Source organism: Falco punctatus (assembly GCF_963210335.1).
Source record: "Falco punctatus genome assembly, chromosome: 5".
Lineage (NCBI taxonomy): Eukaryota > Metazoa > Chordata > Aves > Falconiformes > Falconidae > Falco > Falco punctatus.
The window spans coordinates 8,470,789-8,590,506 of NC_137584.1; the positions used below are offsets into that span (position 1 = coordinate 8,470,789).

The window sequence follows — 119,718 nt, forward strand, 5'->3', positions numbered from 1 at the left end:
GTGAGTTAGTGGAGTTAGCAAATGTTTATGTAGGCATGGAGGGAAGGTCCAGTTTTGCTTCAGGTTGGTGTGGGACAGCAGTTCAAGGTGAATGCAGAAGGCAAACAGAGTCTGTAAGGTTTTGTGGTGTGTGCTTTTTCCAGGCTATGAGGAAATATAACTTGTTATTGCGGTTGAACAATTTGAGGAGGGCAGTGAAAGGTAAGAAATAAATACATGAACAAAATAATTTTGTAAGCAATCAAAATTCTTCTAGTGAAATTCAGCTGAAGTGACCATTTTAAGGAGAAAAAGCAATGAAAAATCTTTTCCAAATGTATTGAACAGATCAGCGATTGGAAAACTACCAATATGGTGAAAAAAAACACCTCTGATGGTCAAGAAGCTAAGGAATGAGAAAAAAATCTGTCTTATTTTCCAGTCAGTGTTCTTAAATTTCTCTAATGAGTGGTATATATTTGCTGATCCAGATTGTCTATGAAGTAATATGGATGGCTTTTGGTTGCTAGAATAAATGCCTGATGAAACTTTGGCAGCAGGATCTGGGGCTGAATGACTATCCCTGCTCAGTGATGTGAGGAAGGTTTATGTAGTTCAGCTATCAAAATGAACTATCTGCTTAGTAAAAGATCTGCAAGATCACAGCCGAAGTTTCAAGTTCTAATGTGCTAAGTGGAGCTACTTCTTGGTTCCTTTGGGATTTGTTTCTTGCCTTGCAGAGATTAATTACCACTTTGCAGAATCAGGCACTAGGTGGTCCTTTGATAGGCAAAACTATAACTGAAAATGCTGTTCCTGTTTGATGAAAAATAAATGCCATCCAGCTGAAAGCAGCTACAGCCTTGGAGACAATAGCAGTTGGAAGGATGAACTTACCTTGGTGCATCAAGCATCCTAGGAAGTCCTGGTGATTAATTTAGAACAGAAGCTGCTCTAAGAGGTACTGGTGTTTTCTCTGTCTCAGCCCTACCCGTTACACCAAAACTCAACCAGTGCCATTAATTTTACATCTGGAAAGTATTACTCTGGCTGTTCATTCAATCTGCAATGAAGTTTTGTGCCTAAGTAGATGAAGGAACTGGGCTGAAGTATTCAGAAGAAAAAATGGATTGTATTAAGTAAACTGTGCCCAAAATTTTTGTGTCCTATCCATTAATTGTTAAGTAATAATAACATCTGTGGTAAGGATGTATTATTTTTCCCAGTTTCCAGTGGTAGAGCTCAAATTTTTTCCTAATTCTCAGTGCTAACTTCTGCAATTCAGATTCTTAGATACCGCACTGAAAAATGAGTTCTCAAGTCTTATGGATCTAACGTAGCATGACAATTGCAGTTAAGAGTGGCTTTTTTGTATGTGCCAACAGAAATATGAAAGATGTCTAAATGAAAGATTATTGTCGCAATCTATTGGGGTGAATGCTCAGCTGAGTCCAGTTAGTCTCCAGTGTATTAAATCAGTGGCTTTGGGTTGTTGCTTTATTTGCTGCCCCTGCTTCATGCTGTGCCCCCCCTCCCCCCGTCTTTAACGTTATCCTTCTTCTGTTGAACCAGACTGCTGCCTTGGGACACAGGGTTTCCATCTCTTGTATGGTAGGCAGTGCTGCTGCAAACGGTTTTGATAATTAAGGGGTGCTGGGGAGATAAAAATCAGCAAGTTTGTAAACTTTCTGTATAGTTTCCTAAAAGAGAGTTTAGTGACAGTATTAGATGAATTCTAATTCTGTAGTTAGTATAGATATAGGTAATAGAGTGCAAGTTGCAGAGCAACAATGCACGGTCCGGAGATGCTTTACTTAACCAGGGAATATTAGGCTTTTGGAAGATTTGTGCCAGTGAAGAATTCAGGATATGCAGTTCAGCTCCTGGGTGAGCTGGAATGATGGGCTTCTCTTATCCAGGAGATCAGAACAGATAATCAGAATTGTCGCTCTTGGTTGAGGGATATGTCAGGATGCAGCTAAGTGGGATGGCTGACGAGCTGAAAGGAAATGAGCCTGCTGGGACGTCTGAGTCTAAAATAATGATCAGCTATTAAATTGCTGCTTCATGCATATTTTGAGGCAGGAATAAGTTTAAGATATGTGGAAGCTGTGCAGTGATCCAACTGGCTGTCAATTCCAGTCTTTCATGGAGCTGGGATTATTCTAGGTAAAGTGAGATTATAAATACTCAGTAGTGAACACTGTTCCATAATATTTTCGTCTTTGACACCTCTTCTCCCTTATGTATGTTTTCAATCTGTAATTTTCAGTCATGTGGGTGTCTTCCAGCTGACTGTGTTTCTCTCAATCATGTTACTGCTTGCACTAAAGTCAAAGATCTTCACTATTCTGCACTCTGTCTATGATCTTATGCTGTTTAGCTGTTGAAATTTTGTGCTGTAGTTTAGAGTTATCAAGCGGCATACTTTCTCTGGCTTCTTTCAGTCTTTCAAAAATAATGTTATTTATTTATATTTGCCAGGCAAGTGAGGTGTGGTGAGGACTGAGTGAGACAGGGAAGGCTGAGTCAGTCTTACCCACTTAAAAGTAAAATTAAAACTTTTTTTGTGAAGTGTGTTCTTTCAAATTAGACCTCTGTGTCTCTGCTCAGAGGCAGTAGGTGTTAAAAGAAATTTTTACTTCCACTTTGCATCAAAATAATCTCACTGAAGCAACTATAGAGTACTACTCATCCTTTCATTCCTTTTCTATTCCATGTTGAATCTATAATAGTTCTGTGCACGGAGTACATTCCCGTCTCTCACCAGATTGGTATGTGTGAACTGGTGAGAAGAGTGGGAAATTCTCACTTGCTTTGTGCACGGACATGCAGTTTTACATATAATATTTTTCCTCCTCTGGGTACTTAGACCTCTGGGAAAACCCTTCTTCATATTTCTGTGCATTTTAATTCCTTGATATTTCTTAAGCTGATGCTGCTGGAAATCAAAGGTGGGGAAAAAAGAACAAACATTTGGAGATGAGAGTAAGGTTTTAACTAAATGCGATTGATTTCCTTTTCCTGGGCTTCCTTATTGAATCTAATGGAATCTATTACTAGGAAGATAAGGGAGGCAAGATCTACATTAAAAAAAAAATAAAAATTATTAGATGTAGAAGTTGGACCCACATAATACAATTCTGAGATCCTCTGGGGCTCCTGCCCTTGATTTATATAATGTTTAAGTAAAAAATTTGACAGTATTTGAAAATGAGTGATTGCTAACACGGCACCAGCTAAGAGGCAGCAGGCCAAGTACAAGACAGAGGCTATACTACTTCTCACATATGCCAGTGAACTGTGTTCCTGAGTTGCCATGTCTATTATTCCAGACCTGAGACACTCCTTACAGCAAAAGTTGTGATTCTATAAGTGGTAATATTTAAATCAAGATAATTTTTGTTTTTCTATATTTGATCCAAGATCTGAGAAGATAGGGTGGGGGGGAAAGCTTTTAGAAACTCAGATGCCAAGAGCTGGTGATTATTCTATTTCTCCTTGAAAAGGATTCCAAAGTCTTCCATCACACAACCTTCCCGTACTGCTTTTTCTACAGCAATGCTTGCAGCCTGTATACGTTATGGCAGGGGTCCAAGTGACTTCAGTAAGAGCAGGCCCAAGAGGGAGAGGGTGGAGTGAAAGGTTACAAGTTCAACAAGAAGCAATTCAAATCAAATTGAATCATAGCATCTTAAAATAGTTATTTAACATAAATGTGTTGTCTTAAATGAATCACCCTAAGTAATATTCCATTGATTCCCAGGCTGCCTTTTTATTCCCTACCTTGACGAGAACTTTGATGTCTTAAAATCTGTTATATAAATCACACGAGAAGTTTCAGCTGAAGAGTGTCACTGAGCGAGTTTAGTGAAAAATGCGGGGAAACACTGTGTTCAAGCCATAGAAAGAGGACCCTGTAGTAGATGCTGGAATAGAGAAAATATATTGTTTATCTCCCTTGAGTATGACCTGCACCATCCCCTTGTCTAACATCTAGTCATCACAGAGGCCAGTTCATTGTCTATCCGTGTCTTTCATGAAAAGCAAGGTTCACATAGGGCTTCTTCATTTGCCACATGCTTCCTCTGCAAAAATAACCTAAACTGTCTGTTAAACATTAGAGACATTAAAAGCTGTACCATAGAAGATAGATAGGAAAATTTGGACTCATAAAAATTTGGTTTCATACAGGTGTAGAATAGCATTAAGCATTTCTGCAAATATATGTCAGCCTTTTTTTTTTTTTTTTTCTTTTTAAATAGTAAGTGTTATGACTTTCCTATTTCATACCTTGTGAAAAAGATAAGCAACTCTGTTCTGGAAGAAAGCGTTTTCAATAAGCGGGCTGGCCCTGCCAAGCTCTTGCTGTTCATGGTGTTCATTGTGGGTCAATGGGTTGTAGTTGTAGCAGCATCTCTTGCTGTGGGCTACGTCTGCTGCTCACTGGAGTGGAGTGCTTTCCCTCAGGGGCAAATTACTTCACATGTCTTTTGTTCATTTGAGTTGCAACTTTTTTTTTTTTTCCAGGAGAGCTGCAGGAACAATTTGAAAGAAAATCTCAGTGTGATTTGTAATGCTTTCTTGTTTTGATGACTGGGACCATATTCAGATGACATAATAGGAACATAAATTAGACCTTCTGACACTTAAGTGAGACCCCAACATCTTTACGACTGTCAAGAAAGCCAAGTATTGGCATGTGTTCAACAGGAGATCTGAGGTGCTCATTGCTGTCTTGAACTTTTTATGCTATGGTAGGCAAACTGAATGTGCCTTACGAGCCCACAGTTGCATTCCTGCAGGGACTGCTGGTTGTCATGCTTGGCTCTCATGCACTGACCACCTAAAGGAAAACAATTATTTTTTTTCTGACACCTTCTGGGTTTTGGCCAACTAAAATTGTAAAGTTAATTTCATGCTTATTCCTGGCAGCGATATAGCAAGTGAAAGGTGGACAGCCTTTGAGGTCAGACTGATTTGGGAGTGGGATAAGGTTCTACATCTGTATGGCTCCTAGTGCTGTAACACTGTGACCTGTTCAAGTATTATCAGTGTGACTGCAGTGCAGTCAGTATGCAGTGACAGGGAAGACGGTGGTGGTTGTGGCCCTATCTCACTGACGTGATCTACGGCAGGTTTCGGTAAAGGGTAGACAGCTCCCAACAATCTTTCAGGGTCAGTTACAGGATTGATTGCAGCTGGGGTGGTGGGAGGAGGAGAGAGAAGAATAAGAGGGTTGATGAGCCTCATGTGTGTTTCTTTCAGGTCAGCAGATGTAAAACATGCTATTAAGCTGTGAAAGGTCTGGTGCTAATGCTGCATCAGAGACAGGCAGAGAAGGGGAATGAAAAAATAATTACAATTTGGAGCACAACTGGTACTCTGCCCGATTTCACTTGCTATAGGCTGAGACCAGGAGTTCTCCTCGAGCCAAACTTCCGTACCAGTGGCATGAAATCCACCTCTAGTAGTGTCAGGTGTGAGTACAGATGTTAGTAGTGTCTGCTGCCTGTGTGATCTGAGGCTGGAGCTCCTCATGGAAATGTTCACTTTGAAGCTTATCATGGTAAAAAGGCAATGTTTGTTCAATTTAGACCATACTGGGACTGCTGCTAAGAAGGAATTAAACTTAGAAATCCATGCAAATACTCTATAGTCATCTTTTTTATATACATATATATATATTCCTGCCTACAGTTTATTGTAGTCTCTATACATGTTTGCACACATTAATTTAAATAACATTTAAAGAGTGTTTTCTTATCAGATGTTTAGGCTAGTATCTTGAAATGCACTCTTAATCTGAGTTCTGCTTGCTGGCCTTGCTATAAAGTTTGTGAGTTGGGGCAGTTGGGTAATACATGACATTTCTTATGCTCTTGCAACCACCCTTTCATCAAAATGTTAATTGAAAGCCTACTAATAGAAAGTCAGTAAAAGTGTTTTTGCTTTGACATAAAATGGGACAATCAACTTTTCCAAGTTTTCCTCCAAACTATCAAAACCTTAAGTGGAATTTGCTTAAGTTAGTTTGAAGTCCTATAGGGTCTGATAGACTGGCATCTCTTTCGGTTTACTTATTAATAATAAGGTATATTTTTTATTTAAACATTATATACAAAGGAGGTGGTAATAATCAACAGAAATTTGTACAAAGACAACAGATTTTAGTTTAGTTACTCTTCCAATAGAGATAGCTGAAAGCATGCCTTAATTATAAATTAGAGACAAAACATTAGAGCTAATTTTTCTGAATTCTTAAAAAAAAGAATACTTCAGATCATAATCCAAGGGGTCAGTACTGGGTCCGGTCCTGTTCAGCTCAACAGGATGGATGGACAGAGCGCACCCTCAGCAGGTTTGCTGATGGTACAAAGCTGGGAGGAGCGGCTGACACACCAGGAGGCTGCGCTGCCATTCAGTGACACCTGGGCAGGCTGGAGAGCTGGGAGGAGAGGAACCTGATGAAGCTCAACAAAGGCAAGTGTAAGGTCCTGCACCTGGGGAGGGACAACCCCATGCACCAGCACAGGCCAGGGGTGACCTGCTGGAAGGCAGCTCTGCGGAGAAGGGCCTGGGGGTTCTGGGGGACAGCAAGCTGCCCAGGAGCCAGCTGTGTGTCCCGGTGGCCAAGAAGGACCCTGGGATCATCCTGGGGTGCAGGTCAAGGGAGGTTTTGAGGGAGGTTATTGTCCCCCTCTGCTCTGCCCTGGTGAGGCCGCACCTGGAGCCCATGTCCAGTTCTGGGCTCCCCAGTTCACGGGAGACAGGGAACTGCTGGAGAGGGCCCAGCGGGGGGCTATGAAGATGGTGAGGGGACTGGAGCATCCCCCTTGTGAGGAAAGGCTGAGAGAGCCGGGGCTGTGTAGCCTGGAGAGGAGAAGACTGGGAGGGGATCTGGTCAATGTCTACAGATACCTTAAGGACGAGTGTCCAGAGGACAGGGCCAGGCTCCTTGCAGTGGTGCCCAGGACAGGACAAGGGGCAATGGGCACAAACGACAACACAAGAGGTTCCACCTGAATATGAGGAAGAACTTATTTTACCTTGATGGTGACAGAGCACTGGGACAGGCTGCCCAGAGAGGCTGTGGGGTCTCCTTCTCTGGAGACATTCAAAACCCACCTGGATGCATTTCTGTGCAGCTGTAGGCGAAGCTGCTTTAGCAGGGGGCCGGACTAGATGATCCCCAGAGGTCCATTCCCATCCTGACCACACTGTGATAATGAACATGTGCCAAAAATGGATTCTGATACTGCATCTGAAGACTAATTTTTTTAATGTCTTGGACTCATCTATTATTTCATTTTTATTACTAATCCTAATTTTTTCTTCGAATCTGGGCATGCAGTTACTTATTATTTCCTTGACTACCCCATCATTCTACATAGTAATTTTCTCTGAGATGACTTACATTAAGCAATTAAAATATCAATTTGATTAATATGCTAGAATTGTCATTGGTAATGCTAACCCCCAAAAGATCTTTTTTACTTCTTTTCCATCAGTTTGTGTTTTTTTTTTAAGATTTTCAAGTGTTATTTTTTCTGTTGTTTTGGCTTTTGTGAGGAAACAAATGAATGTCTCTTTCTCAGGTAGACCTTTAGGGAATCCTGTAGCCTATTTGGCAAGGCTTTAGGGGGTTTGTTTTTACCCACAGAATTCTTGATTTCTTCCTTGTCAACTTACCAAATTTTGAAGTCTTATATCATTGGAAAGGAATTTTGCCAGAAAATGTCAATATTAATAAAGAGTGAAACGGCACTGGAGAAAATTTATGAGTTCTGCCAGTACCAGCAGCTATTATCGTTGCCAGGAGTGAGGAAATTAAGAAATTAAGAAGGTATCAGTCCTAGAGAATTACTCTTGAAATGATAAAAAAAAAAATATACTTGCTCTCTGCCAGATTCCACTAAATATCTGATCAGGTGAAACCAGTATCTTCAGATCTTGATACCTAGTATTGGGCTTGATTTTTTCAGAGGTTAAATGTCCTGTGGCTTCTAGTGGCTTTACACTAGATGTATTTGTATGTCTCCATAGGGTTATATATTACCCCATTACGGATGGGATGTAATGGTAAATGCTGCCATTTGATGATATTCTCCTGAGCTGTCATTCATGCTGGCTGCACATCTATAAACTCATTTTAGTGGATGCTAACAGGGGCTGGAATTCAGTGCATTTTCACTAGGCAAGGCTTGCATCTAGGGTGACATCTGTTCTTTTTCAAACTGCAAAACTTTCCTTTTCATATCTAGTTTGATTTAGCAATGGAGAAAAGACATTTCTCTTCAGTGGCTGCAACATCTGCAACCTTTACAGTAGGGTCTAGACAAAAAAAAAACAAAAACCCAACCTCTAAGTAAAACCTACAGTGGCTGAGCTCAGTAGAGTTCTTTAGGGAAGGTTCAAGCCACCTAGTTGAGGTGCCAGAGGCAGAAGGATGGGGAATGTAGCACTTGGGTCTCGAGGAGCACTCAGGGCTGCTGCAATGCTGCGTGATCCTCATTAGCTCTGGTGGCTGTAGTTCATAGCCCTGCATTCACAGAGGTATCTCCTGCATTTTGCTTCTCTAGAAGTACCTAGAAATCTCTTAGGCAGCTCAGCCAGAAGAAACAGTGTTTGAAAGGTTCAGTTTCCAGGGTTATGCATGCATTTTCTATAAGGTGAGTTTCTAGGTTAAAAAACCAAGAAGGCAAAAATGAAAATATTTTCAATATTTAAGGAAGCAGAATTCAAGTTTGTCCTTTTCCAGTGGGCATCATAGCCTTTGTGCAGCAGAGGGTATGGTATGTATTGCATTTTAGCCTTCTGGTGAGTGAACCTCAGCTTCATGTCTCAGCTCTGGCCGATCGTTTAGAAAAAGGAACAGAACATGCATCAACCAAGAATAGCATAGTCACTAGGAAGGTCTGTTGGGAGATAGGTGATACAGGTTTGAATGTCCTCAGGCTAGCAGGATTTTAAGCCAGTGTTTCCATTTCACGCCTGTGTGAATGCTCTAACCACCATGATATAAAAAAGGCAGCAGCTGACATCTCTACTTTTCCTGGTCATGGTTCTGTATCAGTTGTGATGAATGGGATGACCCAAGCCCCAAGCAGATGAAAATTCATATGGAACTGCTCTGGGCTCCAAGGACTTCAGATGTTGTCAGAATATCTGCCATTTTTCTCATGGATGTCCCTAGGTAGCGCTTTCCATGTCAAGGCATTTGGGAATGTCCTTCGGATAGCACAGGGATCCTGTATGCTTTTGTACAGCCTGGCCCATGCATTAAGTACTGCAATAAGCACTTGTTTTAGTAGGTCTGATTCTTGTCCCTTGGGATACATTTAACTTTCACAAGTGACCAGAGAAGACCCCTTCTGTGTAAGATGACAACTTTGATATGATCCCTCTGGTAGTCATTTCTTCCAGTAAAATGCAGGTGCTGTCTAGGGCACATCTAAATCTGTCTGTATATGTTAGTGTTGAAAGTTTGTCTTGCTAAGGTTTGACTATATATACACATATAAAAATAATTTCTTTTTTAAATACACCAGGAGCTTTGGTGCTTGGTGGAGGGGGTTGTGTTGGTGTTTTTTTTTTTTTTCAGGAAAAGGGTTTTTTCCACTGAAAAGTGAGGTAAGCTTCCATGTTCTCAGAAGAAAATGTTTTTTTTTCAAGGAATTTACAGGCTCTTCTGAGCTGGAAGGTGCTGGTAGTGAAACTGCTGTTTATTCCTTAGGAAGTCTGCAGTTTTCCGTTTGTTTTCATTTGCTGAGACAATGAAAAGTCCGTGTAAAAGCCCTAGGCCAGCAAATATATGAGACAAAATCCATGAGCCAGGATATACAAGCTGACTTGCATATTCCCTACTATCCGCACCAGTTTGTCAGCAATGTGCATGGGTCACTTGGTTTCTTACTAAGCTGTAGCAGCATTTAGATATGGAGTATAAAAGCAGAAGCTCAGGGATTAAAGCTTAGATTCAAGCAGTGAATCTATGGGTAAAAAAAATTAAATTAATTGCTGAGTGTACTGCCTGCGTGTTTGCAGCCCAGCATACAACGTGCTTTTATGATATTTGTACTACCTACATAAACACTAGCACATTCAGGAAAAAACATACAGATAGGTTAAAAATAACATCTAGGAATTTACATTAAAATCTTTTTTTTGTTATTTAATAGGGTCTTATTGTTGTGGATAGAAAAATACATATTCTTAAAACCTCTTTACGTTACTTCAGTTGCTCTGACTTGCTGCTTTCTCCTTTCAACGTTTCCAGGAGCTTCAGCCAATGTATATTTCACTTCTAAAAATGAAATGCAACATTCTCATGTCTATGCACATTTTACTGAGGAAAAGGAATAGATTTTTAGAAGCAGTAATTGGAATTGAAAAGTGTAACTGAGTAATACTCCTTCGCTATAAATAAACCACTTGACAAACAGAAATAACTGATATCGTGGCAGGAACATAGCTCTGTAACCTTTTGGAAATACAGTGAAGCTGTGATGTTTTCGTGAACTTCCTTGAGAAAATCTTTCAAGCACAGGTTAATTCTATGCCCCTTCCAATTCATGCCTGAATTACTTCATGCAATGGAATTGTTTTGCATGCAGCTTGACAAATACGACTAGGTTTTAGCCCTTTCTATGAGAGCCTAACAATATGACCTGACATCTGTCAAAGTCAGAATGATAGGCTGGTTCACGAAACTTAAAAATTGCTTACAAGTCATATGTGCGCTAGTGGAGGATTAGCTTGCACAGAGAAGCAGAGTGACCGAGCATAGAACTCTTTATGGCCCAGTTCTGTTGTGTTTTTTGTTTTTTTTTTTTTTTTTGTTGTTGTTGTTTGGGTTTTGTTTTTTCCAAATATATATTTGAATCCCAGCTCTCCTATCTGATATTATTTTCCTCCCTCCTTTTTCTGTCTCTTGCTTCATAGCATGAAATTGGAGCATGGGAACAGTGGGTTCATCTACCAAGATAATGGGATAATGGGGCATCTTCCTTTCAAAAAAAGAATTCTCATGCATACAGACAAACTAGCCTGTCTGCCTCTGCATTGAGGAGAAGTTTTCCTGGGAGCCTGTGCCCTAGAAGTATTAGTTCACACTTAGACTCTGCTGGGGTGTGAACAGAGTGGTTTCACTGATGGGAAGATGCCTTCAGTCAGTGGACAGACTGTAATAAAGCCAGAGCCTCCATATAACATTACTAGCCCTAAGACAGCACAGTCATATGCAGAGGGTATTCCTCTGCCTTAACTGGGTCTAGGAGTCAAGTGGCAGAAGACGGCTCTGTCATTCACCATTAGTTTGACTGTCCCTTTGCATCTCTTTTTATTTATTTTTTTCGTGTTGGATGATACAGATGTTTTTGCATTCTGCAAATGGTGTTACAGGCTTTAGGAGTACATGTAGTTCCATGCAGTGATTTATGAGGGTAATGATGACAGTAACGATTGTGAGGCAGCAACGATTGTGAGACATACCTTCCCCCCCCCCGATAGAGTTCAGCACAGGTAATGTGGAGCTCAAAGCAGCAGGGGGGAAACTCAGAAGGGAGAACTGTGAGCTATGGACCACTGAACTGGGCTTTAAGGACCTATGTAGCTGAACTCATGCTGTCAGTAGGGATACCTTCCGCAGACTTCGGGTGGTGTTGTAGCTTACTGATCTGATTTCTTTGGGCATTTGAAAATTGGGCATCCACTTTCCTTAGAAACAGAGTTTATGCAGCTGGGTGAGCCTAGGTTGTTCTGTGGTCCCATATGTTTCTGAGGTCATGCTATAAAGCAGATGTGGGAAAAAAATTCAGTTCAGGTAGTGCAGATATGAAAAACAGCAGGCTGTTTTCCAGCAGCTCTTGAATGCTTAAGAATGAGCAAGAGAAAGCGGAGGTGGAGAACTTCTCTGCAGCCTTTCCACGGACATCAGGAAAGGTTTGCCCTTGAGGCATTACCCTGTTGTGGAACAAATGTCACTACTTCAGGATCATGCTGGCGCCAACTCTGTTCAGCTTAGCTGAACAGGATTTAAAAAAAAAAAAAAATCTTTTTTCTTTTTTTTTTTTTTTCTTTTTAAATGGATGTGTAGGGTATTTATCATAAAACATTTGTAGTTTCCTTCCTTGAAGCTTATTTTAGCCTATGACTCAGGCACTATAAACACTGGTACTTATTGTAGAGCTCCTGCACAGTCTGTCTGCTGCACCAACCTGTATTTAAATTGTCTTAATGAATAGTTTGCTGCTGTCGTGGGAAGCTGATTGCCCCATCCAGTTCACAGTGCAGAAAGTAGGGAAAACAAGCAACAAGGACGCAAACTTTTGCTGTGCTCCTCTGGCAGTATGCTATGATTTGGGAATGATTGTGCAGCTCTTTTCCTTGAAAGAACAGTGCTTGGCTGGCCTGAGAGATGTTGTGTTCCACCCCTATGTTAGGAAACAAGTCTCCTGAGGGGATTCTTGATCATCAGAGGTTAAGGAAATGTGTGCAAATACCAAGATCTAGGAGGCTTTGTAGTATGTGTTTCTTTCCATTTCTACCTCCTCCGCAGAGCTATAGAACAAAAAACTCTGAGCCACAGGAAGAGTGTTGTCTCACAAGTGTTGTAGTGACAATATAGTTTTCTCACAGACTAATGAAGAACTGAGCCTTTATAGTGCACTGCTGCTCTCTCTCCTCTGGTGCTTTCTGAGGCAGTGACCTGAAAGATAAGCTTCAGCTGGCTGATGGGAGAAAAGGGGCAGTGCTTAGCTAGCTCAGCATGGTCGTGAAGGAAAAACCATCAGAGGTCATCCACCACTTGGAGCTTTGAGCACGATACTATCATACAAGACACTAATGCATTTTCTCAGGCAACATTAGGGTGTGAAGCAAGGAATCGTGTTACTTTTGAAGAGTTACTGGAGCTGAACCTTATGTGCCAGGCTTTCTTTTCTTGGGACATGACAAGTGGCACCTCTTATTGTGGTTTGCCTTGCAGAGATGATCAAGGAACTGAAAGCTGACGGCAGCAGCAGGAGGAAGTGGGGACTGTGGTTGTGTGACCTCAGAGTAAACTAGGTATAGTAGCCACTGGGCTGGTGTCCCGAACACAGTAGTCATACTGTTTAGTAGAGTTTAGAGGTGTACTGGAGATGTCATTTTGTCCCTGAACATCTGACATAGTGACTACATTAGTGTGACTTTTTGCTGCCTGTTGATGCACTGCTGCTATGATACTACCTAAGTATTTTACCTCACAGGACTGTTGCTTGCTGCAGGTGACTATTCTCTTTAATGTCTGGGCTTTTGAATTATTGCCGTGTTTTAAAGCTGGATGACAGCATGCACAAGATTCTTTCTGTACATGTTATTTCTTTGCCTTTTAGTTTGGTAGTCGTCTTGTTGCCAAGGGGATGCCTTAACATTATGCTGCTTTGCTAGTGCATGATTTTCTGATAGAGCTTGCAGTTTCCTGATAAATCAACTTGCCATATCATTTGCACACCTAACAATCAGTCTAAAAATAAACTGATTTCCTGATAGATTGAGGTCACCCTTTAAAGTGGTTGCCTCTTTCCACCTGGATCAAAAGTGCTTGAGGAGATGTTCCAAGTAAAAGTTAACAGTTATTGAGCAACAGAGTTTCCATTTCAGCAGAGCAGATAGCCACTAGAACAGGCATATGGAGCTCGTTAGCAACATGAAAGGCCTTGACATACTCTGTCATGAGACGGTGGAGTCGCCCTGCAGTGAGCTGTGCCAATGTGGGCTCGGTTGCGGGGGAGCGCTGCCAGTGCATCTGAAGGAGTTTGCTTCTTGCCAGGTGTGCTTGAGGAAGGATTCTTGCTGGCGGATGCTCTTGCAGAGGTGTGCTGAGCTTGTGCACCCTGCAGTCCCTAGCTTTTTTACCTCTCAGGCTGTTTAACCCCTTGTGTTCTCTGGCTGTGCTGTCAGCAGGGCAAGCTATTGTCCATCTGCAACTGCTTTGTAGCAGAGGTCCTGAGGGTAGATCATATTGGCAAAATCTGGTGTAACAAGGAATGAGTTTAGTCCAGTTAATTAATTTAAATACATAAAACGTTTTCTTTTCCTTTGTTTTTTTTGCTGCTTAGTCCCCTGTTAACAGTTTAGTTAACAAACACAGGCTTAGGGGACATAGAAAGTCATCTAACTTTTGGCTGCCACTAACAGATCACGTAATCTGAAACAAGCTTATCTGAACCATCAAGAGAAAGTATTTGTCTCTGACACCGTATATTTTCCACTCACACAGTAATAGCAACAGGCTTTTTTGCTGTGCTCCCACTGTTTATTTTCCTTTGCTTGATAACAGCAATACTGTCTCACGCTATAAGCTCCCGAGGAAAAGCTGAGGGGGAAATTGTACCTTCTCTCTGAATAGTGCCTTCTGTTTTACATCTAACAACTAGAAGCTACAGAAATCAGGGTTGTTAAATAGTTTGACAGGCAGCACAAAGGAATGAAGTAGAGAGGAGACTGAATGGAAATGAAGGCAAGGCAGGCAGCAATGCAACAGCAGCAACAGGAAGGAACCTTGTAATCTGCATTGCTTGATGCCAGATAGACTTCTGTGCAAACATCCATGATGCCTGTGGCTTGTCAGAGTTTGCCACCCATAGTCACATCTTCCCATGAATGAGATTTCCTATTTTGTTTTATTTAATCTTTTAGCACCGAATAAAACTTGATTTCCTGCCTTTAAATAGCTTTTGCTGCTGAGACATTCCTTTGCTCTGTCAGAAAGCTGAACTGGCTGAATGGGTTTTGGTCATGATTTCAAATACTCAAGCTGTGTTTTTATTGATAGTGAAAATCTTACTATGTATGTAGGGCTATTTTATGTGTTTGTGTATATATATATATAAAAAATTTATGGTTTGGGAACATAAAACTCCAGGAACTCAATGAACCATCGCAATAGAAATGTTTCCTATCATATTTAGAAGATGAACTGTATTTTGCTTTTATGAAATTCTAATAAGGAAGTGCTTTGTCTGAGGTGTGTAGGGCATCAATTACACATAAAAAAAACCCAACCCAAAACCCAAAAGACCCCCTCCCCAACCCCCTAAACTAGGACATCATAGATTATGAAAATAATCATGCAGTAATTGCTAGCACACTGGGGTTAACTTTAATGTCCTGGCAGCTTCAATTGAAAACTGAATATTGCTACCCATTGTGGGAACTTTAAAATGTGCACAAGATATATAACCTATAAGCAATTTCTAGAAAGGTATAAATTACCATTTCCAGGAATGATTGTAGGATTTGTCTTTTGTGCATTATAGAAGTACCACACCGAGCAGAAACTCCTCATTTGACCTCAGCTTCTACTGCACTGCATCTGGGTACCAGATAAAGTGAGCATGTATTCAAGGCCTGTTGTTAAAGCAGTTTGCTGCTGTATGTGTCACCTCCTGCTTGCAGGTTACAGCCCTAAGTTTGCTAAGTTTGGCCTACTGTTTCAGGACCTTTTTTGATAGGGCCCTAGAATAATTATGTAAAACAAGCTCTGCTTTTACTTATCTGAAATTATATGCTGCACAGTCACTGTTGCCAGTCAAAACTTTTAGTGTCAGTTTTAATTAACTGGGCTCTTTGTGTAGACAGAGAAATGTTATGGCCTTTTGATTGGACTGGCAAGATTTTTACTGGCTAATTCTTTGCTGGGAAGCAGAGAAACAGCAGTATGTGATAGATATGCCAGTTTGACTACCTTATTCCCCTCCTTTAACTACAGGGTGATATGGAGTGTAGGGGTACTACTGAACGTGGTTGCATTAGTATGATACCTGTTTTCAATTCGTTGCTGATGTTGTAGCAGCCAAACAAGTGTTCATGCAACAGACGTTAAATCTTTTCTAATGTCATTTTATAAAGGCCATGTACTTCTTGATCTAGTTGTCTGCTGTGCCAAAATTTCAATTTTTGCCTTTATTTGACAGAACTATAAGTTCATCCAGCAGCTTGGTATATGCTGTGCAAAGAGAAGTGACTGAATTAATATGAGATTTTTAAAATACATAGAGAACATTGCACAGCAGCACAATAGATGACCTTGTCACTTGTGTACTTTTTCAGCTAGACAGCTAATTCCTTGCCCTGAGCTTGAATAATTTCAGAGTTCATGTAAAAGCTAACAGCCTAAAGGTTTATGACATAGATATGGTAACTGTTCAGAAACCCAGATAGTATCTACGTGAAGCTTTTTGCATCTCAGCATGTGGTACCTGTGATGGTATTCTTGGTTGAGTAATACTGATATGAGTCAACATAACAACTTTGCACTGCCTTTCCTTGGAGATCTTTCTTCTCCCAGTTTCTCTTTCCCTACTTAGCTTGAGATTTCCACTGGATGTTAACTTGCAAGGCATGGTAATGAAATGCTATATTCTAATGGACATGAAAACAATATCTAGAGTATTATACCCTGCTGTTCTACCAGATGTCTTCTGATTTTGCTCTCAAGATTTGATGCATCCGTTATGTGGAAAATAAAACTGCTCTTCTCCCTCAGCACTCTTTTCCCTATAACATCTCTGTTCTTTTTCCATGTAACTAATTCAAAATTCAAAGAGAATGTAATCTCTCTGAAGCTTTATTTTGAAGAATCTCAGGCTACGTAGTTATCTATTCTTAACCAGATAGTTTGAACTGCCTTAGAAAGCAATCAATGTATGCAAGCACTGCAATATGAACTGTGTGTGATATTCTGACTGTAGTAGAAGAAGGAATTAATATGAAATATAGCCAGCCATTTATAGTGGTTTCTTCAAAAGCTGCCATTTGCCACTACACATTATTTTCCAGATGCATCCTTTTGTAGTCATGTACGCTACAGATAATGCAATGATGATACAATTTGTCCATAGTGCCATTCTTTAAATTCAGTTCCACATGTTTAGGACAGTATATTCTTCATATCCTGTTACTTTGATGCAATCTGAAGTATTTAATTTTGGTTCTGTCTAGTTTTTTTAGAGATGGAAAATATGCGTGCGTATCCACTGCAGATTGAACTCATATATAAGTGTTCTTATGTGCTAGAATAATTGTTTTGATGTTGCTTTTGCTAGTAATATGCATTGAAACTCTTGATAAAATATATTCAACACTTGATGAGTTAAAGCTGTTAGAAAGGTGTTTACTGGAATTTGCCAGATGCAAGAATGCTAACAGAATGTGGAATTGAAAGATTTATCTGGTTTTGTTTTTCTTCCTTTCATTTCCAAGCAATTTCCTATCTATAATTGGTTTTCATTTGAGTTGATTTCCAATATAACAATGTCATGAATTGGGCTGTTGATGGATATATGACATCTTCGGATTTGGTGCCTTCAGGGGGCAGTTTATAATTTCTACATTATCCAGTTTTACTAAAACTTAACACTGCTAAAACCATATTCTACACTGACTCTTGCAGGTATATTTCTTCATTTCCTTCATATCCACAGAAGACAACTCTTCATGGTTGTGTTCAGTCTCTGAACACACACTAGAGTCTGGCATCCCCCCTGCAACAGTAATATGTAGTTTGAAGTAGAACATATATTTTCAGAAATCTATTTAAACATCAGATAAATATGTACACTTCTTCATAAATATATGCTTTTCTGTCCTTTGAGTTCAGTGGGCAGAATGATTATGTAGCATTTGTCAGTTTAAGACAGGGTTTAAAAATGCTGCAGTAAATCTGCTGCCAGATGTTTCATTTCTGCTTCATATAGCAAGCAGTTCATGTATAACTAATGACACCTAAGGTGGACTGAAAATAAAGGAAGAAGGTAGAAAGAATGGAAAGCTTGTTATCATTACTTTCAATGATATTATATTGGATTTTGACCTTGTTTAGAGCTCTCATAACCTATACAGGTCCCGTATGTGCAGAGAAGCAGAAATAAACAGGATGGAGGTGAGGGGAACCTGTGGGGGCTTTGAACTACCAACACCCAAACTCTAATCCTGGAGAGTAAAGCCAAATTCCTTAGCAGGGCAAGTAAAAGTCAAAGGTGGCAGGGTGGAAAAGGGGATCTGGGAGGCTATGGGTGTGCAGCAGCTGGAAGAAGGAAAAAACTTTGGGAAGGCAGGACAGGAGAGTCCCCTTAAAAACATCACACTCGCACCAGATCTAACAGCAGAGTGTGGCAGTCAGACCTAATCTGGTCTCTGAGAGACACCCTTTTCTTTAGCTGGCAACGGTCCCCCTTGCTGTCTGTTAACAACAAAGGTATTGCAGTCAGAACAGATGACTTTGGGATTTAGTATGGCTAAGAGAACTGAATAACCTCCCTTCCTTTGGTGCTGTCATCTCAGAGAGCTGAGAATGTCCAAAGTGTAGCTCAACACTTAGGGATATTTTCCAATTTGGGTAGAAGCCAGCTGTTGGGAATCATTAAGTTATTTGAATTTTGAAATTTGAATATTTGGATTTTCTTTCTGTTAAAAAAAAAAAAAATGCTGAGAGGAATTGAAGGAGCTGTTCCAGGAATCATTTTAGGATTTCTTCTCTCTGTGAGATACAACCAAAGAAGTAGGTTGCAGTGCTTGTGGACCTGAAGGAAATAAAAGCAGCTAGTGATTTGGGGTGAGGAAAATCAGTACCACAGAGAGGAATTGTGTGATGATGAGTGATGTGTTAAAGGAGAAGGGCTTCACATAGTAGAGGTACAATTGCCACACTGGATCAGTGGACAATATAAACTTGGCAGGAGTGAAGAAAAGAGGTGATAACTAGTGTAAACTGAAAGTCACAGACTGCATATCCATGGACACATCAGCATGGCTTACCACAGCAGGTGGTGTCTGAGGTTCTCTGATACCTCACCGAGGACTCTATGTTGTGTTTGGAGAGTACCCAAAGAGTTAGACTTTACATTACTGAACTCAGAGGGGTCACAGTTTGTAATGTCTTGGAGTGTAATGTCTTGAGGATCTTCCTCAAAACATCGAAAACCTAGGAAACCATGTAATCAATTTTGTAGAGTAAGTGCTAATTAATATAGCTTGTATCTTGTTCATAGCATAATATTGTATACAGGAAAAGGGTTACAGTATCTATGGGGAAAAGAAACGGCCTTGGTCTATCAAATATGGTTATTCTGAACTGGTACCTTTGAGGCAAGGCGGTGTCACTTCTAGGATGCTCTCTGCACATAAATCCAGTTCTTGGTGGTGCCTCTCCCTCTTCTGGGATTCACTGAGCTTTCAGAGACAGGACAGGAAAAGGTTCACTTGCAAGCCTACTCAGGAATGTCTCTTGTTGGAGTTGAATTAACTCCTCCTTTTCAGTACCACCTCTGAAAAATGAGAAAAAGGTCTAACCCAGTCCTATAATGCTATAATAAAGTGGGAAACAACATAAAGACTAGAACAAGTAGCAGTTGATAACAAAATAAATGAAAAACACTGTGTGCATTTTTGTAAGAAGAACAACATGGCGTGGTAGTTAGATTATTAAAATGTGGTGGCTTTGGTGGTTGTTGGGTAGTTTTGTGGTTTGTTTGGGTTTTTTTTTGGTTTTGGTTTTATTTTCTTTTGTTTTTTAAACTGCAGAGGTTAATGCAGTAGAAATGCAATAGATTATTAATCTGGGGACTTCTGCACAGACCAAGATGGCACATTCCAGTGCCCCATCTCTTTGCTGCAGCACACAGGGAGCAGAACTCTGCTGAGGAAACAGAGACTAATTATCATGCCAGTGATTCCTATTTAATATATTTGACTAGGTTTTCCTAGGAAAAAAAGAAGGCTGCTAAGGAACACACCGCAGTATGAATAACTTCTCAAAAGTAGGTCAGCCAAGTTTACATTTCATGCTTTGACTGGTGCAGAGAGCAAGTGTGATGCTCTCTTGTTAGAGATGCAAACACATCATTCTGGGACCTAAAGCCACTTCAGGCTTCTTTTGCCAGACTTACCTAGAACTGTGACTACTTTTTTGGAAGGGCATTCTTTTCATTTATATGTAAATAATACTTTCCTGAAACATTTTACAGAAGAAATTCTAGTTCAGACCTTTTAAATAAAACAGAACCACAAAAAATGTGTATTGCATATGGGATGAATAACTTACTCAGCACTATTCAGGCTTTCAGTTACACAATGAGGGGTATTCCTACATTTTGTGTGATGATTTTTTCAGTCTTTGATTCCCACTTTGCTTGTATTCAGCTTTTATTTTGGTTGAGCTTTTGTTTCCAAACTATAATTTTGTTAGCATCCCGATGACTATATTTAAACGTCTTTGTCATCAAGGAATCAAAGTAAAACTGGTTTCAATTTATTCTTCTTAAAAAATTGTGTCAGTGGAGCCTTGTCTTATGTTTGTCACTGTATCAATCACACCCTCATTTTACATTGTATTGAGCCTATTTGTTTACTATAACCCATCAGCAGCAATCAAGGCTGTGAATGGATTTTTGTATCTTTGTATTGATATGGGACTGGAAAGACAATATGAAGAAGACTGCAGCGTGAGAGCCACTCATTCAGTCAAAATAGCCTATATGGACCAGCTGCCAACCTCTGGTCACTTTGACTAAATTCATGCCAATGAAACTGCTGGTTTTTTACAACTCTGAATAAAATGCTGAATTCAAAGACCATTGAATTTTGGGTAAATAAAGGTCTGGATCTGATTTATGTGGCTGGAAGTCATCTCTTTCTGTGAGCAGGCTAGTAGTAAAAAGCAAATATGGTATTTGTAAACGGAACATTCAAATGTTTGGACTCCTTTAAAGACTTTATAGCAGAAGTTATGGACAAAGGAGACTTGGCTAATATATTATAGCTGTTTTCCCTAATGCAGTTGACAAGCTATGTGCCTGAAAATCAAAGAATCTAAGTTTCTGCAGTAAAAGAGATAACAAGTTTTCATCCTTGTAAAAGTATTAAAAGCTAGGAAACTATGAAAAGTCAGAGCATTAGTGGGACTTTATAAGAATCTGTGCTGGGATCTGTAGTGCTCAACATCTTAGTAACTGGTTTGAATAGTAGTGGAGGGTCAAAATTTGCTGATAACATCAAATAATTTAGAATAGTAAAGGTTGAGTGAAGTCACAGAAGCAGCTGTTGATACCAAAGAATAAAACAGCTGAAGTTTGATCCAGTTAAATTTCAAACAAGGTGGAGGGAGAAACAATCCCAAATGCTCTGTGCTGGCCCCTGAGCCAATCTATATCGGTCTCTGGGAACAGGATCTTGGGCCAGAATATCTACAAAAGCATTACTTCATTGCTTCTCAGGGAGGTCAGGGAGGAAAGCAAGTAATGCTAAAAGAATCAGGAACCAGAATACAAAATGTTAAATAAATCAGTGTTTCCTCTACCTTTTTTTTTTGTTTTGTTTTGTTTTTTCATTTTGGGTTGTCTAGTTCAAAAAGATGAGTTAAGGCTGGAAAAGAAAAAAGGAAATAAGGATCGCCCAGGACTAGAAGTCTTTAACCTGGAGACAGATGACAGAAGGCCATACAGGTATAAATAGTATGTGGAAGATGAGCCAGGAACCACTGCTCCAGGCCTCGCCGCAGAAGCTAGGAAGCACTGAGTAACTTGACAGGCAAGGTAATGCTGCAGTGAGTGTGCAGTAACTCTGCAGAACTCCTTACCATGGGACAATGTAGATATAATTTTATGTCACAAATTTGGTCAAGGAAATTCACAGAAGAAAATCCATCTTGGCAGTTGAATTCAAGGAAACCACTACTGTCTCAGGAAGCTTTTGTGCCAGAAAGCACTTGAGGCTGGAAGACAGTTCTGATGGAGTGTGATGTGCTTTCTGTGTCCTCAGTGTCTTTCTCAGATACCTGTAGTTTGTCCTTGTTAGTTATAGGGCCCTTGGGCCTGGCCTGGTGTGTGTGTAAGTAAAGATGAAGTAGAACAGTTATTTCTTTCCTTAAAGATCTGCATTTTTGTAACTTTCATTGTATTTTTTGATTTGGCAGGACAACAAAATCTTTGCCAATATGCCTTACTCTTACAACCAAAAGCATGCGTATTTCTTTCTTGCCTGTCAACCAGAATGTACTGCACCAGATCCAGATATCTCGGAGAGGAAAAGTGAGGCAGCTGATGGGGGGAAGAGAAGGCTTTTTTTTCATGCCCTTTTTATCTTCATAAAATACCATTCTCCTTTTTTAAAAACAATAAAAAAAAGGAGTGAAGCAATTGTTTTCCCATGTACTTTACAGATGTTTCCCAGAATATTCTTTTAAAATACTCTGATGACCACTCATGCCTTTCAGGTCCAAGAAATTTAATTTTGTTTTGTTTTTAAGGATTTGGGGAAATGGGGAGAGAAGAGTGATAAGTTAATGTTATGAACCTGATGTCCTGGCTCCTCAATTTCTTTTCTGTTTCACTAGTCTGAAATGCTGTTGATAGGAAGGGAATTCAAGGAGATAATGTAACAGAAGGAAATGCTTTATGAGGCAACATAAAACTTATTTATAAAGAATAACATCTTAGTTCTTCTGGAGACTGCTCACATGAATAATCTGCATTAGAACCGTGACCTGTTGACTGAAGCAATAGCTAGCTTGTTTGAAAGCACAAACATCCCATGTGATGCTCATCAAAACAATTGGGTTTAGGCTAATCTTACTTTCCTTGCCCCACCCCTGTCTTGTTAGCTGTTGTATGAAACGGGAATAACAGATGGCTCTGAAAGAAGTGGTGGCTTGGAACTTTGTGAACTGGAAAAACAGGGAATACATCTAATTAGGTTATATAACACTGATTATCCACACACAAATGAGCAGTAAATGAAAAGCCTACCTTAACAATAACTCATAGGGATTAATAGCTGTTCAGGTGACGTGGTTTTTTTGTTTGGTTGGGGGGGTTTGTGGATTTTTTTTTGGTTTGTTTTTGGTTGTTTTTTTTTTTTTATTCTACTGAGGAAAACCGGGAAACCTTTATGTTTATTACAAATATTTAAATAAAATAAGGGGGAAATTTTTGTATTTTTTCTAGATCTTTTGGCACTTTTTTGCAGCTAAAACTGAAACCTTTAGTGTTTTAAATAGCGCAAAATTAGTAATTCTGTGGAAAATTAGTTTTATGGCTGCTTGTTGATGTAGATTGCATAAACGTGAAAGCTACTAAAAAGATGGCAACATTAGCTTACATTCATATCATGATCTACCATATTAGCAGCTCTTTAAGATCCACAGCCTGATTTAATTTTCTGGAATGTCCTTACTATGCGAGAGGAGATAAAAAGTCAACATGAACAGCAGTGAGGCCAGGGTAATAACTACTGTGTGTGATCCCACAGTAATACACAAAGAATCAATTTCAGGCTTAGATGTTAACTCCCACCAAAGTGTAGCCCGGCCAATAAATCATTTAAGGTTTTTCTCTGGGGCCTGTGCAATCTCAGTGTAGTTTTTCAGTAGCAAGTTTACAGCCACTTTTTATGCAGCCACATAATATTAATTTTATATTCCTTTCAACGTGGCCAGCAGAGGAGGTTAAAAGTGATCTTTCCTATTACAGGTGTCTTACAAACAGTCTTAGGATGTGATCGAGAAACAAGATTGCAAGAATCCCAGAAATGACTCTTACGAAGTGCAAGGGCTCTTTCCTTCCTTCATCTTCTTTGGGCTGGGGAGCAGTGACTATGTCTTGCAGGTGCTTGCAAAAAAAGGCGCCCAAGCCTGTGGTGAACACTGATTTGCAAAAACATCTCAGTTTAATGTATATATCTTACTGTGAAGTATTGTAGTTCTTTTACTGATCTTGTACAACCATAAAACAGGATGTTTGAATTACTTAAGCCTGCTCAAATGATTTACTAATAAGCTATCACATTTCCACATGACAAAAGCAGAAACACATAAAGGTGATGGAACAGCTCATTCTAATGTCATCTCTAAGCATGTGGAAGAAAAGAAGGCTATCAGGAGCAGTCAGTGGGCTTTCATCAGCACTTACCAAGGGGAAATTATACCTGACCAACCTGAGAGCCTTCTAGGATGGAACGACTGGTGGGTAGACAAGGGGAGAGCAGTGGATGTTGTCTGCCTTGACCTCAGCAAGGCTTTTGCACCTGTGTCCCACAACATCCTTACGGGTAAGCTCAGGAAGTGTGAGTTAGATGAGTGCACAGTGGGGTGGACTGAGGACTGGCTGGCTGGCCGAGCTCACAGGGTTGTGGTCGGTGGTGCAGAGTCCAGCTGGAGGCCTGTAGCCAGTGGTGTGCCCCAGGGGTCAGAGCTGGGTCCAGTTCTGTTCAACTTAGTCATCAGTGAGCTGGATGGAGGGACAGAGCGCACCCTCAGCAGGTTTGCTGATGGTACAAAGCTGGGAGGAGTGGCTGACACACCAGGAGGCTGCGCTGCCATTCAGTGACACCTGGGCAGGCTGGAGAGCTGGGAGGAGAGGAACCTGATGAAGCTCAACAAAGGCAAGTGTAAGGTCCTGCACCTGGGGAGGGACAACCCCATGCACCAGCACAGGCCAGGGGTGACCTGCTGGAAGGCAGCTCTGTGGAGAAGGGCCTGGGGGTTCTGGGGGACAGCAAGCTGCCCATGAGCCAGCTTTGTGTCCCGGTGGCCAAGAAGGCCCATGGGACCCTGGGGGGCATTGGGAGCAGCATGGCCAGCAGCTCGAGAGAGATGATCCTCCATCTCTGCTTGCCCTGGTGAGGCCGCACCTGGAGCCCTGTGTCCAGTTCTGGGCTCCCCAGTTCAAGGGAGACAGGGAACTGCTGGGGAGGGCCCAGCGGGGGGCTATGAAGATGGTGAGGGGACTGGAGCATCCCCCTTGTGAGGAAAGGCTGAGAGAGCCGGGGCTGTGTAGCCTGGAGAGGAGAAGACTGGGAGGGGATCTGGTCAATGTCTACAGATACCTTAAGGGCGAGTGTCCAGAGGACGGGGCCAGGCTCCTTGCAGTGGTGCCCAGGACAGGACAAGGGACAACAGGCACAAATGGCAATGCAAGAAGTTCTATCTGAACATGAGGAAGAATTTTACTTCTCTCTGTGCTGCCCAGAGAGGCTGTGGAGTCTCCTTCCCTTGGAGAGACTAAAAATCTGCCTGGATGCATTTCTGTGCAGCCTGCTGTAGGTGAAGGTGCTTTAGCAGGGGGTTGGACTAGATCTGGGGTCCTCAAACTTTTTAAACAGGGGGCCGGCATACAGATGAAGTGGCAGGAGCAGGAGGTCATCTGCGCCTGCTTGGTTTCCCCCCTCAAACCCCGGTGGGGTTGGGGGGGGTTGGGGGGCGGTGGGGTCTGTAAATACCGGGGGCCGGACTGAGGACCCTGGACTAGATCATCTCCAGTGGTCCCTTCCCACATTGAGCATGCTGTGATTCAGAAAACACCTTCTTTAACACAGAGCACACTAAACTAACATGCATGGGATATATTCATAAGGTACCTTTTATGGATACAAGGGATATATGGCTTAGAATTTGTCTGCAATAAGAATCCAGAAATGTGTTTCTGTGTTAAAACTAGATGGTGACAATTAAAAGATGTCTGTTGCCTGCTTGTTAGATTACCAGTCCAAAAGTCTCCCATCTATGTGTGAGCCTAAGCTGGTCCCATTTCTTAGTCTTTGCTTTGTGCATTCCCTTGTTCTTCTACCTGGTAGTTCCTCCTGTTGATTGCCTGCTGAAACATTTGGCTTCTGGATTTTCAGGGATTATCAATTAGATACATTCTGAGAATTTTCAGTCATCACAGTGAATCATGAACATGCATCTTAATGACAAAGATTTGTTAAAACAGATTTTCAGTTGAATGAAAGATGCGTATCCAGATGCTCAAATGATGAGTGTCTTGGGAGCACTTATCTACAGTTTATAACGCTGATGTGTTTTGCTCTAGAGCTCAATAATTTCAAATCCACTTCAGCTCTGAATAACCAAATCAAACTTTGCACTTTGCATCCAAACCTGGTAGAAGTTGGGATTTTTTTTTTTTCTTTTTCTGGCAGGTGTTCATTAGACAGTTGTTGTCAGATTTAAATGATTTACAAATGAAGAAAATAGCCCCCCAGACTCTGCCATGGCCTCTGTTATAATGCAAAGGATAATAAAATGGTAAAACCTTTTCCAAAGGCTTCTAATTCTGGGTAAGGAACATCTTTGTTGCTACCAATGATTTAAATCACTCTTTTTATTTTGAACAATATGCTTTTAAGCATCCCTTTTTTGTAAGAAAGCACTTCCTTTTACTTAAAGTGTGTTATGGAGGTGACATCCTTGAGAAGTCTTGTTAGGCTATTGCCAGCTAAAGAATGGAATCAAGGAAACAACCTGAATGCAAACCAGCTACAAAAAGATTGGTTTGCTAGTCTGGGTTTTTTTTGTGTGTGTGTTTTGTTTTTTAAAGCAAGGAAAAGGATTGTCCTTAAGCATTTAGTCAATGTCAGGTAATCTACAATGATAGTTATCCAGCACTTCCAAGGTTTATCCTCATCAGGACTGGTAACTTCAACTTCAGTGTGCAAAGAAACATCCCAGTGACTCCAAGTTGTCAAAATAACTACTAATGTGGCTAATACAGGCCAGTACTAACCTCAGTTGTTCTTGAGTCATATATTACAGTAAGAGAACAAGGAACTTATGAGATTGTTTGCCTTCTGTCAACTGCATTTTAGACTGATCTAATGAGCTCTTTCTGAGTCAATTTTATAAGGATCGCACACATAATCACTCTGATTAATATTTAAAAAGAAACTTAAGAAAGAAATTGTCAACTGACTCTGGGAAATCATCCAGTGTCATAACAACAATGTTGAAGAAATAATAATAATAAAAAAGGCATCACTTAGTAAGTTTTCCTTTCTCCAGAAAGACCGAATGAGAATACACTGCCTTAAAGTAAAATTTTAAATAGCCAGTGGTTAGTTTGCTCTGGATAACTTGTCGTTGTAGTGTGTAATGATACAATTTATTTTTTCCCTTTTATTTTTTCCCTCTCCCCCTGGATTATAGATTTATTAGAAAAGCATTGGGATTTTGTATTTATTTAAAAAACATTTAAAACTGTTTTTCCCCCAAAACCCTTATAAACAGAACAATGAAGCGGAAATTTTCTTATTATCCTTACATGATCAATTATCTTTGTTAGTGTTTTTCATAAACTTCTAACACATTGGTGCTCTTTGAAAGTGAAAGGGACTCCAGTCAACAAGGGATATGTTTGCATTTGAGAACTGTTTTTAGTATTACATGTGATCTCTTTATGAAAGTCAGGACAACTCTGTCCAGTTTTTGGGAAACTTTGAATGTACTTAATTGGTGTTGCAGTACCAACATACTAAAAGTAAGTAAATTTAACAAAATAAAATGCTTTGTCAGAAATCATAGTAAGGAAAGTTTTCAGTCATTTTAATGAGATAAAAATGCAACCCCTAACCAGTCAAAGGGCAGTGGAAGTACCAAAGCCTGGTTTCCTATGGGTTTGTGTCCTGCTTTACAGAATCTGAGTTTACATGGCCTCCTGTTTGGTTTGCAAAGGGCAGTGCACCTTCTTGCTCCCACAAAGGTAAGTGCCTGTTGGTGGTAATCCAAATGCACATGATAACACCTTTCTTAGTTCACAACACAATTATTGCCTTATCCTTAGTCCAGGTGGTTAATTTTGATATCTTTCTGCTGTCCTCTATTTTTTTTTCCTTTTTTTTAAAAAAAAAATATTTGATGGCTTTGGAAGTTATTGTTAGCACCAATGAACACACAGTGCGGTTGCCTAAGATGTTTCTGTAAGAAATCACTCTCCCCATCCAAACCCCCAAAAATGTGTGTTCTAAATGAAATTCTAAGGCATCTTCAACATGGACCAATGTTTCTCCATTTTAATGTAACGTTATAGGTTTTAAAATTAGAAAATTATATTTTGTATTTTGCGAACTGCATTTTAATATTCAAGTAGCCTCTTTAACATTTTTATTAGGTATATCAAAAACTGTGAAATATTCTAATAACTTTTTCACCTTGTTCTTTTGCATGATAGATTTACTATCTTAATTCTTAGGATTGATATACTGATGAAAGTCGAATGTTAAAAGACCTGAAAGAATAAAAGGGTTTGTAAAATGACAATTTTATAATTTAGTCTTTTAGAGGAAAGTAAGCCTAGGTTTTTACTCATTCCTTGGAGCTGTGAAAGTTCACCATGAGCAAATGTAATATGTTCCAGGTATCTTTCTGTCAAAGAAAGGATAAAAGAACTTGCCATTACTGATCATTATTTTTTAAGAAGTAAAAAACCTTTCATTTTTCTTTTTTTTTGTATAGTGTAAAGAAGCAAAAAAGATCAGAAGCCCAACTTTAAGTAAGGCTAAAAAAAAAAAGGACTTTGTGATAGACCTTAACATCATTCAAAGGGATACTGACTTTCTAGGACAATGCAAGTTTCCAGGGTTGTCTCTGAAGTTGTCTTTGTCAGTACACTTGAACGTGATGAAAAATGTCTTTTATGCTTGTCTTCTGATCTGAAAAGAAAGCACCATGATGACAGAGGTAAGTGTAGGCTTTAGGAGTGTGCACAGCTGTTAGCTGAGTGCGGAGGCAAGAAAATGTTTTTACATTATTCTATGGCCAAGGCAATGTGTTATAGAAGCATATGTGTTATGCTGCACTAATGCAGCTGCAAAGTGAGCTCGATTTTAACTCAAAAGAAAGAATGCTTGAGGAGGAGTGATTTCATCTTGATATAATAAAGGATTTTTTACAGTGAGAACAATCATTGGAACAACCTCTCCAGGGATGTGGTAGAGTCCTCATCACTGGAGGTTTTCAAGATGTGATTAGTCAGGGTGCTAGATAATCTCATCTAGTCTGCCTTTCCCATGAAAGGTTGGACCAGATGATCTTTCCAGCTCCTTTCCAGCCTGGCCTATTCTATGGTTCTATGATTCTCCAGAATGTTTTTTCTTAAGACCAGATGTTTTTTGGTGGTACTGGTGACTCCATTTTCCTCTTGTGTCCAAAGTGTGGGAAGTATTTTTTTTGGGGGTAGGGGGGTGTGTGGGGGTGGAGAAGAGTGGCTAGGACTGTTATTTGCTGTAGTTAGCAGTACGTATTTTGTATCTTTATCAAAACCTGATTAGAGCCCACAGACTTAGCCATATGAGGATGCAGAAAAAGCAAAGTATACCAGCACTAAGTAGAATAATGTTTTTCTCAAATACCAATATGTCAATCTACCTACCATATCTTATGAGATTAGAGGAAAAATAGAGTTATCCTGACTTATCCAACTGCCAATTGAGAAGTAATTAATCATGTGCATGGTTTTAGCTCCTGGCAAATGGAGGTAAAAGCTTTAACTTTTTTTTAAAGCAAATTTATTTTATTTCACATTTGTGATAGGTTGTGTGTACTTGATTCATTACCATCTGTCAACTGATACATGGTAATTTGTTAAGAGATGGTAATAAATATGTTCAAATGATTAAAAGCAATCACCATTGCTTAATATATCACTTTGGTACCTGACTATGAATAATCCTAGTTTGCTACAGCTGTGTAATACTGTGCTTGTAGATTAGCAAAAGTCTCACAGTAAAGTGATTGTCTAAAGAGGTTATAAACTCTCCATTCTTGGTGGTCTTTCAAAAACAGGATAGATAAACATCTGTCAGGGAATACATGAGACAAGCTGGTCCTGCCTGTGGACAGGGAATGGACTAGACCTCTTGAGATTTCTGCAGGTCCAAGGAGTCTATGATTTTATTTGACTAACTCAATGAAATGCCACACAGAGATTTGTGATAATTGAATTAACTTGGCTTTTAAACAAGTTAACATATGTTTACACTTATAGATGCAACAATTTAAGGCCTAGAGTTTGCGATCTGTTCCAGTACTTTACTGTCCTTTTAATTAGAAGACTTTTCCCTAAATCTAACTGCTACATGTACAAATCCATACCACTTTTATGTATCACTTATGTAACTTTTATCTTGTTTTTGTGGTTTAACCCCAGCTGGCAATTAAGCACCACACAGCCACTCACTCACTACCCCTCAGCCAGAGGGATGGGGAGGAGAATTGGAACGGGATGTAAAACTCGAGGGTTGAGGTAAGAACAGTTTAATAATTGTAATAGAATAAAAATGAAAGAACAATAGTAACAATGATGACCATAACAATTATAATGAAAAGGGGAATGGAAAGAATGGCATCCAGAGGGAAAGGCAGAAGAGAACACGTGGCACATGGTGCAACTGCTCACCGCTGGCTGACCGATGCCCGGCCAGTCCCCAGCAATGACTGCCCGCCTGCCCCGGCCAACCCCCCGGGTATATATACCTGGCATGGCGACCCATGGCACGGAATATCCCTTTGGATAGTTCGGGGCAGCTGTCCTGGCTGTGTCCCCTCCCAATCCCTTGTGCCCCTCCAGCCTTTTGGCTAGTGAGGCCCGAGGAGCTGACAAGTCTCACATCAAAGCCAAAACCCAGCACCGCACCAGCTCCTGAGAAGGTAATTAACTCCATCCCAGCTGAAACCAGGACACCTGTCCACCACAAGCACCTTTGTTGTAGGGTGTTTTTACTTGAGTCATATAGTCTCTTTCCCCATTTTGTTTATGCTCTTTGGTCTTTTTTCCATAGATTTAGCAGTCTGCATTTTAGAGTTGGAATGTTTTTTTACCCCTGTGAACATTTTTCTCTTTTTTTCCTGTGGTAATATCCCAGTTAAACTACGTCTTTTTCCAACTGTGGCTTCCCAAACTACACTGCTTATTAGGCTGAGTCTTTCAGTACTGATAAAGCAGAATGCTATTTCCACAGACAGCACTCTTGGTTATACATGCCAGTAATTTTAAACTGGTTTCAGATGCATCTGAAGGATTTGGATGGAGATTGCATGCAGATAACTAAAAGTTTATAATCAAATTCTTTAGTTCACCTTCTGCAAATTTGTCTTAGATAAGATAGTTTTGTGTCCTGCTTTTTATTTTTAGGTGAGACCAAGTACTTTGTGAAGACTTGACTCTTGAATATGTTGATAAGCTCCTCAAGTTTTTATTTTTTTTTAAGTTAAAAGAAAGCTTCTGTAAATTGTAAAGGGAATCTTTTAAGGTTTTCTGTTGTGACCTAAATTGCAGATTAAAACAGAATTTCTCATCACTCAAGAATTACTTGGTTTCAGAAAACTCACTGAATCTAGAGAGGGGAAAGACTGAATTTGTCCCCCATCAGCCATAGATCCATTTATATGGCCTTTAAAATACGATTTAAAAGCTGATTGTATTTGTGTGCAAACACTGACACTTGTTAGAGTTCCCAGTAGCCATCTACAGAGCCTGTCCTTTCCACCCTGTTTTGTTAATTGCTTATGTTGCTTGCTGGATATATTTTTGTTTGCTTTGTTTTCAATCTAAGATGATTAACTGGTATGTCTTTCTCATGTACCTGATGCTAAACTAATGGCTATAAAAGGTTTTCTCTCAAATTAGCAAGAATTGTTGCTTAGGAGTTTTTGGGTTTTGAGCACTTTCCAATGCTTGGTGTTACTTGGGTGTCTGGTCCAGCAGGTGGGAAGCTTCTGGTCAGTCAATTATACTTTTTTTTTCTTTTTGTAGAAGCAGAGTCTCAAAACTTCAGTCTGAATCCTACAGCTGAAATAGGTGGATTCTCTTGATGTCTAGGCATTTTCACCAGAGAAATTGCCTGCTATTGCAGGAATTTTTCCCCTGTCTGATGACATAATTGCTTTTCTTGGGGTTTCTTATTTGGTACGTGAAGGGCTTGAAGCTTTTTATAGGGGGGATGGTGTGTGCTTTTGGTGAAGTGAAGCTGAGGGGTGGTCTAAAATTTTGCTATATGGTTATGTCCTGTGCAGGAGGACTAGATTTAATAGCCCAGATCAGATTAGAAGGTGTCATGATCCCATTATTGTTATTTGTATTGCTGCACCACCTTCCTTACTGGCACTGCAAAAGCAGCAAATGGTCCCAGTCATAAACCAAAGAATTATAAAACATAGGACCGAAAAGGTCATGTTATTCTGATTAAGCAGAATTCCTAAATTCCTTTCTGTTGTATGGTGTTAGGCAATAGAGTGTTTTCCAAACACTTGAAATTTAAATAAACTGCAGCATTAAACTAATTTTAGTACTCCCTTCTTTTTGAATCTGTTCCTGAAATACTTTAGTGTTTGTTTCTTTTTTGTCTTCCTCTTTTGTGAGTGAATAAAGTGAAGACTTCTGTGATAGGGCTTTTATTCACGAGATTTCCTCTTTTTTCATCCTCTAAACCCTGACCTCACAGATCAGCCTCTAAGAGATATCTGACCCCAAACAGCACTCAGTTGATTAATGGGCAGCTGGAAACAGGGACATGTGAGGACTATATTTTGATGTAAGTTTTGATCTGACACTGTTTCTGCATTTCTACTTAATTATTTATTTATCATGATCCCACCCTGGCCATTCATTCTTGCCTTAGGCTTGCCTGCTCTGTTGTGCTGGAATTTTTACTTAATCTTTTTCATTCCAAAGAGAATTCTGCTCATTAAAGCAGCGAGAATGATTTTCAGCAGAGGATTACAGGCCCAGGAGCCGCCTGTGGGTGTGTGTATACTGTGCGTGTGTGTGTTGGTGGGAAAGAGGGAAGAGGAAGTGATGAAAATGAGGAAGCTCCCTTAGGTCTTTTAACATAGAGGGTAGTATGGATTTATCTTTTGGTTTCTCTCTGTGGTTGCCACTTCTGAGAGTCACAGAATCACAGAATGGTCAGAGTGGAAGGGTCTTCTAGAGACTGTCTAGTCCAGCCCCCTTCTAAAGCAGCTTCACCCACAGCAGGTTGCACAGAAATGCATCCAGGCGGGTTTTGAATGTCTCTAGAGGAGACTCCACAGCCTCTCTGGGCAGCCTGTTCCAGTGCTCTGTCACGATAAAAGTGAAGAAGTTCTTCCTCATATTCAAATAGAACTTCTTGTGTTGCCATTTGTGCCCATTGCCCCTTGTCCTGTCACTGGGCACCACTGCAAGGAGCCTGGCCATGTCCCCTTGACACTCCCCCTTAAGGTATCTGTAGACATTGACCAGATCCCCTCCCAGGCTTCTCCTCTCCAGGCTACACAGCCCCGGCTCTCTCAGCCTTTCCTAAGAGTCTCTGCCTATCTGTGTCTCTCAGGGAATGGCAAACAGAGTCCTTCAAAATTTAGTGTATGTTTTAAAGTTTCACTCCAATCTCAGGCACCACTTGAACCTTTCTTAACTTCTTTTCATGAAATCAACAATAACAAACAACTGCAGCTGCTTTAAAAAAGCTTTACAATCATGATGACTAACCAGTTCCATGGTTTCTACTTCTTTCCACAGAACCACTGAAAGAGGTCTGGAAATGGGTAGTTTTAAACATTGCTGTTTGTATCATTAGTTTCTTTTAATATTACGTTTTTAAATTTAAATTTTAAAGATTTTTTTTTACTGGAATTTGTGCCCTCCCACCACACATTTTTTTTTTTAATTTATTTTAGCCTAAGTTTGGTTAGTTGAAGTGAAGTAGGGCATGAAGATAGATTAAAGTTTTCAATTAGCTTAAACTTCTTAGGGTTTCTATAGGAGAACTGTACTAAAACTGAGGCTGGAATAATTTTTCCTTCCACTTTAGCCATTGCTTCTGTGAAAAAGTTTTAGCTCTAAATTTAAGGATCTGAAGTGTGTATCTTGCCTTGCATTTGCTTGCTACACCTATTGATGTGGTCCTTTGAAAGCTCAAGTAGGCAAGGAATGACTTTGTATGCAACTAAAATATCCCTGTACAGAGAAGCATGAAGAATTCAGTTGAAGGAATAGGCAGAAAATGTTGAGGTTTGTTATGGGCCACTTTCCCACACCAAGGCCAGTGTGTTGTTATGCCTGAATCTTGGTACACAGACACATGTCCAACCTGTGATGTGATGTATCGGACTCTGCGATGTCCCTAGGTAATTCTATTCCCAGTAACTGGGCAGACATGTATAACTCATGGCTAGAGCTCATTACTCTAATGGGCTTTAAAGAATGCTATTGGGTAAGTCATCTCCCAGGACATGCTGTTGCAAATGCCAAGCAAAGAGCTAAGTTTACGTACCAAATGTCCACTGCAAAGACAGGAGAAGTGCTGTGAGGATATATGTGCACATAGCAAATACACAATATTTCTTTTAACTAGCTTATGAAAATAAACTTTTGAGTGGATGTATTTTTAAATTGGTTGGCTCTTTGTTACTTTTAACGTATGGGTTCATCTAAAAAGGATGCTTGTCTGAGAATGGCCCGCTTTTACAGTAAAGCCCAAAAGGTGTTTCAAAGGAAATCTTTCAATCTCTGTTTTCTATCAGAAAAAAGTAATTGGTTAAAACCAAAAAAAGTGATACCTTTTTGAAACTGTGGTAATCCAATCAAGACTGCAATTGGGCCTTTAGTTATCTTCAATTTGAAGACTGACTTGGAAACAGAGCCAAACCCACAGTTTCTGACATATGCCTTTGACTTCCAGATTATACTTCCTTGCTGCCATGTAGAGGAGAAAAACAAGCCCGCTCTTATGCAGCTCATGTCAGTGTTGTAGGATTTCTTGTTTCTAGCTGGCAAGCAGATGTTGATTTTATTGAAACAAAATAGTATGTCAGCTATGGTTTTTATTCCCATACGCCACTTTAGACAGTTCTTAGCTGAAAATGAGAAATATTTTACCACTGAGGAACCCTCGCCCTGAATTAAATGAGTAGCATATCCCTGTCTGAAACATCAAAACTGGGCATTTGGTTTCTAATTGGCCATCTGATTATCCTCTGCTTTTTTCTTGGTTGACAGATTTTAGATGTTCGACTCTTCCTGTGTGATCTTAATTTTTTTTCTGAAATTCAGAACATGTTAATAAATTTCTTACCCACTGTCAGGCTATTGAAAACATTATTCTTGAAATATTGAATAGAAAATTAGCAACTGCTTGCTCACAATTTTTAACCAGGAGTCTTCCTGGTATGAAAATGTTTTAATCCTCTCAGTGGGAAGTCCTTTTGGTTTTAAGTGGTAAAAATGTATACTCAAACTATGTTCTCTTAAATAATTATTTCCAAAAGTAGTATTTGATAAATACTATGATGTTGGAATGAATCTAGGTACAGGAATTTGATTCTAAGTTTAATTTTAGAGTAAATTTTCATATCATAGGTAAAGTGCAATAATAACAATGCATCCAAAATTACAGTAGGCACTGAAATTTTCACTGTGTATGTACATACATATAAGCTTATCCATGAATGTGTGCATATCTATGCATTTAAAACATATTAAAGTGTTAATGTAAATATATATTATATTAAATTTCTGTGTTTATTATTGTGAAATTCCTTGGGATGACTTCGTCAAGAAAGGTGCCATAATAAACAAAATTGTATTGATATGATGATAAGCAGAACAACAATCAAAGAAGCAAGATATTTCCTAATAAACTTGCATATGGCAATACACTGTTAATGTCGTTTTTTAGTTTCACATTTTTACAGGCTGGAAGTTATGGAGTTGACAAGTTACTACTCCCTGTTGGATCTTTGACTGACAACTTTACTTCCATCAGCCCGCTTCTGCAAACTGTGGTAGAACGGTTTAATTGTGTTTGTAATTAATTGGATTTTAATCAGAATGTATAAGGAAATTGCAGAAGTATTTTTTTTTAAAGCAGAAAAAGCCCTCTTTTAACATATTGCTAGGGATGCAGAAATATTCGTTGCTACAAGAGTTTGAATAGTGAATTAAAATGCATTCATGATTCAATACAAAATTGGTTAGAGTAGTTAGTATGTGAATAACAGTTTCATCTATTCGGTGGGGTGGGGGTGGGGGTGGGGGGGGAGGAGTACCCCCCAAACATGAAGCTTAGTTTATTTTAAACCAAACGTTATCTATATGTTTGGGGATTTTTTTCCCCTTGGGCAATGTCAAGTATTAGAATTTCTGTAGTCAGACTCATTCAGTCACATTGCGCTGGTGGCTATTTTCTCTTCCTGTTTTCTGTTTCTGACCGACCCTGGCAGATACGCTTCAAAGAGGAAGATGACAGATCCCCCTTCTCATTCTCCATGTTTGCAAACAAAATGATCCTCTGAACACAGAGAGGCCCGTTGTATTTGTATAGGAATTGCAAGGTGTACAGCAAAGGCACCCAGTGTCGTAAATGACAGCAAATCATTTCATCCTTTTTCATCCTGGTTTGAGAAGTCCTAACTTTGTGGCATGTTTGTGCGTAGCTGGCTGTATAAGATTAGCCTGAGGAGTTACTGCTTCTTTCTTTGTCTGCCTGCCTGCCTCAGCTCTACCCAGTAGGGTTCTCTTCTGTATATGGATGTGGATGAGATAATAGCTAGTTCTGCTTTTCTGTTTCCTTTTCTCTCTTATGTTTACAATAAAGTGCCTGTATTGCAACGGCAATGAATATGCTGAATGGTCTAAATGATGTGATGGAGGGACTCGCTTCCTTTGGTGCAATTTTTTTCTCAGGGGGGTTTTTCAGATGAAGTTGAGCAAGATCCTAATGGAGCTTTTGTTTCTATTGCAGTTCAGAAATATAAAAGCAGCTTTCTTGATCCATGTGGAGGACCCCCACAGAAATCAGCAAGGCCTTGAGTTCACGGGAGATGACTCTTCTGTTTCCCCACTTATGCAGTAAAAAACTGGCTGCAAGGCTGGGGGAGGCAGGAGAGTGTGGGAAAGGCTTCCTCATCTAGAAGTGTTCTACAAATACCAGTGAATTTGATGGTCCAATACAAGGCTCCCCACCGCTTCACAGCACAGACTGTATCATCTGAGAGGGCTCATCTTGCAGATGCGTTTCTCTGTCACTTGTGAGGACACCAACTTTCCTTTTCTCCAAACAATCGCACAAATGCCTTTCTGCCGTGGCCTGCGTACACTGAGACAAATATTAGGAAACCTGATCTGGTTTTTAATGCAATTTACCACTTGGAGATGAGATGATCCAGCACCATGTAACCAGTTCTTTGTGGATGACAGGCAAGTGCTCTGCAGACCACAGGGCTGGAACTTCTCAACCAATGCATTTCCAAAATGCTGTACAGCCAATGACAACTGCTTCTGCCACCACATGGTTTGAATGCCTTCTCTTTGTTACTCTAACTTACCCCAGTTAGTTATTATAGGCAGCTCAAGTGGAAATGGATATAGCTAAGGCTCCTTGGCCTTTCCATTATAAAGCACCATTTTCAATGGCTTGTAACTTCTTCAAAGTTTAATTTGTTTGTAGTTTTCCACACTAAATTCTTTATTCTTTTTGTGGAGGGTGACAGGAAGGGGGTGGACAGGAAGGAATTATACTGGGTAATAAAAATAAATGGGCAGACTTAACTGAAAAAAGCTGAAACTTCTGTAGGATTTTGCTCAGTTTTCTATTATAGAAATATGTGTATTTTTTACCTGCCCCATTTGGAAGCAATCACAGTAGAGGGTGTCTGTGGCATGGAAGGTGGTTCCTGTGGTTGTTCCTTTATAAATGTACCCATGGTTGTGCATTTGAAAACCCGTTTGCAGACGGTCAGACCTGTGACAGCTGACAGTTAATTTTTCTGACAATGTTGTTTGTGTGTTTTGTGTGCTCCTACCCCTGGTCAGTACCCACGTCCCATCAGCAGAGCCAAGCTGAACACGTCCCTTCTGGAGGTGGTGTGGCACCCATCGGTCCTCACCATGGCTGGGAGTTGCTGTGACACTGGGCATGGGACCTTGAACTCTTGATTCAAGGGCAAACTAATAGGAGAGGAGGAGGACACCAGACTGGTGTGAGGAATGGAGTTGTGTGGGGAATGGCGTCTTGTGCAGATGGCAAGATGGGTGTTGGAATTGTGAGGGAGGACGTAGGGGCAGGGGGAGACCAGGAAACCTGGAAGCAAGACAGCTGAAAGCCTAGCGCTTATTGTTATTTATAATAAATATATTTATTTATTTATGAATAACATAAATATTATTATTATTATATGACTGCTGCCATTATACAGCTTCTGGAGGAGTTAAATGTGTGCACGTGTGCACATGGTTGTGCAGTTCTGAACTGCAGGAGCACTAATATTTTTTTTCTGCTTTTTAACAAGGGTGTCCAGTGCTCAGAGGGTGAACTGGGGATGTGCAGTAAAAGCAGCTTCTCCCTGAAGGATCCCTTCTTCCTTTGTGGTAGGTAAAGTGGAAGGATGGGGGATGGCTGAAGAAGAGACGATGGCTTTTGTGACATGGTTGTGAGTTGTAACCCACACTTCTGTTTTGTTAGTTACTCATTTGTTGCTTGGAGTATTTTTGTTGTTTAACTAATAATTGTTTATTGTAAAATACATATTACGCTGATGAACTCCATAGAAATAAGCCCTTAGGAGACTTATTCTGCCTTCAGAACAGATTTTCAGTAACGCCATGTAAATAACCCATGAGACTACATATTTAAACATTTAAGTATTTTGATCTATTTTCATTAAGTGTTTTTTCACTGGGAACAGTCCATCCTGTGCATTAAACAGACAGAGACTCTCTGGGGGGAAATAAGTGTATTATACTTGAATGAAACATTGTCTTGGCGTGTAGCAGAGAAAAGAAAAATGTAAGGTTTCCTGTGCAAACTTATTTGGACACTTTTTAGATTTTGAAAGCTTAACTGTGCTACCCTAGTACTGTATTCAATTACATTAATTTCTATTTGTTATTTAAGCTAATCTGGAAATTGTTTCTCTGAGTCTTTTCACATATGTGTATGCTCAAACTTATATGTGTTTATGTAAAGTGTATTTATTAGGTATGCATGGAAATATGTGACGAGATATATGTTGGGCCAGAACTCTCTCATTCCTTATCTGCCTCATGAGACTTTCAAAATGATGGTTTCCTGTTTACTTGTTAATCCATCATTATAAAATCCAAATGCTATTAGTGTTCTCAGTGTTCCTGGTGTGTATCTGGAGTTTTAAGCATATCCTTTATTTTCATAAAACAAAAACAAGACATTATTTATATCACTTTGAAGTTATTGTAACAAAGAGAATGCAGAATGTTTTTAAAAACCATTTTCCCATCATCTGAATGAATTACTAGAGGCATTCATTGGAGATTTTGGAAACAGTCTTTAAGCTGTTCTTGTACTCCTGCTATTTTCAAATCCTATATTTAAAAGTAAATTCATGTGTCACTTTGTTGTTACCACTGATTCTGCAAGGTGACAGGACATGCAGTGATCTATGCTGAATGAAGAGGGGGAAAAAACCAAAAGGATTGCCTTGGCTTAGTAAAGCTTAAACCCAATGTTTTCTCTCCGCCATCCAGTGCCCTTTGCCAGCTGATTCTGATACCAGCTGTCAGATGTGCCGAGTTAATTTTCTCTGAAGTTCACTGGGAATTTGGGACAATAATAATGATGATATTAGATGTGGGCATTTCAGTTCTGTTCCCTCTGGATCTTCAGAATAGTGCAGGTTTGGACAGCTTGACCTTGTTGTAATTCACACGGAGCCTGTGCTGGAAATTCCCATTTTCTGCCATTGGAACAAGCACGGCTCCTATCCTGGAGAAGCCTCTGGCCATTCCCAGACATTGTTTATGGCAAAAGTTCAGGAGGATGTGAGCCAACTCTCTTAGCTATTTGTACCATTTATCTCCCCAACCCCCACCCGATCTCAACTTTTTCCACTGTTATGAGAAAAAAAAAGATTTCATGCTGTCTCTATAGCACAGTCTCTCTACTGATGTCCCCAGCAAGCATACTCTTATCAATACAACTTGATAAGTCAGTCCTAATAAGGCTTTCAAATATGTGGTGGGTGACCAGTTTTGCATATGTTTCCTCTCCACATCTTTAATTTCCTTTCTGTGTGTGTACTGCCCTCAGACAACAATGGATACTCAGCTGAAGCATGTACATTGGCAAGACATTGATCCCTGCTCTGCTTGCAGTTTGGCTGGCTATCCCTCCTCTGAAGCATTCTCACCATTACAATGATTAGGTTTGATTGGGGCTTTGACAACCCATTATTTTTATTTACAAAGTCTGTCTTTTTTGAAAGCTTCACATGTAGATTATAGTTAGTCTTGAAAAAGATTTTTTACCTTTGTGCAGCTGAAGATTGACTGTTTAAACTGATCCTCGTTTTCAGGACAATAAATGGTTTAACTGGTCATTTAGTGGTAACGCCTGTAGAGGCTTGGGAGCGTACTTTCATCTTCCCCACTCAAAAGAACCATTGGTTGTTTTGACACTCTTCTTTTGCCCTCACCTTCATATTCAATGCCACAAATTTGTTATCCGGAGATCTTACTGGCTAGCTGGGTACTGCTGTACGCTGGATGCTCTTTCATGTATTTGTTACAAAGGGAAGTCAGATCTCTGCTAATCCGTTTGAACACTTCTTTTGACATTAACCACGCTGTGCTCCTTGATGAAAACAAGCATTTCATGGATCCAGCTGGAAATCCTCTTTCCTTCTTTGGTCAATGCCAAATCCTCAGCTGCACATCATGTTCTTGTGTGTGAGCTGTAAGATAAGAAGGAACTTTGAGAAACTGAATCTGTCCTATAGTGGTACCTGGACACCAATTATTGCTTCAGGTGATGATGCAATCTATCATTTACAGACTGCGTACTCCTGTCTTTGGCTGACGCTGCTGCCTCTGTGGTGGTTGTCCAAATTGGATACAGACATGAGGCATCCTGATTCCTTCTTGGGAATCATGCCACAGTCTGTACTAATGCTTCTACCGTGGGCCAGTTGCCCACAGATGGATGATGGACAAATTCTTTGGATGGGTTTGTTAATGTTGTGATAAGGTTTTTTAATTGTGGAAAACTGTTTTTTAAGAACAACTTCTTGAAAGATTTTAAGAAACTCTTCTCTATGGAACGTTTTAAATTTATGAACAGCTCAAAGATATAAAATAACATGTTAAAAACTTGGGAAAAAATCTTTCTTATTTCTGTCCTGAAATAGTTGAAATAGTGAGATAAGGAATGCCAGGCTAATAAAGACAGAGTAAATAAAACTAATTAAAAATAAAGCCCTGAAACTGCTTAAAAAGCAAAATGAAAGGATCCCCCTCAATCAAAATGAAAAAACCCTTTGTGCATTTCTATAAAATTGAAATCCAGAGATGGTGATGGATAAACACCAACAATCCTTTCATTCTGGGTACCAGAGGTTTGCATTGAGACATACAAATAGAAATAGTATTTTGGTCACAGCATGTGCCATAAACAGACAAGTTTTGAGCCTGATCCTTTTGTCTTGGATCCCAGTGCTAATAGCATTTCTGTTTAAATAGCTCTGCATCCTGATTAAGTGGACTATTTTTAAAGCATGAGCAGTAGGTGGCTTTAAGTATGAAGACTGAACAAAACTAATTGATGGTTTATTTTTCTTAAGCCCCGATGCACTTTCTTAAAGTACATTTTGTCTATTCAATCAGCCAACTGTTAACATTAATTTATTTGGAGAACTTTATATTTTCATTCCACTCTTCAGAAATGTGTATTTTCTCATATCTTTAACTAGATTGTGTAGGTTAATGAGGTCAAACTCATCTGGAAGAATGGGGAGGTTCTGATGCTTCATGTAAAAACTTGCAGCAAAGCCTGTCCTTGTGCAGTTGCTGACTATTTTATACAAGATCATTCACTGATAGCAGGAATGCTTATTTTGCATTTTGCCAGCAGGCAGCTCCTTAGCTGTTTAAAACTTCGGAAAACAACCCCCAAACCCATCATTTTAACTGAGTCTAAAGTTGTTTTATTAGAAATTAAAAAGGCACCAATGCTTTCTCTTGTTTGAGAATTTGGATAAAGCAAAGAATGCTGGTGGCAAGTCAGAGCAATATTGGTAAAGCCAAATGGGAAATGTAAACATATGCAAATTCTTACATTTAGATCTCAAAAGACGGTTATATTCTTAGACCAACAAAGAAGAAAAGTAATTTCAACAGCAGTAAATATATACTTTTCTTTTTCCTTTTGTGCAAAGAAAATGAAAGCTGTCTTGTGCAAATACAGAAAATATTCTGTATGTGCTAGTTAACTTTTATTCTTATTTTTATTTGCCCTCATTTTACAAATATGTAAATATAGAATAGTATGCTTGAAAGAGGAAATTTTGGGTGCTAATCCAGTCTACATGCATATCCTGATTTACGGGATATTTTCTTGTTGTTTTGGTGCCTATGTCAAAGGGACTCTGCTTAGTGCAGAAGATAATAAAGTTTCATTTGAAATTTTGTAGAATTTGTATTAGTCTGTAGCCAATACAGTTCAGAAAATAGTCCCTTCACCTTCATCATTGTTTATCTAAAGAGAGAGCCGCTTCCCCTTGCTATCTTGTTTGATTCTGATCCATGCTTCAAACAAACAAGAGGAGATGGCAGAAAATATAAATTACAGAAAGAATTCACAGATAACTGTAGAAAGAGAAGGAAAGAGCTGAAGAAAGGGCAAATTCAGTCTGGTAAATAGGATCTGGCATTTAGCAGAAGATGCTGTTGTATACCAAGGTAGATAATTCTTTCTACACCCAACTCAAAACGAAGGTAAAAGTTCACAAGTGTGCATGTATTTTGTGTGAATTAGCTATTAATATTTGTATTTTTTCACAGACAGCGTTTGTCAATAATCTATGCAAGTCTACTGTAATACTTACTCAGGTTGCCTGCAACTATCTGAAAAGAGAAAGTTTTAAATACTACCCAGGCTCATAATAGAGTACTCTATCATCTGTCTTATTACAAACTTCAGCAAACATTGGCCTATAAATAGATTTTATAAAAAGAATCAAAGTGTGAAGTCAATATAGTGTGGGTGGGATACACTGCAGTGTTATCAAAGATGAGTCACTCAAGCCTTTAAAAGGGAAATGACTGAGGCTCTGTGTGCAAAGGAAACAAATTAGGAAGAAAAAATATTTGAGGCAAAACGAAAAAAAAACAAAACACATGATTGTTAGTGCCATAGCATTATATTTGAAGTGATTGATGAATGATAGATGTGTCACGGCTATTTGTGAAGAAATAGATGATAATACCCTAGAAGAATGTATGGGAACAAATTTCTTACTGAGCCCTGAACTAAGAGCCTGAGGATAGAAACACCTCAGCCATGGTGTTACCTTTAATATTACCTGAAATTTGAAATCATGCATGTCTAACTGTGGAAAGGTCTTTTTAGAAACACATTTGAAATCATCTCACAATTTCTTGAAAAGTACAACTAGAGCAGATGCCACAAGCCAATTTCGTGAGTGAAGGGTCAGAGGCAGATTAGAGTCCTCTTGGGGGAAAGGAGGACATGAAAGGAGATTTCTCACATAGAATCTGGTTACCCCAGTCTCTGGGTGCAAGCTAAAACCCACCAGTTTAAGCAGGCTCTGGGGCTACTTCTTATCTGAGAGCAGGGACTTCAGAAGGGGAGAGAAAGAGCTCGTAGGTGTTCACTGGCTTCTTCTAGGTGCACCTTCTAAATATATGCTAAGGTGTGAGCTATAAAACAGTGACACAAGGGAATATAGCAAAGGTTTCCTTTAGTGAAGGGGAAATGCGGACCATTATTGTGCTGCAAAGAAATCTATACTTTTGGGGGTATTCAGAAATTAGATATTGCTTGGCAAACGATGCCATATAAAAAGATAGGCACATCTCAATGTAGGAAAGTCTTGCTCAGATAGAATGTAGAGATTCTTGGACAATGGACAGTGACATTTCATAGAGGACAAGGACAGGAAATTCAGATCTTTATCTTACACTTAATGGAAAAATTTAGGTCATTTCTGCAGTCACCTGAGTATTAATGAAGGAAGAGGGTTTTTCTATCTTCCGCAGGATGTTCATTTTCATATTTGGTTCTTGGTTCTGTACGCCTCATGTCTAGGGCATCCACACTTATCTAGTACAGTGATTAGTTTTCTTATCCTACTTTCAAGATGTTAACAGACACTAGTTCTCCAAGTTACCACAGATATATACATACTTGCAATTTTTGTTCCTTTTTTTTTTTTAAATTATGTTCAATATTCTTTGACCTGGAGATGTCAGAATATAGATTTTACAGCTTTTTTGTTCCCAAGATATTTGCTGCTGTTCTTTTGATTTTCTGTCCAGTTTGGCAATATGATTGATAATACATTCAAATAATAATTAAATTTAATACGAAGTATCTAACTGGTAATATACTTAGAAGTTTAGGAGTCCTTATTAAATTAAGAAAAGTATGTGATTTCTCTATTTTGTGTCATAGGATGACTTTCACATGCAATCTGAACTTCCTTAACTACTTTAGCTATTAGAAAGGATCAGGCAAGACATAGTATTGTCTTGTAATGTCTTTGTGAACCGTGTGTATGTTTGTCTGTATAAGCATGTGTCTTTCTCATCCTTATCCAAGTCATCCTCTACCTTTTTTTTTTCTTTTTTTTTTTTTCTTTTAAGTGGGAGTTTGTCTCTTTTCACAAGACTATTGACTTGTTTTATTCCAGGATGAGTATCTTTTATTTATTTTTTTTTTCCCAGTGGTGCTTATATGCCATTGAATAGGGGAATAATGCTGTTTCAGTCCCCTAATTGTTACAACTGGTCTTCTTTCAGCTCCCTACATACCAAGTGTCTCCTGGCATATTGACTGCCAAAGGCATCTGAGTTGTCTGCATAGGAATGGCAGGTAAGAGAGAGGAAACTGCAGGTGACTTGGGTACTTCTTGACTGGCAGCTGGATGCCAGATGGGATCATTTAGGCACTGGACACCTGTGCTTTGTTGATTGGAGTCCAGTGGCACCTCAAACTTTGTTCTAGTACGATCATGACTATGTTGAACCTGCTGGAAGGCTTGCCATTCACAGCAGTGTCATCTGTGCACCACTCATGGTGTTGAACATTATTGTTTGCTTCTAATTTATTTTGTGTTTAAGTCACAAGAAGCAAAGAAGCATTTTGCAGTGGAAGGATGCCCATTTTCCACACCTGGATTTGTGTGTTTAATATTAGCTAAAGAAAGGTAAAAATTACACTGGGAAAATGAATACTGAGAAATGCACTTACTGATTGTTTTCACAGGACTTTATTATACTATCCTCTATAAGTCCTTGTGCCATTAGGGAATCAATTCTAAATTTTGTGTCATCTTTCTAGTAAAGTATTCTAGTAAAACTGTGATAGTATTTCTTTGTTCCTGGACTGAGCTCTCTGAGGTGAAAGCATGGGTTTAATTTGAGGGCAATCAGATGCTAATTTTTGAGATGCTTCTTGTTTATCTAAGGTAATTTAGTGCAAAGGAAAATTCAGTGGCACAGGGCAAGCAGGAGAACAAAGCAGTTTGGCTCAGATTTCACTCACACTCTTTGAATGGGGACTGTGCTGCATATGTAAATCAGATCTGTGATCTAAAGGAAGCGTGGAGGGCTCTAAAAGGCTCTAAATGTATGGCTGTCCCCGCATCATTCCCACAGTCCTGCAGGCTAACGGCACTGAACCCGGCCTCTTTCACTGTTCTCTAGCTATAGTTTTGCTCTGTTTCTTCGTGCACGTGAGCGGACAGAGGCATGCCTGTCCCTCTGTTCAGGTCTTCCTCCTTTATCCCTGCCTGGCAGCTATGCCAAGAACAGGGCCATTTGAGACCGATTGGTTCAAAAGCTAACCTGGCATTGGGGTGACAGCAGGCATTGCTGCTCTTATGAAAAACAAGGAGTTCTTTGAAAAGAAAAGTTAGTGAAACCATGTTTGTTACAGCTTTATACATTGTGATTTAACCTCGGTGTCTTCAGCTCCTGCTTCTCTTGTCCTTTTTTTAATGCTTCCTCCGCCCCTCTCCCCAGGAATCGCATTCCAGCAATACTCTCCACTTCTCAGTGTCCCTTACTTTTGTCCCCTATTTGGCATGCTATCCAGAAACTACATAAGCCCTAGCTGGCCAGCTGAGCACAGTCTGGCATAAGGAAAATATATTTTGGGATATCTACCCAGTATTCCTTTAACAGACAATTTCTGGGGATCTTGTATCACTCTCCTTTGAGATCTCATTAGCAGCTTGAAAATCCGAGGTCACTTGAAAAGAGCAGGAAAAACCTGAAACTTTAGACTTCCCTATATGTTTGTCATTCTGATTTGGACTGATATTTGCCAAGATTGATTCACCAATCACCGATACTTGTTGCCTTGGGAAATGTCTCAAGTGTTATCAAAGAGTTAAGGCAGTAAAATGTTACTGCTTTTCAGAAACCTGCTTCATTATCTCATTGCTAACAAAATTACTTCTTTTTCTGTTTTTGCTTTGAAAACTCTATGTGTGATCTGTTGTTCAAACAGGGACTAATTAAAATTTTATGAGCTTTCTGTGCTTTAATGTGGGTGGGTATCTGGTTGACCTCTGGGATATATTGATACTCAATTCTAACCATTATTACATAAACAACTTAGTGGGTTTTTTGGTGTGTCTTTTCTTTTTATTTTATTGCTCCCCTAATGCAGCAAAGAATTTTTTTGATTTTTTCTACAGCTGCACATTGACATGAAGGCATAAGTATTTTTTAAGTTGTGTATTACATTAAATTCTTCAGTACTTTGTTCACAGTGTTAGTGCATTGCCACATGAAAAATTATGTGCTTTTAATTTATTATAGTGAAAAAGTCCTGTATTTTACACCTCATTTGGTATTCTGTTCTGTAGATCAGTTATTCTGAAAGAAGTATCAGAAGATTTACACTTGATGTTCTGATATAGATTTACTGACTGTATTATATTTACAATTCCCAGAATAATTTTGGTACCGTGATAAAATTTAAGATTCGTAGAGTGAAAGGGCAAAAGGAGCCTTCTGTCATCTTCCCTTATCTGTGGATACCTTGTGTTTAATCCAGTTACTAATATATATTAAGTCAAGAGCCATGAACTTGAATAAATAATGTCATCCAGAAAAACTTTAATACAGTGGCTCTTGTTACACTGTTCATGGAAGCTGAGAGAAGTTAATCCCACCAGTCCTCTCTTTCTAAAGGCCTAAGTGTACTGTAACTACAGAACTTCTCTACAATGTCTGAAATAAACTAGACATTAAAACTCTGTCTAAAAGGCATTTGCTCCCATTCCCAGTCATTTTTTGTGGACCTCTTTTGCATTCTTCAATATTTTAAAAAAATCCCCTTTTTACAGTAGGGTTAGCATACATATATAGTAAATTCCAGCGTACTTTTTAAAAAAAGTTATGTATACAGATAATGTGATATTTTCTTTCTTCTTTCTCACTGCTGCCCTTTTCTACATCCTTCTTGCCTTATCAAGAGAAACTATGATTTTTATTTTTTTTTTCAAAGCTCTGACTATAGGTAAAACCCTTGTGGTCTAGGACATAGTTCTTTTTTGCGTCGACTCCTTGGGTCTGTGATTGCAAGGTGGTTTCCTGTTACCTGTGAAAAATAATGCAACTAGGGGAGTTCCATGATGACTGGAAAAAACCTGAATGTTAGACTGATCTGAAAGATGGACTTGGGAACTATATGTGGGTGAACCTTATCCCGGTCCATGAAATATAATGGAGTGTGTCCTCTTTGAATTAATTTCCAAGCACATGAGGGACAAAGAGGTGGGCAAAAATTATCTACCCAATTAACCAAGCAAAAACATGCTTGACCAGCAAGGCTGTCTTCTATGATTAAATGGCTTTCGATGTCAATGAGCAGGGAGCAATAGATGGAACTCACATTGATTTCAGTAAGGCTTTTGATACTGCCTCCCTCAACATTCTCATTTAGAAGCTGAGGAACACATGAATGGGATAAATGGGCTGTTTTAAGTGGTTTGAAACAGTCTGGACTTCCAGGTTTAGATGTTGATGTCTGGTAATGAGTGGATAAATACTGTGCATTAAGGATAAATATTGAAGCTCCTATTATTGTATAACTTTATCCACAGACTGGAGGATAAAACTCCTTAGAAAATTTAAAGAGGCTATTAAAAGAAAGTTTAAACACAGCATTAAATTTGGAGGGTTGACTGGTGAATGGCAGGACTTCAGTCAAGACAGTCTAAAGGTCTGGGTCAACAGGAATGTTGTGGATTTCAAGAAAAAGCATATATTTCCACACCAGGGGCAAAACAATAGCACATAACATTGTCTGGGCAGGGACAGTCAGGGCTTACAGTGCTCTCATGGCCCTGACAAGTAGGAGAGGTAAAGTTATCAGATTGAGACAAGTAATTTTTCTCCTCTGCTCAGCAGTAATGATACTGGAAGACTATCTAGTTTTGGTATTCCCTATTCAAATGGACTGTTAAGAAATTGGCTGGCATCAGCTGAAGGTTGGCAAGATGGTCAGGGGCCTCAGGCACGTGACCTACCTGGAGAGGTTGAAGGACCTGGGATTACTGAACGTGTCAGGAGAAAGCTAAGGTGCGGTCTAACAGCTGCCTACAGATACTTGCAGGCAGTTACAAAGATGATGGAGCCAAGCTCTTTTCATTGGTGGCAGATGGTATAAAGAGGACAAAACCTGCGTTTTGGGAGGTTTACTAGCCATGATATTAGGAAGGAGTCCTTCGTTTGGAGGGTTGTGCAGCACTGGAACAGGTTCTGTCCTTGGAGGAGAGGGACTGGCCAGACAAAACTACAGCTAACCTGACCTTGTGTAGGAGATCTCTGTGCTTTGGATAGGAAGCTGGAGTAGATGACCTCCAGCCATGCCCTTCAATCAGAGTCCAATGACTCTGTGATATATACCTGTGTTTCTCTGGATCAAAGTACCAAATATTCCATATGACCCTTCAGACTTCTACATCGTTTAATGTTTCGTCAGTAATCTTATCCTATCAGTAAACTTTATCAACAGTATATAGTCTGTACTATCAAATTGTTTTTGATAATGTTGAATGCTAGGCCTCCTGGAGAAATTCCACTGTTTCCTTCCTTTATCAATGATGGTGTTATTTTGTTACATAATTCAGTTACTAAATCTATATCCTTGATGAGGTGTTTCTGTTTAGTAATACTGCTAAGGCAAATGGCTTATATTTTACAAAAGTCTAAATGCAAAAAAGCACAATCGCCTTTATCAATCAAGCATATAATTTTCCCTCAAAAGCTGAAATCAGGTTTGTTTGTTGTGTGACCATTTTTCCATAAAATCCTAGTGTCTGGTACTTATTATCTTTCAAACCTGCTAGTTTTACTCCAGTTTGTTGTTAATACAATCCTGTGTCATCTGTTCCATCATTATGTCTGGGACTGATGCCAGGTGACCTTGAGCTTCATGGTGCTTTTTTTGTAAAAGACTTACATATAGTTTTCCATTCTTCTGGAATTGTCCCTGTGTTCCAGGACTTGCTACACATGATCAATAACTCTTAAATAATTTGTTCAGCCCTTTAATGAATCTTAGATTCCTCTTATCTGGGCCAGCTGGTGTTGAAAACATTTAGTCAATAACATCCTCAGCTTTGTGAAACTAGCCCCATAGGAAGTGGTTGCACGTGTGCACACACATCTTGTGGATGCTTTCCTTTTCCTACCCCTGCTCCAGTCTAGTAAATGGGTGATTTTTATTGATAATAAAGAGATCTGAAACACCTGCCTTGTTTAAACACTGAGGTGCGTCTTTGGGTGAGATCATTCTATCTCATCCCTTTAAAAACTTCTGATCACTGGTGTTTGGTTTTTTTTGTTGTTTTTTTGTTTTTTTGTTGTTTTTTTTTTTTTTTGGGGGGGGGGTGGGGAGGGGGAGTTAATCTATCTTGTAATTTGCTTCCCATACAACTTGGGCTTGAGGAGTAATTTATCCTCTTGCCTACTTTGATCATACTTTGATCAATAGACTTCTTAGCACATTAATCTATATTTATCTAAACTCCTTCAGGTTTGAGTTATGTTATGGTTATTCGTAAGTTTTGGTATGCGTGTACATATAGGTGAGTGTATATGTATGTGTGTATTTGTCCAGTCCATCTTCCTGAAATAAATTAAAGACAGAGATATTTAGAGATGAGGTTTTTGGCAGAGTAGTCCCCAAAGTTTAGAAAAGATCAGGTGGTGTTTCTGTGATGAGATGGAATATGTAGCCTAAGTTAAATTATTTATATTATTGCCATTAGCACAGGATCTCAATACCATCTATACTTAGCGTTTCCTACTTGAACCTCTAAGTGACCCTCTTTGCATTGTTGAAAAAACTCTAAGCCTTGGTTAGTTTTCCTAAGTGATAAAATTAACCTCTTGCCTTTTTCAGCATCAAGGTAACTAGAGTTCTTTGGGAGAAGAGACGCTCTTGCCTATGCTCTTATCCTTCCTCTCTCTGCCTGGGAACCAGATTGCATGAGAGAAATGCACCGCCACAGCTGCTCTTCCTGCTCTGCACCACTTGTCACCCTCTTCCTTAGCACCAGTTCTGCCCTTGGGACTGACTTAAAAACAAACCACTTCTCCTCCGGCTCCCGGTGCTACCATCAAGTTTTTTCAAGGTGGGGCTTACTTTCCACTTGATAAATATTTTTAAATATTTAAATATAATTGTTGGTACAAGTTAGTGCCGTGCAAACACTTCCATGGTGAAGGAAAAAATATACAGAAGGACAAATGGAAAAAAGCTGTAAACTGAGAGTCAGAGGCTGTAAAGAAGAGGTTTCTTTGCTTCCCCCTAGTAATGTAGGTACAAACCTCAAAAATGAAAAGAATCTGTATTCCCTTTTCTTGCCCCTGTTTCAAGTTTTTGGATTGACCCTGCTTAGTAGAGCCCTTAGAAGGGCAAGTAACCTCATTGTAATAAAATACGGAGACTTACCTGTATATTTGTTTTGATCCCACCCCATTTGCCAACCATTACTCTGATGTTACATGGAGAATCACTCACTGAATAAGCAGTAAAGATCGCTGGTGAAAAAGTTGCAGAATTATCTCTTGAAATTGTCAGGATCAAGCCAGATAGAAAGTACTTACAGGAGCAAAGCCAACAATTACTCTCTTTGCTCTCTTTGAACAACCCTTTCCGTGTTCTCTGGGAACACCATTTTTAAAAAAAATATTATTTTAATTTTTTTTATTAGAGGTCATTTCATGTAAGTAGCAGATATTCAGTGACACTGATGAATTTGGCAAGGATAAGTGAATGCTATAATGTCAGTGACACTTTCTCAACTAATCAGCCTTTTTCACTGACCCAAGGGATGCTGAAGTTTTTGTCTAGCTAGTTAACTGAAAATATTTTGAAGTTTCCTTCTTGCTTTTTGTCTCATTTTACTTGTTGCTGTCATTTACAGTACTGTGAAATATGCCCAGCTGTGGGCACAGACTGCAAGCAAATCTCTGAAAACTACTGAAAATGTAGGTGCTGCTAAAACCGGTGTGTAATAAACTCAGTTGGACTGCTGTGTGGCTGCAACCTGTAATGCTTCCAGTTGCTGAATTTATTCATATGGAGCCTGCTCAGACACCTTCTCATGCCACCTTGAAGACGGAGCCTAGAATTCAGATTTGCTTAGAAGCTGCTGTTAGGTTGACTTTGCAGAAAGCTCCATATGGCAGGAGCATTGAGTGTTTTGAGAACATGCTTTTACTTGTCACTTGTGTTCCAGTAAATGTCAGCATAATTGAAATCCCCATGATCAATGTCTGGGCTTTTTACAAGTCTCCCTTTTTCATGCATAAATGCTTCCTGTTCTGCATTCTAATCCTGCCCTGGAGACACTTAACAGTTCCTTATGACTGTTGTTTTTTTCACTATTTTCACTCTCATCTCAGTCCAAACTCTTTCAGCTGTGGTAAGCAGACTATATTTGTAAACTTTTCCCTCTGAGATAATGTCCTTCCTCACATATGTTTGCATATAAACGTAGTGTGTCCTGCTACTTGAATGCTAACATTGCCAGTTCCTTGGTTTATTGATATAGAGATGGGGTAGTCTCTCTCCACCACTACATTATTTAAGGTGAATGTGTAAGGATAAAGAGGGAAAAACACCCTGGACCTCCCTGTGCTTTTTTATGATTCTGTTTTGTAAGCAGGGTGAAAAGCTAAGTGAGCTGATAAAAAGACTGTCTTATTTACATATGAACATTTCTTTGCAGGTCTGTGACAGAAGATAATGTCTTAGAAACTTGAGGAACTTCTGTTCAAGTCTTATGTTAAGATAGAGGTGACATTTTCCTGACCTTGGGAAGTTGTTGCAAGACTAGTGATTCTACATGTTTGGTTTAATATCTTATGATGCTCTCTCAAATCTCACGTTTTGTTCTTTCGGACATCCTTTCCTATCCCCCTCTCCATTTCTGTGCAGTTTCTTCTCATGGTGCTTCCATAGCTTCACAGACCAACTTCTGCTGCCAGCAATCACATCTGTTAGATCCAACAGACTGCACATGTGAATTAACTGTGCACATTAAATAAGGGAATTATGTAACCTGTTCTACCACTTTTCCTCCATCAGGAGAGAACACCAGGTTATTCAGAAGCACAGACACTGAGTCACCATAAAGCAAGCCATTTCTTTTTTTTTTTACCCTACACCTTCTGCTAAAATTTCACCACCATCACCACCAAACCCCAGCCTCCCACCCGCCCTTCTTTCACTGTGGGTATGTGGGTTTTGTTTTTCTCAAAGCTGAACAGCAACTTCTCCTTTTCTTTAAAATGTTTGTTGATGTTGTGGTCATGTCGCACGTGCTTCCTGGAGCCTCCACCTCTGACACCGTTCTTCTAGTGGTCCAAAGCAGGGACAGTAGAGCAGTCAGCTCTACAACATCATGCCTGGGTTTTGTTCCCCCTCCACATACCCTTTGCTCATTCTACTAACCTTCAGCAGCTTCTTACCGTCTTCATGGATTTGTTCAGATTTCACTGACCCTCTCAAATGTCATTTCTTACCATAGCCGTTTCACTTCTTTCACAGCACTTGCTGTCCCTTGGACCAGAAACCTCGGTCTGGTGCTTGTGTCTCTCTTGTGGCAGCGAAACAACCAGCACCTTCATGACACAGCAGGTCACGGCTCTTTGCTACAGAAATTTTTCTTGAAGTCTTGCTATTCTGTAGCAGTAATAACAGTAATATATCACAGTACTTTCACCAGGGAGGTACACAGGGAAGAAGCAGGCCAGATGGACTGTGCTCTGGGACACATGCTTGGCTGTCCCTCTCTCGGGTGGTAGTCTGGTAGTGGTGGGGAATGGCTTTATTTTCTCTTCTGTATACAGCTGTGTATTCTTTCAGTGACTAAGGATTAAATGCACAGGGTGATTTTTTTACTCCTCCCAGGTATTAAAGGGCAGCAGATGAAAAAATGAAAGGAATGCAATAGCTGGAATACATTTTTAGAAAAGTGGATATAATGCAGACCATGATTTCAGATGTATTTGACTCTGAGACAATTTTAACTTCGCCATGACCATTTATTGATATTATTCTGCCCCCCCACCCTGCCCCTCCTAAGGCTTATATCTGGGCAACACTAATTAATGTAATTAGGATTTTTCTGCCTTTTTAAAATACAATATAGAACTTCAGATACTTCCTTTAGTGTAATGCTGAACTATTTTATAGAAAAAATGAGCAATTTTATTTCATCTTGAAAATGAAAGCACCAGTGGTAAATAATATAAGACATTCAATTTTGTTTAATAAAGTTCTAACACACCTCGGAGAAAATGAACTTAAATACAGCTTTAGAATGAAATGCAAATTTAGAAAAAAGCACTCCCAAAACAAATGCATCAGCAGTAGAAGCTAACACTCTAGATGTGGCTTTGCAGGGTAGTCCAGCTCCTGGTAAGCCAAGATGACATTGGCCTGCCAATACCACATTACTTGGGCAGGAAGCAATGGGCCTGATGTGCTGACTTCAACTTTTTCTGTCCTGGAGATAAGGAACTGCATCACTGAATAGCAAGAAAAGTAGGCAACTTGGAGAGAGTGTGGTGAGGGGTGCTTTTAAAGAAAACCTGAAGACAGCAAAATACATACAGATTGGCAAGTTTGACCACAGGGAATAATGTTGGAATCCTGAAAATCCAACACAATTGGTATATCCTTGCTCTTAACATACCTAGAAGCATCAGGCAGGGATTAAGAGAGGGTCATTTAGCTGAATCATTAGGGGAAAAACTTGTGTTTCTTGGTTCTGCCGTGTAAAATGTTGAAATGATTTGCCAAGTCAGGTGTGCAAGCCTTCATCTGTTTAGACACACAGTGGAAAATGCACTTTAAGAAGCAAACCTGTGACATATTCCCTATGTGTACTTCTGGTTATCCTGCTTTCCCTATGCTTATCTTTTATACCACAAACCATGAGAGTTATCAATATTATTAATAATTCTGTTTCTGAGTATCTGGGTGCCATACAGGGAACTCCTATTCATCTCAGGCTCATAATGCTGCTCGTGAATCAGAAGACAGAACTAACAACAGGACAGTTGGGACTTCTCAGGAGTGAAGGAGGGAACCTGGGCACAGAAATTCTTCTTTCCATCTGCTAGCATGATGCGGACCTAGGATATCCCTTGCAACAGCTAAACTTTCTTTCCCAGACTCTTTTTGTAAAGGTCATGGTTTTCAGTTCCTAGGGAATTGATGTGAGGCGCTGGAATAATTTTTGACGTAGTTTTGGAACAGATAATATCAGAGATTTTGCAAGAGTCATTCTGACATAGAAATTGTTCTCTTCACCTCACTTGGATCAAATTCTTCTGCAACATCCCTTGATAAAAAGCAAAGTGTAGGAATCAGCTAGACTATAAGAACAATCTTGTTGTATAGAAGGGTATAAAACAGGAGTATAAAAGCATAGGAAATTAGACTTTCATAAACTTCAGCAAGCAAAGCTGGGGAGTGGTATATCACAGGATTGTTAAATTCATGAATGATGTGAAAAATATAAGCAAGGGGTGATTAGTCATTGTTTTTCACTGTGGAAGAACTAGCGGGCCTCTATCCTGCAGCAGGTTTAAAGCAAACAAAAAGGAAATCTTTATGATGCATATTAAATTGTAGGAAACCTTGTGGGACATTTTGGAGACCAAAATTGTAGGCAGAGCTGGAAAGGATCTGAATAGATTAATGAAGATTAAGTCTGTTTGTGGCTATTCCATGCAGCCATTTAGATGCAAGCTTCTTATCAGACACTGTCACAGATAGCTAGAAACAGGGGATTACAACACAAGAAGAACATTTTTATGTGTGCCCTGTTCTTATAATGTTCTGTAAACATCTGCTGCCAGCAGCTCTTGGAGAAAGGACGCTGAGTATATGGACCTTCAGTCTGGGACACAGCAGAACCATTTGTAGGAAACAGCTGATAGCTTTCTGGAACCCAGAAGGATGAATCACATCTTCACTTGGCTGTATTTCAAGCAAATGGTTAATGTGAGATTTGGAGTGAACTTTACAACTGACAAATGTAAGGTTATTTGGTAATAATGCTATCATAGCTGTATCTCTTGAGTTAACTGTAGTGTGCAAGGTGATCTTTCAGCTTTGTAATTATAACATTAATTTAACTGTAAAATGTTACTATTAGTTATACATTAATATCAGCTGCATAGCATGTCTGTCATACATAGTGTAAACAAAAGAAGGATTCCCAGGGGTTTAGAAATCCCTCGCTGGAGTTCTGAAAATTTGAGAAAATAAGAAATTATGATGAATTAAAATTTTTCAGGTACTATTATACAGAAAAATAACATTAAGTTTCATAGCAGAGACAGTAAAAAGCATTGTTTCTCTGGGTTCTTTTCTTTTATCCCCCAAATGGAAACATAAACGCCACATTTTTACAGTCTGGGGAATTTAATTTTTTCTCTACTCATTGGCAACTTCCCCCCCTCCACCCCGAACAACCCAAAAGGAACAAACAAACAAAAAATTAAAAAGGGGAGGTGGTGAATGATGTTTCAGGCTGGCTAAGGGGAATTTGAAGGGTGGGCACTGCACCTGTGCACAGCACCTACTCATGCACAGAAAACCCTCCAGGACATATTTGGTAAGCTAGACAGCCCAGACAAGGATGAGTCCTGTGCTGCACTCTGAAGAGGACAGCTTGTAGCTGAAAGCTCTTTTACAGTGAGAAAGGCAGCCACAGTTGAAGGCTTCCTGCTGCAAATGCTTTTCTCCAGTCCTTGTTATGTCTGCCCTGGGAACTAACTGCTGAAATACTTCTGCCGCCTGCAGCTGCAGCTCATGGGTGTAGAGAGGTAACCTCTATGTAGGAAAGCTGAACTGTAGGATGTGTATGGGAACAAAAAGTATTCTTTCCGAAGCCTGACAGTGATCTGGCAGTGGTTGCTGTATGCAGTGGCGTGGTACCAAGCAAGAGCATGTACCATAATGCACGAATGATTTAGAGCCAGACGTGCAAGGCAGGAAAAACGTTTCTGTATCAGGTGATTAAAGAGAAATGCTTGCAGGATGCATTATATGAATGTATCTTTGTGTTTTGAAACATATTCACTTTGGCAGCGTTTGTGTCACTATTTGTTTTAGAGCATTTGCTAAAACCAGTTCTACTGGCAAGAATTTTTACAGATCTAGCAAAGGTCAAACAACTATCACAAGCTTAGAAAGCAAAAGTTGTATTTATGATGGTTGAGAGCTCTTGTTGAAAAGGGCACAAGCTTATTCCTTCAGGTATGTGACTCATACAATACCATGTGACATCCTTTTCCAATGGAAAAAGGTCACATTTCAGATAGCAAATATTTTCAGAAGCAAGAGAAAAATTATTTTGAAAATAATTATTGAATACAAGAATGATTTTTCTTTGAGGGAGAGTAACTATTTAGACAGAATGACTATTTTTTGAGAAAATGACTATTTTTTGAGAAAATAACTATTTTGTGACGAATGGTTCTCTGAACTCTGTTTTGAGCATGGAATGGATATTTCAGTTATGCTATTGTGAACTCCACTCTCTGAGACAATCAGTAAGATAAAAAGGTGAAATATTTTCTATTATTGTGATATCAGAGCACATGAATTTGAACTCTTTAAGTTATTCCCCTGGAGATCTTGGAAAAGAAGGTTTTACAATAGAAAAAAATGCCTACATATTGCAGTCAGCGTACAGTCATCTGGCTTCTTTACATGTGGAATTCAAAGATTCCAGGAGGATTAACTTTTTGAAAAGGTGAATATTTGATAGACCTATATTTGAATGGAAGGGGGTATAGTGAAAGACAAATTCAGCAAGCAAATTTAAGTTTAAAAAAAAATAAATGCTTCAAATATACAAGGAAAACCAAACTTGCCTTCCCTAAATAAAACCCATTTCTTCTTCCTTTGCTCAGAGTAGCTGCATCTGATTATATAGTAAAATCCCTAAGCTAATCAGCTTTTATTATTTGTTCTCTATGGTCCTGTATTACAAAAAGAAAAGGAAAAAAAACCCCACAAACCCTGAAAAAAAAATCCCAGAACAAATCAAAAAACCAAACTCCTTGAAGAGCCCATCATGCACTTATTAGCTTTTTTCTTTTTTTTTTTTTGAATTTGAAAGAATGTTAAGGAAGGCCACTCCTTACAGATGGTCTGGAACAACTGAGCTTAAAACTGATAAACTCTGCCCTACAGCATGAAACAGTGAGGAAAGTTCACATACCAGCCATAAGTATTGGAAATAATACTCAGGTGCACACAAAAGTCCATTTAATCCTATACTTTACATCAGTCGCAGAGTCTTTATGGAAAAAACAGGAAGATCAGCCCTTGAGCTGCTAGTGGTTTCAACTGAGTGGTGGCATTTATTTACTTGTGTGAGGGACAGAAGTAGCCATTCCCAAATGAAAAGCAGAGCTTAAAAAAAAATCATGAAGGAACTGTACTCAGCTACACACTTGTTTGGCACCCAGTGTTCTGTATCTTGGCCTTGTTCTGCTTTGTGGTCTCAGGGCTAGAAAATATATTTTGTTCCAACAATTAAACTTTAATTTTACATTTCTCAGGACCAAAATTTCTGACTGGGAGATTGCCAACACCAGAAAGCTAAAATGTTAATCCAAGGGTGGGGCACAGCATTGAGTAAATTGTACGTGTTCTCTCAGAGGTTCTTTTTTGCTCCATACTATATCCAGCACAGAAATGATAACATCTTTAAATAGGTTAAATTTACACTTTTGATTCATTCCCTGGGAATACATGATTGCAAGGTGCCAGGCCTCACGTTTGGTCCTCAAATGGCTCTCAATTCTTTGCCTGTTGGAGAGACTCTGCATTTCCCTGGGTTCAGTTATTACGAATTTTGAAGAAAAGATAATGTACAGCCCCATCAGACGTGGAGTTCATCCAAGCTCAGAAGAGAAATTTTGTAATCAATGGACCTGCTTGACAACTTTATGAAGATTAGATCAAATGTGTTTTCTACAGTCCCATTGTTTTCCATCCCATAGTTACAAAAACCATTGTTAAGCCACGTTATCTGACCAGGTCCTTGTAAACCCTATCATTCAATGAATCATTATTAAGCAACCAAACAAAAACACGTTTTAACTTTTCATTATCTTTTCCAGTGTCGAACATGTGCAGTTCGTTTTCCTCATGTTTCATTTTTCCTTGTCATGTTCACATCTGTATTCTCATCCTGTATTCTCTGCATTCTCATTCTGCCTTACCTCACCTTTTAAAGGAGGACAACTGTGCTGTGAAAGTCACTGATCACTAGATTTCTCAGCATCATGTGTCTCATGGTCTAACTCGTGGACAATCTAGTGAGCAGAAGGAGGACTTGGTGGCTCTGAGTAGAGGTCTGAGCTATGTTCTTGAATTTTGTAGAAAGATAGAGGTTTTCAAATTGGGATCTGCAGAAAACAAACACTATGATGAGCTGTTTAAACTAGTTTTCTAGAAATGCCAAGGGGAAGTTTGAGCAAGGTGTATCAAACTCTTGGCACATATATTTTGAGGTAATACCCAGGCTCCAATTGCTTTGAAATAGATGGTTGATGATCTAGTAACACGGGGTCTGCTGTCAATTACATATATCAGCAATCTAGACAGTGTGTCAGACTTTTGAAGGAAGGGCTCATTTATATACTTTCTTAAAAAACGTAGAAAGAAAAGGAGGAGCTGCCCTGCTCTGTAACACAATGTGATTGTTTTCAAGCTGTATACTTCCTGAAAAGGGAATCAAAGACTGTGTGATGGCATTTTGCATTTCTTGATCATCACTTGCAGAGGCTTTAAAAGTAGCTTATAGATAACCAGAGGCCCAAAGTCTAGTGGGTGAACCTCTTTGAGTCAGTGGCAAATACAGTCTTCTGACTTATGGTCTCAAACATAGCTGAGTGGCCTTCAATGTAAGTACCTACATCCTCACTTAAAAGATAGTCTGGAGTGATACTTTTCTTAAGTCTTTTTGTTGCAGTTCTGTTTTGCCTGATTCTTCTTTTTCCCCATTGAGTCAGAAAACCAACAAAAAGTGTAATACACTGGCTAAGGAACTCGTTTAGAAGAAAAGAAGGGGATGATCCACCTGCTTTCAAACCCTGCATGGCTGGACTCACTTTCATATATATATATATATATATATATATATGTATGTATATGGGTGGGAAAAAGAAGAGTATACGAGTTACCGTTTTTATTATTGTTTGGATTCTGAGTTTTTCTGTGCAAGATTAGTTATTGCTGTTCTTTATGGTACATCATACTGACTACAGAAATGATGTTTTGTTCCTTGCAAGAAATAAAGAACTGGTGCACGTACTAAAAAAACCTCTTTGTTGCTGGACTTGGCTGAAAAGCTGTTCATGAGTCTAAACAGATGTTTAGAACAATGAAAAAGTTTTTGGAGTGTATGTTTATCTTTTAAAAGGGAATGTTTAAGAGTTCATTCAGGCTCAGGATCCAGCCTTTCCTGGAGGACTTTGACTGCCTAGCTAGATTAGAACAAAACTTAATGATCATAGAAAGATATTTTGCAAATATCATAAAAGAGATTCCTTTCCATTGGAAAGCAAACACTAGAGCATGTGGAAACTGCATTGCTCACTCTGTCTTTTTTGAAGACCCAGACTGATAAAAACTCTTTGAGTCTAAGTTTTGGGCTTTTTTTTTTTCTACTAGGTTTTCAAATAAAATATTTGTTAACTGTTTACAGTTCTTGACAGATTTCTAGGATACAAATCTTAAAAATATTCCTTACTTAGAATAAATTAATGTTTTGCATCTGTATTTAGAAATATTATAAACAATATTAATGCTTACAGAAGTGATCAAATATTTACCATCTGGAAGGTTCGCTTGTGTGTAGTTCTACAGTTCAGGTGAAAATAAAACCACGTTTCTACCCAAATATTATATATTATTCAAATTTATCCTGAAAGAAGATATTTCTTTGTAAATAACTTTATATATATTTTAATAGATTATATGTTTGTGTCAGTATTGACTTTGTCGTTCCCCCCAATATTTCCCCTTTCTATGTGATCTTTTCATGCTAGTGATCTTGTATTTACCCAGTGAATATTTCATTCCTCTTTCAATGTTTTTAACATTTTAACACAAACATTCTGCCTGTAGATAAACTTTCTTTTGTATTACAGTGACATTAAATAAAGAGTCCTTCCGGCATGACAGCCAGAGAGAGCATTAATAAAACTGTAGAATCAGCAGATCCATCAAACCCCTTCCCCAAAACATTCATTTGTCAGAGACAGAGGCAAGATGTATTGCCTGCATAGTCTGATATAAAAAAATACAGTTTCCAGAATGAAGTGATTCCACAATAAAAATGCTGTTATCTTGGCAAATAAATATCTGGGCTTCATAGCAGTGTGCAGCGCTCAGGCTCTGTGCTTTGTCTTCTGTGAAGAGGAAGCATGGACATGTGACAGCATTATAACTTCTTGAAGTGATCTCTTCATTATGTTGCAGGAAAAGTATATGTGGTGATACAAAGAATGTTTTATCCGCAGAGAATGGGCCTCTCTCTGGTGTCAGTGCTGACTATCATGTGCTATCCGCACCCATGCTCCAAGCTGGGAAGATGCAAGCCGTTTTTTAGTTCAGAACTGCATAACCACTTCAGCGCCCCCACTCACTGGTTCATCTAGGAGGCAAGCTTTGTTAGGTAAAAAAATTATTAGCCTGGAGGCACTGCGCAGATGAGCAGGCTCCTGTTTAATTGCCTAAAATTAAGGGTAGAGTAAGAGTGTGACTTTCTGACGTGTTTGATTGTTGGGATTCTTAAATACTTGGGAAAGGAATTGTTGAAGTGGGTGGAATGAATAGATGGATGACTCATTGCAACGGGTGAAGATCTGGAAAGGATTGCTGGCTTTACAGCATCTCAGAGAGCAGTAAAATTTCAGTGCCACCTTCTTGAGGCCAATGAATTGCATCAGTAGCTGCCTCTTAGTCTGACACAGCAAAAAGACGGATGCTTTAGATTTGTCTTACAGGGCAGGACTTGGTGTACACTGACCTCAGACTGCTTCTGGACGGGGTTACGGTCATAAGTGAGATTATGAGTGAGAGAAGATCAAACATCAGGTGGGGTAGCTGCATCCTTACTCAGGGAATGCGTGTTACATTTAAATGCATGGCATGTAGGTGACTCTGTCCATGTTACTTTGCCCACAGGAATCCTCACCCATGAGATGAATATTTGTAAAGACTCTGTCTTCAGTGATTTCAAGACATAGAGAAAGGAAATCACTTAGCAGAGCTTTTGTCATCCCAAGGCTGGTAGTAATCCAAACCATTCTTGGGCAAGGTGCTTAATGCAAGTAACAAAAAAGCAGCTGGATATAAATGAGTAATCTGGGCTCTGGCATCTGCAAAAGGAAAATAATAATAATAGTATATTTCCGTCTCTGAAGCCTTGATGACTGGCAGCCAGAATATACTATGTAGGACAGTAATTTAATACCATGTCATTTTTTCCCCAGATATGTTTTTGGGCACAATTAACTCATGAAACAGGTATGAAACTTAACGGTGTCATACTGTCCATTTAAAGCAAATTCAGCTGTGATCCATTTAAAGCAAATTCAGCTGTGAAGTCTGTGGTTTTACACAGCTTAACAGGACAATGGGAAAACCTAGGTTTAATTTGACTTGCAGATATATGTGAAATATGTAGATTCTTGCTTTTGTGTGAGATTTTCAATTAGCTATTTGAACTAGGCACTTTTTTTTTTTCTCTCCACCCCCCCCCCCCCCCCCCCCCCCTTCTTGTAATGAAAGAATTGATAACCCAGAATATAAGTTGTAGACTTGGGAAAAAGATTCACAAAAGCTAATTTATCTGTGCTACTGATTTATTCCCTCTGAAGTGGCTCTTGATCAGCCCACCAATATATTCTCAGCACCTCAATCCCATTGCTTAACAGCAGATTGCAAAGAAACTCAAACTATAGGGAAGATATAGCTTAAATAAACACTCCTTTTCCAAGCTTCACTCATGTGATAGATATTACATGTGCCCGGTACAGTGGGGATGAAAGAGAATTCAATTTATGATGGGAACACTGCCTTTAATTCAATAGCTTGGCACATAAATAAAGAATTATTAAAAGTCAGTATTTGGAGAAACTCATGTTATTTTAGAAATGTAACATTCTGCTTGACAGTCTTGAACTCCAGTGAAGAGCAGCTCTTTAAATCTTGAAATCTGACGTCCATTTGCCTGGTAGGCTGTCTTATCTGATGGAACAAAGGCTAACTAAGGGTCTCCTTAGTTGACCTTAATTTTCCTTTTAATCACCTATGGCTTTAACTCAAGATGCCAAGAATTTTCTTGGCATCCTTCCACAAAGTGCTAGGCCAGACTCCGTTTCAAGTTACAGCAGTATAAATTCAGGATCTGATCTGTCCTCAGCTCCTTCAGCCTTGTCTGGATCTCAGACCTGTTTCTGCTTCTTTATAGATCTGACATCTCTTCATTCTTTGTCTAGAATGACTTACCACTAACTAATATTTTTTGTTTGGTTTTCTTTTTTTTTAATCCTGGTGAAATAGCCATTGTTTTTGCCCTGTCTTGTGTGCTTATTTTGAAATTTTGCAGTGATCAACTTTTTCATGCTGATTTTATATAGTGGTCATCCAGTCTGAGAGATCTGAATTTGGTGTGTTCCTATAATGAATATTTCATACATTCACACATACATTTGAACAGCAGTACATTTTTTTACCTCTCTGCCATTGTAATTAAGGCTATATGTTTGGAGAAAATATATTCAAATAGATATTGTTATGGTTGTTTCCTTCAAATATCACTTTGCCTCTATCCTTCCCGAGCATTTGGCATATTAATTAAATGACCTTTAATATTCTGATTTGTTATTCCATTTACATATGTGAATATTCATTTTGGAAGAGGCTGTAGTCTCATCCCACAAGGTGAAGGGAAACATGCTACATGACTTATTAGTATTTCAGTTAATCTTAAGAACTAGACTGCAAAATATTGAACACCCAAAGAACTCCTTGTTACCAATTAAAAGTTAAGCATTTGCACACACAAAAAACCCAAGTATTAATATTAAAAAATCTAGAATGAGATAGATTAGTTTATGGACTAATCTTCTTAAGGTTATTCCTTGGGCAGAAAATCTGAAGGGAATCAATAGTTCATTACAATGTGCTTGTTCAGCTCTGCCCTGAAATTATAAAGTTCTTGCTGCTTTGTTTAGACTCAAGAATTTCGGTAATTCAGTGCTCTGAACTTTCTTTTAAAGGCTGTATCAGCTAATCCACAAAAACTCCCGGTGTGGAGACTGCTGAATTACTGAGTGAAGGAGGTTAGAAGTTAAGGTACTGAATCATTGGTACCCAGGTACATCACCTCAGTAAATTCAACTTGTGGTTGGAAAGCAGGTGGAAAGGAGCTGATATTTGCAGGGAAAGACCACTGTGTTTTCACTTAGCAAGTTCGGGTTGACCTCCTGACTCTGGGGAATCAAGGTACAAATTACTAATAGAATGATGATGAGTTAATTAATTCAGCCAGAGGCAAATCCATTGCTTTTAATTGCTATGCTTGCTTTGATAGACTTAGAAATTAGCCTTATATCAAAAAAGATATCACCTCTGCTATCCCATGGGGCGCTGGTTTACAAGATTTAAACTTGTGTGTAAATTGATTAAACCTGGACATCAAATTAAGTTATGATCTATTGCCAGGATCTGAGGGCATATCCCAATACCTCTGCACCACAGTTCTGGCATAAGGAAAGTCTCTCTTCCCTTCTGTTTGGAAAATATTTTTTCATTATAATAGAGTTATAACTTCACAAACTTTGAGGCAGAATTTTTGGAGGAAAGGTCAAAACACGGTGTCTGTTTCACAGATTTCTATGGACAGGAATGCCTCTTACAGCCCTACTTCACTGTAATACCAGAATGCCTGGTAATCCTAATCCTCACTGTTGTCTTTCAAACATAAATGGTTTTGAAGGAATCTCCAGGTTGAAGTGAAATTGCATTAATTTTTACCACTCAAAAAACTCAAGAAAATTACAATAGCCAGCAGCTAGTAAGTTTTTTCTTAGCAATGTGTTTGTTTGGTTCATATTTTTTTTTCTTGTGCAAAAGCATTTAAGCATTATATAAATTCTCATATAATTTATGAACAATTCATTCAAACTCTAGAACTACATCTCTAGCAAACTAAATCTCTAGCAAAACAAACAGAATTGTCTTCTTACAGCTGTTGAAAATACCATAAAAGTTTGATTTTCCTCGATCTATAATTAAGAATAAGTTCTGAAAAATTGTGGGATATTTTTTTCCACTGCTGCCTAGGAATCTCTTCCCACCCTCTTGCAAACAGGAAATGCAGAAAGTAGGATTTGCATTAATTTTAAGGAACTGGAGAGATAAAAGTGTTTTTATTGATCCCTTGGTGCTTGAGTCACAGTGTTTAAACAGACTGCTGCCAAACGTGAATAAAAAACCTCTCTTTCCCTTCAATGCTTTCTAGCTTTATTACAGACCAGTCCAAGTGGGGCACATATAACTAGAATTCGTAGTACCTAAGAATTGCCATGCTGGGCCATACTTATACATGAATGTCAGGCCACATATGAGGAGAAAACAACAGGTTTATGCTAAAGGAAGGTATTTTCCAGTGCAAAGAATTAAATTCAAGACTGTAATTTTAAATTAAATCATTGTAGAAAGTATAAAGAGTAGTATATGAATTCCCTCTATAAGAGGAAAATAGCATCCTTTTTCCCCCCCGAAGTATTACAATATACTTATCTACCACATAATAATTTTAAAATATCACATTAGCTTAGAAGGTAATGGCCTCTTTAGGAGGGGTGACTGCAAAATCTTCCGAGGCAGGCTGAGCTAGATCATTCACAGCAATGATGACTTGAGAATAATGAATAGTCCTTGATTTACAGGCAGATGGTCTGTGCGACCTACTAAATCCCTATAAATTTCGTCTTTTTTTTTTTTTTTTCTTCCCCCATGAAGTCTTTCTGCAATCTTGGCTTGGTATCAGTGAGCTGGTGTGTAAGATTAGTTGTTCTTTGGACTAGTGTTAGCATGTTTTATTTTTCAGCTGTAGAATAATTACTTAGCAACATAAGCCAAAAATTTCCAAGTGAGGTGCTTAAAACTGATTTCTAAATATATTCTGAAGTATTAATATAAGTGTCTCAAGCTTCTAAGTGGACACAGGATTCACGTAGCACCTAGAATCACCAAGGACTGAAAGAGTTCATCAGCTTTAAAAACTGCATTCATTCTAAATAGGAGAGACACTTTCAAAGGACTCTAAATCAATGGCCTTTAGATCCCTCAGTCACATGAACATTTTTGAAGATGTTGTCCTGGTTGTCTTTTGAACATGTGAAAAAAGAATAGCAAAGAATGAATTTTCTAATTGATTATTCAGAATCTGTACAGGAAAGCTACTTGAGATTAGAGGTTTTCCTCCCAAAATTCATGTCTATTTTTGAATTTATTTAGAAATAAATACAAATATATTGTAGTAAATTAAAAAAGGTATGGGTGCAAGACTGGAAAAATTGGTCCAGGAAGACCCAACAGATTGAAAGCAAAATGACTGGGGCAAGAAATATATCTACTTTTTGTCTCCTACACTGTGAAAGTTAGTACTTTTTGATTAGAAATCACTTTTAAAAATCACTTGATGTGCTTAAATGCAGTTAGAATACTGCCTTTCTACCTGTTAAACTGCAGGAGAGGGGTTTTGTTTTGCAAAACACATCATAGAATGAAGGCAGCATTTTCATTGCTTGGTTTCTTCTCTAGAACAGTCTGAGACTCACATCAGGATTGCAGGTAATATCCTTTCTGCAATCTAGATTATTGAAGTTTCCCCAAATTAGATGTTTTCAGACAATTATTGTCATTTACACTCTTCTTTTTTCTAATTAGGAAGTGATTAAGAACCCACTTTTTCATTTAGGTCTCTCTACTTAAAGCAGGGGAGGTTGAAATGAGATCACATCTTGGCAAGGCTTTTGTACATCTGTATACTTTTTGATGCATGCAAAATATGCTTATCCTTCAACTTGCCACCAAACTAAATATTGGGAAAAAGAATCTTTCCATCTTTCATAATGTTCTGCTTGCCCAGGATTTTGTATGATTTCCTACAGCTAGTGTCTTCTGCTGTGGCCTTTTGCTGTGCCCACTGTTTTTAAACTGTTATGGAAGAAAAGCAGAACCAGCAGGTTTTCAGAAATTCCTGGAGCCTGTTGTAATTCTACATTGTTGTTAGATCTTGTGCTGAAAAACACTCCCAAGGGCTATGTTGGCTGGGTTTGAAGACTTTCTGCAGCTTTAGATTCTTGAGGTACTAAAGCAGGCTTTCAAATGGTTTGGGCACTTGGAGAATATGTGCCACTGGTGCTTCAGTGCCGCCTCTTAGAGGAGAAAGGGAAGGTCCACAAGTGTGCAGTGCCCATTAAACTCCCTATCACATCAATTAGTCTGTCAAACAGTTCAAAGTATCCACTGAGTTTCCTTGGTAGATAGTCGTACACATTTTGTGTGTGTGCACGTTTGACCAAATGTTTCTGCTGCTAACTAGTTGGAATTTTAATTAGTTGAATATGCAAGGAGTTGGTCCTGATCAGCTAACTGTTTGTGGGTTCAGACTGGGAAGATCACACTGTACTTGGATAGAAATACTTGTGCAAAGAAGCAATCAGCAACACCTTCAAGTATAGAAACACCTGAAGTTTAAAGCAGTGGTTCAGGTGTGTGTGTGTCCCCTATCAGGAACGTTAAGTTCAGCCTACTAAGTCAGCTGCAGAATTGGGATGGAGCTTCAGAGATTCATCACATACTTTTCTTTCCCTTCCTTCCTACTCATTCCTTTTATACATACCCAAATAAAGGAGATCGTTTAAGATACACTTTTTAACAATACCCTGCACTATGGTAAAATGAAAATTTAAGACTCTCCTTTTAGAACATATTTTCAATATTCTCCCCAATTGATTTAAACCTGGATCATAGTAAAAAATGCAAACTAAAAAGGTACTGTATAATTTATGTCACTTTTCTGCTGACAGCTCTTCTTCTCACAGGCAAGTGTTGTAAGTGCTCATTTTAAGTCTTCAAGTAATTTAAATTGCTCCTGGATGCTTGCATTAATGTTGATTGCCTTTATAAATTTTTTTCTGAGTTGTTGCACCTTATAAGCCATGTCTGATTGCAAGAAGGAAACAAGGAACCCAGAAGAACCATTAGAAACAAGAAAAGAAAAGAGGTCAAAATTTACAAAAGAATGACATGAAGAAGAAAGATAGAGGAATGAAATACAGAGTCATTATTTTCCTCTGATGGCTTCAGCATTGCTAGATGATGGGAATTAGCTTTTTTCATTATTCTTGCATTGACTCTTGTGTTGACTTTTCCACCCATGATTTCATCAAAATGGTGAAATTATAGTGCTAGCCACAGGATATGATCAGCAAATGTAATTTTATTTTTCTGCAGAACTGAGAGGATTTACAAATTTTGTAATGTGTCCTTGGTGTCACGTTAATTCCATGGAATGGACACTGAATAATCAGGAAGGCATGGCGAAACGTGGTGTGCCTGGAAAAAAAGTCAATGAAATAGCACAGATGCTAACCTCAGCTGTGCAGCTACATTTACCCTGCAGATCACTGGCAGTAAAATGGGGGGAATTTATCATGTTGTTTTTTTCTCAAGTGCAAAAGCTTAGAATCAACACTTGAGAGGAAGGGACTGAGATGGTTTTGCCCCTACATGTCTTTCTGACACTAGGGAAGACAAAGGACAGAGTCACTCAATGATTTGGTCCTGAGCTAGGCTGTGGGCTGGCAGACTTGCACAAAAAACAGGTTTAGGTGGTGACCAAAGGCAGGCTGTGAGAGAGCAGCCTGCCTGCCCTGCTGGTGTAAGGAGATTTTCTTAAACTGTCTTGATGCTGGTTCAGGAAACACCTTACCTGTCTTGGTAAGTTAGGAAGTAACACCTGGCAGAAAAAGCATGTATAGATATCACTAATTAAAAGAAATAATGAAAAGAAATGTTTTTGCTACTCAAAATAGTTCATACCTATGCTTCAAATAAAAGGTCTATCTTTTCAAGATGTATTCTTACATAAATTTAGCACTTCAGCAAATAGCATGCCCCCTGGAACTCGTTTATATTACAAATTAATTTTCTTTATGCTTGTTTATACTCACAAACAATCGGAAGCTTATCATACATACAAGTGTATGAATAACAACATGTCACTGAGTAGGTTCAATGATTTTCTTTCTATCAGTTGTTCATGGATTGTTGATTTTGAGTCCTCCCTATTCTCAATTATTTATTCTTGACGTATGATCAGTCACCTGATTCATGAGGCATGGAAGAATCAACCCTCTGCTTAGATGACTGAAGTATATTTAGAAGTATTTTAGACAGTAATGAAAGGCAAATATTTGGTGATAAGCAATGATTCAGATTATGAGCTGTAAAAACTGGTGTAATTGTTGATAAGATGGCAGATACTATTTCAAGTTATAGCTGATCATGCAGTACCAAAGCCTCCCCCCTCCCCCCCAAAAAAAAAAGAAAAAGAAAGAAAAAAGAAATATCCCCTTACCTAGCAAGTTTCCTACCCAAAACAAAATGTAGAAAACTACAAAATATGGAGGCAAAGTGTTTATGATTATGTGATTATGATTTGTATTTGTGTTCAAGATGAGACATTCTCTGTTTTATGGCTTTCCAGTGTTATATGGGAAATGGTATATGTGAATTACCTTCTGAGGGTTGCTGGGACACAGAGCCCATTCAAGTGTCATGTACCTTGATATGGTAACTGTTTGGTATCTGCATTTTGCCATCAAAGGACATTTGTGCATCATGCAATAAAGTGATTTTTGCTTGCCAGTTTATTACACTGACTGCAGGGGGAGTCCAAAGGGTCTAATTTCCATTTAGCTGACTAACTTTTATGAGTGTGTTGCATTTTCATTATTCTTAGAAGGACAAAGGCAGATGAGAAGGAAAGCACTTGCTAGTATGAATTATTGTCAAGGTTTGCACCACAAAACGATTCTGCAGATCAAGTGGAAGCTGGGCCATTCTCTGCCTGAAGAACATCTTTCTCAGATGGCAACATACAGTAGATTTTTAACATCTGTGCTTTCAAGGGTATTTGAGCCTCATATTTCAAAGGGCATTCACAAGTTCTCAGATCTGACTATTCACAATGAAATAATAAAAATCATGATTCTGAATTATGTGATGTGCATTGAAAAATAGAAAAAAAACACTGCGTGGGGATGCAGAGCAGATGAGTCAAAAACCTTCTCCAATTAGAAAATTACTTTATGTGTACAGGGTTGGAGGAAATGCCATGAAAATTTCACTGTCTCATTTGTTGGGTATGAATTGTATTAGCATTTGAAGGCCCATGATTGAATTTAAATCTGTGGGTCTATAGCGATCACAGGCAGTGCTTTCGTAGTGCTGCTAATTCAGCAGATTTAGCACTGTGTGTAGCAATTGCACTTCAACAGGATGAACCAGGACATACGGTCCTAGAACTTCTTTCTAATTGAAGAGATATCACTGGAATGGCTTCCAAGATGAACTAAAATTTTTCCAAACAAAATATTTGCACTAGGACATTGTGAAATATGAAACAATTGTTATATTTGATAGGCAAATGTTTCCTGTCTAATAAAATTGGCTCATGAGCCATTGAATTCCTCTCTGAGAATTATCTTGGTTTGCATTTGGTACAGGGCACTGTGTCTGCAGTGAGTCTGAAACCGGGCTTGAACTGGGAGGCAAGGCAGCTAAAATGAAAACCAGAAATAACTTCTTTTCAGCTCTGAGAGAACAAAGGAGTCCTAAACAGATGATCTGTTGAAAAGTCTTCATGGGCCAGATGTTTCAGCACTAAGAGGGCAGGTTCACAGAAAATTTTCCATCCAGCCATCTGAAAACTACAGCTTATTCTGGGAGCAAATCCATCAGAAGAACCAAATTTGCAGAGACTTAGGGATGCCTGAGCTTTCCAGGAAAGATTCCTAAGAAAATACAAGCAAGGTCACGTGAACTAAGCTACTCAAGGAAATTCTAAGTTCATTTTCCTGAGTGCAACTAATGATTCAGTTTCTCACACCCAGGAATATACACAAACATTATGAGACTCTTAACTTACTGCAGCCCCAAAGAGAAGCCCCAAATGTATTGAAGGTTCAGTGTTTGGCTTTTGATAGTGGTCAGTGCATCAATTGTACCCAACCCCTTGCTCACAGAAACATTGCTGCGGTTGGTTCAGAAATACCTTGACAAGCTCAGTCAAAAGGGCCATCAGCTGTTTTTTCAGAACAGCACAACTGATGAAAATGGCTTAGATAAACTCTGTGCTTGAGTGAGTTCAGTTGCAGTGCTTCACATTGTATTAAGATATGACTTTCATCCACTGTGGGACAAATGTGTTTGAGCAGTGTACGATTTCAGACAAACACCAGAACAAAACCGATGACTTCCAGCTTAGAGATGTTGTAGAAGCTCAAGATGAAAATTATAATTTGGAGCTTTTTCTGGCTTGCAGCTCATTATTTTTACTTTTGTTTTGAACAAAGGAGTGTGTTAATGAGTACTTTTGTACCGTGAGTGAATATTACTGTGAGATATGAGTGCTACTGTTCCAAACTCATCATGCCTATTCCTCTATTCCTGCCACACCTAATTTAATATTCCATCGTTTTGTGAGTGTTAGTGACTCCCATGTTCCCCCCAAGCCCATGGCTGCCTGCATTCTCCTGTTATTAAATTGGAGTAAGGAAAGATACAGTCCTGGACCACTGATATCAGAGAGAGTTTCAGCATTGACTTTGAGAGGAGTCAGGTGAAATTTGGAGGTCAGGAATGCTGAAGCCATATATATGAGATGGATCAAGACTTCAGGCTGAGGTGGGGTCAGACAGGACACTAAGCATCTTTTATCCTGTCTTATCTTTACCTGAAAGTAGTTTCTATACAAGGACATTTTGCTGTAACTGTAAAGCTTTTTTTTTTTTTTTTTTTTTTTCAAGGAATTCTACTCTTTGGTTTATAGATACCCAAACTGCAAGGAGTGGATGAAAAGGAGTTTTCAGCTGCATCTCCACAGGGTGCTGCTCTGGGAAACCATGACTGGGATTAGTTCTCCTCTTCTCCAGCAGGGCAGCCCAGGATGACCTCAGAGGGACCACGAGGCTGACAAACCTGTGGCATACGGTGCTCACTGCCTGGGATCCTGAGCAGTTACAGGCACCTTCTTTTGCATGAAAGACATTAATGTAAAACACTTACAACTGAACTCCTGTTAATCTGACCTCCATTAGTGGCGGTGGTGAAATTTTCTTTTATTCGCTGTTCCATCAGCACATGACTTTTAGAAACACACTGAAAGGGGCCCTGATGTGGACATATTTGATCTACAAAGAACATGTGTTTTCTATTTTAAGGAATGTCAATTTAAGCATTTAATTAAGAAGTAGGTATATCTGGTGTTTTAACTATATATATTGTAGTTGTTGTCAGCCTTTCCAAGCTAAAATTTTAATTTCCATATAGCCACAGATTCCACAAATTACAAGCACAATCCATGTCCACAATACCTCATAGCTGCTTTAATCATGAATCCAAAACCGTGCCATTAGTTATTTTGTCAAAAAGCAAGCAAGGAAGAAGCAACAGCACCAGAAGCATACTAAATGTTCTTTTCGCTTTTTGCAAGAATGGATTTTGAACATTTGAGATCAAAAAAAGCCAGAGCACATCTGTAAATGATAACTCAACTGTCCTGAGGAAAATTTGTTCATCGGTCTTATTACATCAACCGTGTGCCTGCCTGGAAAGTAAATAAACAGATAGTTTGCCAAGATGAAACGTCAACTTCCAGAGTACAGAGGCGGACTTGGGATTCTGTAGACTTAGCTTCCAAATTAAAATGGTCTGCTGACCAAGCCTGATAGGACATCTTCTAGGATAAAAGAGAGTAAAAGCTAAACTGCATAGCCCTTGCAGCTAAACAAACAAACCAGTGGTTTGCCTACTAAGAATAAAATAATAGTAAAAAAATAATAAAAAAATGCTAAAGAGTAACTTTAAATGGTGCATATTTTATGTCAGTATCCTCCATCTCTACCATTAAACCTAGTATCTCTAGTACAAAGTGTGCTAGCTGGAAGAGATAATCTATTTCATCCCATCTATAATCAGCATCATTAGGTTATGTGAAATCCATAATGTACATCTATTACCTGAAAGAGAATAGGTCAAAGACTAAGTCACGGCTTTGCTCAGGTTAGAAAGCATGACAAAGGTGCACTGCTTCCCACAGCAGATAAATCGGTTCCCAGTGTGGCAACTTCTCATCCTGTTTTTAAAAAATATTCAGTACTTGACCTGAAGTCCTAGTTCATAAAGCAGGCACAAAATTTCATGCAGTTGGTAGAGGTAATGCATAATCTGAAGTAAAGCAGGTTCTCTTTTATTTTTGGAACAAAAAGCTTTATTTGAAAGAAATAGCACAGCATATATCTTCTAATATTGGATAGTCACCTGTAGTATTAAGATAAAATCAAATGGAGAGCAAGTATCTCTGGGACAGAGATTTGGTTCTATGCTTCTATGAAAAGGCTGTTCAAGGAGTTTCCAGGCAGGGGACATCATTCTTACCAAAACTCAGGTGACTAACTGACTTGAAACAACATACTATATATATTAACTGTTAAAATCAAATGAGTTACAGTGGTGTCCTCAGCCTTCATGTGTTTTAAGGCAGTTATACTATCAGTTAATAGTTTTAAGAAGAAAGAAATGCAAAATAATACCTGTCACCATAATCAAATGATAGAGAATAAAAATCTGACCTGTATGCCGAAACAGTCCTTAACGGTTTGTTTCCAGTGTGGACGGCATGTTGGTTTAGTGAGCCCGGCGAGTTCAGATAGTGAAGTTGTTATGGAGTTACTGCTATAAAAATTGCTGTGTCATGAATAGCCCTCTGTCAGCCCAGGCTGGCTTGAGGACACCTGCCTGCCAAGGTGGTCATCAAACCCTAACAGACAGCTACTGAGCACGAAACACCTGGGGGCAAGGAGCTGGCCCAGGCCTTGGTGATCCAAGAGGGTGGGGGTCTGGAGCAGTGGGCAGTTTGCCAAAGGCTAACACAGAAGCCAAGTGTTAGGAGAAGAGGATACAAACAGAGTGAAGCTCCACAGAGATGGTAAATGTGTGCAATGAGTGGGAAGAGTGTAGCAGTCAGGTTTGCATCCAGGAGCAAGGTGCTTGAGGGTGGTGTTTCAGGTGCTTAGAGCAGTTGCCTGCTGAATCTGTGAGTGTCCTGGAGGGGGGTGTGTTAGGTAGTGTCAACCCCGTGGTCTGGGAATGTTCTTTGATCTTCTAGGTGCTTTTTTCCAGTGGGTGACAAAGTGTCACGACCTCTTTCTAAGATCCTGAGCTGTGATGTGGTGGGCACACTATATGAGGGAGTGTGCTAGTGAATTTTCTCCAACCGCTCTCCCTGCCTCAAGGACAAGGACTGAAGGACTTCAACTTGGAAGTGTGGGATAAAGTAGAAATGTGACTGTAAATGTAGCCATTGTGGACAGCCCATTGGCAGAGACCTGCTTAATCCTCCCAGAGCTCTGCAGCGCTGTGAAGGCAGGTAAGAGGGAGAGAATGATCACTCTAGTGTAAAGTTCAGGCTTTCGTGCTTCTGCTGCTGACCCATTTGGATCTGCTTCGCTTTGGTTCACCACAGTGTGCGGTACAGCACTGACAGCTCTGTCAGCAGCTACTGGCCAGTCTTGTGTGCCAGGAGGAGGGACCCTCCCATGCGTTTGTGACCTCTGGGCTTGACTTTTATCTGCAGGAATGAGATGACTAAGCTGTAAAATGCTCAACTGGTTCATAATTCAGCAGATGAACAAGACTGGCTGCTGAGAAGACAGCACACACAAACCATGCTCTCTGGAGATGGGTCCCCGTCAAAGACAGAGCTGGACTCATGTTTTTAGTACCCTGCATCAAAGCCCAAGCGATTTATGCCATTAACTCTTCTTCCACATTGGCTAATATTTCACCTGAAGAGGAGAATGCTACCTTCAGAGTGATGTCTGCTGGTATGAAAGGCAGGGATCCCCCCTCAACTGGTCCATGTTTCTGGGTGTTCATCTGTAAACAGTCAGAATTGCTGTAGGCCTCATCATTTTTACAGCAAAGTGCAGTTTATGCTCCTCTGAGCTACTCCGCTTGCAGTATCAAACAGGCAAAACCCCAAAACCATTTCAAAGCTGGAACTGTGAGGAAAAAGAGTCTTTGTTCTCTTGGCGGTGTACAAATGTGGCATGAAGTCTGGTCCTAGGTGAAGGTGAAGTTGGGTGTGCCTGTATCAGCACTAGTGATTAGCTATTTTCTGGTTTAATCCCAGGCTATGCTCTGGAGTGAGCTAGCTATTTCCTTCCAAAAGGAGACCTAGAAACAGTTGACACAATAATTTGTTCCAGGGTCTGTTCCTGGATGCAACCCACGCCAAGATTGACTCCTTCCATCTAGGACATTCCTCCCACATTATCCCATGTGGTAATGCAGCACATATCCTTGGTGTCATGCTATGAAAAACACAGCTGTGCCAGACTGCATGCAGCACAACCCTCACATTATTTTAGGGATTCTGAACTGGAAAATGATGACAAATTGTCTATCCTTGACATAAAGGAATCCCCATAGGAGGGGGATGCCTTTAAATTTACAGCCACAGCCATTACACCCTGGGAAGCGTGGTGAGGTCAGTGCTGGCTGTCCTGTGGTGCCTGTAAGTGCTGAGATTGCTTAGCCGTTAACATGGGAAAGATGCTATGAGACCACTTGTGGGACCACCCTGTCAGATGAGAAAGTTCTTCATCTGTTGGTAAGACCTTTGACTTGTTTGGTATACAGAAAGAAAAGACACCTTTTAAGGGCACAGGTAATAAAAATAACAAGAAAATAAGAAACCATCAGTCAGAAAAATGTGATGACACTGCTTTGTAGAATGAATCACAGAAAAGTTGTTTTCCATAAAAGTCTCCTGATGGATTATTTCACTTACTTGGTGGGACACAGGCATATAATATTCTATCATCAATAATCCACCTTCTTTCATATATAAGCCCGCACATGCTACCTCCTCATCACTGTCCAGCTGAGGATCACGTGTAACTGGTTTTAGGAAATGTAAAATATGCTCAGTAATCATTTTTTTTTTTGGTGTGTGTGTGTGTGGAAACAATGTGCCATAGTTCCAAGATTGAATAGTTCAGGGAAAACTGGTGGGTGTTTATAGCGGTAAAATAACATCTTGCAATTAAATTTCAAGACCATATTCCCAAAGAGGTACAAACTGTATATCTATGTACATATGTATGTACTTATATAGAGATTGCTTCGCTCATCAGAGAAACAAAAGCCAGTTGTTGGGAGGCTGGAACATGACAGCTGCTCAGTAGCTGATACTCCCACATTTTACTACAGGGATGAAGAACAATAGCACCCTCCAGAAGTGTTACAATTCTGTTTTCATCAGAAGTCTTTGGGAATCATAGCAGCTCTCTAGCATGCTGTCAGTGACCACTGGTAGCTCACCTGGCATACAGAATTTTAGCAACTGAGTAAGTATTGGTGGCAACACCATGATTTTCTGTGATGTTCTGTTGGGTTATCTCTCTTCCAACTACAGATGTGTCCTTTTTGCTTACAGGCTGTGGCAGTCAGTTTCACTCCCATTATTCTCTGAATTGATGTAGAAGTTCTTATACTACTTTTGAACACACAATAAATATCTTTCCATGTTATTGTCCTGAAGACAGATGATGTGATAGTTTTCCATAGGTTGTACAACTACCGTAGGAGAAATATATGGAATACAAGTGAAAACAACTCTATGCTTCTCAATGAAACATATCATAATAGTATAGAAACTATTCTTTGACCATATAGTTTATTTTCCTGACAATATTCTTCCTGGCAGTAAAATCACCTTCAGTACAATTTGCAATGATTATTCCAATACTTTTCCAGCTGACACCAGCCAGGACTGTGCCTCCGTAGCGACACTAAGGCTGGCCTATTTATGTAACTACGCTTAGGGAATGCTTCTATATGCAAGTCCATCCAGACTTCATTGAAAACACTTGAGCACATTTTTTTTCCTTATTCAGTGTCGGTGATATGCTTTAGATTATAAATTCAAACTTGCATAGTTACTAGATTCACATGGCACAAAGCACAGGCCAGGCAGAGTTTGCAAACATCGTTAACATTCTTTGTATTTAGATTTTGGATGTTCTAGGGTGGTTTTTTTTTTTTAATTGTTTTAAAACATTGGCAAAAGTACAGGCAATAGTATCAAAGCCCTAAAGGTTAGAAAATTAAGCCAAATGCATGAAGGACTGTTACCCAACTAACAAGATACTTGGACAACATGTCGGCTCACAAAGACAAGCGAAGCTTCTTGTTGTTTCCCACAAGCTGAACTGATTTTCACTGCAGTCCTTGTGCTAATCACTTAACATTGGATGCAAAACCAGAGCTACATCCTCCACTTATAAATAAAGGCACATTTTTAATTTAGAAGATAAGTATCAACAAAACGGATAATGGACAAAGTGAAATAAAAAATCGGTAGAAGAAACGGGAGGGAAGACAAGGTTATAATAGTATCAGGTAGCTATACAGCAAGGTATAGAAGTACCTTGATGCTAATGAATACAAAGGTAAAAACTGACTTGTGCCGTTTTTGCCTACAGCTCCAGTGAACTAACTGAGAAGTGAGGAAACTTGCATATGCAGCTGCATTCAGAGCACCGAGGAAGGAAGCTGGGTAGATTTTTGTGAATGCTGGAACAAAGTGCTTAAGTAAATATGTTTCCTAAAGATAGACTTTATTTTGATTTTGGAAACTAAACCAAATTCCTCTTAAGCAGATATTTTTTGTTAAACAAAAAATTTTTTGAATGTCAGGAACTTGAGGATAATACGAAAAATCTTAATGTAGCAGGTATATATTTTATATATATATAATATATTTAATATATTTAATATAAGAGTTTTTATAATTTTCCTATGTTTGATTTTTCACATGGTGTGAGCACTGTCATATGTAGCCATTACTTGCATGTTTCCTTTGCTTCAACTTCTTCATTGTAGTTTTCTGCAAGGAAGATTTATGACAAGTCACACTATGGGGATGACTGGCTAAGGCATCAAAAGCAATGTTGCCTTGAGCTTATTTCTATATTGCATAAGATTTGAATCATACCAAATGTTTGTCCTTATAATGCAGTCCTTGTTCTTACAAAGTGCCATTGACTGGTGCTGTGAATGACCAATCTGGGACCATACTTGCCTTCCTTAATGCCAAGAGCAAGCTTGTCATCAAAGAAAGTTGATTGAAATCCTCAGATAAAAAAGTAGTAGTGTGCCTAAGCATGCATTGCCTTTGGTTCTAGGATAGTCTTTACAGAAATTCTGTTTGGATGCAAAGGCTTTGGAAACAAACTTGGAAGTAGATAAAACTGCTTGATTGCCACCAGTCAGTGTGTAATGATGTTTCTGAGAAAAAATCCTGACCGTTATGATATTGCTGATACAAATGTGGTAGTAATACAGTTGGGGGGCTATTTGAGAAGAAAGAAAAATGGTTTCATTGTTTACTTAAAAAGACTACAAAATGAACACGTAAATGACTGGTTTGACTATCTTGCAGGAATTTTGCATCACAGGACTGTGTATTAGTTATTCAGGCAATAACGTGCAAGTCTGGGTTACAAAATGAGGTATGTGACTTTGAAAAGAAGTTATCTTATGTTCAAACCCACTAGGTTTAGCCCTATAGCTATTTTTCCTTGGGGCAGGGGCGAGGAGCTTATTTACAAGTTAGTCATCTGGTCTGGATACCTACAACACATTTATTTCTCTCCTCATTATGAACTTTTGAGCTTTGTTGAGAAAAAGTGTGGACCACGGGAAATGCTGTGTTTTACAAGCAAGAGCTGTACATACATGGTACGAAGCCACAGGTTTTGATGCCTTTATTGCTTCAGAGTTGTGAAATATTTTCATGAAGAATATTTATTGTAATGTTGCATTATGAGTTTCTGGGATTGGTGGTATAAACAATAATGTCATGCCTTTGTAATATACTATTAACTTTTATTCTTTATATGCCTTTACAAGCTTTTTTCTTTTACTCCTCTTTATGCAAGCTTGTGAATAAATATACATGTCAAATGATTTAGGGAACTGGTGAATTTCTAGAAATATACAAAACTCCCTTATATAAATCGGCTGAGTAAAGGAAAAAAAATCATAGAAAATAGAGTTGGCAGAGGTTTGGGGAGGTTATGTAGTCTACATTCAGCTTCAAGAATTCAACTCTGCTTTTGCCACCCCTGGCAAACATTTGTCTAACCCCTCCTTAGAAGCTCCCAGTGACAGAGATTTCACAATCACCCAAGGCAATCTGTTCCCACGCCTAGTGATTCTTGCAGATAAAAAGGTTTTCCTGATATCAAACCTGAATTTCTCCAGCTGTAATTTGAGTGTGTCTCTTCTTGTCCTCTCTCCAAGGACATGAACAGATTATTCCTTTGCTCTTTGCAGCAGCCCTTTCTGTATTTAAAGACTGTTACCATGTCTTCTTCCATCAGGCTTCTCTTCTGCAGACTAAACAAACCCAATTCGTTTTCAATTACAGCTTAATGTTACTTAACTGTCTGTGAGATGTAATGTTGGAAGGAGCGTTTTCAAACAGCATTAGGACAGTTAAAGAACATTTTCAGAAGACACACCTGCAGAGTGTTTAGCTCTGCTTTTTATGTGCTTCTGTCCCATTCATTTGCTAAATTTAAATTTAGAGCCTTGTCTCACATTTGCTTACAAGGCTTTTGCTAATTGCCACTCCAGTCCACATCTGAGATCAGATTCCAAGGGCCCCTATAACCAAGGGAGTACGTTATTCAAGACTCTTAATTGGGGTCAGCATTTACAAAAAGTCAGTTAAAACCGACAATCAGAACTGCCTGGAAGAAAAGAACAGTGACTTAACATTGTCCTATGGCTGAAAAGGAAGATAGGGTGATTGGACTTCATAGGATTTTGTTCTCTGACACAATGAAGTAGTTTTTTCCATTAATATACTCCACACCTTTTTTTTTTTTTTTTTTTTTTTCCCTTCTTTTTTTTTTCTTTTTCCTGAAAGGAATGAGGGGATTCATAACAAAACTGGCAAAGACATTTAAATTGAAAAGAACATGTGAGTAAGCTTATATCCATTCCTAAACTGTCTCTCATACTTCATGAACATCTCAAAAATTACTCTACTAAGACTGATATCTGTGTTAAAAGCAAAACTTAATGTTATCAAGCCTGTTTATATTCCTCATGATTCATAGCATTTAAAGTAGTCTGGGGGTTGTATTAAAGAAAATATTAGCTAGTCAATTTCTTGCTACCATCCAAGTGCTTTGCTTTCAGCTGGGTTTTTCTTTCTTTTTCCAGGTGTACAAGGAAGGGCTTATGCAGTTTTCTTTGTTAAATGACAAAATATTTTCATTGTGATCTGCTATTTTACTGCGGTTAACATAAAAATGTCTGGCAGACTGATAAATTGATAAGGCTCCAGGTAGAATAATCAGGAAAATGTATTGACCCAGACTTGCACGAAATACTATTTGAAGATGGTTTATCTAAAACCGGATTAGGCAATCTATATGGTCAAATAGGGAACTGGTTTGGCAGCCAGTAGTAGATTCTGGGATGAGAATAGACAAATCACAAAGTATGTGACTTGTCCACCTTGATGGTGCAGGAAAAAAAAAGACAGTGGTAGGAGAAAGGAAATGGTTTTGCTGTTGTCCTTTGCATCAGTGAGAAAGAGGCTGGAATTTTCTTTGCAGATCTGGCACTGGATTTGAAAAAGGGTCTAAAAAATGGGAGCAAGGCTGGGAAATACTACAGTGTACAATCTTTTTTAATTACAGAAAGATTTAGAGGTGTCTTGACTGGTGCACAAGCATGTTTAGAAAACAGCAAGCATTAAAGGATATTTATATGACAATTAAAAAAAAACAACCTAACATAACAAGGATGATTTCAAGCCAAAGGCAGACACATTCAAACAAGAAATGAGGCACCTGAGTTTTGAAATGAGGTAGGAGCAACCAAGATAAGGTAAGGAGAGAAGTGATAGGCTTTCCATTTCTTTGTGTCTTCAGATGAAGATGAACTGCCTTCCTGTGAGATCTGCTTCAGCAAAGCACAACCGGGCTTTGCTGGGGGACAGAGTGACATGGATGGGCTTGTAACTTACAGGAATTGAAAGAAGATCACAGATCTCTGTGGCTCTTCTTTCTGGCAGTGAGCTTAAAACTGAATTATGAAGGACATATATAAGTTTTCTATTCAGATCCATCATCTTGTTACTCCCCTCTACAAAAGTGGCAAGCAGATCTTTATCCTTAGGCCAGTTGCTCAGTGTCAACAGTTTGCTCTTCACCTTGCTCACAGAACCACAGTTTTGAATTCCTCCATTATTTTGTGAACAACCTTGTGAGTGCTGGAAGCATACTATCAACGAGGTTTTGGACAGAAGAGCATTCAGTGAGAGATGAGCTGTTTCTTCAAGTGCAGCTCTCAGGCTCAGAGGAATTTGCTGTGTATTTCTGTACACTCAAAGTATGGTGGGTCAGCTGGTGCCACCCCTCCAATTCCTCTCCATCCAGGATTCCAGTGGGAGGAATGAGGAACCACTTCAAAGGGCCACTGTTTTGTATTTTTCCCACTGATAATGTCAAGTCCCCTGGGCCAAACTGTGTGCACCTCAGTTCACAGGAACTGAGATCCTGACTTTGTCCCCAATCCTGGCAGATGCTTCAGAAAGCTAAGTTGGGAGCCATTGAGAATGTAAATGTTTGTGGCACTAAACTAGTAAGTACAGGCAATACAAAGCTGCCTTTGCCTTCCATGCATAGTCCCTACTTGTAACATTTCCTTCCTTACCCTGTTTTTTCTTAGCAAGATACCTTGCTTTTGGGCATTGCCAACATGGATGATTCTGTGTGCTGGGCTCCACTCTTCATCTCAGGCTTTTCCTGATGCTTAACAGCAACCAAAGGAGACCGGTTCACATCTCTGCTCCTGGGTAGCTTTGCCCAGGGAAAGGAAGCGTAACAAGGTGCTGTTGCTGAAGTGTCTTGTCAGGACAAGATGTGGCAGAGCTTGGCTTCACCTCATTCATGTTGATCCCAGACATTTTCCCCATGTGTTAGGGGCATCTAGAAGATTTGTTTGAGAAAAGAAGCCAGCACATGCTGGACTCCTTTTACCTTCACTGACAAGAACGGCTTTCTTCTGTCAGAGACCTCCAGCCAGCCAAAGGCATGAGTGTCCCTTGGGCAAACAAGGTGCCAGTCCTCCAATGGGCTGTGCCCTATCAGGGCTAGGAGGGTCCTCATGATGTGTGTTCAGACCACATAAATCAGTGGTAAGCTCTTTCATTGCTCAGTACTCTCTTATCTGTGTTGTAGCTGTGTACTGCACAACAGACACTCAGTTCAGGCCACCCTTGCCCTGGACACAAAGACCTGCTGCATCTGAGTCCTTCTCTCTGGGGAACCGTTGAGCCCCACGTTCGGGAAGGTGCTGTAGGGAGAGAGATGGAGCTTCCAAATACATGTGCAGTCCTGCCCTCTTCTTCGTCCAGGGCAGATCAACCGGAGGAAACATCCTGGGCAGGAACAGCAGTTCCTCACACAATTGATCCCTGTGGAAACCATTTCTGCAAGGAATGTAAAGCACCTGTTTACCAGCCTTTTTTCATCTTGTGGAGTCTGTTTCTTGTTTACTGCTATCATTTCCCTTTTCCAGTTCTACCTAAACTCTGTTTCCAGATCTTTCTTTTAGTTTTTTATAAGTAGCACCTAAAAAAATTATGTCGTACACTCCTGTTTCTGCTTTGCCTCCCCTCCCCCTCTCTTACCAGCTCTAGTTTCTGGTTTTAACTCTGTTTTGCTTTGCAGGAGAAATGAAAGACTGTTTACTGATCCTGTCCCCACCCTTTCCTCTGGTGTCACAGCTGGTCCTTGAAACACGATGGAATAATAGTTCTGCATGTTCTCCCCCCCACCCCCCACCCCTGCCTATTAGAAATGAATATTGGGATTGTTGAAAGATCCCAGATGAAACTGCCAACTCAGAATGTCTCAGACCCTGTTAAAAGGAAACGGACTTAACTTATAAAATTATAGTTGCTATTTAATTCTCTATTTTAAAAGTGAACAAGGGGTCAGGAAAGGTTTGGGTCATCATGGATGGACCCAGTATGTGTTTCATTCTGTTGAGCATTCTGATATTTTGATGGACTATGTTGAGTAACATCCATTTTTTATTCATCTGGAATACTCACAGCAAACCTGGGTATAGGAATGGACATCTAAGAGAAATAGCTTTTTGTACTGGAGAGGAGTGACTCCATTATTTCTCTTCTATTTTGGACCTTGAAAGTGGAAACTAAGAATAAGCCACTGGGAGAGTGAGAGTAAGGGAGTCATTTTAGCAGATAAAGGTGCTTTATTTTGAAGTTAAGCAGGAAGTGCGAGACATGGCAATATAGCTACAAAACAGATGAGATGGGGTGGATGCACAGCAGAGATGTTATTAAAATCATCTTCAATGCTACACTTTTTCCATGTGCAATATTTACCAAGTAGAATTTAAAGAATCATGCAAGCAGCTAAACAAACAGATTTTTGGCATCCTTTCATAAAAGAAAGGAGGCTAAAGATTAACAACACAAAAAAAGAAAAAGACAAACCCACCTCTTTATATTGCAAGAAATTCAAGTGGAACACTGGACTAGGTTAACAGTTAACTTAGTCATGCCTATAATTGATTTGTAAATTGAAGACACACATGACACCAGTTTTTACTGCAACAGTTGTCTGAACAACTGGTGGTTATGTTTATGTCCCGGTCTTCCAATGGGAGCTAGTATAACGATGCCTAGTCCTTTGGGGAAGGCCATCTGAAGTTGATACATGGTTACACAGTTTTGGTATCTTAGTTGAAAAAATACTGCAAACATTATGCCTGTCCAGTAGGAGCATGTCTAAAAACTGTCTTCTGGGTATGTAAGCTAAATCTGATGTCATTTTGGGGAGGAAAATGTCATCTTGGCACGCAGTAAGGGCATAATTATCAGGACGACCTTGTCTCATGGATAAATATGAATTAAAAATGAAACAAAATAACATTTTAAAAGTTGCTTAATTGTAATTCCAATTGTTTATACCTGTTTAGCACTATGAATCCAAACACTACTTCCAGTTGTACAGTGGTAAGTGAAAAGCTGAACCTGAGATCATCCACTGCTGTGCTCATCAGCTCATCTAGAGTTGTTGTGTGTAAGGACAAGCTGTTGTGGCTTCAAACTCCTTTGTCATCTAATAAACTCTAGCTTAATTTTCCACCACATCAATGTAGCACTGCAAATTTTCATGTATAACTCAGGGAAAATAAAAGAAAATGTTCTTATTTGGAATGCCATGTAGTTCTCCGACTTCCCAGAAATGATTTTTCTGCAAGGCGAATTACATGATTCCCAAGGAGAGATCCTGTGGAAAACTGAAGGTAGTAGAAGTTAGAAAAACTTGCCCACTTTTTTTTTAAACATCCCAGTCCTCTCTAGCACCTGGCAGGCTAGTTTGCTTCATGTATGCCTCTCATGATTTGCAGTCAGAGTTTTTCTTCCCCAAAGGTCTTGTAGAATTCCTTGGAATATTTAGGAGGAACTTTCCCGATTTAACCAACTCCCATGGAGGAGAGAGTGAGAAGATTGTGTCTGTGGCTTGACTGTGGCATTATTTCATCTCCCAGGCACTCTTTGTGATTCTAAATACATAAAAGCATAACATGGGCTGGTGTAAATACACAAGAAGGTTCTATCATTGCTAGGGTGACTTTTATAGGAAAACAATATGATAACAAAATGCAACAAAATCAGTGCTGTCAAAGCTCATCCATTGGTTACTGTTACTAAAGTGAAGAAGAGGGGGGTCTAGCTGGATAGTATCTGTGGCTCAAGTAAGTACATATCTATTTTAAAATGGTTTTTAGAAGTTCAGATTGATTTCAGATGGTGACACAAAACAATGTTCCAAAACAAGTCAATGCTTAAGATAGCAAAATTGCTATGCTTTATTATATGCTTTGTTCATAGCAAACTTGCTATGCTGTATTATATGCTTTATTCATAGCCTAAAACATGACTGGATAAATAAGCTTTTCTTTTGAAATCACTGTGTTTTGCTTTTTAACCTGAGTTCCCACTGAGTGATTATTAAAGAGTTCAGGCGTTTCATAATGAAGCTGAAGGGAAATGTTAAATTATTATCCTGGAAAATAACATAATATTATGGTTCAGTTAGCCCAAGGAAAGCACGTGTGATTACCTCCCTCATGAGGGGAGCAACACTGAGTGATGTAGACTTTACTTAGTATCCCAGAGTCTATTCGTTCTCTGTTGAACTGATTTATTACTTTGGCACAAACACACTCCTGTGTCTTTAGCTAGCTGTTTGAACTTCATGGATAAGAAAATAATACCACTAAAATTTCAGCTCCGGACACTGCTGTTGATGGCTTCGTGTCTACATGAAACACTAAGTAAGTTCATTTTCAAGGTTTATTAAAGATTTTTCATACTGAGTTACTTTGCTTGGAGATTTAAACACAAGACAGCTTCATTCCTTGTTTTCATGTGTGTGGGCACCTCTAAATATCCCAATGGCTGTTCAGCACTGAAGAAACCAACACTCGGCTAGTTAGGAAAAAATCTATCACACTGTATAAGCTAAACCTTTCTGAAGTTAGTGATTTAGTATTATAATATTCAGGTTGTTATTCTGAGGGACTACAGAGTGTCAGAGATGTTCATATACATCAACAGAGATCCTATGAGAGAGATTTTAAGGTCTCGTATTAGCAGAAACTCAAAGAGCTTTTACCAGTGCTGCAATTATTGGATATTTATACTTCTCAAGACAAACTTGATGTGAACGGGGTCTTAAGGACAGAAAGAGATCAGAGATTGGTTCTTTGCCTCTGCCTGACACTTTTGGCCAGCTAAAGAAACTGGAAGGGCAGCAGACTTAAGAGGAAGGCTATGATTTGAAATAGTTTCTCTCCCCTTTTATATATGGCAAAGGGTGGGCATATCCAGTCCTGTGGCCTTTTGGCAATGTGCCATTCTGTTTCCCTTCAATAATAAGTTCCATTTCTGGTTCCACAGTGAGAAGTGTAGTGCTTACTACAGCGTGAAAGTACCATGCACTGCAATATTTAAGTGGAAAACCTTGCCATTAATCATCCTGGGAGTGTAACTGAGCTGGTGTGGTCAGTGCTGGGAGACCTCCACCTCGATGATCACTAAGCCTGAACCTATGGTGTTAAAAAAGAAAAAGAAAAAAAAATCAGATTAGGTTATATACTTTAAACTCAGAAACCTGTTAAAAATTAGAAATCCTTCAGTTTGCCTCCTTTAGAAGACAAGGCCCTTAATCTCTGCCAAACACTAAACTCTCTTGGCTCCACAGTAATCTACCTTTCCTTCTCCACTATAGACACCCTTTCAATGGCAATTGCTAGTAATGATATCTGCAGCCCTATTTATTAGAGTACGTAATGCCCTTAATTACAGCCAGTCGTCCCTGCTGCCCAGGTTTGTTCCAGAAGTAACAACACAAGTTGCCAGTTCAAGCACTTCATCTACACCAAACGTTTTTTTCTGACTGCTTATTTTATAGCCAAGAAAACTGTCTTTAGGTTTTGCTTACCTAATTCTAAAACCAGTCATTCAGGGAATAGCACATATCTTGCAGATGTGAGACAATAAATCAAGTAAAACAAACAAAAAGTAATCCTCAGTCACTGTATCTCTCTGTATCACAGTTTTGTTCTGTATGGTCTGTGATATAGTGAAGGTGTTCATCGTTCAGTGTTTTTTAAAGGGGAAAAAAAAAGATACATAGTCCAAAATGTACTATGAATTTACCGGGTAAATACTTCAGTAAGCTTGGGCACGAAGGTAAGCCACTAGTGTTTAAAAAGGGTTACTTGAAAGTACTCAGTAGTTTCACTCAGGTCTTTCATATTGCATTGCTAAGAGCTTTTTTACTTGAGCCCTAATAAATACGGACTATGTCCAAGGAAATACTCACTCTCTTCTTCTTAGGAAAAAAACATAGCAGGCTCAAATCAAGTTTTCTTTATTCAGAGAGCAAATATTACTTTTTTCCTGGTTCTTAAGAAATACCTTTGGTTGTGAAAGACCCTTCTATACGACATTTATGGCAAATTCCAATATTCAATATCTGAAGCTAGAAGACATCCATACTATCTAGCACGCGTGCTCTACAACAGTGATACTAATACATCTCAGAGAAGCTGCATGACATAGCAGAGGGCAAGACATCTGTTCAGCGGACAACGCTTCTATTCCTGACCTTCATATTGCTCTGCCATGTAACTGGAAGGGAAACATTTCTCCTCTGCTCTAGTTTCTTTGTCTGTAAAAATGGAGATGGATATTAATTTCTGCCTTCTGATATTGTCTAGAACATTAATGAAAAACCTGAAGTTCTTTGTGCTACACTTACAAAAAAGTGGTGCTTATAATCTCATCTACACTTCTACCTGGAGAAATTAGTAAGGCAAAAAATAAATCATTCATTATACTTTTCTAGGAAATATACTTTTAAGTCACAATTTTTACCTGACACTAGTTTTCACTGAAGAAGGTGGTTGGTTTCTTTTTCAGACTTAAACTTCTGACAGTTTGCATTGTCAATTAACTTGGGATTCCTATTACAGATTAGGTTTTGTATGATTGTGTGCATTACTAAAAGACTGCGTTTTTGCCAAGAACAGAATCTGCAAGACAGTCATGATAGGCAGCCTTCAAGGTGCCCTTATCAATGTGTCTGAAGACCTCTCACCAAAGGAGATGTGGGGGATAAAGCTTTGAAGAAAGTTGCCATGTCAATTCAGATGTTTGGTGAAGCATCCTCAAAAACTGATGAGCCTTTTCTGCTTAAAAATTCGATAATTGGGTAATGGGGACAGGGTTTGTAAGTCAGTTGAGCTCAGGGGTCACTGGCAGATACAACACCGACATACTGTAAAGAGCTTGTAAAGTAAAAAGAAGTAGCTTACATTGATGAAAAAAAAAATGGGGATGGGGGAGGGGGAAGTGAAGAAAACTGTATTTTGAATACTGTTGTCGACGAATATGAGCATTACTGATTTTCTCAATGCCAGAGAAAAGGAGTTTCTGTAAGTAACAGAACTGTGATTATCCCTCATTATGTCAAAGAATTTAGCAGAAACAAATGGAAGGATTCAGACCTCCCAAGGCCTCTTTGGTTGCTCTGTCCTTCAGCAGCCTAAATCTAGACCCATGTTACTATAACATCTCAACAGACAAATAAACATGTCAAAGTTATTTTTTTATTCCAGTACTTATCACAGTAGGTCTAAATCAAAAATTGAATTGAGCGTTGAATTGTACTGAATGATCAATAAGCAGATTGTATCATTATGTACATGTACAGGTCACTGACCTATTTTATTTGCCAGTTTCTCCTTTTCTTTAAGTGTTTGACTTCTGAATATTCTGTCTGCCTATTTTGGTAAGATTCTTAATTTAATTCCTTCCCTGTGTTTAGATGAGATTTTGAAACACGCTGTTCATAAAATGTGTTCAGGGTGGTTTGCACTTCAAGCCTTTGCTTGCAGAAAGACCTTAAAAACAATCTTTTAAAATGCGTTTCCAGTCTGGAATGCTGCATGATGCACCTTGGGTCCCTGGGTGCCTGCTGCTGGACATAGGGTGAAGGAAAGGCTGCAGTGCTTTTTCACCTGAATAAGATCTTTACCCAGAACTTGCAATGGATAGCATCACAAGCTAGGAAGGAGCTGCCTGCTCATATCCATCAATGAAAAGGGAAAGTGTGTTTGCACTAGTTATGCACTTGACTGGCAGAGAGCTAAATCCCAGATACTGCTGATGGGGCTGTAAGATTAATTTGAAGTATAGAGACTTCAGGATCTGGCAGTGATAATGATCTGAGAGATGGGCACAAGGCTGCTGCTCAACAGCCATATTTTGATTCACCTCCACCAAGCACTGAGATGGAGCTTTTTCTCTCGAGTGAAAAAAAGGCATAGGAACCTGACAGCACAAGGTTGTTTCCGTTTGTGGAAGACCTTTTATAAAATAGAGAGTAGAAGGGAACCAGCAGAGCTGATCAGTCCTTTTGAAGTCTCTCCTCTCCAGCCACTGCATAAGACTGAGATCACGTTAGCGGGCACAGAAAGCAAAGTCACAGGGAAGGCCAAGGCAGCGCTTCCCAGGGGACTGGAGGCAGGCACCTGAGAGCCACCCACAGGGTGCTGGGTGCTGGGACGGTGGGGGAGAGCTCTGCTGCCTTAAGGATAGTTTTGCCTCAGGGCATTCCGAGTAATTGGTAGAGATGGCAGTTAAGAGGCTATCAGCTGAACCTTTGTGTGTGAAGGTTAGTTATCTGGACAACCAGTCCACAAACAGAAACTAAAGGGAATGTGCTGTACAACAACATCCCTAATCCAATGACCATGAGCAGCACTGTGAGGACAGGAGAGGAACGGATCACAGATAAGCGTGAGGCTTGAGTGCCTTTTCTGTAAGACACTTCCTACAGCTGCTTTTGGAGGTAATGCTGGATCCAATGTACCACTGGTTTGACCCACAGGGCATTTCTTATGTTCATTTTGGTAGCTGTCATGTCTTCTCACATTGATGTCAGTGTGGGAGTTTTTTCCCCTTCAGCAGAGTTCCCCTAATGGGTTTTACAGGATCTAAGCAACACTATTATTCTTGCCACTTCCTCTCCATGTGCATGACACGTTTCTTGAAACTTGCCCTCTCATACAGAAATGCCTAGCAACAGGTTACAAAACCCACCCAGATCCCAAACAAAACTGAAACCTGATTCTCTGTGATCCTTATTCTGGGTAAACAACAGGAGCGCAAATATTTTAAAGTACTCATAAATGTCATTTGGATGTTAGGCTAACATGCTTGGTGTGAGAACGATTTTTTTTGTGTCTTCATTCATTTTTATCCCAATCTTAAGATCCTTAGTTTTAACTGAAAGCAGTATGGGCTAATGTCCTTTCCTATGTCTTTCGGTAAACAGATACAGAATATTTTTCAAATACCTGCCCCATTGCAGCAAATGATGAATGCACAGCACTACATATGTTGTTGGAAAAGCTAGTTGACACTTTTTTTTTTAAGATGTGTATCTCACCACAACAATAACAGCTTCGCTCCAGAAGGAACCAGAAACATACGGACACTACCAATGTCTTTACAAATCCCACTTTGTAAGGCAACATTCAGTCATTCAGAAAGGGACAACTCCATGGGGTTGCCACTGTTGTGATTCACCAGACAGGCAATGTCAAACCTTTAGGAAGGTTACTGGGGCAATTTCCTTACAGGTATGAGAAGTTAGGCAGAGTTTCTATGAAGAGTTTGCTGGGATTCATACCTCCTTTCTTGTGAAAAGGTGCATGACAGTTTATAAATAAATATATATATGGGTCTGTGGATAGCAATGCTGGAATAACGGCCTTGGAGAAATCTGTGGGAGAATAATAAGGGTGAATTAATTTCCTTTTTAAGTAACTTCTAAGTTGCCTTAATGAAAGTGAGTTTGAAATCGGGTGATAGGGCCAAGACCATTTTCTAGCAAGCCCCAGACTGAGAAATAGTTTTCTTGACTTGCCTGTTTAAATGAGGACCAATGAGGACAAAAGTGTGGTTGGGTTATTACCGGCCAAAGCAAGAGGCTGCAGGCTGAGTAGGTTGCAGCAGCAACTGGAAGGAACAAAGTAGCAAGTGAGAAGGAGCCAAAAGGGAAACCCTTTTCCAGGAGTAGAAAACTGGGATCCCAAGGGCCAAAAAGTATTGGTCCTAATTCAAAAAGAGAGGTGTTGGTTGGAGTCTTCAGTCACACAACAGGCAGAGATTAGGGTTTGCTGTTGTGTTTAAGGCAGCTGGGACTGTGTGTGGATCTTGCTCACCTGGCAATCTGACAGAAAATCAGAATGGTTTGTTTTAACTGTTTTGTTTATCTCTCCAAAGTGGGTAGAAGACAGAGCAGTAAAGGACATAAAAGTTGCCCTGGACAGAATTTTTTTAGACTACAGAGGCTATCTAATCATTGGTAGAGGTCCTTCTCTGCTTGGCTAAACACTTTACTGCTGCTTTTTTACAGCTGATGTCATGTAAAGAATGGTATGAACTTTTTTTAGTGGCTGCTTCCAGTGTGCAGTAATAGTTACAAAATAAAGAGTATAGGAAGTGTTGCCTTACGGCACAGGAAAAACAAACCACCTTAAAAAGATTTTGCTCTTCTGATTCAATTAAACAACATAAGAATGGCTAGAAATAATTTTAAGCTCTGGATGTGAAATACCCTCTTTCACCACATCATATAATCCCTTCTTTCTGTTTTGTGACAGTGACAGGGAGGCTGAACTAATTTGGCTACTTTCAAAGCAAAAATGATACAGATTCAATGAATGGTACCAGTCATAGAGCAGTCTGACTTGTGTGCTTATGTTTATGTGAGTTTTGGATTTCTTACTGAATTTCCAGTTTCTATGGAACTGTCAGCACCTGCCAAAAAAGTGCTCAGGATGTCACAACCATTTTATCTCATAAATGTCAAATGCTTCAGAACACAAAGAACTGGACAACCCTAATACTTTTCTCTCCAGTTTGCAGAAATTTATCCTTTACAGATTTGATCTGACATTAAATATTCCAGACATCCACGAGCATAAGAAGACTTCAAGTAATTTTTTCTTTCCCTCCTGTCAATATAAGCATGTATTTTCACAGTATGTTGTGTGCTTTCAATGTCTGCATTTTCAGGCAAGATTATTAAACCAGTTTGTTTACCTGCATCAGGAGCTGATTCAAACTACAGTTAAAGCGTAAACCCACCCTGCTGTTGTTAGGAGGTAAGCAAATGTCCTTAGTGTAGGTAGTAAGTCTGTCAGGTACTTCATATCAAGAAAAGCTGTCACAGACAATGTGTACTCAGGTTGTTCTTCCATCTGCGATTATTTTGCGTTCACAACAGTCCGAGAAATGACAACATTTCCTTGAGATTAAAAAAAAAAAAAAAACAAAAACAACAACAAAAGACAAACAAACAAAAAAGACGTTAACAAGAAATGTGTGTAAAGTCCAACATATGTTATGTTGTTTGGGCACGTTTGTTCTATAATCAAAAAGTAGATATGTTAGGCAGTTGGATTGCTGGTTTAAGACATGCCATTGGGGTGGGTTCTGTGACACATCAACAAAAAAAAACTAAGCTTGGGAATTGAAAAGCAGAAGTGCAAGCAAGATTCAGATTTCAACCTTTGCTCCTGGTCATAGAGATACCATACAAGTCAAAGGTAGACAGAGAGGTACAGAAAGAGAGATTTGTGAAATGTTGAGTCACTGTCATCTTACATGGATGACCTGGCAAACTCATAAGGGATAGAAAAAGTCAGAGCTGTGCATTTAAAAATGCATGTATTTGAAATTAAGTTTCTGTGCTGAACAAAGAAACGTGTCTCTTATTTTTACTCACATATAGCTCTAAGAGTGATGATGAGCGCAATCCTTTAAGGAACACTTCCACAGCTTCAGGATCTTGACATGACATGTTGAAATTTCATACCAAATTCAATTGTATTAGTGTGCCTGTTTGTAAAGCAGAGATGGTATTTATTGACACGTTCTTGAATTTACAATTTCCTGTGTAATTTGTGTATTGATAAGGGTAGGACTAAAACTGTGCATGTACTATGTGTCTCCCCAGACAGGTGCACTCGGGTCTGGGAGAGAGGGAGGTGTAGTAATCAGTAGTACATGGAGGTCACAGGGTGTATAGGGTGGAAGAGGTCCTGGGAAAGGCAAAGATTTAGAGTTCCACTGAGGAAATGAGGGATGCGAAGACATTATTTACTTCGTCTCACATTGTACTAGACTTCCATGCTAAGTGGGCACTGCCATGTGGTCCAAGGATCTTTTTTTCTGCTCTCTCACATAACAGTTGGTGGAGAAACAGTTGGTGGTATGATTCATGCCCTGGAGATGTGTTATGGCATCATTCCACTCTGTTTTTCGTAACAGAAATGTTTCATAGTAGGAAAAAACCAAACATACCTAAGAGAAAGTATTCCACCTTTGAGGGTGTATAGTCTTCTATTTGTAATAGTACTACATCTTCCAAAAGTGGTTCTTTCCTACCTAGGTAGGTTTAGCAAGGAGTATGTTTTACATTTATATATATACACACATATATATACACATACACACTAGCTTGTTTCTATGTGTTTCTTCATGTACAAGAAAATCAATGAAATTATTTATAGCAGCCAAGGCATAAATGCATTAGAACTTGTCAGTTTTGCAAGATGCTCTGATTACACGGGGTTATTTCCAAATATCATGTACAGTGTGTCTCCCAACATGCCTGAAGTGTTTGCTGTATCATTCATATTTCATGGAGAGTTGTTATAAAGAGGAAAATGACTATGTTATAAAGAGGAAAAGAGGAATTGTGGAAACACAGATTACTGGGAAATGTTACAAAATTTTGAACCAGAAAAGATATGAAGATGAAGGGGTAGATTTCTTAAGGGACAAAACCAGAAAATAGAAACAGGAATGAAGTTAGTGATATGAAATTCCTCTTATGGAAATATTGTGGGAAATAGTCTGATTAGCAGGGCTGCTTTATATTACTGAAATTACTGTAGTCATTTCATTTTAGGGAAATTTTTTAAGTATTTTCCACCCTGGTAGAAATCAAAAATGTTTTTATTTTCTGTGAAATTGAAGAAGGTGACAAGCATGGGGCTGTTAACATGGCTAGTGGCTACTGAACTGTGGGGTGTATGAGCTCTGGAGGTACTCTCCGTATTCCCTGTTGATCATGGAGCTCTTGGATCTACTGGAGTGCACTGCAGATCCTGATCCTGTACCGGTGTTTCCTTCCAAAGGCAAACCTTTTGGACAAAGGGATGATGCACGGGCAGGTCACAGCCCACCAAGAGGCAGAATGCAGCCAAGGTTTGCACAGTAGACCAGGACCCCAGGGTTTGCTGCACCTGCGAAGGCTGCATCTGTCACACAGTCTAGGCTCAACTTGATTGAGCTTACAGCGTGTCTTCATACTGTCTGTATTTTGGCTTGCCCACCTATAAAAAAAAAAGGGAAGAATGCAAAAACTTTAAAAAGAATCTTAAAGAAAATGTACTAATCTTGAGCTAGGTAAAAGTAATAGGTCCTTTAACACAAACTTATTAACTGCTCAAATATAGTTCCAAAATGCTTAGTTTGTATTCTGCAAAGCACCCTGATGCCTTTAGCACTGACTGTTCAGCTGAATAGCATGTGTCAAGCATCTTTTGGAAAACGGACACATATTTTTATGAATATGGGGCATTTTTGCAATGTATATTTGGTGTTGAAAAAACCTTTTCATCTGACTTGTTTGCATAAAGATGTTTTTGCACATGAGCCAAATCTCAATGGGGAAAATGCTATAAATCTTTTGGCAGTCTGAGAAACAGTCTAAGAGGAAATATTTGTAATAAGCAATATTTGATTTATATCTATTCTTGGCAAGAGAGTGGCCAAAGAAAATTTCCCTTGTAGAACACAACCTGCATCACTATTTGCTGCTGTAACATACTGACGACATTTAGGGTGACATAGCTGAAAACTTCTGTCAATATTGACATCTTTCAGAATTTATTGCTACAGAATATAAAATGCGCAATGTTTGAAGCTGAGGAGATTGCATCCTTAAGAGGACTTAGAGTTTTAAAAAATTGCAATAATTTTGCTTGCCAACCTGATGGGTTCAGGTTGCAGTGGAGGTTACATGCTGAGCTCTGCAGCTGTGGTTCACAAACATTGGCAATAAAATGATTCAAGCAGATTCTCAGAGATGTGCCTCCATTACTGCTGCAAGAGACTAAAGATTATACTATGCTTTTGGAGAGTTTCTGCCTAGGACTCTACCGCTGGTGTTAGCTTCACTGAAAAAGCTGTCACTTGCAAATTGTCCCATTTGTTCTTATTTTCTTAGAAGCCAATCTGACTAAACAAAAGGAGACTATGATAATTTTTGGTCAGATGAGAAAAAATAAGAGTATTTGTCTTAGCCTACCCTTTTCCTTAAAAGTTCTTCTTCAGAAAATGTAAGTCATCACCAAAAAAACACATTTTCCTCATGCCCAGCTCAGTTGCAGGGTGCGTGGCTAGATGAGAACGCAAGCATATTAGACTTGTGCCTCCAGAGAATTATATTTAAAGACAGATGTGCAGAAATGATATAAAATAAATTTGAGCATTACTTTGCATGTTTATAAAAGTTATTGAAGTTTGGCTCAGTACCATTCTGCTTTATCTTAAGGCGTCCCTTGTTCGCTGCTCTCTTCCCCCCAGGGTGCTCTTCAGGAGTGCAGGTTTTATGCCGTTAAAATTTTCCGGTTCAGGTCTTGTGAACAGTTTCTCTGAAAGGTATATCTTTTTGCAGCATTTTATCCTAAGCAGTTGAATGCCTTGTCCTGCCCCTCGGGTTTTTTATAGAGCCCTCTATGTCCTATCTGAGTAACAGCCATGAAACAGCAGAATCTAGCGCACCAAGACTCTAGCTTTTCTCTTTGAAAATTATGCAGACGGGAAGAAATGGCAGTGGATGCCTGTGACGTTTGCCCCTTACACCTGAAAAAGGCCACAGGATTACTTGGCTCGTACTGAAGCGAACTACTCAGAAGGGAAATCCTGCCTGGTTTATAGGAATACTGATGAAAGCAAGCCAGTACCTAGAAAGCAATATGATATTCTGTACTGGCTGGCATGCAACGTGATTATGACTAACAACCCCCCACCCTGACATTCCAGTAAACTTTATGGACTAAATGGGAAAAAAGCAAGAAAATCTGCTAAGCCAAAGAAAAAATGGAAGTAGACATTGGTAGTGTAATTCTTGTGATTTTAAATCCTTTTCATGATGTCTTCCAGCTTTGGTTTTCCAGCTGAAGAGCCAAATGATCTGTTACCTACATGGTTGATATAAATACAGATACTGAAGTATATTGGTGAGCCAATGGACTTTCTCCTTTCTGTTAGAAAGCTGCGCTGAGATCCTGAGATGTGTTTTAGGTTGGATATTCATGTGCTTGAAAAATATTTGAGGCCAAGCTAGACTGCACAGTCTTTGGGGCACAGATTAGGTCTGGTTTACAGTTGTAGACATCTGAGCATGCTTCTAACTCTGCAGAAACAGACTATATTGTGTGATTTGTGAGCTCAAAAAGTGAAAATCTGTGATGTTTACTCACTGCTAAACCAACATATCTATCAGATTTTGGACTTTCACAGGGCATGCAGAACTGATTAGGAAATAGAAAATCATGCAGAGGTGGGCTGGTCTTACTAAAATGCCTGTTTGATTTGAATTTAATTTTATTTAAAACACCTTTAAGCCTGTTAGAAAAGCAGTGTCTACTTGCCACAAGAAGTATTGTAAGATCTTTGCATCTGGCAAGCTTACTCAGTAGTATTATCTATGGTTAAACCTGTCTGATGTTTCCCATCATCAAACTATTTTTAACCTTGCTTTTAAAGTTGCTTTCAATCTTACAAGCTAGGACTAAAATTTTCCATGCTATAATTTTGCCTCAGGTTGTGTTTTATATTTTATATTTTGAAAAAATAAATAAAAAAGAGTTGTGAGGGTAAGGTAATAATTTTGGTATTCCTCTCCTTTCAGGAAGCTTTTAAGTTCTATACTTTCGTGGGGATTGAAAATTCTCTTTGTTATATACTTCATGATTATCTGCCCCAATTCACCTCTGAAATATTGTAATTTAAACACACTTGGGAGACTTTCCAGAGCTCAGCAGTCTGTCCTTGCTTATCATGCTCAGTTCCTTCCTGGCTCCTAGGAAGAGCTGGACATTGCACCTACACGTTCTGTAGGACAGTTGGGTGTACTCCCATAATCTCATGCACTAAAGTCATGTTCCTCTTGAAAATGCTGCCTCACATGGTCTGGGCATGAGTGCTTGGTTCCAGTTTTGTTGCTGGGACAGAAAATAAATCTAATGTTTGCTTACAACCACCTTGCTAGTGCCCGTACATTGTGGAGGCTGAATCTGTCTGGTGTGACCAAAAAGAGGGGGAGAAGCTGAACCGAGGAAGAAAGAAGTAAGCAATAGCAACAAAACAGTACCAAAAGGAAATTCCTTCTGAGGAGTTAAAAACAGGCTGTGCATAGTACACAGTAATGAGCACAGTACAATAGCCAAGTGACGATAGGGGTCCAACAGAAAATGGTTGTGTGCATTCATGTAATGAAAACCTGTATTGCCTGATTAAGTTTGCCCAGGCAATTTTCATTCTGGCCTTCCTCGACCTCTGAATTCTTGGCTTTGAACCAAAAAGTTCTTCAGGCTCTTCTAACATATAATATGTCATATATAAATGATACCTTTGTTTTGTAGTCTGTCACTTCAATGCTTCCTCCTCTTCACTGAAGAAAAATAAAAGTCATTACAGATGATAATGAGCAAAGAAAAATGTATTGGTAAAAAGTGTGCAAAAGTTGGACTTGGAGATTGGAATCCTGAGGCTGTTTTGTAGCATCTGAAAAGAAAATGACACTTTCGGCATGAGGAACAGGACAACTGGGCTCTTCATCAAGTCCTTCTGCTTTGATATGCGGAGTCACTTGCACTTACCTTCACAATATATTTGACAAAGAAGCTGCTAGCTTACTGCAAGCTTTCTCCAAAACACTTGAAATGGTCATTCAGAGCTGTTTATTTATGAGGAACACAAACCCCCCAGTTTTTTCTGTTTTACAAGGCAACCATTAAGGACAATGAGGGAAAAAAATAATCAGATTGAATGAGGGTTGAAACAGCTGCAAAAGGAACAGAATTTCTGGGGCAGTAATTTTGACCTTGCATCAATAATATCTTCATTTGTATTTGTGCCACTCCTTATTTTGACTAGTGAGAATGCGATCCAACTTACCTGCCCCTTCTACACAGGAGCAACCTGCCAAATTCATATGTTCCTATTACTCATTTGCTTTCAATTAAAAATAAGTTTCAAGTTAATTGGTAATTAAAAGACAAATTGATCTGATCTGGCTGGTCCAGAACAGCTTTTAGAAGAAAGGAAACTTGTGCTTATTGGGATGTTTTTTGCTTCTTTTCCTTTTGAGTCTGTTCTGACTTTGTTCAGAGAGGAAAACCCAAACCAAACCAAACCAAAGCACCACACACACCCACCCCCTCAACAGCTGCTTCCTGCACTGGAGGGATTCCTGATTCCATGGAGTGTGAGCTTCTTTGGCACACCTGTGTACTGAGGGAACCCAAGACAAAAAAGAAGCTTTTTTGTCTCTCCTGCTGCGGGAGTTTGTCCTTTAAAGACAGACACACAAACACAGCAGGCTGAATGGAAGACAGAACAGAATGAAGAAAAACCTGTTATTTCCTCTTTAGTGTCTGGGTCTTGGTTTTCTTAATTTCAGTTTGCTGGAGCAGGGCATTTGCACAGAAGAACGGAGACCAGGTCTGGTGTCAGGAGAAAGCTGTATAGACCTGGCTATGCCACTCCCTTTCCATTTCCTCCTCCTCTCTCCCCTTCTTTTCCTTTCCAATTTATAAACTAAGATTCTCCTTGAGTTAAGTCTCCAGTTGTTGGTCCTGCATGTGTACATGTTTTTACCTGCATGCGCACACCTTTTGGATCCCAGTCCCTGCACTGACTCGCCTAGCCTACTGTTCCTTGTGCTGGACACTGCGGAGCTGCACGACTTCTGCTGTGACGCAGATTAGAGTTCCTCACTGTTGAGCTCGCTCTGCCAGAAAAAAAATTCATCTGTCCTCAGAGTTCTTTGTTTTTTTTTTCTTAATCTCAGTGTTAGCCTGTTTTTCAGCAGCTCTTAGTTTGTTGTCCATCAGCAATCCTTTAAACTGTTTCTGAGTGTCCTGCCTTCAGAAAGGCTTACGTTTGAACAATTCCTTGCTTGAAGAGAGGCCACACAACAAACAGATGGATACTTAATGTGTCCCCATGGGCTAGGAAAACCTACAGCCTTTGTCTCATCAACCCCAAAACCAAAAAAAAAAAAAAAAAAAAAGGGTTCATTTTTGCTACCTGTTAAGTGTACAGGGACAATATCTGAATTGAGATCTTGAACTATGCTTGAACACATCCATTGGAGACAGAACTGTAAAATGGTTTTTCAGCCTTCAGGACTCCTACACCTGTAAAGACCAAGCAAAGAAAGAAATTCTCATTGAACAAGGTAGAAGATCAAGAGAAGTTCTCCTCTCTCAGAGGGGAATGATCCACCTGTGCCCCCCTCCCATCAAAGCTGAACATTCAGTGCTATATTATAGTAGCTAGAGCAGGCAGCCATGATGAAGGCAGCTGTCATAGAGATCATCTTCACTGTAAGCTCTGACCTTCTTAGTCCCTTGCTCTGCAGCACTGCGCTCTCCTGTAGTCTCCTCAGCATCAGGCTACCCCAGCACTGCCTGTTGCACTGGCTTGGTACCCAGGAGAGACCCCATGGAGACAACAGGGCCCTCTGATTTCCGTATGCACTGCCACATTTTAGGTGCTCTTCTGCAGCACTCTTCACAATTATATGAACTGTCCCCCCAGTAGAGGCATTACTTTGGTGTAGTCATTCTCCTGAGGTTCCTTCATAACTGAGGTGGTCCTGTGATTTGTGATCGCAGCCTGCAAAGTCTCTGCAAAAACAGCCACTGGAAGGAGTGTGGAAAGTAGCCAGTTATAGAGACCGAAGTGCCTAGGGATATGCTGTCCTCTGTCCTTTGACCCATCGTACAGTCCCTCAGAGACCTAGAATCCAGGTTATTGAACTGCATGATGCTTTATGCTCTAGAGATGAGGCACAGAAATCCCAGGAACACATGTACTATTTGGAGACCAGCTGTCCAGAAATCTCTGCACTAGCAAAATGTACACCTGAATGGGACATCTTAGATACTCCAGTAACCATGACAGGAGAAGCCTCTTTCTTCTCTCAAACTAAAGTTAGTTCTGCTGTATTTTAGGCTTGTGTCGTAACATCTTGTCAGAGAATGCAGACCAGAATACTGAGGTGTTTAAATAAAGTTTTTTAGCAGGTTTTCCTAGGTGACAAACTTAAAGTGTTGGTGAAAAGATGGATTTAAAATTCCTTTTTAGATACTCGTATGCTGACAGTTCCACTGCTGTGTGTGTGTGTGTTGCCAGCAAGGGTCAATTCAAACATGCAGTGCAGTTACTCACTTGTAAGTGAAGCTGGACTATGGATGATCCTTCAGAGTTTAGTGAGTCACAACTATTGCGTATCTTTTGCAGAAAGTGGAAATAGTCATTCTTGTAATCTCATAAATTTTGCTGGTTTTTGAAGCCCAGAATTTTTCTAGAAAATCTGATTTAATAATGCCACGTTTTGTGCAGGATTACTTTGACTTACAAACCCTTAGGGCTCCTGAGCTCTAAACTTGTTCCAACTCAGAAGCAGAAAATGAGATGTAGCAATACTCTACTTAATATCTGTAAACACATCTGTACTTTAACAGGCTTTTTTTTTTTTTTTTTCAGGAGTAAAGTGCACAATAAGGTTTTTCTGGAAGCTTGTTGCAGAAACATGACCAAACTCATGAATTGTGCAGGATAAAGCACATTTTGGCTTCTGTTTCACTCTGTAGTCAAAGACACCTCCAACAGGGTTTTAGAAAATGTCACTCTCTTCCAGAAGGTAGAATAGAAAATGAATGTTACGTGCTGTTGTTGTACATGAATATGTTATTGACAGTCTTGCTGCCGCTTTTTCTGACAAAGCACAGTGGAAAAACAGAGTAAGCGTGTTCTTTTTCTATAATAGCAACACAGATATCTGTTGGAGGTGGAGAGATTGGTCCCCACTGCTTTAGGTTAATGTGGAACTGGGAATGTGATAGAAACAGGGGTGGTTCCTCTCCAGAAAGCTTCTGAATACCAAAAAGTAAATCTTCTGGCAAAACACTCAACGGGACCAGAGACATAGAAACAGATCTACATAGATATGGATTTGTATATGGTTAGGGAAGATCTGTGGTGCCCTAGCTGGAATATAGAATATTCAGGGGAACTATGGAATCTGAAGGTGCTGTAAAGTTTGGCAAAATTAACGATTTATGTATTTTTTTCTTCCATGTAAACACACAGAGTAAGCTGGAAGGGAGCCTAATGGGTCATCTAGTCAAACTTAATGCGAGATTAGAACTACTTACAATGTTCCCATGAGATGTTTGCTTGACTTGATGTCTTAGAGGACTTTATACTTTTCCTGGACAGTTTACTACAGTGTTCTGTTATGTTCCCGTATAAAAGATTGAGGAAGGTTTAAAATTTGTTATATATGTATTTCAAAAGTACTGAGAAATGGCACTCTCACCGAGGTATCTTTATGCTTGACTTGCTCTTAATCAAATCCTGTGTGCCACACTAGAAAGGCAGTTACAACAAATGGTTAAATCTGTCACATGAGAGGTGTCTCTTACTTGCCCTCAGATATTTACAAGTTAAGTATAAGCTTGTTACCCTTGGCTCCTCTTATAGAAATAGGCACCTTTGAAGGGTAATTAATCGTTCCTTTTCAGCCACTCAACCTCTGGGAGGTGGAAACTCGTGATTTCCTACAGTTACTGCCTTGAATAAAACCCTACGTCCACTTTCAACTTTTTCATTTTTCTTTTGCAGGAGTATGCATGTAACAAAGTTTGGGATGTATGTCTGTTGAAACAGTGATTTTAAAACCCAAACAAATGAATTAATGGAAGTTTAAGGAAAACAAGTGTCAGATTGAAGAGGATTTGCTATTGAGGACAGGTGTCTTAAGCTATCAGAGAGTTAAAATGTAACAATACAATCCATCATAATTCATGCATTCAGTTTAAATGTCAGGTATAAAACATGTTCCATTAATTCTGTCTGAATAAAACCAAAACAAATACACTTTTCTAGCAAATTATCTCCAATATAGGATATGTTTGAGAACAATGCAAGTTCCTCACAAAAGGAGACTACATTTTCATTTAGGAGTTAGTGCCTTTGTCTACAGCAACTCTTTCAATACCCCTAAATGGACAACTAATGCCTAATCAAAAGAAAAATGAAACAATCTGAAATACTTACCTTTGCATTCTCTATATGTATCTGCCAGTGCATACTATTTTTTAGATCCTGATTATCATTGTCACATTTTTTTTTATGGCTAAGTATGTATTCTCCTCTTTTTAACAAGACCAGAGAATATAGGGCTACAATGTTGTGCAGATTCACACCTTTCATACTTTGCTCCATACCCAGAGGTTTCTCCTTTCATGCTTATAGTCCTCCTAACACAGTGTAAAATACCCAAGAGGAGAAAGAAGTCAGTGAGATGGCTATCCTCTGCTACTAATGTTGTCTCTGCTGCCTCAAATATTGCAAGAATATATTTTTGCAAAATTGATTTTACTAAACGAAGCTAAAAGTTCTAAAATGTCTACAGTGATTTGATCAGTGTTTTAAAATCCTATCCACAGACAGGACCTATTTTAAAACAGCTAGGGGTTATTGGAGTTTCTTCAGTGTAGATTTGAGTTTGTTAGAATATTTTTATTGCACATGAGTCAACTTATTCTTAAATGCTAACAGCTGTACAAATCCAGAGGTCAAACCTGTAAACTATTTCACTCTCCAGATACTTGTTTAGCTTCTCTCACTGAGGTTAGTATTATATATTTTGATCATAACTCTGGTAGTTTTAATTTTAACAAACCTCAAATCTTTTGGTGCAGTTAATAAGGTAAAATCGTAAATGTTTCTCATTTTACTTCTGTCTTAGTTATTTTTTGCTACCTACTTGTCTTATTGCTTTCTATATTTCTTCATTCCAGAATTTAGCACTACAATGTTTTAACTCACAGAATTAAATAATGATAACTAAAATAACTTCATTACTTAAATTCATTTAAGATTTTAGTAATATTTTCTTACCTATCTCAAACTTGTCTTGTATATACCAATTGTTCTTTATCCAGGAAAATGTTTTCAATGTGGTGGTATATATTTCCTAACTGAGGGAAAAATAGAAATAAATACTGCTAGGCAGAAAATTGCATAAGTAAAGAAGTGAAACAACTCACTACTCTTTTCTCTGGCTTTTCAGTTAATTGTGCTTTATTCTATCATTCCTGGTATCATGACAATATGTCAAGGCTATACTTTGTCAAATTCTTGCAGCATGAGATGCTTTGAAAAAGTGAGGGTTAGTATTACTAATGGAAAACAATTTTCAGGATGTATCGGCCATTCATGTCAGAACAGGCTGGACACATCCCCTGGACTGAGGAAAGAGAATGCCACAGAGGGCGTCCGACCAGCTTCATTCACTGTATTAGTCAACAACATTTAGAGAAAGAAAATTAAATATTTTTATGGTTCCGTAGGTCTGCAAATATTTAAAACCAAAAAATTTATTTGAAAATATCTGTCAGATAATTTTCAGGAAATTAAGCTTGCTGTTAGTTTTTCCAGCTAGAAGAAGAAGACAGCTAAATTCTTAGGTAAGTTTTCACTTGTGAATACATTGAGTTTTGAAGAAAAAAGTGCAAGATTAAAATTAAGTGCCTTTTACTGGGACTGGATTTGGTCTGATTTTAGGTCCCACGTTCACCTTATCATGTTTTGCCTATATGCAATGTTATTTCATTGGTCTTTCTACTCACAAGTCATGTTTCTGTTGCTGGTATTTTGGTACTAATATATTCCTACAGAATTCCTAAACTATAATGCATCCTCTCTCATGAAAGCACTGGTATGAAAAATATTTAGCCTTAGCTGCCACCACACACCAACGAAGTACCAGGAATAGACTGTGATTAAGCCACTTTGCAGTGCCTATGTGTTAACGCTGTTTACTTGCTAAGCTGCAGCCATGCCAGTGTGGGATGCCTTTTCCTTAGAGAACCAGCCCCAACACTCCCTCTGGCTGCAGCTTTCCTTATTCTAGTGAGGAAGGTGGTGTGGGAGAGCATTTCAACATGACACCTCCTCAGAAAAGCCAAAGGGGAAAGGATGCTTGTGGGATTCCATAGCTCTTTCACACACATTGAGGAATAATGATACCATGGTGTATAATGTATTGGAATTACATACTATAATGTGTTGATATTATTACACGTCTTAACTTCTTCCTTTATAAAACTCTCTTTCTTTGCTTATTTGACATTTTCAGAAGATGTGATTGATGGTGGTAATTATTTTGGGAGATAGGGCAGGTGATAGTGGATTTGAGTATCTGTAGCTACTCAGCAGAGTAACCGGATAACTGCAGAATCCAGGTAATTGATCATAAGTACTTGGATAAAGTGCTACTGTGTGGAGCCTGAGCCTCTTCTTACTCACATTATTTACTACAGCTCCTCTTTACAGAAGGCTGCCAGTACTCCTTACATAACTTTGCAATAATTTGAATCTAATCATAGTAACTTCATGTCAACTAAGGATTGTAACTTGAAATCTGGCTAGCATCTTACTCTCTGCTATTATCATAAACTCTCTATTCATCTAAAGAACTACTGAGTGTAATTAGAGTAGTAGAAAGTTCCAGCCAAAACTTCAGAGCTGCAGTCTGGGCAGTTCTGATGTGCTCAGCAAGGACAGTTTATGCATAGCTGCCTGCTATGCAGATAGCTGCTTTATCTCATCTTGGCACCAAATTTATTCAGAGGGCAGTGCTGAGTTAATCTGCCATCCTGGGAGACCTAGTTTGGTGACTCAAAAACTATCAGATTATTCCTCACTGGCAGAGATTTCTGTAATTTCTTTTTGTCTTATGTGACAACCGTAAAGCCAGTCAGTATGAGTTGATGGTAATTTTTTTGAAGTGACGGCTTTCTCTGATCTGTCTTTGTGACCCTTGTGGATACACCTTGGGTTGCATTTGCTCTTTCGAAGGAAAGTGCTGCCTGTTGCCTCACCTCAGGAGAGCAGGCAGGGCTGCAGCAGGCTCGGCACAGCGCTCCGCGGCCAACTTGTCATTGTGTCAGGTCTGCCTTTTCACAGGCAGAACACTTGAATCGCAGGAATATGTCCCAGCATTTTAAGATACTGGTGTTTGTGATGTGAAATACTAACTAGACATATTATTTTAAACCTGTGAGTGTAATGGCGTATTTTCTGCTCCCTCTCCCATGGTTCTGAATTTCAGTGCCAGCTATGCATTTGACCACGGGCTAACAAACTCTGTGTGACTTTTTAGCAGACAACTATTGTTTTTACTTTCTCAGTACGTAGAGGCTTGCAGTAAATAATGGCTATGGTAGGGCAAGTACGAGTCTAATGGATAGTGCATAAAGATTAGCAGTCAGATGTGCCTGCTGGTTTGAAAAAGATATGTTTAGTGCAGTGTACAGAGCCCTGACCCCAACTTCGTGGCACATTGCCCAGAGAGTGAAATCTAGTCCAACAATAAATCACCAGAATTTGTTCTATTTGACTGTGTTAAAGCAACAGTCTGTAAAAGCTAGGACCACCAACTACGTTGTTCCTGCTGCATATCTGCTGTAACCAAATCACCGCTGCTTTTTATAAGCCAAATGTTACTTAGATGACCAAGAATATTATTTAGCAAGTACAGGGCTGTGCTGTTCATCACTCAACAATCTGCGCTTAATTTTCAGTACATCCATATCTAGTTTCCCTGGTGAAAGTTTCACCATATTGAAACCATATTTTGTTGCTTTTCACATCTTAAAACTCTTCAGCTCTTGCTATGAAAATTCTAGACATCGTTTCCAGTTACTCAAAAAAAAACCACACCAAACCTTGAGATAACGCATCATTTCAGCTTGTCCTAAACAAGATAAGAATTTAAAGAACAGTTAATTGTGTTGCAAAAGATTTCTGTTGTTGGAGCCTAATGCTGCTGGACCAGACTTTTTCCTGCTTTTAGTGATCTTAAGAAATATCTTGCTTTTACAGCTTGTAACATTTCAAACTCTTTTTGGTTTGTTTTTTTAATGTGGAAAAGAGGACAAGACGGCAGACTTCGAAGAATTCAAGTGAATTTCTTAGGAGTGTTATGCATATAGCCAATTTTTTTTGGGTGGGGTGGGAACAGGGATATTTTGCCTAGAAAACACTGTGCAGCTTAAAACTACTGTCAGTAACATTTTCAATTTACAAAAGCAGTGAGCTCTCGCATTTCTCCAGGTTACTTCTCCACACATTGGAAAGATACTGGAAGTATAAACTGTGACTGGCTAGTCACCTTTGGATGGGTAAGAGCCACATTATTACCTGAGTTAAAGAGTAACCAAGCCTCTCTTCTTATTTGACCATATGATCGCCCTTCTGAATGGGAAGATTGGCTGAAAGGTCATCGGTAGCCTTACAGATCCAGGGAGACACTGGGATGTGTTATGGGAGAGGTATCTTGACTGACCAAGTGGGCCTGTGGTAACCAGCAAGCATACAAATGGTCTAGAAATAGCCTTACATGGGATCATTGATTAACATTAACTCCAAGCTAAATGTGTTATTTATAGTACAATATTGGATTTTGCTTTTTTTTTTTTTTTTTTTTTTTTTTTTCAATGGAAAAAACAGAGTAATTGGTTCCTATGGTAAATTTCTATTTTAAAAGACAGCTCAGAGCACTCACACAAACACAGACACACTAATGGCCTCATGCTGCTCCACTCACTCGCAGACCAGGATGGAGGTCCACTAGTGAAAATACACATACAATACATGTACATATACATATATATATATATATAAATATACACTTATGTGTGTGTGTGTGTGCGCGCGCGTGTGCGTGCGTGTGCGCGCGCGTGTGCGCGCGCGTGCGTGTGTGTATACAGCCCCTCCAGCCAGCAGTCTGAGCCTGGTTTCTGCACTCACCCGCCCCACACACATGTGCAGCCCTTACCTAGGAAAAGAGTTAGAAAGGGATTTAATAAGAAGACAGGAGAGAACGTACTGATCATCTGCAGAGCACAGACAGACAAACCAATCGACTAGCAGCTGTCTACATGCAACCAGCTCTTTTTTATCCCCTTGCCTTTCCATTTTCCTCCACTTGCTCCTCCCCAAATCTTCTATATCCCTCCCTTTCCCCACCTGTAGGTCCTTCTCTGGTGAGGTGGCCTGATGGCTCCTGTGATGGGCCTGGCGGAGTTCCTGTCCCCTCCACAACTCCATCTCTCTGTAGTCCTTTCTGTGGATGCAAACAAGGTTTTTATCATACAACCTAACATTATCCATTAATAGTGTGCTAGAAGTCCATAAATTAGGAAATTTCAATAAAAATTTAATGGCTTTTTGTGAAACATTCATCAGGAGACCAGCATCTCACTTGGACGATGTATGACTCCAGAGTGGGGATGTTGGGCATGTTCTCAATGCACATCAACAGGTATGAGGGGGCGGATGGGAATAAAAAGTGGCTTGGTACACTCTTTGTCTCCAGGTCTCTCAGGTTCTGAGAACTGTTCTAGCTGTGGGCATAAGTCTGAGCGATTTGGACTGTCCTGCACTCTGCCTTCACTGCAGCCACAGAATGGGGCATGGTTATTGAGTCTGAAATGATCTCTGTAGGACGCCCTCTTTAACAGCTGCCCAGGTTCCAAGTCAGTCTGACGTTCTCCTGAATGGGTAAATGTTTTCCAGGAGTTGGTGTGTTTTCCTTAAAAGTGATTCAGATTGTTGGGTTGGTAGGGATGTACCAGATCAGTGCTTAAGGCTATCAATTTTTACAGCAGGTTTTGTGCAGCTTTAGCTGATCTTAGCAGAGTATTTTGAAAAAAACCCTCAGCTATACTGGGTTGGATTCTGCAGAGATTTGCTACTTTCTCTGCAGTAGACACTGAAACATGGAAGAACTGAAGTTAATTGGGGAAGTCTGTGGGATGAAGATGGCAACTAAAGAAGTGAAGGGCCAACTGTTCTGGGAAATCTGAGCTTTAACAAGCTCATCCTGCAACCTTTTAGCATCACTGAAAAGTGAAGGACTGCTACCCTATGTCTATCTTGGCTCTTGGTGTATCACACCTCTGACATATGGCTCTCTTTTACAAAATAAACCCAGAATATACTAAATTTTTTTGACATTGTGGGTCACGTGTTTCAGTGTCATCCATGCTATTGGAGGCGCTACTGTCATTTTTGCTCCTGGAACGAATATACTTTCATCTACTTAACAGGGAGCTTTTATGGGATATTTCCACATCCTTTCCACTCATTTTTCTCAATGAGCTGTGCAGACAAATCCTTCAAAGGGCTTTGGCTTTAGGCTGCTGTTGCCTCTTCTTGGAATGGTGTGGCTAAAACATGTCATGCGGACCCTCAGCACTCGCTGCTGTGGCAGAAGAGGTACCTCTATCATTTTCATATGCCCACTTGTATACAAACCCCCTTATTTTTAAAAAAGGCACTTACACATCTCTTCAACAAAGATCTAAATATATGTCTCAATATATTTTATTTGCCCAAAGCATGTGTGTATGCAGAGCAGAGTTTGCATAAAAATAAGTCAATGGATAATATTTGCAAATGTCTCTCACACCAGCAAAAGTTATCACTAGAAATCAGCACCCACTTTCTAATGAGATCTATTTATTTATCAGAGCTGCTACTAAAATGCTACAAAAATGTCTCTGAGATCGCTCAGCTGACTTGCAACTCATTTGAGATAGTGCAGAGATTTTAGGTACCACTGAGTACAATGCAACGTGAACACTTTTAGGCTTCTAATCCTCGTGCTTGTTTGCTTAGGGAAAAAACTTCTACCAGCTGGAATGATTGCTTTTTCAGTGCCTTAAATCAAACATACCTGGAGGCCTCAAAATGAGAAAAATAAATATTTGCAAAAAAACCTGTCTGTTTGCAGGGCTCTCCTTAGCCTGGTTCCTCTCCGACACTTTCATTTTCCTGCCTGTACACTCCTTAGAAACTTAAAAGGAATACAGAGAGATCCTGGACACCTAAAAGCAGCTAATAGGCAGGGCTTGTGAGTTGGAGGAAGAGATTAAAAGCAAGAACAGGATAGTCTTTCAAGGGTGTTTTAACCTTTCTACATGCTTGACTGCTTTGAGCTCATCCTGTTTGATAGAAAGAACCAATATTAAAGTAAACGAGAAGGGCAAAAATTTGCAGTTTACTACACTTAATAAAAAGGTTTAACAAACACTTTCTGTTTATTCCTTGCTTGGAGGAAAAGGCTGGTCTTTCATAAAATGCCTTATTGTATTTTCACAGAAATAAAAAAGTGCAAAACTCAACAATCTTTCTCCCACCGTGTTTAGTTATTTGTGAGGAGGAGTGTTTACATATGGTAAAAAAAGGCAGATACACTTGCAACCTTGCATTTTTTGTTGTTTTTGTTCACGTGACAGCATTTTTATTGGAACATAGATGTTGAAGGGATCTCTTTGGGTCACTGGGTGCAAACCCCTGCTATTGCAGCCAACGTTAATATATGTGGATAATCCCCACCATAAAAACTAATCAAAGTCTGGAGCAGTCAGATTTAAAACCTACCAGAAGGGTTTTTTTTCAGAATTTCATTCCTGTAATGATTACAGACCTTTATCTAATGTCCAGGCTAAATTTGTCTTTATATTTTCTTACTAGATAGTTATATGTTAACATATACTGTGAAAGGAGTAAATTAACAGAGGGATATTGTAACAATTTGTGAATCCAGTTAAATTCTCCAGAGCAGGGGATGCTGTGCCAATACAAATATTTGCATGGCACTAAAAATTAATGTATGTGGAAGAACATAAATCGAGTAATTCAGTGTGAGCTTTTAAGACTTCCAAATGATTTTTGCATCTCACTTGAAGAATGTAAAAGATATGTTGGTAGAAATCTCTGAAAGTGCAACCAGGCACATTGCTCATATGCTACAGGTTATATTTAAAAAAAAAAACAAAAAACACATAATGACAGAAATAATTTTGTTTGTTTGTTATTTTCATCCATGAAAAAACCAGTGTAAAACTATTACTTTTAAAGAAACTTTGAAATTAACTGTAAATAGTTTTGAAGGATTGAAAGTTTATAAACATGCACATATGAGAGTCTATTCATCCTGTGATGTGGGAATGGCCAACTCCTGCACAGACTGTGCCCCTTTCACAAGCCACATAGGCACAGGGGGACAGGGAGTTTCTCATCCATGAGGGTAGGCACTTCTGCAGGCTTGTGGGGAAGATGTCTGAATTGATTTCTGAAAGAGACATGGTGGTATCCAAACACAGGCTAGGCTTTCTGTAAGGGGTACCTCAACCTCTTTTGCCCTGCTTCAGGGAAAATGAATCATGGGATTTGGTGGTGGTTTATCCCTCACCCTCTTGCTCTCATGGTGCCCAGGGGCAATTGGTACATTACTCTTTGCACTAATATTTCTACCAAGGTGGTCAAAATACATTGTTTGAGGAGTGTTGCAGTGGACTGATCCTTATCCTAGATCCTCCTTGCAGCTGACTGGCAGAAAGAGAAGGTAGTACAGCTTTGAACTGATTTCTGCCACCCTTAGAAAGCTGCTGGTGGAGTGATGATATACTTCATATTGGGATGCAGCAACAAATGTGATGCATATTCTAAACGTATACATGGAGACACTGCTCAAGTACTTGCACAGTCTGGCCACTGGGACTATGTCATCCGTTATAGATAATTCTCTATTTTGCAACAGCTCGTGTGTTTTTATGTTCATTCAGGTATTAAGAGAGTGCCTCATTTTCTGCAATTATCCATATTTGTAGAACAACAAAAATCTGAGGATCCCAGCCACAGATTGCACTTGTGCTGCAGTGCAGGACACGGAGAATTTCAGGGACCCACCGTGATTATTATTCACGTTAAGGTAATCTGTCTTGTTCTACTCCACAAAGTTGTGGAGTAGAACTTGTGTAAGTAGTACTTGTGGAAGTACTCGCCTGGGATTCCTTGGGTGTTCATCCTTGTTATCGCCAGGCTGGAATCTATGAATTTCAGAAGTTTAAAGCTGTGGCCATTCTTTATCACCACAAAGGTATGGCAGCTTTTAATCCCACAAAAAATGTTATGAAAGCTAGGCTGGTTCCTTTCCAACCCTCTTATTTTGATTATCACTAAAGCTTATAGCACAGTTTCCAATCTACACTTGTTCGGTGTCACTGATCTCTACCAAGTAGCAACAATTTAACTGTTTATCTCCAAAGGGACTATGGTATACGCATCTGCAAGCGTATTTTGGAAGCTTGATTAAGAAATGGAATCCTTCTGTACTTGTGAAACAGATACAGCTTCAAAGGAAGGCCGGGCAAATGTAGCTGAAAGGTTTCCACAAACATTGAGGCTTATATTACAGTCAGCAGCAGCGGTTCTGCCACATCCATGCCTCCTCTTGCTCCTGAAACATTCATGCAAGTATAGATTTGTTCAAGCAGACATCTACAAAGAGACATAGTTACTTAGAGAGTTCTGTGTCTAAAGAAATCACTATTTGTAGTCTTTTTAACCTACCTTTACTCTTGTTTACAAAGTGTCCATCATCCAAAAGGGATGAAAAACTGTCACACAATAGAGGCAAAGTGTTAGAAACAGTAGTAAGCAGACAACCGACTTTCCCATTATATCCTATAGATTGTATTTGCTTGGTATAATCATTATTTGCTTGGTATGATTATTCAGTCAGTAACTTGACAAAATCACATAGGCCTATACACTATTCCTGAACAGGGGAACTGAGTTATAAAATGTACTGAAAGCAAACAATTTGATGATTATTGTGAAAAATACAGCTTGACAACAAATATGCTTATTAAAATGGACACACTTTATTATTTTCTATAAGAGGATAAAACAGATAAAAGAGTGGTATTCATGGAAGTGTTTGGGAGGTTTGGCAGTCAGTGATCCTGTGTTAGCGATACGGTAATGGGAAGTTCTGCAGAGGAAAAAATGGTAACAAAGAGGAAGTTAATGATGCTCACGTATAAAACACACTGAATAGTGGTCTAAGGAAGCCGTTATCAGTGCCTAAATGTGGAGAGGAGCAATCAGGCAGCTATCTGTCAGCCTATAGACACTTGCACACAATTGTACTTCAGCTGTCCACAATGGTTTAAAAATAGTTCAAAATATTTTAATAGAATAGTTCAAAATTGCCACCTATGACCCAGGCATATTCTTTGCCTAATGATTTCCAGCCACCCACTGTTCCTGACCAGGCCAGCTCTGAAGGAACAGTAAGTACTGTTTTTTTTAAAAAGATAAATCCCTAAATGAAGCATTTCCAGTCTCTGGAGAGCCCAATAGGATCTAATCCCTTGATGTGCCTGCTTTTTATTAAAATGTATCAAAATGGCAGAAAAACAGGTCACACAGATACTGTAAACCGGATACTTTTTCCCAGATTACGTGTGCAGATTTAGAGGACAGCATGCAGATTTACGTAGACTAACCATTTCTGTAAAGAAAAAAAAAAATCAAGTATCCAACTCTGGGTCCTGGATTCTCAAGTTTTCTTGGACAAGGTTGGACTCATTACTGAATTAATTCACAAATATTGACTTAGTCCAATATTTTTATCACAGAAGTTACATGGATTTGAATGGACAGAGTTGCATCATTCCTCAACACTGGCAGCATTCTGTCTTCCCCCTTCAACTTGTTTCCAACCAGAGAGGAACAGGAATCTGAAATCAAAGCCAGGACTGTTGACTTTTTAGTAAGGGGTTCCCCTTTTCTTTTCTTCTGAGCAAGAGGATTCTCAGCTGAATGAGTTGTGGCTAAATTTGCAGACCTGGTGGATTTGGTCTTGAGGATTTGTTCCAGGGCTTTGAAGAGCAAAGTAGGTGGGGTAACGCTGCAAGCTTTGTGTGTGGAACATGTCAAACTGTCTGTCAGCTCTAACGCAGACATAGCTGTTGGAAAATGAATAGTCTGATTTAAACAGTTGTATGCCTATGGATGACCTCAAATAATTAAATACAAAGACAAGTGCAATTTGAGGCAAATACAATCCCAGGTGCTCAAGACACTACACCCCTTTCTGCTGGAGTATCTAAATGCTCCTGTGAGCTGCTGTGTGACTGAAGAGCTCGGTAAGGAAGAGCTTGACTATTCATACATGGGCTAACACTGGCATTCAGAGAAGAGCAGTTATCAGAAGGAATGATCTAAGACCTTCATAGTGGTAAAGGCAAAATAAATACACACCACACACCCCCCAAACTAGCAGGAGATTAAATGCATGCCTTTTTCCTTTGGAAAGGTGTTAAAATGCTGTGTAAGATCCTTTTTGTACTTCATTGGTTACACTTACAGACCAGTGGAAATATCTACACCCAATGAAAATCACAGTGTGAACCAGAAATTTCTTTCCTATTTTAAGAGTCACTGCCTAGAAGACTGGAGCATGATTTTGTGTGTCTCCCCATTGTCTGCTGGTGAATAAAAAGAGAGTGCTCAGCTATAATTCCTGGCCCTATACTGCTGAGTTTGCAGTAAAACCCTCTTTGAATCAGGGGATAAGAAGAGCTACATTCTGTTGGAGTTATCACAAGTTCTGAATGGCCTTGATAAACAGCACAAAGACAGAAATACTTCCCTTTTGACGTACAAGCATTGTCCTTATTATAAGGTCTTTGCACACAGTATCACCAAGCCCTGATTTTGACTGCATGTTTCCAGATGCTAACTTAGTAGAGATATCAATGAAGGATAATGTTTGAAGAACTTCTGTAGATATGCAGTTTGCTTCTCTTTCAGGCAGTCTGTCCATAAATATTTTGAGCTTCTATAATCCACATTTAATCCCTTCAAAAACTAGAAAGAGATAATATTTAGTTTAGCAAAAAGCAAGTAATATATCTTCTGGAATATTTACTTTTCTGGAAAAGTCTCTCGACCTTCTGCTTGTGTCATCTTATTTCTGCTTTCATTGGGATCTTTTAAGTTTCAGCAGCTATTACATATTTATGATACAGTAGTGCCTGAAAGCCTCAATCACTCTCTTGTGTATGAGGACACCTCATACCTGCAGTGTGAGAACTTCTGAAGAACATTCTAAAGACATTGTGCTCTGAAAAGACAAGGTAGTTGGTAAGGAAAAAAAAAAAAATTCTTCTTTCAGTGGTACTGGGGAAGGAGAGGCCAGATTCATGAAGTGAATTGCTCAAGTTCAAATGAGAAGGCTGTGGGAGAATTTGGATTTTGCAAGTCCCAGACTACCAACTTAACCACAGATCTGTCTTTCCGCTGAATATAGACACCACACAGACGTGTCCAACCTGTGAATCTTGAACCTTTGTGGCTGCCCAGGTGCAAGTCCCATGCTGGGGTTATACCACACCACTGGTAGTGGGACTGTGCTGATGCAGGTCTTATGAATACTCTGAAACCCTAGCTGTGGGATGAAGTGAGCTTATAGGAACAACCAAACTGCTAGGCTGGCATTGCTTGGACTCCTCCAGGGCAGCTGTTATCCTTTTTCAGTGGTGTCCTGCACTGGAGAGGTGATACTCCTTGCAGAGCCATTCTCATTCCCCTGCCTAGGGACCATCCTAGTTGTTACTTGTCTAATCCAGAGATCTTTAGCCCTGTGTGGAGTTGATATGTAGGTCATAGGGCTGGAAACATGTACACAGCTGCACTAGGCTGGATTAAACAGCTAGTGTTATCTATTAAAGAAAAAATAAATTTGCACCATTGCATATATTCTCTGAGTGTGGTTCTTTAAATATCCCAGAGTACTCCTGTATGTCCACCTCAGTTTCTTATTTTTTTGTGGGTCCATATGCTGGACATTTCTCAATTATTTGCTTTCACTGTGCAAGACGCTTGGCTCCTTGGTTATTGTTCTGTTGTACCATCATTTCACCTTATGGGAAGGACCGTTCCCTCTACCTCCCTAACACAGCTTTTCTACTAGTAGCTTTTTTATTGATGTCATGACCATGACACACTACTGTACCATGCTAGTGAACATGAAAGAAATATTTAGCCATGAAGTCCTACAGTCTGCAACTATCAGCAGTCTTCTCATTGAGCAGCCACAACTTCCATTACTACTGTCCACCTGTGATGGAGAAGCAAAGACAGCTGGAAAGGACAGCCCTGCCTGCAGTGATGGAGATATGTAAGGCTGCAGACTGGTCTGATTGCACAGATAACACAGATCTTGGCCTGTACACCCACCAGTCTGCCCAAGTGAATCTGAACAATTGCAGATGGGTATATGTTGATAAATCATGATGGTAAATAATGAGGGTTCCTGTTTCCACATTTGTCTTCTGGTTGCTCTGCTGAGATGCTTCAACTGAGCTTTTGATGATGAGAGAGTGAGAGGTTGCATGAAACAGTTATCCTGCTCCAAGCTCCCCATCCCTGAATGGACTATTATGGGGGAACCTATATCACGAGAGAGCATTTGTTGTAAGACCTCATCTGTATAGTTTAGGCTAAGCCCTGATTTAAAATTGGCTCTTAGCACAACACAAGTCCAAAAATAGATGAAACACATTTATTCATACTTTAGCTGAAATTAGCATGCCAAAAACAACTCTGTTGAAAAAGCATAGCAAAAACTGTATTTCATTTGCTGCTAGTACTGTTATCCTATCTCTGTGAAACTGATTTCTGGTTTACAATAACAAATTAAACAAAAAAACCTCATAAGAGCCAGTATCAATACAGTTGACCCAACCCAACTTGTTCAAAGCAAGGAATCAACTAAGAAGTAGTGTCACAGACAGAATGCTGTAAAAATCTTTCTTACTTGTGAGTTTAGTAGTAATTTAGGTTAAAATGGAAATAGATTTATCTTGCTTCATGTACATGAAACCATTTTCTGGTGAACCCTTTCCTGTTTGGTTTTTTTTGGTTGTTTTTTGTTTGTTTGTTTGTTTTTTGGTTTTAGTTTTGTTTTTTTTTAATTTTCTTCAGTTTGGGTAATTAAGCTTTCTGGAGAGGGGAAGACTCAAAACCTCCACTCTGAAAAATGTTCTGGCCCTATATAGGTAGGTAGTAAATCCCACTGATTCTGCAGGACTGAGATTCCAGCTGCAACTTTCTTCCAGTCTCACTGGAGGGAACACATGTGAAGTAGGGCAGAAGGGTAGATGAAGAGAAGGACAGGTTTTGTGCTATATGGTTTATTTGCTTTGTTTTCAGATCCCATTTTAAGAAAAAAAAAAAAAACAAAACAAAACAAACCACTATCTGTGGTTTCAAGGTGCTTTGATTGTTTATTTGTTTCTTAAACAGGGGAAGCCTGCAACATTTCTGAAAGCCACCTGAAAATGCTGAAGAGTGAGTGACAGTATGGCTTATTTTACAGACACACTTCAGCTCCATGTTTTAGCACATGCCCAAATCTAAGCTAATTCATATTTTTAGCATTGCTCTAGTGCTTGAGTGCCTTGCTGCTTCTGAACCATAGTATTCTACGTATTGTAATCATTCCAATGAAGCTGAACTTTACATTCCTTTCTGAGCTCGTAAAATCAGTTCTCATGAAATATGAGAAAGCACAGCACACCTGAACACTGAGATCAAAAAACACTATTAAAGGATCTCAAGATATTTGAAATGCATGTCAGGCTTTATGAAATATGTAAAACATACCAAAACAAACAGGAACCCTACCACCAAACCTGTTCTGTTTGTTTTAAGCAAAGCATCTATTTTTGACATAGACTATAATATTAAGTGTCCTCACAGGTAAGGCTTCCTTCTAAGTTAATTTCTGCTACTTCGATATGAAAGTATGGGTGTTAAATGATGCATTTCTTTTCAGTTACGGGGAATTTTCCCCTTCGGAATTACAGGGAGAGCAATGGCTGCTTTTGCCTCTCCATGGGGCCACTGTGTGCTCTGCAGTCTGTGTGCTACAGTGGGGAAGAGCTGTGCCACCCTACACTCATATATATTATCACTGTGACCTCACCTGACCATTTCCAGGAGGGTAAAAAACTGTGCTACTTTCTGTGAATGCAGCTCACTGCATGTAGGGAGGAATTTGGCCAGACACAATTGTACAACAGATGCAAATAACTGTCATGTTTTCCTGTGACAAACTTGTTCGACGCATTTTTGGACTGGATTCCACTCAGAGCCATGTTGGCTTTTTAAAAGCCATCAGCCACAAAGCAACTCGCAAATATTTTTTTCTTGATTGTCTGCGCTGCTTTCCTCTAATGGTATTTCTGTTAACAGTTCTGGTTGTAGAGGTTTTGAGGCGGCTATCTCATAATCTAATTCATGTCGATTAGTTGTCCGTCCAGACAAAAGCCCTCTTATTCAGTTTGTGCAGCTAGCTCCCAATAAATCTTTCTTGTGCTCTATCAGCACATATGGCAGCATTTTTCCCTCAGTTCTCATTTTGTAGCTTTTATCAACAGCTCCCCTCAGGAGACCAAAAACCTCTTTCCCACTCTGTCGTTATTTTTTATGTTCTTACCCATGAGAGTAATGTAATAAAGAGTGAGTGAAGCTGAGTAATTACACACGTGTGTCCATTTTAACTAACATTTAACTAAGCTGTTTTGTCAGTATGAGCACACAGCATTTAACTCTCTGTTCAGGGAAATGGATCAAAGTGAAGATGACATGTTTCTCCACGGGATTAAGAAACCGACTGAAGAAGTTTGTAGGGAACCAAAAACAAAGAAACACGAAGAAAAGAAACTGAACTTCTTAGAGCTGAGTTTGCTCTGAGTTTGGTGGTGGCTTGTGGCTTGCCTGGGGACTATCTCATGAGCGAGCCTGGAGCTTTGCTGCTTGGGAAGGTGCTGGGTGCCCAGATTTGTTACCCTTATTGGTGGCCTTTGGTCACTATTGTGATTAGCATGGGGACAAGGTGACCCAAGTGACAAGAGGCTTAAAATGAAGCATCTTACTGAGAAGTGTGTGCTAGTGAAGTATAACAAACAAGCCGGTGCTGTGGGGGGAGTTCAGGCAAGAGAACGTTAAAAGTTTGTATGAGCTAGGGAAGGTAGAACCACAAAACCCCAAAAGATGGCCTCTCAACTTCACTGTTAGATCTGCCCTTTTCTGGCATGTGCAGGGTCTGTTCCCAGATAAGAACCTTGAACCTAGATGGTTTTGATCAAGTCCTGGCCTCTAGCTGAAGGAAATGTGTCCCAGGTAGTGAAAACCAGTCAGAGGCCAACATGAGGGACACTCTCCCTGAACTCACGAAGCAAGTATAAAATCTCCAGGAAAAAAATGCCTGCAGGGAAAAGCCCCTGGAAGTAGATGAGTTTCTCTAACATGTAGGCCTCCAGAAAGAAGGAAGGAAAATGCTAGCAGATGCCAGAGGTAGGAGCACAGTGCCGGCGGAGGCAGGCAGTTGCCCTTCCCAGCTGGCAGCCCACTGCATTCACAAATCAGACTGTCCTCACTGCATGCAGTAGAGCGCTGGGTCTGGTGACAGAGGCTGCAGGACTGCGTTCTTCAAAGGCTGGGAAGTTCACGACTAGTGCATGTTAGAGAGGAGCCAGGGGTGTTGGAAATGTTTGGCTGCTCTTCCCAAGAGGAATGATTCATCTGCCAGCCAGCCCCAGAAGTCCACACAAAGTGTGGTCACCCAAGAACCCCACATGAGACATTGCACAGTGGCTGCCAAGGGCCAACAGCTCCTTTAGTTGTACTTTGCACTGGAGATTCCTATGAACGGTAGAAGTTCTGAGTGAGGATCTGGGAATGATCTGAAAGAGATGAGGGCACTCACCCCTGTCTTTGCAGATGAAGATAAAGATCAGATATGAATGGATACGTCCCGAAAGCAAAGACTTGCTTAAATGATATTAAGAGGTTGTTGCTGTGATGCTATTGACATATCCTCAGCTGTGGAATGATTTTTCAAATGGATGCTGAAAGCAGATGAAGTTAATTTCAGAAATACTGGCTGAGTGGCTAACTCCCATGAGAAAGCTTTAGATTCAGATTGACGCATGGTGACGTAGCAGGAAAGACAGACGTGTCAGCAGGGTCAACGCTCTCTAAAAGGTTGTTTAGCAAAACTGACATGTATGTGCTCCAAGAGCAGGACAAGAACTAATAGTTACTCATTTAGCTAAATTTTCAACAGCTGAATCATCTTTATAGCCTGATAGTCAGAGGACAGCCAACCTTTCTTCTTTTGTTCAAAAGCTTCCTGTTGATCTACAGGAGAGTTTTCTAGGAGATATAATCACATCAAACTCAATCTAGGCAACACGGTATAACAGCTGAGTCCATAGTGATTTTAAATAATACTTTAATGTAGCCTATTTCCTTTCAGAACAGCCTTAAAGAAATTATTTAGCTTCTCAGTTCTGACGTGCAAAATAATGATAATATTTAACTCCCTCATAATTAAGGTTGGAGTAATTAGTATTTATGCAGACTCCTAAATAAAACATAACCTGTTCACAGGTCTACTTGTATAATCACAGTTAATCTTGCCATCAGAATAAATAGACCACTTGTATATACGTTTAATGGTGAGGAATTTGCACAACTGTGGATAACAGCACTCTCTGTTCTGCTATCTGCACCTTTCAAAAATGAAGTGATAGTATGACACCCGTGGGCATGTACACGTATATATGTTCTTAACTTCAGATAAATAGGTAAGGGCTTTCCAGTTAAATACTAAACTATGTGGCCGTAGGGAAACAAACACTGATGGCAAAGTTAAAAACACCAAATATATAATATTCTTATGTCAGTCTATACATATAGATTGAAAGGATACACAAATTGTAAAAATCATTTATTTTGGCAGACTAGTTTATTTATTTATTAATATATGTTAATATATATAATATCTATAATAACTAAAATTATTTAGTTTGGCAGTCTATTTCTGTCAAGCTCAGAAGAAAATAGCACATGATTTTATATTAACAAGATGACTGAGGTGTTAAGACTTTTAGAATGTAAAGAAAGATCACATTAATTACCAAACTGAGACTTTATAAAATTCAGGAAATGCTCAGGGTAGTTTATTCATGTAACTTCCACCTATTGTTTCTGCCGTACCCATTGCACCTCCTCCCACAGCTGAAGTTGGTACATTGTCCTGCCTTACCCGTTCGAGTTATGCTGGGTGGACA

The 119,718-nt window shown here is 39.3% G+C and overlaps 1 long non-coding RNA gene across 1 annotated transcript; it reads left to right on the top strand.

Annotated features, from left to right (window-relative positions):
• The first annotated feature begins 31,119 nt into the window (after nucleotides 1-31,119).
• On the top strand, nucleotides 31,120-70,023 carry LOC308064124. The gene is made up of 2 exons (XR_013928213.1): nucleotides 31,120-44,628; nucleotides 50,179-70,023. It is a non-coding gene; the product is annotated as an uncharacterized lncRNA (long non-coding RNA).
• Nucleotides 70,024-119,718: the final 49,695 nt, after the last annotated feature.